Raw genomic sequence first — 144179 nt, forward strand, 5'->3', positions numbered from 1 at the left:
ACCGTTAGAGGCGGGGCACTTGCGCCGCTCAGGCGAACTTGTACGTGGGATCGGACGGCCGGCTGTTTGAGGGGGATCGGACGAGGAGGAGACGAACCACGCAGACGCACTGCCTCAACTCTTCTTCCGCTGCATGGCACTGCGCTTCTAGTGGTTACGAACTGTGATCCATCTCCCGTAGCATGTTCCTGGTTGTTCTGCGCGTAGGAAAATTTTAATTTGCAGTCCATGCACCCTACCGTAGAACTCAACAGTGGTATCAGAGCCTCTGCTATAGGATTGGGATTCAGATCGTATGCATATTAGATATGTGGAGGCGGCAGATGAGATCTGTTGTCGTTTAAGAGATCGACCGTGTGCACGGTTGATGAGATCAACTGCACATGGGGATCGATGAGGCCATGTTTTCTTATGATCGGGATCGATGAGGTCGTGACACGATCTACCCCTACCAGTCGGTTATCCGCCATCGGGGTTAACAGTGAAACATAAATCCGAATCGGATTCGCTATGATCGATAGGATCGGTCAGATCGGAAAATTCGGCATGATCGGAGTTCACATGTGATCTGTGATTTCCAAAAACGTCGAGCGCTGCCCCTTCGAACCCCGCCGGCTAACCGGCTAGCGGGACCGCCGTGTGCGTAGCGCCTTGTATTTCGTACCCGACACTCAAACCGGTAGAATGCGATTCTATGCATAACTTTATTTTGCAGGGTTTGATGTGAATAGTATGGCTCATATCACTAGAAAAAATACACTTATGTGATGATACGTGTTTGTCACAGTAGGTCACTTGTCATGCATGTACATCCATGACGATTTTATGACAGAATCAAGATAGTCATACCTGTGCTATTGTAGAAGTCTTCCATGACATTACCAAAATTATCATCACGGAAGTGTCCACTTCCATGACGATAAATCGCGCGTCACAGAAGTGCTTTCGTCAAGGGTGACCGACACGTGGCATCCACCGTAATGGAACGCCGTTAAGCTATCGGGTCCGGTTTTGGATCCGATAACTCGTTAACAGCCCCGACCAATGGGGATTTTCCACATGTAAAATCATCATTGGCTGGAGGAAACACGTGTCGGCTCACCGTTGGGATAGATGTCATCCACTCATTGGACCCAAGGCGCCTATGATACGTTGACATGTGGCACGGCCCAAGAGAGGCCCATTCCTGTGAAAAGGCCGACCCGTTTGACTTGGTCAAAAGGTGGCGGGCCGGCCCACGGAAAGCCTGTTAACGGTCTGTTTGCATATAGCCCATTTACAGCCCGCTAACCCAGGTCCCGTTACGACCTCTCCGAATTAGGCCCAGTACCGTCATCTAGCCCGTCCAATATGATTCCAGCCCATTTTAACTTCCGGCCCATGTATGGCCCATGACGTCTTTCGGCCCATATGAGGCCCTTTGTAACTCTTGGCCCATTAACGGCCCGTGGTGAAACTGGCCCGTAATGAACAGTGTATCAGTTCATACCCATTAACGGCCCATTTTTCCATTGGGCCATTTCCAGGCCATGTTATCTTTCGGCCTTCTCAGGGCCCATTTATTCTTGGGCTCATTTGCAGCATTCGGTTACTTACGGCCCGTTACTATCATTTTCTACTTGTACTAGTATATGAAACTCATTTCGGTGAACACGTTCATTAGTAAGGTGGACAGGATTAAACTACCAAGTCTTCTATTGCCAAGTACTAGTACATAATAAAAGCATCAAACAAACATATATCTATGTCCTATGGTCACTGCATTGTCTTGCCAAATCAAAATAGAGACACGGTTCAAATCATATCAGTTCAAGACAAAGCAGTAGTGAAAGAATACAAAGCGTGGGAAACTACACGGCACAACAAGATTTCAGATGGGTACCACGTGTCTACATGTACAACAACACTATTGGCTCTGTTGTGATGCTAGTAATGTGCATGATATGAGAAGTCAACTATACACAATTGAAATTGAAATCAACAGAGCTATTGATAAGAGAAAATCTGTTAAAGAAACACGCGTGAACATACCTGCTGTGCCATTGGAGTTTCGATTAGACCCTTCAATTTAAAAATAAGTTTGTATGAGTAAATACAGTGATACAAGAGCAAAGCAGTATGCACGATAGCAATCATAGTTAAAAAAGGCGCGCCTAAGCGAGCGCTTAAGCGCGCCTAGGCTCTAGGTGTTGGCAAAACGCATTGCGCATAACTACGCTTAATCTGTGCATAACTGTGCATAAGCATGCGCTTTGGTCAGTAAAGCGCAAGGTGGTGGCAAAACGCGCACAATTAACTCCTAGCGCTTTTTTGAACTATGATAGCAATGGAATCTTAAATTAGAACAGTTGTTCTTCAGGTTTAGGCACTTGTTCTACATGAACAGAGTACAGTAAGACGCAAGAATATAATACTTAAAAATAGAAAATGAGCTCATAGACCTTACCACATTCTTGGTTCGGGACCAGTACAGAACAAGGCATTCCCAGTCATCGTCCAATAAATGTGTCTCAGGAGAATGTAAGGGAATTTGATGAGTTTCTTTGCCGGTGAAGTACGTTTTCTTCAGGTAATTCCGATACTGCCACCAAGCATTCTTGAAGATAGCAAAGGTATTAGCACAGGTTACCTCATCCTGAGTTTCCAAATCGGTCCTTCTCTATAGAGAAAAATGGCAAAATTTGCTGTATTATAACCATCATGGAGGTAGGATGTATGGGACAAAGCAAAGTAATTGCCATGAATAACATTACTTACACATAACTCCTGGACAAACACCTGCAACTGGCATTTTCCTTCATCTTCAGTATAATATTTCCAAGATGGGAAGATACGCACATACGATTTAACAACATCAAATGCGATAGATGCTAAACTATGACTAGCTGGTTGTGCTTCCTCCACAGGAATAGGCATACTAGCTGGTGGAGTTGGGGTTCGCCATGGTAGTACTGGCCCTTTGGGCAATGGAGCTGGCTTACTAACTGCTCTTGTTTGGGAGCTCTATGGTGGAGATGGTGCTGTGTCAATAGGAACTGGGTTACTATCTGCTGAGGTTGGGGTTAGATTGGGTGAAGCTGGTTCTCTGTCCATTGCAGTAGGGGTACAATCTACGAGAGTTTGGGTTATGTGTGGTAGGGCTGGTTCTCGTGCATGTACAACCGGGGAGCTATCTCCACCAAGAGGTATCACTGTTTTATTTGAAGACCGTGTTTTTATTCCGCTAGATACTGGCATCACCCGCTCCAATTCAAATGGCTGATAAACAGGAAACATACTTGAATGTACAGACATTGTATGAGAGACAAATGCAATAGATAGTGTGGAAAAAAGAGGGCATGAAATAGTTGACATGTATATTGTTTAACTAAAACGGATAGCATGACATAATGTCGGAGTGATGGGCCACGGGTAGGCTAACCCGAGACCCAGAACCTTTCAAGACATCAGGGCAGGCTGCACCCCTCAAGGCGCTAAGACGAAATGCCGCCTTCTGGTGGCCGGTTGGAGGAATAGCCGGCTGCCTGAAGACGGCGGTGGCTTCCAGAGAAGCCGGCCCCTAGCAGTCGGCCCGTGGCGCCAACAAAGCCTGCGCCCTCATCAATAGAGACAAGACAGGGAGTGGCTACAGCGTAGCCCATCCCCCCGACCCAGGGACGGGCGTGGCCACAGTGCACCGTACCGACGGAAATCTCCGCCCGGCGTGGCACTGTTGCCACTCCGCCCCTGACGTCACCACAAGCAGGCAGAGCCCTGCTCCCACGATGGCTTGTCGGTACGGCCCAAGGACGATGGGCCCCACCAATCAGCGAGAGCCCGGAAGACGGCTAGAGTCCCACCAGTCGGACCCGAGGGAGGTCGGCCCCCAGCAGTCGGCCCGCCCCTTCCTCGGGGCCCACTCGCCATTAACCAGACGAGACGCAGTGTGGCTACAGTAATCGCCCGCCAGGTAGTGGGGCTGTAGCCACGCTCCCCTGACCGAGCCAGCGTCATTAGCCTCAGGGCTACAGTGATCAGCAGCCGACAAGACCTGCGAGCGGTGGAGGCGGCCTGTCGGCTTAGCACCAGACCAGTCGGCGGGGCCCACCAAGCGGCGGGCCCTAGCAGCCGGCGGAGAAGCCGGCCACCAGATAGACTGACAGCCGGGTCCTACACCCGGCCGGATTACCATTGTACCCCTGGGGGGTAGGCCTATATAAACCCCCCAGGCCACCCATGCAAAGGGTTCCAAACCTGTTAAAAACTAGACCAACACATAGAGAAAGGAGGAAGCTAGCCTTGCCTTCTCCTACCTCTAGCATACAGCTCGAGGAGCACCATTGTATTCACTTGTGCCTTAGTGATCATGCGGAGACCCCGCAGAGCAGGACTAGGGGTGTTATCTCCTAGGAGAGCCCGAACCTGGGTAAAGTGCGCCGACGTTCGTGTCTACGCCTCATCCCGCTTCCAGGCACCGGCGACGTTCTACTCGCTCCCACCAGGATAAGCCATCCATTGGCATATGTCGCACCCAACCCCCGACATTTGGCGCCCACCGTGGGGCGAGGTGCACCGTCGTCCGGAGACCTGTTCTGGACGTGAACCCTTTTCCTCCCTGGCGAGCGCAGCCAGCCCGGCACGCCAGACGGAGTCTGCGCTGACGCGCTGCATGGCACGGAGATCGCCTGCGTGGCGAGCTGCCTCGCCGACCTTGTTGGCGAGGTTCGCCTCTCCGATGAGCCGGCGTCCGATGCGGGCAATGATGGCCCTGAGAGCCGCCTCGTTAGCCTCCTCGATCAGCTCCACGTCACCAGTGAGCCTGCTGCGGACTTGTAATTTGTTGGCTCCACCGACCCGATGCTTGTCGACTCTGACACTGCGTCGCTTGACGCGTTCCCCACCAACGTGGTGGTCTACGACGAGCCTCCTCCTTGCGCGGAGAGCGGCAAAAGCGCCGTCATGGAGGTGCTTGTCATTGGCCACAGCGAGCACTCCGGCGGAGGTGCTCATGACCCGCTCGACGCGGCACTGCAAGACCTGACGGCGCCCATCCCAGAAGACGCCGACGCCGAGATGCTGGAAGCACGCCGCATCTAGCTCATCGAGGGCGCCCAGAAGCTGGCCAGCATGAGGTGCCTATCGGAGGCCTACCAGCGCGAGATGGACCGCGCTGTGGGCGGCACGCCGGCTCCCGCTGGGCCCAGCTGCCTTGGCGCGGTCCAGCAGCGCGGCGTGGCCATCGCCAACCTGTTCGGGGCAAATCGCCCCGTCTACGCCACGCCCGCGGAAAATATCCGGGCTGCCCAGGCGGCAGCAAAAGAGTTGGACAAGTTCGAGGGCGAAGAACGTCGCCAGATGGCGGAGCGCGTCCAGCGGCTCCTCGACGCGGCTGCCGAGCAGCACGAGGCCGGCTGCCGCACTGAGGCGCCACACCGGAAAAACGACGATCTGCCTCCCCGCCGAGATCAAGGCGCGACATCCCGGACGCCGACTGGTGGCGTCCGCGGAAGAAGAGACAAGGAGCCGGCTGCCAGCCGCAGCCGGACTCGCATCACCATTGAGCGTGACCAAGACGGCCGCCCGAGAGCAGTGGAACGACGGGATGACTGTCCGCCTCCTCCCCCTCGCAGGGAAAGGCGCGTCTCCCCGCCGCCTGTTGAACACCCGACACTCGGCGACCGACTTGGCCGCCGAGAAGGAGTCGGAGAGAACGATGCCCGCCACCGGATCGACCGTCTCCACCGATCCCTGGTGCTAGAAGAGGAAGATGAGTTGGGTCCGCCTTGTTTCGGCCCCCGCATTCGAGACGAGCCCTTCCCCAAAGGGTTCACGCTCCCAAGAGACACGCCCAAATACACCGGCTCCGTGAAGTCGGAGGACTGGCTGGTTGACTACTCCACGGCCGTCAACATAGCAAACGGCAACAAGCGCGTTGCTGTGAAGTACGTTCCGCTCATGCTCCAGGGCACGACCCGGACATGGCTGAACAGTTTGAAGCCCCGCAGCATCAACAACTGGGTTGACTTCACCGAAGCCTTCATTCGCAACTTCACCAGCACATATAAGCGGCCGCCCAAGCCCCGCCAGCTCTCCTTGTGCGTACAAGGCCCCAATGAGTCGACCCGCGACTACCTCACGCACTGGGCCGAGCTCCGCAACTCTTGCGAGGGCGTGCACGAGGTGCAGGCCATCGAATACTTCACCGCTGGGTGCCGAGAGGGCAACCTCCTCAAGCACCGACTCCTCTGCGACGAGCCGGCGACCCTCGACGAGCTGCTGATCATAGCAGACAAATACGCCACGGCCGGCTCCTCCATGAAGGCAGAAATCCAAGTTGATGCGTCTGGCAAAGTGGCCCCTCAAGCTCCTCGAACCCCGGCTGGCGACACCAGTCAGCGCCAGCAACCAAGCGACAACAAGCGCAAGGCCATGCAGCCAGCTTCCACAAGCCGGCAGGTGGCGACAGTCGAAGACCAGCAGCCGGAAGGGCAGCCTCCATCCAAGCGCCAGAAGGGCGGCAAGCCCAATTGGTTGCCGGCTTTCTCGTATGAGCAGACTCTTGACGCACCCTGCAAGTCCCACAGTGGTGCGAAGCCGTCCAACCATACCACTCGGAAATGCCATTGGCTCACCAGGATCGCCAAGGGAGACGGCCTTCTGCCTCCTCCGCCTGCTGGGCAGCCGCCTCCTCCTCCCCCCAGCAGCCGGCGGTTCGACCAGTCGGAGCCATACAAGACGAGTACCCTGAAGAGCACGGAGCTTATATCGTGTTCACCAGCATGGCAGACGATAAGCACAGCAGACGGCAGCGACAACAAGAAGTAAATGCAGTAGCATCAGAAACCCCCAAGTTCATGCATTGGTCCGTGAAGTCCATCAGCTGGAGCAGAGCCGACCACCCGGAAGTGATGCCCAATCCCGGCTCCTACGCCCTGGTTCTGGATGCCACCTTTGCCACTGATAGTCGAGCTGCTCGATTTTCCCGAGTTCTGATAGATGGCGGCAGCAGCATCAACATCCTGTACAAAGATACCATGGAGAAGTTAGGAATCAAACAAAGGCAGCTTCAGTCCAGCCGGACTGTATTCCATGGCATAGTTCCTGGCCTTTCCTGCTCACCAATCGGCAAGATCCAGATAGACGTCCTCTTTGGAGACAAGGATCACTTCCGCCGAGAGCCAGTCTGGTTTGAGGTGGTGGACCTCGAGAGCCCATACCATGCACTACTTGGCCGGCCTGCTCTGGCCAAGTTCATGGCGGTCCCCCACTATGCTTACCTCAAGATGAAGATGCCGAGTTCCAAGGGAATTCTAACCATAGTAGGAGATTACAAGAAGTCGTCCGCCTGCGCAGCAGATAGCAGTCGGCTGGCTGAGTCCCTTGTGATCGTGGCCGAGAAACGGGTCCTTGACCGAGTTGTGGCGATGGCAGGCAAGCAGCCGGAGATGTCACCCAACCCCAAGGAGTCAGAAGCCGAGGGCTCGTTCAAGCCGGCCAAAGAGACAAAGAAGATACCCTTGGACCCGGAGCACCCGGAGAAGTACGCTGTCATAGGTGCGAACCTCGACAGCAAATAGGAAGGCGAGCTCGTCGATTTCCTCCGTGAGAATCGGGACATCTTTGCATGGTCACCTAAAGGCATGCCGGGTGTTCCGACGGATTTCGCCGAGCACAAGTTACATGTCCGGTCTGATGCCAAGCCAGTCAGGCAGCCCTTGCGCCGCCTGTCAGAAGAGAAGAGAAGAGTCATTGGAGAAGAGATAGCCCGGCTGCTGGCAGCCGGCTTCATCATGGAGGTGTTCTTTCCAGTATGGCTGGCCAACCCAGTCCTTGTGCTGAAGAAAAACAAGCAGTGGCGCATGTGTATTGATTACACTAGCCTCAACAAAGCCTGCCCCAAAGACCTGTTTGCTTTGCCGAGAATTGACCAAGTGATAGACTCCACAGCCGGATGCGAGCTGTTGAGTTTCTTGGATGTATAGTCAGGGTATCACGAGATCAAGCTGAACCCGGCCGACAGACTGAAGACCGCCTTCATCACACCATTTGGAGCCTTCTGCTACTTGACTATGACGTTCGGCTTGAGGAATGCCGGCGCCACGTTTCAACATTGCATGCAGAAGTGCCTCCTCAAACAACTCAGCAGAAAAGCCCACGTTTATGTGGACGATGTTGTGGTGAAGACGGAGAAGCGTGGAACGCTGCTAGAAGACCTCAAGGAGACCTTTGAGAACTTGCGCCGATTTCAAATCAAGCTCAACCCGGAGAAATGCGTCTTCGGAGTACCAGTCGGCCAGCTTCTTGGATTCCTGGTCTCAGAGCGTGGCATAGAATGCAACCCTGTGAAGATCAAGGCCATCGAGAGGATGGAAGTGCCCATCCGACTGCTCGACGTACAAAAGTTCACCGGCTATTTGGCATCCATCAGCCGATTCATCAGTCGGCTGGGCGAAAAGGCTCTTCCCCTATACCAGCTCATGAAGAGGACCACTTTTTTCGAGTGGAACGACAAGGCGGATGAAGCTTTTCTCCAGCTCAAAAAGATGTTGACTACTCCACCTGTCCTGGCGGCTTCGACTCCTAAGGAACCCATGCTCCTCTACATCACCACCACCAGCCGAGTGGTCAGCACAGTCATAGTGGTAGAGCGCAAGGAGGAAGGCAAGGCACTACCAGTCCAGAGACCGGTGTATTACCTGAGTGAAGTGCGGTCAGCTTCCAAGCAAAACTACCCCCACTACCAGAAGATGTGCTACGGCGTGCACCTTGCCGCCAAGAAATTGAAGCCGTATTTTCAAGAGCACCCAATCACTGTGGTCTGCACAGCTCCACTGGCCGAGATCATTGGAAGTCGGGATGCTTCAGGCCGAGTGCCCAAATGGGCCATCGATTTGGCCCCCACACCATCTACTACCAGCGTCGCACCGCCATCAAGTCACAAGCGCTGGCCGACTTCCTCGTCGACTGGGCCGAGACCCAGTACCTGCCGCCAGCGCCTGACTCCACCCATTGGCGCATGCATTTTGATGGTTCCAAGATGCGCACCGGTTTGGGAGCCGGCATCGTCCTCACCTCTCCCAAAGGCGACAAGCTCAGATATGTGCTGCAAATCCATTTTGCCGCCTCCAACAACGTCGCTAAATACGAGGCACTCACTCACGGGCTTCGGCTTGCCAAAGAGCTCAGCATTCGCCGGATCCTGTGCTATGGTGACTCTGACTTGGTGGTCCAGCAGTCGTCAGGCGACTAGGACGCCAAAGATGCAAACATGGCGAGCTACCGCTTCCTCGTACAACAACTGAGTGGATATTTTGAAGGGTGCGAGTTTCTCCATGTGCCAAGAAATGACAATGAGCAAGCAGATGCCTTGGCACGAATCGGCTCCACCCGTCAAGCAATACCGACCGGCGTCGCCCTACAACGCCTCCTCAAGCCATCTGTCAAGCCATCGCCAGAGTCGGATTCTATCTTCGTGCCGGCTCCTCTTGAAGCAGTCGGATCCGATTTGAGAGCTCCAGCAGCCGGCACGGGAATTCAGGCGGGCGGCCCGGGGGCCACGGCAGTCGCACCCAGCCCGGGGACTTCATAGCCCGGCCCGGGGACTGCAGCGGCCAGCCCCGGGACTTCAGAGCCCGGCCCGGGGACTGCACCAATCGGCCCGGGGACTTTATCAACTCAGCAAGCGGCAGCGGCAGCTGACTCCAATCCGCCTCCTCCCGGCCAACCGCCCTTGTGTAAGTAGCAGTCCTAGCAGTCGAAGAAATCGCAGCACCTTCATGGGCCCAGCCCATCCTCAACTTCCTGGTGCACAAAGAGCTGCCGACTGACGAGATCTCGGCCCGGCAAGTGCAACGCTGGGCAGCAGCATACACCATAGTCAACAGAGAACTTGTGAGGCGCAGTGTCACTGGTGTCTACCAGCGCTGCGAGGAGCCGGAGCAAGGCCAAGCAATCCTCAAAGACATCCATCAAGGCGAATGTGGCCACCATGCGGCTTCAAGAGCATTTGCCGCCAAAGCTTTCCGCCATGGTTTTTCTGGCCGACTGCTCTAGAAGACGCCAAAGACTTGGTCCAGAAATGCAAAGGATGCCAAAAGTTCCGTTCCAAGCCACATCAGCCGGCTTCTGCACTCAAGACTATCCCCATTGCCTGACCCTTTGCTGTCTGGGGCCTGGACATGGTGGGACCATTCAATACAGCACGAGGCGGCATGACTCACATGCTTGTCGCGGTGGACAAGTTCACCAAGTGGATAGAAGCAAAAGCAATCAAGAAGCTGAATGGTCTGACTGCTGTGACTTTCATCTCCGACATCACCATCCGGTATGGCATACCACACAGCATCATCACCGACAACGGCACGAACTTTGCCAAAGGTGCCTTGGCCCGTTTCTGCGCGACACAGGGCATCCGACTGGACCTAGCGTCCGTTTCCCATCCGCAGTCAAACGGCCAAGTAGAGCGAGCAAACGGTCTCATCTTGTCCAGCATCAAGCCCCGACTGGTCGAGCCTCTGGAGCGTTCGGCCGGCTGCTAGCTCGATGAGCTGCCAACCGTCCTCTGGAGCCTGCGCACAACTCTGAACAAGTCAATCGGCTTCACGCCTTTCCTCCTCGTCTACGGTGCCGAATCCGTCATCCCAACGGACATAGAATTCGACTCCCCTCGAGTTACCATGTACACCAAAGAAGAGGCAGAAGAAGCACGTCAAGACGGCGTCGATCTGCTGGAGGAGGGCCGGCTGTTGGCACTCAGCCGGTCCAGCATCTACCAGCAAAGCCTGCGCCGATACTACAATCGGAAGGTCAAGCCGAGATCTTTCCAAGAGGGAGACCTTGTGCTCCGGCTGATCCAGCGAACAGCCGGCCAGCACAAGCTCTCAGCGCCTTGGGAAGGCCCCTTCATCATCAGCAAAGTGTTGGGCAACAACTCCTACTACCTGATCGACGCTCAGAAGCCTCGAGCGCGCAAGAGGGACGACTCCGGCAAGGAGACGGAACGGCCATGGAATGTAAATCTCCTTCGAAGATTTTACAGTTGATGCAGTATGTACCACGCTACCTTTTGTATTAAAGTATGAAGACTCCGGGTCCCCCGAGAAGAGCTCGGGGACTGCCCTCTTTTATCTATATGAGAAGAATTATGCCTATGAGTATGTCATTTTCTTTATACCGCTTGGCACCGGGTCGGACTAGTCGGCCCGGGGACTCGCCGCCTTGTACTATGAAATGCTTCCTGCAACCGGACAAGTAGTGTGCCGGCACTCAAACCATCCCATGCCAGAAGCTGCACCTTGCAGAGCGACTGTTTGGTGGGCAGAAGTAAGGCGGAAAGGGTGCCCACATGAAAAATGGCTAAGGACCCAAAGCATGTGCATAGTTCAGGCCGGCTTCCCGCCTCTTCGACCGACTGTTGAGCAGCCGGCCGGCCGGCTTCTACTTAACTTGCTAAAAAACTCTAAAAATGGCTAAGTACTTGCCTTCCTGGAAGTAGCTAAGTACTTGACCCAGCCACAGTCTGCAGAGCGGCTGTTCGGCTGGCAAGACGACAACCAAGGGAAGGCGGGAAAGGAAAGAAGCCAAAGAGCAGCAAGCAAGAAAAGATAGAACTCGGAAAAATATTTTACATAGCATAGGCCCTCGGTCGATATTCAACAGAAGTTTGAGATACACCCCGTGGGTGGAATTGTGCAAAATTAACAAGTTCGTCGAGACTGATAGACAGGTAAAGCAAAAGATAAACTGGTGGCCTAGGAAGCGGCAGACAGGTTCGGTGGATCGGAGGAGTCGGCGGCGCCGGTTGGCGGAGCGGCCGGATGGTCAGTCTCCGCTTGGTCGCCTCCAGTGCTAGCCGGCTCGGTTGGGCATGGTTCATTGCTGGAGGCGCGGTCGAGCTGAGGCTGGCCGTCCGCTCCGACCTCTAGCGCCTCCTCTTCGCCTTCCTCCTCCGCCTCGCCTTCTTCTTCGCCGCTGGAGTCGATCACCTCCGCCGAGTCCTCGCCGTCTTCCGGGTTCAGCCTGAACCACTCTGGCGGCGCCTTGGCGCCGTTCTCAACCCGCTCCGGGACGAAGATGCTGGTGTCGGTGTACTCGGCGATTGACGCCGCACGCTTGACGAGGTCAGCTTCCACGACCGCCAACTCCTCCTGAGCTTCCAGCCGAAACGTGGCTAGCTGGGCTAGACTCAGCCCAGGGTACCACCCCTTGACGAATTCCAAGGCTCGGCGTGCTCCAGCCCGGGCCGAGGAGCCCTTCCAGGCCTCAAGACGGCCGGCCGCCACCTCCAGCCAGTCGGCAGTCCGACTGGGAGTGCGCGGTGCTGGCATGTCCGGCCATAGGGCGGCGATCGCCTGGGCGCCGACACGCTGAAGCCGGCGTAGCATCCGGTGAGCCGGCCGAAGACGGGCCTCGATGTTCAAGATCTGCTCGCTAAGGGTTCGGGGGGCATCGGCGGCGATCTATGCGCCGTCCGCCATCCGTCCTTCGCGATCAGCTTCAATGGCCTGGTTGGTGGCGTCCGAGTGACCAGGGAAGAAGTCTGCCAAGACAGAAAGCAAAGAGCCAAAGTTAGAGACGAGAAGCCGGCTCGACCAACAGCCGACAACTCAAAGAAGGAAAAAGAGGGAAGCTCACCATCGACTATGTCCTTGATCTCGTGAAAGCCAGAAGTCAGCATCACCTCCTTGTCGGTCCAGGCAGAGCGTTCGATCGCAAATTCAGCAAGGAGGCTGGTCTCCTTGTCCTTCGTCTCCTTCTGGGCCTTCTTGAGGAGCTCCTTCTGTTCCGCCAGTTGCGCGACAAGCCGGTCACGCTCTTCAGCCAGCTTGCTGCGCTCCTCCTCCTTAGCGCGCAATGCAGTGTTGGCTTCGCCCAGCTGCTGTTGCAAGGTGGCGTTGGCCTCTGCGGAAGAAAAGAAGAAAGGAGGGCGTCAATTGCCAACAAAGAAGAACAGTCGCCAGGGAGATCCGGCCCGACTGCTCAGCAGTCGGCCCGAATCTCGGGGACTACAGCCCGCGGGTGCGCCAGCGCGCCCCCGCGGAGAAAGGAGTCGTCAACAGAAAGAAGAATAGTCATCGGGGAGATCCGGCCCGACTGCTCAGCAGTCGGCCCGAATCTCGGGGACTACAGCCCGCGGGTGCGCCAGCGCGCCCCCGCGGAAAGGGAAGAAGACTTACTCCGGCTCTCTGACAAGTCGACAGCACGTTGATCCAACTCCAGGACCTTGGAGTTGAAGGCGGCAGCACGAAGGTTATGATAATCTTGCAGCAAGGATATCAACACTTAGAGCCTGCTAATTAAAGTTCCAATCCGCCTGCTCAGCAGCCGGCCCGGAACTCGGGGACTACACCCAGTGGGTGCGCTGACGTGCTCCCACGAAGCAATACAAGAGTTAAAAATGAAAAAGCAAGAGGCATACCCGGATGGCCTCTCGCGATGCCAGATACGCCTTGTTGCAGTTCTTGATGGCGTCCGCTTCAGCGCGGAGTTTGGTTTGAACATCCAGCATCGCCCTGTTCAGAGGGCCCGTCCCGCCAACCCGCACCCACCCAGTGGGCGCGGTGCTGGTCGCCTCGGTGTCCGGGATCAAGGAGCTCGCGACGCCAGTCTCCAGCGGGCGTGGCGCCGAAGCCGCCTTTGCAAGTCGGTGACACGTCGGTGTGCCGACCTCAAGAATCAGGCCCGTCGCCACCTTGTTTGCAGTGGGCGGCACCGGCGGGTCTGCCGGCTGCTCGCCTTGCGCGCTCCCGGACGGCGGCGGTGGAAGCACAATCACGTCCGGCATAGCGACGTCGCCGCCGTCCCTCTCCATGACTGGGTGCTCGTCGCCGGCCTCCCCAGTCTGCGGCACGAACTTCGGAGGCGGCGGCACGAAGTTCAGGGAGTGATGAAAACCGCCGACTGGCGGTGCGCGGCTTCTTTAGCCTGCTTCTTCATCACGTCGGCGGCCTAGGCCTCCGCTAGTTTCTTCAGGGCGGCGGCCTCCGCCTTCCCTGCCTCCGCCTTCTCGAGGCGGGCGGCTTCCGCCTCCTCGCGCGCTTCCCGCGTGTTCCACTCCCTCGCCTCCCGGAGGTCGGTGGCCGGATCAATCCACCGAGTGGTGGTGGAGGTCTCCGCCGACCCCACGATGGAGGCGGCGGCCGATTTCTCGAGAGAGAGCGGAGCCCTAGATCAAGGGAAACAAAGTAAAGACACTCAGACAAAACCAACAAGGAAAAAATGGAGGCGCAAGAGGAAGGTAGTACTTACGCGGAAACCAGCTGCGGCTTCTTCACCCCCTTGCGGAAGCGGATGGCCTTCGCGGCCGCTTCGTCCCGCTTGGTCGCCGCGGTCGAGCCCTTGGGCTTCTTCGGCCGACTGCCGAACAAGCTCGGCGTGGCCCGGCGTTTCTTCGTGCCGGCTTGGGCATCCGGCGCGGCAGACGAGCTCGCGCCCGGCTGGCCGACTCCTGGCTGGTGGCGCGGGGCGACTTCCCCCGCGTCGTCGTCAGGCCAGTCCTCGAGGCTGGCTCCAAGCCTCGAGCCGCCTGTTTTGCCGCCTCCTCCCTCGGCGTCGTCCTCCAAGGCTGCCGCCCCCAAGTCGGGGTCGTCGACGTCGCTCTCCGCTCGGTCGGGGAGAAATTGGTGCTCCGGCCCCGCGGCGCCGGCTGCTGGCTGGAGGAGGGGGCTCTGCTCAAGGGCCGATTGGTCAGGTTAGGCAGGCCGGACTCGGCAACAAAGGGACAGAGAAAAAAGAAAGACAACTTACCATAGGCGGGGGGTTGGCGCGTGAATACGGCTCCTTGCCAAACCGCCACTCCTCCGAGAGCTCGCAGTTCGCAAGATAATTCAGCATGAGAGCTACCTCTGCGTGAGGCATCACCTTGGTGCACAGCCGACTCGGGTCCCGATGTCCGCTCATCTGGCAGATCATGTGAGGGCGGCTCTGGAGCGGGAGCACTCGGCGCGCCACGAAGGTGGACAGCAAGTCAGGCCCGGTCAGGCCCTCCGTCTGTGTCAACACTCAGAGCCGCGTGATGGCGGCGGCTCCAGAAGGCGATAGCGTCCTGGCCCGGTACGACCAGTTGGGCCGCCTCCCAGCTGGCGGGCCGGCTTCGTAAGCCGGCAAGTTGACCTAGTCGCCCTCCGCGAAGACGCTCTTCACGTAGAAGTACGACCGCTGCCACATCTTCACCAACTTGATCAGCGTGATGGGAGGAAACGGATTGTCGGCCGCCGACCTCCGCACCACGATGAACGCGCCGCATTGGGCCGGCACGCCCACTACGAGGGTGCCGAGCTTGATGTAGAAGAAGTCCCCCCAAAGCTCGATGGTGGGGAGGACGCCGAGGAAGCCTTCGCACAAGGTGACGGAGGGGGACAGCAGCACCACCGTGTTCGGGGTGAGGTGGTGCGGCTGGAGACCGTAGAACTCGAGGAAGGACCGGAAGAAGCTGCTCGCCGGCAAGCCAAGGCCGCGAAGGCAGTGCGAGCGGAAGACGACCCGCTCGCCCTCCTCCGGCATCGGCGAGATCTCCCCCGTCGGCGCGAGGCGGACCTTCACGTAATCCTTGCCGGGCAGCCGCCGCGTCTGGCGGAGGAAATCAACGTGGTCGTCGTGAACTTCGGAGCCGTCCCATGCTCCGGAGCGCGCCGTGGGGGCGTGGGGTTGGAAGATGAACTCTTCGGAAGCGAACCACCGCAGCGCTCAGCGTGACTTGGAGGCGCAACGGCGAGAGGAAGAAGAAGGGGAAAGAATCGGGAGGAGGGACGCGCATGCTCCGCCGCACCCCTCCCCCCTACTTATAGGCATACGACTGCAAAGCCGAGGGGGCAGTCGTGGGATTTACTGCGCCCACGATCCCACGCCCCCACGTTCATCGCACGAGTTACTGCGCGTAGTAACTCCGCGGGAACCGCAACCGCCCACCTAGGCCGCAGCGGATCCGCTCGCGCGCCGAGGCGTGGTAGTGGCGGGCCCCGCCAGCAGGCATGTCCCATCGCGAGCGTGGGCTGGCAGACTGGCCCGGCCGCTCGACGCCACGTGACATGCCCACAACGGGCGGCAATCTAGAGGCTTAGCAAGCACGCCACTCGGTTCCTGCCGCCGTGTTCGAAGTTTGGATAAATCAGATTGGGCAAGGCCGACTCCTGCTAGTCGGCCTGGGAGAAGTCGGACGAAGCTTCCCCTCAAGCACTCGGAGAGAGAAACTGCTGAGGCTCCTCGGCTTCTTAGCCGCAGCACCTCACCAGCTTTGGGCACTACTGTCGGAGTGATGGGCCACGGGTAGGCTAACCCGAGACCTAGAACCTTTCAAGACATCGGGGCAGGCTGCACCCCTCAAGGCGCTAAGATGAAATGCCGCCTTCTGGTGGCCGGTTGGAGGAATAGCCGGCTGCCTGAAGACGGCCGAGTCCCAGAAGCCGGCATCTAGGCGAGCCGACTCCTAGTGGGCGGCTTCTAGAGAAGCCGTCCCCTAGCAGTCGGCCCGTGGCGCCAACGAAGCCTGCGCCCTCATCAAGAGAGACAAGACAGGGAGTGGCTACAGCGTAGCCCATCCCCCCCCCCCCGACCCAGGGACGGGCGTGGCCACAGTGCACCGTACCGACGGAAATCTCCGCCCGGCGCGGCACTGTTGCCACTCTGCCCTTGATGTCACCACAAGCAGGCAGAGCCCTGCTCCCACGTTGGCTTGTCGGTATGGCCCAAGGACGACGGGCCCCACCGATCAGCGAGAGCCCGGAAGACGGCTAGAGTCCCACCAGTCGGACCCGAGGGAGGTCGGCCCCCAGCAGTCGGCCCGCCCCTTCCCTGGGGCCCACTCGCCATTAACCAGACGAGACGCGGTGTGGCTACAATAATCGCCCGCCAGGCGGCGGGGCTGTAGCCACGCTCCCCTGACCGAGCCAGTGTCATTAGCCTCACGGCTACAGTGATCAGCAGCCGACAAGACCCGCGAGCAGCGGAGGCGGCCTGTCGGCTTAGCACCAGACCAGTCGGCGGGGCCCACCAGGTGGCGGGCCCCAGCAGCCGGCGGAGAAGCCGGCCACCAGAGAGACTAACAGCCGGGTCCTACACCCGGCCGGATTACCATTGTACTCCTGGGGGGTAGGCCTATATAAACCCCCCAGGCCACCCATGCAAAGGGTTCCAAACCTGTTAAAAACTAGACCAACACATAGGGAAAGGAGGAAGCTAGCCTTGCCTTCTCCTACCTCTAGCATACAGCTCGAGGAGCACCATTGTATTCACTTGTACCTTAGTGATCATGTGGAGACCCCGCAGAGCAGGACTAGGGGTGTTATCTCCTAGGAGAGCCCCGAATCTGGGTAAAGTGCGCCGGCGTTCGTGTCTACGCCTCATCCCGCTTCCAGGCACCGGCGACGTTCTACTCGCTCCCACCATGATAAGCCATCCATTGGCATATGTCGCACCCAACCGCCGACACATAATTTCACATATATGATGACTATCTAAACTGGATAGCATAGCATAACATAATTCAAAGATATGATGAATAACTAAACGGGATCGCATGACATAATTCACCTACATGTTATCTAAGTAATCAGGATCGCATCATTTAATTGACATATGTGATTTATATGCTAAACAGAGGGCATTCAATATGATGTCTGAACTAAGAACATGGTGTTGAATATTGTGTATATGATGTCTAAACTATGTAATGCAAGACACCATATGCATGATATGAGTAGTATAACCGTGCCAAGTTAGAGCATACACCTCGGTGGGGGAATAGGACTGGTCATCTGTCTCTGAATCCATCTCTGAGGAGCTATCGGGACCCAACAAGAGATCTGCTTCGACAGGTAGCACTATCTGCTTTGAAGGCCTTGTTTTCACTCCAGATTTTTCAATCTCCCACCCAAATGGCTGATTCACAGGAAGAGTAGTTTAATGTACAAACATTGTCGACAAATAGAAATGTAATGAAGAAAAGGATGGGCAAGATATCATTCAAATATATGATGCCTGGTTAAACATGATGGCATTGCACATTTCACATATATTATGCTGGCTAAAAGACATGAGACTGCATAATTCCCATATATGATATAGAAACTAAACAGGTGGCATTACAGAACATGTCTAAACTAAGCAGATGACATATATGATGTCAAAAGTAGGCACTGCAAGGCAACATATGCATGATATGACTAACATCATCATGCCAAGGTAGAGCAAACACCTTGGGGGGTAAATAGGAGTGGTCAGCGGCGTCTGAATCCGCCTCAGAACAGATATCTTCCTCTAGATTACAATCTGGAGAGGGGTGGGGAGGGTTTGCCATTGAACCCACCATGGAGCGATGTCTGCATGACATTGTATTGCCACGCAAAACTCTTCTCTTTTTCTCTACATGTTCAGCATGACTGTGTACAATATGTGACATGCATACAAAAAAATATGGTGAGATTATGTAAGGAGGGCATGCAGAAATTTAGAGTGATGGTAACAACCAGTGGATGGATCCAAAAATAATGATAGCAGGCTGATGATTGCTTTAATTTAATAATAAGAAAGATGATGATTGCTTTACTATTTGTTTCCCACCCAAGATGAACAACATAGGCATACCCCGGGTGAACCAGATATTAGACAGAGATACTATTCATTGCTTCCTCGATATGTGCCCCACAACTAATTTAGAACTCAAGTTTGAACATTAATTTGGACCTGACTTGGAGTCCAACAGGTGAACAGGATGATAAAGTAGCAGGTAATTTTAAGCAATGCATAACATAAGCTGAAACAAAAGAGTGCGACCTCTCTTGTGGACCCGTGTGCTCCCCAGGTTCATCTGCTGAGTCGATGATGGTGATGCCGTTGCGGTGGGTGCCGGCGGCAGGGAAGGAGATCTTAGGCGGCGAAAGATGGTCAGGAGTCGTGATGTCTGGTTTGGTGGATGTTTCTGTCGATGGAGCAGCTCAGGTGAGGTGGACGATGTCAGGGCAGGAGCAGGACAAACCACACAAATTCCCTTCGACACCTACATGTAACTGAAGTAATTCTGTAAGGGCTCATTTGGCTTGCATGATTCTAAAAACGCAGGGATAGGAAAAACACCGGAATAGCATAGGAATGCACATGGTAAACAGAGCATTAGTAAACACATGATTTTTGTGAACTTGCGTGTTGGGTTTACAGGAATTGGAAGAGCAGAGGAATGCAAAGAAACATGGCCAAAATAAAGTGAAACCATATGAAAGCATGTACAGTTAGAATGTTATTCTGCCACTAATGCACTTGGTCTTGTTTTCATGCATAGGATTTTGAAAAGTAGGTCCAGGTGGATGTTTTGCTTCATTCCTTTCAAAAAAATGCATGAATAATTGAATAGTAGAGTGCCATTGGAAAATTCCCTATTGCAATGTTTTTCCGTTGAACCAAAATAGCCCTAATGGATCGACATGAATGTATAGTAATAAGTGATGCAACAAGTGTACAACCTCTTTGCCGTAGCCGTGTCGACCTCAGCATCATTGGGTTGGTCGCTGAAGCAGTTGAGGCAGAGGTGGCTATCGGAGGTGTGGAGGAAGATCTGAGGAATCTGTAGACGGCGTCCAGGGCACTGCTCTGTTGTGATGGATCGTTCTGTCGTTGGAGCAGCTCCGGTGAGCCGTAAGATGTCAAGGCTGAAGCAGCACAAGACAGACATCGTCAATCTCAAGTGGGATTCTAATAGCATCTCCAATAGATGATGTAAAATAGATGTAAAATTTACATCACCAAAAGCCACCTGACTACAACAGATGAGGTAAAAACTGTTGACTCTGAACTTAACTGTCGAAACTGAAATTACTGTGAAATCTGAATGTTACTGTCGAAACTAAACACAATGGTAGCAGAGAGGCACTTGACATGTAGTTTAGGGAGGGCCTGCAGTTCATCTTCAACCTGCACCCCCTGAGCCGCCAGCCACCACCGGCCGGACCGCCGGCCCCAGCGCCGCCTCGCCGTCCCGAAACAACTCCTCACCGCCGGTCCGCCGCCGCCCCGGCCAACCCTCTAGGCCCCCCGCCCCCACCCTGAACCCTAAGATAGATAGTGGGGTACCTCTCCGGCGATCCCCTGTCCCCGCTGCGGGTGGTTCTTACTTAACTCCGGCGGGCCCCCCACCCCCTGAAAATCGACTGACCCAAAAGTCGATTCAGTCGACTGAAGTGTAGCTAAATCGGAGCAGAGCAGCAGCGGGGGCGAGGGGGAGAGCAGCAGCAGCAGTGGAAGCGAGCGAGAGCCGGAGCAGCAGCAACTGGGCGAGCGAGCGATCGAGCGAGAGCCGGAGCAGCAGCAGCAGATCCGGCTGGTATGGCCGCCGCCGCCGAAGGGGCCTCGCACTGGGGGAGAGCCGCCGTGGAGATGTCGCCCGCGGCGCCGGCTTCAAGGTAGCCGCTCCAAGGGGGTGCGGGATGGAGCACCGTCGGCGCCGGGAGGTCGAGTTAAGGAGAAGTTGCGATGCGATGAGTGTACAACCTCTTTGGTGGCGCCGAGTAGGCCTCGGCTTCGTCCGAGGAGTCGGCGAGGATGCTGCGGTTCCGGTGGAGCAGGTTAATGCGGCGCTGTGGGGATGGAGCAGCTGCGATAGACGAGGCAATCGTCAGAGCAGCTCTTTGGAGGTGGAGGACGGGGTGGCTGAACCGGCGGGACGACGAGATGGACGACGGATCCTCATCCAGGAAGGTGGACGAGGGACGTCGAGCTGTTGCGGTGGACGACGTCGTCGGGGAAGAGGCTCCGGCTGGGCAGCGGTGAGGTGGCGGACGGAGGAGGGTGGGGTTTTGCGGCTGGAGGAGAGATGTTATGGCGGCCTGGGATTTCGAATGGCAAAAAGGAGGCGATGTGAGGGTGTGAACCATGACTTCGGGACGCGCTTGTCCAAAATGTAGGGTGTGTTACAAAATTACCCCCCACCGATTTGAACTAGCGGCCCTTTCGGCTTAGGGTTAGAAGGGGGATTTCACGTGTCGGGATTTGGCAGCTGGAGGGAGTTTTCACGCGCGTTGTAATTTCGGGATAGCAAGGTGCGGGTTGTGAAGGCGCCAGTTTTGGGAGCACGATATCCGAATTTTCGGGATATAACAAGCGCGGGTTGAATTTTAGGGACAAGCCTAACGTGTAATATTGTACTTGTATGTACCAAATTAATTCGCACTTCCCTCAACCAAAAAGAAAACAAAAAAAATAAAACTATTCACACCACACAAAGAGAGAGTCTTGCCCCGTTTTACTATAAAAAAGCTATTCAAAGCTACTCCCTCCTTCCATCTATATAGGGCCTAATGCATTTTTCGATGCTAACTTTGACCAAATATTAGAGCAATAATATATGACATGAAACTTACACAAAGCACACCGTTAAATTCGTCTGTGAAAGGTTCTTTCAATGATATAATTTTCACGTTGTGTATGTCATGTAGTATTAATCTTGTCAATAGTCAAAGGCGGTCTTAAAAACGCATTACGCCCTATATAGATGGAAGGAGGGAGTATGAATCCATGTTATGCCCGATTAAAGTTTTCCCCTTGCTGTATAATGCATGTAACCTACTCATACCAACATTTTAGTGCATTCCAAATGTCTATACTACCGCTGCAATTCGAACTGAATTTGAATTCGTTCCTCTATTTCAATAAGAATCTACTATCACGATTGTTGCCAACTTCAACCGTCATTCGTGTATTACCTTAATAACACACCACATGATTACTATAGAGATAGATATGAACTATGTGTACTACATGAACTCGAATTCTATTTTTTGAATACACTTGATGTTGATTCCATATAATAGTACATTTGATGTACTAACTATATATTCATAATCTAAACCATGTTCCATACGTACACCGTGTTTATCACACATAGTATAGTGCCCCGGCCCCTACATTATGACAAGTATTTAGACCTGAGCGGCAAAAGCCAGACATTAGCCCAAATTATGATCAATGTTCTATATATTATACGTAGTACTAGCAAGATGCCCATGCATTCCACAGAACATCAACATGATCAAGGGGAGGCCTAATTTGCAAATATGAAGAGGGGTGTGGGTATCTTTTTTCAAAATTGCCATAGTTTCCTTCCTATCCGTCAGATATAAATCGGACGACCTATATTGCAGGATGGCAGGCACACCATCACCAACAACTTCGTTTTTATAAGAGTAGAGATAAAATATATTATATGTAGTATAACATGTTCATAACCACACCATGTGTATCACCGTTATATATATTCACACATGCGTCGGTTTAAATCACTATGATAAATTCTACAAATATCCGAATTCACTTTTTATAATGAAGTATGATCTCTATTCGTCTTTTACACCCACACAATCCTCTTATCTTTGTAGCTAGCGCTAACTTTCTCTCGTGCATGCACACGGCCGCATCCCTCTCACCCTCCCTCAGCATTCTGTAGCTCCATCGATGAAAATTCGTCTTTTCACTTTAGGTCATTCACCCACGGTGTGTGTAGGCCCCCCAGCTCCTTTATGGCACACATCGATCGATATGCCTCTCTAGCCAGGTGTACCTAGCACAAACACAAGCTTGCCCTCTTCTCTTATCACTGTCCATGCCTCACTCCCACCACTTTTTTCATCGATCTCGTACTCGCACACTCCTTCCCCCTCGAGATAGTATGACTCTCGCACCACCTCCTAGATGCAACCCTCTCTCTCTATCCTTCTCCCCGTGCCTCATTTGCTTCTAACACACACATGCATGCATACCGATCGATCTCCCAACATATACCTAGGTCGACTTTAACTATTCCCCCCATCGATCGACGTACCTCACAAGTTATGTCTCTCCTTTCTCTGACAAAGGACGATTGATCTTCCTATGTAGTTACGTCTGCTTACCACAGCCATATCGTCCCCCCTCATCATTCGTGCATGCCTCCTGACCCGTCTCTCACACGCACGTGCATAGACAGGCAGCCATCCCCTCTCTTATTGATATTGCAGGCGTGCCCTTCGGTTGTCTAGCAAGCCTATCCCACCATTTGTTAGAAGCAACTCCACTACCACCCCTCCAACACTTTAGCTCTGTCTCTCTCCCAACCTTATTCCTCTCCTACACATATGCATGGATGCCGATCGATCTCCCTTAATACATGAGGTAGATCGATCTCCCTTAATACATGAGGTAGATCGATCTCCCTTAATACATGAGGTAGATCGATCTCCCTTAATACATGAGGTAGGCCTCTCTCCTCCTCCACACATATACCATCCATTGTACCTCTATAGTTAATTAGGCCTCCCTCCCGCCCCACCACACCGATAGTCGAGCGTTGTAGGTAGGTATCCATGCCACAGAGACAAACTACACATGTCCCCTCTCACCTTCCAGTAGGCCAGCCACTCTATATCTTTGACGTGGGCACACACAAATTCGATGGCACTCTTTATCGATCGCGCGCGCACACACACACACACACATCATCATCCCTCTCTTCGATTCTATGGACACCTCAAGCCGATGATACCTCCACTCTCTTCTCGTGGATCGCCCCCTCTATATATATGATATATCCAGGACTCTATTTCACACACATTGCATATGTTACATTTTTTGATTGACACCCCCCCAAAAAACTCTCACGAACCCACACACTATATCTCTCTACGTTTGTATCTCTCTCACACAACCCCACGTAGGTGGTGTACATATACAAGAAGCAAATAGGTGCACCGTGCACGTACTCACGCTTCGTGCCCAGCCACACCCGCGCGGGTACACGGTGGAGCTCATTTCTATATGAAATGGCAGCCCACGTGCTAATTTGAACGTGTGTAGCGGTTGTTTACCTACGAAGGTCGTGTACCACGCGTGCACAAAACAAAGTTCGACTTGATGCGTTGGCGCGTTATTTTTAAATAAAGTTATATCGCTCAATGGCACGTACACAGAATATAAAACGATTTTTATGGAGAAAAAGGTAGTCCGCTCCACTATATACAATGGAGCCTGCCTGCCTGGTTTGTCTCTCTTCAGAGTATCTCACACAAGGCTGCGGTGGCCTCTCTCTCTCTCTCACCGTTGGTCACTGATCCGGCCGCATCCCGTCCGCCGGCGAAAAGGGAGGACGTGCATCGTTTCTCCGTTTGACATGCATGCAGTGCTTCCACCCCGGGTACACACATGCATGCACTTACTCCACTCTGTAGTACATCGAGAGAAAATTGTGGACTTGATTGCGGTTACCACGCCCTAATTAATTGAGCATTAAACCAAACGCGTCTAAAGTCTCTCTGGTGGTGGAAATGCATTGAGAGAAATGCATCATAATGAAGCGCGCCCTGTAAACTGTGACGGAGGGAGGAGTAGTATGAAGGTGCAAAAGCAAGTACGCGTATGGCCAGTCGGTCAACGCACCTCCTCTTGGCATATCACTGACATGTGGGACCGGAGTATGAGCAAACTGATCTCAATTGACGGCAAAATGGCCAACCCGCCGTTCCTTGAGAGAGACGAGGAGCGAGAACACACAGACGGGCTTGCACGGAGGCCAAGATATATTCGAGCATGGTTGATCGATATCATCATTACATGTTGGGCTGCCGTTTTCCGCCCTTCTCCGGAATAAATGTGTACTTTATCAGAGATTAAAAAAAATAAGAGTACATACGCTCCACCATGCGGTTCTAGTAGTAGTACTACTCGTACTACTAAACCTTGCGCTTGGCTCTTCGCCTCTTCGTGAAGTCGAACAATGATGGTACTCCGCATGTTCGGTACTACAGTGTATGCCTCTGGCAATCTGGCACCGAATGAACTGATGCATGTCCACCGCTTGGGCGAGGGTAGGTTGCATTAGTCAAAAGGCGTAAGCGAGCTTCACCTTGTCCTGCAAGCTTCTCCTTGTTCTGCGAGTTGACGTGACACACCAAAAAGTAGTGCTAGTCCATACTCCCTCCTTTCCGATTAATATGGCTTAATCTTTTTTGGAGGTAAATGAAAGAGCTTTATTCATATATAAGCATTCTTAGGAAGATCAGCCAAGACACTGGTCACTAGGAAGCGAGGTACGCCGCAAAAAAAGAAGTAGGAAGCGAGGTGTTTCATCAAGCCAGCTCTCGGCCACATTCAAAGTGCAGCAAGCACGGTTCACACAAAGATGCGCCACAAGGTTTGCTGACCTGTTTACATGTTGAATAACAAAAAAATAGGAAATATTACCGAGCGCTCCTATTTGTAACAGGATATGAGCCAGAATTAAGCGAGAATTGTGGCGAGTGTTCCATGCAATCAACTTCCATTATCACATGCGAGAACCCTCGAAGAGAACCAAATGTGTTGAAGATTGCTTTATCACATTTTAAAAATATACTAAGAGTGAAGACGCTCCTCCATCCGTTTCCTAGTAAGTACTAGTATAGTACATACCTCTATAGACTATAGTAGTAGTACTAGTACTAGTAAACTTTGTGCTTGGCTGTTCGCCTCTTCGGGAAGTCGAACAATAATAGTACTAGTATAGTGTATGCTTTTGGCAATCTGACACCGAATTAACTTTTGCACGTCCACCGCCTGAGCAAGGGAGAGCTTGCATTAGTCAAAAGTTTCTCCTTGTCATACGAGCCACCGCGTGCAAGCTTCTCCTGTCCTGCAAGCTTCTCCTCGTTCGGCAAGTTGACGGGACACGGCAACGTAATGCTAGTCCATACTGCCTCCTCTCCGGTTAATATGGCTTAATTTCAAACAAGATAAATACACTGTCTGTCACTGTATATTTGTAAAAATACGGTCAGTGGACTTCATAATATGCTCATTGCGCTCAATATATACATTTTCCGGTGTTTATACGGTCACTAGCTCACCCTGGCTGAGTATGTGTGTGCATGCACGTGTAGGTTGAGCACTTGAGCGTGACCGTGTGTGTTCCGTCGTGTGCTCGGACATGCATGGATTAGGGCGACGCGTGCGTTTTTGCGTCCATGTGTATGTGTGACTGTTGCATACACGTAGGGGGAGTACGTGTAGGGGCCACTAAAGGAGCAGTCAAATCACACAGTAAGTTAGTCGGAAGAAGCAACCATCATTTCACTCTTCAATGACACGTACGCAATATAAAATGGTTGATATGGAGAGAAAAAGAAAACCACTATATATACACTAGCAGGAGCCTAAGCTACAAGCCTGCTTGCTTGGGTTGCTCTCTTCACAAGCATAGAACAACAGTGGCCACACCGCTGGTCACATATCCAGCCTGATCCAGCAGCTGGGGGAAGGGAACAATGTTCTGCGTAGATGCGGTCAACATCGGCGAGGGAGAAAATGCACAGTCGGTGCATCCCAATCGGGGGTCACCGCGGTATGGGCCGATGCCGCGTCCCAACCGCCCTTCTAGCTACAGCCCGACGTCCCAGGTAGCCCATCTTCCTTTTGGAGCCAGCTTGCTCCACTGCCGCAGCTCCCCACGTAGCTCCATCTCCATGTCAATCTTTCTCTACTTCTACCGGCTTCTACTTGTGATGTGTTTATGTCTCATGAACTAGTGCCAGTACTATTATTCTAATCACACTTCTTCATTATCATTGCCATCAGGGATGCTCAGCTCAATTTTAGTGGAACTGCACAAAAGCATCGTATGATCCGAGGGTGCCAGCCGTCTTTCCTTCGACGGGTTCTACCAGTTAAATCCTGTTTAGGGTTTAGGGTTTAAGTCGTAGTGACCCCATCAGTAGTTTTTCTTTCATACACGCTCTCACAACTTTTATCTTTAGTTGTGAAGTAAATATTGGCTATGATCTGTGAATCATTGAGATGCATCAACATGCGTGTTAGTTTTCCTTTGTATTTGATGGAATGTTGTAACGGGGCAACCTTGGAGTAGGAATGAAAATGGAGTGGAAAGTTTCCGTTTTTCCGGAGAAAAATGGAAACGGAGAGCAACCAACGTTTCATTTCGTTGGATCGCGCCCTCAAGCAAAACCAACGTTTAAATCACGTTTGTCACGTTCGTGTCTCACCCTCCTCCACGGCTCGACCCCACACGGTCGCTCGGCATGCCACTCACCGCAAACCGAGTATACGATAGCTTTCTCGCCTGCTTGTCGATGGATCGCGCCATGGAGTACTAGTACTACTGGAAGAGATTGACGAGTTGGGGGAGGACAGCTAGCTGTAGCACGGACTCCCAAAACTTTTTACATGCATGTTGTGGCCGGCTATTGCGACCTTTGAACGCGGAGCAGTCGCGTGCACCAGGAAGCGGCGCGGGCGACGCTCTCTCGGCCGGTGCGCCGCTTCAATGCCGGCGCCAGTGAGAGGTCACGTCCACTCTGGCCGGGCATGAATGCGCACTAACCGTTTCGGGCGGGAAACACACGCGGGTGATGAAGAGGGTTCGGTTGGTCGGGAGCGGCCGTGGCAGCGGTCTGGACGCCCGCAAACAAGAGATGATGTACATTAATATTGCTGCGTATATAATTAACAACATAAATAATGTGCCAGTTGGACAAATATGATTGGAGATGGAGATGGAAATGGAATTTTACGTAAACAAGGATATGCATGTCTATGTCTATGTGTGTGTGCGCGATGACTCTCGCGACCTAGAAGCGGGGGCGTGTTTTTGATCGAGTTTTCTTTCTTGGTGCATTAAAAAATTGTCCGCCAGTTTTCGTTTCTTTTTCCGGGAACGCGCGTATTCTATTTAAAACCACTGCTATGGAGAGATTTTTTTACCCCATTATAGCCTCTTGTTTGATAGAGTTTCTCGCATCTCGCTCTCTCACCCTCTCCATATCAAAACAAGATGTCAGTGTCCACACTATCTCTCTCCTCACCGGTGGTCACAGATCTGGCCGAATCCCGTCCGCTGCGGGAGGTGAGGAGGTGCAGCGTTGACGTTGTCGCCGTCGGCGATGGACGAAGCCGATGCGCACCGTCCTATCGGAGTCGGCGCTGGCGCGGACGAAGGTCCTCCGCGCCCTTGTTCGCTGCCGTCGTGTGGGCAGATCCCGCCCGCCCGCCTAAGCGACATCTCGCCCACCTCAGGTATAACTTCTTGTACTGGTCCAGCTCCCCAGGTCGCTGCATGCGGGTTTTCTTCTATGTGACTACTCCCCAGCTCCCCATGTATAGTAGCTAGGGTTCGTCGGCTGGTCCAACATCACCTACTATTATAGAGGAAATGCCACTCAAAAAGTTGTCCTGATTTATGCCTCGTTGGAGGTATAGATGTTGTTTCGACAAAAAGTACATGGTGGTTGTGCGGTCATTGTCCATATGCTCCTATTGCTGCTGCTAATTTGATACTATCACTGGTTAAATGAAGAAATGCTTTTTTTTCTCGGGTATCCTGGTTTAGTTCCCATCAAGATAATCATGATGCTTCTGTTTGTTGGTGTACTTTTCATAATTCTTATTGACAATTGAGATTTCGTTGTTAATCTTGTAAAACAAAGTAACAACACTATATCCCTTTTTTTATATTTTTGGAAACAGCGATGCGTATCTCCATACCCGGGCATGTCTTCCTCAATTTTAGTGGAATTGCACAAAATTGGATAGCCATTGTTGTTCCGCCTCACTATCCTCTGCCACGTGGTTCTTCCTTCCTCGAGCTTGATTACTGACAAGAAACAGACCACAGTGAGGATTTGTCGAACTTCATAGGTGCCTCACCCAAACTTGATGCCAAATGGATGATGCATCACCACGATGACCTATCGATGGTCATGGTTGCGCCTCATGGTTGCGTTGCTGGTGAAGCTGATCCATTTTCAATGAAAAACAAGCTGTCTTCCATCAGTGCTCTTTGCTTGTTACCCACAAAGATGATATCCTTCGTCAGTTCACCTTGGTTGCGCTGGAGACGCAGTCGTCTTTCACGTTGGTGCAATTTTATCACACAATTGGCTATGAACCAAATGTTTCCTCGAAGAAGGATCGACGTTGGTACTAAGAGCATAAGTTTTGTATTGATTTCTAAGCCTTCTCACAACTTTGTCTCCGGCGCCCATGTAATTTTATTTGTCCAGCTATTAACTTTGATTAAAAAATGGTGTGGACTAAAAACCCAGATGGACATAGTAGCCCTCCATTTTTATTTACTCCGCATATTAGATTTGACTGAAGTCAAAGTTTGTAAAGTTTGACCAAGTTTAGGCCGAACACAACAAACCATAATTATTAGAGAGGGCAAACTGTACATACTCTCAACCTTTCCGATAATTGAAATTAAAATTCTTTATTTGTACACACTCTCACACGTTTCCGACAATTTAGCGCATGTGTGGTTGTTCACTTAAGGGAGGGTAGTGTACCGCACGTGAAGGACAGGAAGTGCGACCAGGACGTGTGGATCGTTAGTTCATCGGAAGTATAGTAGTTCTCTTCACTGGTACGTTAAATAAAGAGTTTCGTTTCGTACTTACACAATTTAAAACGATTGTTATGGAGAGAATAAGAAAACCACTCCACTATATATTAGTCCTATACACAAGTACTATATGGACGCAGCTTCATTGACTTTAGTGCACCTGCCTTTGGGTTTATGACAGGTGGGCCCAAAATGTGGCTGGCCCACCTGTCATACAGCCAAAAGCAGGTGAAGTTAAGGCACCGGAGCTCAGTCCGTACTACAGTATATATATAAGTTGGAGCCTCAGCGCTTGTTTGCTAGGGTTTGCACTCTCCACACTCTCGCCGCACTACATATATATACACACTGGAGGCTCAGCGTTCCTTTGCTAGGGTTTTCTATATTCACAGTCTCTCACCCTCTTCACTAGATCTAAACAAGACTGCATTGTGGCCTCTGTCTCTCTCACCCCCCCTCACAGCTGGTGAAGGAGGCGTCCTGATCCCGTCGCACCAGGAAGGGGAGGAGGTGCAGCGTTCACTCTATCGCCTTCGGCGAGGGAGGCAATCCACTGCCGGCTCCGCTTTTCTCTTTCCCCCGGTGCCTGTGCGGGAGGGCCACCGACCCCTTCTTCCTCGCTGCCATACATAGTGTGGGCAGATCCGACCTCCCACCGCACGCCTTGCCACATCCCGACGACCCTAAGGTATAAGTTTCTTTGAAACCGTCATTGGTCTAGCTGCATGCGGATCTTTTTCGATTCTGTAGTCGAATCTAGGTCTTGGTTCAAAGAGGAAAGAAGGGTGTGGTGGGGTGGAGCATGAATCTAGGACGTGGTTCAATGAGGAAATGAGGGAGGGAAAGTAGTATAGACTAGCTATCCAGCCGCTTTGTTGGTCGAAAAGGGAAAAAGGGGGTAACCCAGTACACACATCTGTAAGGAACCGAACTCTTTGTTGAAAAGGGAAAGAAACTGGGGGTCGAGTAGTTTGTGCAGGACTAGATTTGCTGCCCTCACATAGGAAAAAGTTTCAAAGAGAACAAATATGGGACCAATGCAGATATGCTGCTTGGCTACATACTCCGCATCACCCATTTATACGTGTGGACGCACATGGTGCTGGCATGTCCCATGTCCCATCCACATGATCGTGCAGTGTGTTTTGGGATGTTGTGCTACTTGTATTGGTACTGTTTTAAATAAATGTTGAATTGAAGCTATTGTATTGCTCTCTTTTCCCATTAAGTAGTGAACAAAAATGGTACCAACCCAGACATGATGCTTGTTGCTTTGTTACAACAAACTCTGCATCACCCCCTTTATAAGTAGATGGAAGCACATGGTGTTGTTGCGCCCACTCGCCCCTGGAACTGTTTATGCTTTTTCTTAAGCTAATGCTGATGGTAAAATTAAGCAATGCCACTCTCAGAATTAACTACTGAACTATTTTAAGAGAATTTCTCTGTTAATATGAATCAATGCAACCGTTTTAGAAATGCTACTATCCTATACTTTGTTTTCCATCAAGATAAGGTAGATGCTTCTTTTTGTGGCCGCATGTTTCATCCTCTTTTATTGGCAGTAATTGTTTCCTTTTTTGCCTGTGTTAAATCAGGGATATCTATTCAACTTGTTGCTATGGCAAACTTAAATGTCACACCGGCGAATTTACTTGATTTCAGTGCAACTGCACAAAACGAGATTGGATTTCCTATTCGTGTTGGCAGATTCGTACGTGATCTTGTGCGCGTCATGACAGGTTGGTACTTGCCTTCATCCACATGATTGTGCAATGTGTTTTGAGATGCTGTGCTACTTGTATTGGTACTGTTTTAAATAAATGTTGAATTGAAGCTATTGTATTGCTGTCTTTTCCCATTAAGTAGTGAACAAAAATGGGACCAACCCAGACATTATGCTTGTTGCTTTGTTACAACAAACTCTGCATCATCCCCTTTATAAGTAGATGGAAGCACATGTTGTTGTGCCCACTCTCCCCTGGAACTATTTATGCTCTTTGTTAATCTAATGCCGCTGGTAAAATTAAGCAATGCCACTCTCAGAATTAACTACTGAATCTTATTTCAAAACTACAACACTTGTTAGGGATTGGCAGGATTACCATTTTTGTGCCCGCATGTTTCATCCTCCTTTATTGGCAAGTAATTGATTCCTTTTTTGCCTCTGTTAAAACAGGGATATCTATTCAACTTGCTTCGCTTAATTTTGGTAGAACTGCACAAAATGAGACCGGATTTCCATATATGTGTTTAGATCTCTTTTAAATCTTCCTCAGGAGTTTCAAATCTTGGTCTTGAAAGGTCAGTACCTACTTTCCTCAGAATTAACTACTGAATCTTAGTTCAAAACTGCAACACTTGTTAGGGATCGGCGGGAGTACCATTTCTGTTAGGGATCGGCTGGAGTACATGTTTAACAAATGTATTGTTCAGATAATGTCTCTGTTATTATATATCCGTTACAGTGTTTTACAAATGGTACTATCCTGCTTTGTAGTTCTTTCTACATGTTTAACCAAGGTATTGTTAAGATAATGTCTTTGTTAAAATGAATCAGTCGCATTGTTTTAGGAATGATACTTTTCTGCTTTGTTGTTCTTTATACATGTTGAAACAAGGCATTGTTAAGATAGTCTCTGTTAATATGAATGAATCACACTGATTGAGAATTGCTACTCTCCTGCTTTGTTTCCCATTAAGATAAGGTAGATCAGTAGATGTTTTTCTTCTGGGAGTACAAGTCATTAACCGTTATTTCTCAGTAATTGTTTTCCTTATACCTATTGTTGCTTACAGGGATATCAAAATTAAAGCTCGGTTTTATTCCGACTTTGATTTTAGTTGAACTGCACAAAAGGAGCCAATGTGTCTAAGGCAAACTGCTGCATTAGTGGGTCCAGTTGGTCTTACCACTTTGCAGAAAGAAGCAGTCACTGTTTGCGCTACATTACAAAAGGAATGATCGAGAAGCTTTATAGAGTATTAATAGACGATGGTGACATGACTAGTCTGCAGAGAGCATAGGGAACTCTACAACACGTGGAGTGCACTGGGCAAAAAGTGCCCAAACAAGTACAGGAAGCCAGGACAGGACTCCAAATCTGTCAATGTCATTCTAAGCAACAATGATGGGTCATCTGGGTATGGTAATCTGCTTACCGTACTTTCAGTTTGTTAGTCCACCGATTGGTGGGTTGACACTTGGGCCAATATTCATGTGTGTGCTGCTGTGTCTTTGTTTTCTTGCAGCATATAAATACGAAATCCACAGGGATGCTCAGCTTGATTTTAGTGGAATTGCACAAAATGTCCAGATGGTTTGTGTCCTCCATAATACTTCATCATGCACAATACATCAAATGGTTCTCTAATCATTCGTCGTCACCTTGAGCCACCGGACTATATGTTTCAATGGTGCTGCCAGCGTCGACCATTAAGAAGGGTAAGAAGAAAGACAAAAAGAGAGATGGCTGCTTTACTTGTGGTTCGGAGGAACACTTGGCAAACAAGTGCCCAAACAAGTACGAAGAAGCCAGGACAGGACTCCAAGTCTGTCAGTGTCACTCTAAGCAACAATGATGGGGCATCTGGGTATGGTAATCTGTTTACCGTACTTTCAGTTTGTTAGTCCATCGATTGGTGGGTTGACACTGGGGCCAATATTCATGTGTGTGTTGATGTGTCTTTGTTTTCTGGCAGCATATAAATACGAAATCCACAGGGATGCTCAGCTTGATTTTAGTGGAACTGCACAAAATGTTCAGATGGTTCGTGTCCTCCATAATACTTCATCATGCACAATACATCGAATAGTTCTCTAATCATTCGTCGTCACCTTGAGCCACCGGACTATCAGATGACAAACTGATGACAATCCCTTCCCGTTCCACAATCATAGGCATTACATATTTTGAATGGGAAAAGCTTGTCAAAGTTGACATTAGTTTAATATATTGGAATTGGAAAACCTTGTCAATTTTTGCTCATTGATGTTAGCCAGAAGACATGCGTTTGATATTTTTGAGTGGGACGCCCTTTGCTGTGAGCAACGTCGATCGTTTTTTTTCCTATTCCTGTCTTCAGTTCAGAAGTAAATATTTACTGTGCTAAGATGCATAGTCACATGAATGTTGACTTATGTAAGATATTTTAAGAGTTTGTTCTGAATATTGTCTATGTAATGCCAGGCCTTGTGTTTGATTGCAAAGTTGAGCTTGGAATGTTATGGCATGCGGCATCACGAGCTGTTCACCGTGCCTCCTGAGAATAATGCTTCGTATTGTTTTGCATGTCAATCTAATGCCAGTGATTTGGTTGTTAAGAAGATCATCCTCTTCTGTTGTTTCCGTGCTTAAGAAGTTCATCGTCTTATGTTTCATGCATAGCCTATACGACAAGTTGGGTAGGTTAGACGTGAAACCATATGATCTTCCGAGCAACTCATCATCTTAGGCCGTGATTGGATCGTCGTTTTCCAACCAAAACTGCTTGTAAAACTGACGCTTGTAAATAAAAGCAGATGGTCTCGGGCGAAGCGCTTGGTTGGTTGATTTCGACTAGTAAAGTATACACTGGTCTCTCAAATTACACGCATAACCCGCCGGTTTTATTTATAGATCTCGGTCCCTCGGTTTCATTACGCCTGTATTTTACGCGTTGTTTCCGATGACGAGTAAATTACACTTGTATCTTAATACAGGTGTGAAATAAACCAGAGCTCCCAAGCGCGGCCTTACCATTTCATGCCGTCTCAGTCTCTCGAAGGTGCTCATAGGTGTCCGATGATCCTGGCTTCCTGAATGAGCCGCGGGCATTGTATCAGACCATCCGTAGGGCCCGCGAGGCCCTCTCCGTCATCCTTCGAGTTGTTGCACTCGCCGTGGCGCTGAGCATTGTTAACATGGTCAATGAACATGAGGATTCAGGAGATGACTTTATTTTTACTGGATGACAGTAGGGACCCACTAGGGCCATAGCCGTACGTACGCAAGTGCCTCCTTCTTATGTACAACTATATTTTTTTGCTTCCTCCTGGTTTCCTGACATCACGGTCCCACACCATTGTCAACCTATGTAGTCAATATAAACGAGAGAATTGCACAAGGTGCGGCCGACAGCTGGGACCAAGCAGCTCGAGCAGTATTTGTGTTTTTGAGGCGTGAGCACTGCAGAGTTTTTCTTGGCGATGTTTTCGTTGTTGTTCAGTGGAGAGCAGGGTATTAACTGGGCGGGCTGTGGCCCGTCTAGCCCAGGACAGATATCCAGCCCAGATATTAATTTTTTTCAAGATGAAAATGGCTAGCCCAGCTATACGTTTTTTTGAGGAATACCAGGCAAGGTCAACTTGTTATTCTCCACCCTGCTGGGCTGCAAATCTTTCCTAGGAGGGATGCATTAGGCTTAACAGGAAAATGGGCTTTAAAAATAATAAATGGGATGTAATTATAAAAACTGGCAGTTACTATAAAAAAATGCACCAAACACGAAATTAGTTTATAAAATATTATTTATGGATTTTGAAAATCATAATTTTTAATTGTTGTGCGCGCAATGTTTCGTTGGATTTTTACGTAATAAAAATTTATATTTAATCTGACTAGAAATTTTGGGATAAAAATATTTCGGATCCCATCAAAATGTGGGAAATTTTATTGAATTCTGTCTTGAATGGTTTGTTGAAATTATTAATCGTTGTCCTAGCTAGAAAATGGGTTGTACTTTTAACAAACTGTAAATGGGTTGTAGTAAATTCCATTAGAATTCAAAAATGGGTTGTACATTCTTACAAATCGCAAATGGGCTATAAGTTCTCTGCTACACACTTGTGGGCCCATTAAGTTGACGCGTCCCCTAAAAAAAAGATGTTGACGTGTATGCAAGGCTTTGTTAACATATTATAGTCAACACACGGTTCTAGGAGCAGTGGTCGTTGGATGTCTATCCAACGGATGTCGTGCTTCTTCTTCAATGTCGGATATTCCAGCTTCGGCCGCCCAAAAAATGATTCCTCCCCCTGACATCTGGGGTGCACCATTTCGGAGGCTGACCCGTGGGCCTACTAAGTTGACGCGTACCAAGGGCTTTGTCAACTTAGTCAATATAAACGATTCTAGCTGCAGTGACCATACGATGTCCATCAACGGTCGTAGTGCTTCTTCAACCTCTGCTCTTCTTGCTCCAGCCGCCCAAAGCAGCGCCAGTCGTGCCGCCTGCTCCTGCCTCCCGTGGCCGGCTGTGCTGCCGCGGAGGCCTCACCGCCCCCTACTACTCCCACCGCTGGCCAGGCCATCCCTCCACTCACCCACACCCCCTGTTATTCTACGGCGACAGGAGCCTCACACCGCAGCCGAACCAGTGAACCCTCGTACTCCTCTCCGCGCGGGCTTCCACTGTCGCGTCTTCCCCGGCTCCGCGTCGTCCCCTTCCTAGGCCTCGCCGTCATCCACCGCCCTGGCGCTCTCGGTGCGGCGTGGTCAACGTGGTCAAGGAACGACTTCCATCGGAAGAGTACTGTACGTGGAGAGGCTGACAGCTGGGTCCATGGCGGCCGCATGGAAGTGCCTCCTTATTACGCGCAAAATAATTATTCCTCCACCTGACAGCAGGGACCCACCGGACGGGCCACCGTATTTCGCGAAAAAATGTTTCCCCTGACTACTGGGACCCACCGGACGGGCCACTGTATTTCACGAAAAAACGTTTCCCCCACTGTCAGCTCGGACCCACCGGAAGTGCCTCCTTATTACGCACAAAAAAAATGAATACTCCCCCTGCTAGTTGGGACCCACCTTGGTGGGAGGCTGACTTGTGGGCCTACTAAGTTGACGGGGACGGAGTGCTTTGTCAACTTAGTCAATATGAACGATTCTAGCTCCAGTGACCGTACGATGTCCATCCAACGGCCGTAGTGCTTCTTCAACCTTTGGTCTTCTTGCTCCAGCCGCCCAAAGCAGCGCCGGTCGTGCCGCATGCTCCTGCCTCTCGTGGCCGGCTGTGCTACCGCGGAGGCCTCACGGCCCCCTACTATTCCCACTGCTGGCCAGGACCTGCGGCGACGGCATCCTCACACCGCAGCCGAACCAGTGAACCCTCGTACTCCTCTCCGCGCGGGCTTCCACTGTCGCGTCTTCCCTGGCTCCGCGTCGTCCCCTTCCTAGGCCTCGCCGTCGTCCCCTTCCTAGGCCTCGCCGTCGTCCACCGCCCTGGTGCTCTCGGCGCGGCGTGGTCAGCGTGGTCAAGGAACGACTTCCATCGGAAGAGTACTGTACGTGGAGAGGCTGATAGCTGGGTCCACGGCGGCGGCAAGGAAGTGCCTCCTTATTACGCGCAAAATAATTATTCCTCCACCTGACAGCAGGGACCCACCGGACGGGCCACCGTATTTCGCGAAAAAAACGTTTCCCCCCTGACTGCTGGGACCCACCAGCTACATCTTCGCACGCAAGGAAGTGCATCCGGGGAAAAAATGATTCGCCCCCCTGACTGCTGGGACCCACTAGCTACATCTTTGCACGGAAGGAAGTGCCTGACAGTCGAGACCCACCTGGTCGAAGCGTACGTAGCGTTGTCATTCTGGTCACGAACGTGTATGTACATACTGGTCGATGTAGAGGCGTACACGTGTCGTAGTAGAGGCGCGCACGTAGCATGTACACGTACGTACAGCGGCCAGTGTGCAAGAAAGAAAATACGGCCATGTATGTACATACGGGCGGGGTCTCGAACGCCTAGTTGCGCATACGTACGGCTAGGGCTCGTGTACAAGGCTGGGTCGGAACGGAGAAACTGCGTCATCGTCGTGTTCATGGGGAGGCAACGGAATGCGTCGTGTTCATCGGGAGGCAACGGAACGCGTGGGAGCCAACCGGCTTGGACGGAACAGCCGCTGGAAACGAGGCCTGGCGTACCGCACAACGGAGGAAATGGCCTTGTGTTCGATCGGCCACGTTCGAAACGGGATCCTCAGGAGGGGTCTGGCGTACCGCAAAACGGAGGAAACAGACCTCCTACGGTCGAAACGGGGTCCTTTTGATCGGGAGGGGTGTGGCGTGATACGTCTCCAACGTATCTATAATTTTTGATTGTTCCATGATATATTATATTCTGTTTGGACATTATTGAGCTTTATTATCCACTTTTATATTGTTTTTGGGACTAACCTATTAACCGGAGGCCCAGCCCAGAATTGCTGTTTTTTTGCCTATTTCAGAGTTTCGCAGAAAAAGAATATCAAACGGAGTCCAAACGGAATGAAACCTTCGGGAACATGATTTTCGGAACGAACTTGATCCAGAGGACTTGGACCCTACGTCAAGACTTCAACCAGGAGGCCACGAGGTAGGGGACGCGCCTACGCCCCAGGCGGGCCCTCCACCCTCGTGGGCCCCTTGTTGCTCCACCGACATACTCCTTCCTCCTATATATACCTACGTACCCCCAAACTACCAAATACGGAGCCAAAAACCTAATTCCACCGCCGCAACCTTCTGTACCCATGAGATCCCATCTTGGGGCCTGTTCCGGAGCTCCGCCGGAGGGGGCATCGATCACGGAGGGCTTCTACATCAACTCCATAGCCTCTCCGATGATGTGTGAGTAGTTTATCTCAGACTTTCGGGTCCATAGTTATTAGTTAGATGGCTTCTTCTCTCTTTTTGGATCTCAATACAATGTTCTCCCCCTCTCCCGTGGAGATCTATTCGATGTAATCTTTTTTTGCGGTGTTTTTGTTGAGACCGATGAATTGTGGGTTTATGATCAAGTTTATCTATGAACAATATTTGAATCTTCTGAATTCTTTTATGTATGATTGGTTATCTTTGCAAGTCTCTTCAAATTATCAGTTTGGTTTGGCCTACTAGATTGGTCTTTCTTGCAATGGGAGAAGTGACAGTAGGGGCAGCAAGGCACGTATTGTATTGTTGCCATCGAGGATAACAAGATGGGGTTTATATCATATTGCATGAGTTTATCCCTCTACATCATGTCATCTTGCTTAAAGCGTTACTCTGTTCTTATGAACTTAATACTCTAGATGCATGCTGGATAGCGGTCGATGTGTGGAGTAATGGTAGTAGATGTAGGCAGGAGTCAGTCTACTTGTCTCGGACGTGATGCCTATATACATGATCATACCTAGATATTCTCATAACTATGCTCAATCCTGTCAATTGCTCAACAGTAATTTGTTCACCCACCGTAAATACTTATGCTCTTGAGAGAAGCCACTAGTGAAACCTATGGCCCCCGGCTCTATTTTCCATCATATTAATCCTCCAACACTTAGCTATTTCCGTTGCTTTTTATTTTGCTTTTATTTTACTTTGCATCTTTATCATAAAAATACCAAAAATATTATCCTATCATATCTATCAGATCTCACTCTCGTAAGTGACCGTGTAGGGATTGACAACCCCTTATCGCGTTGGTTGCGAGGATTTATTTGTTTGTGTAGGTGCGAGGGACTCGTGCGTGGCCTCCTACTGGATTGATACCTTGGTTCTCAAAAACTGAGGGAAATACTTACGCTACTTTGCTTCATCACCCTTTCCTCTTCAAGGGAAAACCAACGCAGTGCTCAAGAGGTAGCAAGAAGGATTTCTGGCGCCGTTGCCGGGGAGGCTTACGCAAGGTCAAGTCAAGATTTGGACTCCCGACAACGAGCCATTTCTGGCGCCGTTGCCAGGGAGTCTACGCAAAAGTCAACATACCAAGTACCCATCACAAACCCTTACCTCCCGCATTACATTATTTGCCATTTGCCTCTTGTTTTCCTCTCCCCCACTTCACCCTTGCCACTTTATTCGCCCTCTCTTTTCAGTTTGCCTTTTTCGCTCGCTTCTTGTTTGCTCATGTGTTGGATCGCTTCACCAATACCAACAACAATGATTTCCTTAGCACTCCAATTGCTCCTCTTACCGATACTGAATCTTGTGAAATCAATACTGCTTTGTTGAATCTTGTCATGAAAGATCAATTCGTCGGCCTTCCTAGTGAAGATGCCGCTACCCATCTAAATAGCTTCGTTGATTTGTGTGATATGCAAAAGAAGAAAGATGTTGACAATGATATTGTTAAATTGAAGCTATTTCCTTTTTCGCTTAGAGATCGTGCTAAAGCTTGGTTTTCGTCTTTGCCTAAAAATAGTATTGATTCTTGGAATAAGTGCAAAGATGCTTTTATCTCTAAATATTTCCTCCCGCTAAGATCATCTCTCTTAGAAACGATATTATGAATTTTAAGCAACTTGATCATGAACATGTTGCACAAGCTTGGGAGAGGATAAAATTAATGATACGTAATTGCCCTACGCATGGTTTGAATTTATGGATGATTATACAAAATTTCTATGCCGGACTGAATTTTGCTTCTAGAAATCTTTTAGATTCGGCCGCGGGAGGCACTTTTATGGAAATCACTTTAGGAGAAGCTACTAAACTCCTAGATAATATTATGGTTAATTATTCTCAATGGCACACTGAAAGATCTACTAATAAAAAAGTGCATGCGATAGAAGAAATTAATGTTTTGAGTGGAAAGATGGATGAACTTATGAAATTATTTGCTAATAAAAGTGTTTCTTCTGATCCTAATGATATGCCTTTGACTACTTTGATTGAGAATAATAATGAATCTTTGGATGTGAATTTTGTTGGTAGGAATAATTTTGGTAACAACGCGTATAGAGGAAACTTTAATCCCAGGCCTTATCCTAGTACTTTCTCTAATAATTATGGTAATTCCTACAACAATTCTTATGGAAATTTTAATAAGATGCCTTCTGAATTTGAGACTAGTGTTAAGGAATTTATGAATTCGCAAAAGAATTTCAATGCTTTGCTTGAAGAAAAATTGCTTAAAGTTGATGAATTGGCTAGGAACGTTGATAGAATTTCTCTTGATGTTGATTCTTTGAAACTTAGATCTATTCCACCTAAGCATGATATCAATGAGTCTCTCAAAGCCATGAGAATTTCCATTGATGAGCGCAAAGAAAGAACCGCTAGGATGCGTGCTAAGAAAGATTGCTTTATAAAAGCGTGTTCTTCTAATTTTTATGAAAACAAAGATGAAGATCTAAAAGTTATTGATGTGTCCCCTATTAAATCTTTGTTTTGCAATATGAATCTTGATAATGATGGGACTGAATATGATCCACCTTTACCTAGAAGGCGTTCTAGAAATTTGGAGTTTTCAGATCTTGATGCTAAAATTGATAGAAGTGGTAATAAAGAGGTCAAAACTTTAGATCTCAATACACCCACTATTTTGGATTTCAAGGAATTTAATTATTATAATTGCTCTTTGATTGATTGTATTTCCTTGTTGCAATCCATGCTAAATTCTCCTCATGCTTATAGTCAAAATAAAGCCTTTACCAAACATATCGTTGATGCTTTAATGCAATCTTATGAAGAAAAACTTGAGTTGGAAGTTTCTATCCCTAGAAAACTTTATGATGAGTGGTAACCTACTATTAAAATTAAAATTAAAGATCATGAATGCTATGCTTTGAGTGATTTGGGTGCTAGTGTTTCCACTATTCCAAAAACTTTGTGTGATTTGCTAGGTTTCCGTGATTTTGATGATTGCTCTTTAAACTTGCACCTTGCGGATTCCACTATTAAGAAACCTATGGGAAGAATTAATGGTGGTCTATTGTTGCAAATAGGAACTATGTGCCCGTAGATTTTATTGTTCTTGACATAGATTGCAATCCTTCATGTCCTATTATTCTTGGTAGACCTTTCCTTAGAACGATTGGTGCAATTATTGATATGAAGGAAGGGAATATTAGGTTCCAGTTTCCATTAAATAAAGGCATGGAACACTTCCCTAGAAAGAAAATAAAATTACCTATGAATCTATTATGAGAGCCACTTATGGATTGCCTACCAAAGATGGCAATACCTAGATCTATCCTTGCTTTTATGCCTAGCTAGGGGCGTTAAACGATAGCGCTTGTTGGGAGGCAACCCAATTTTATTTTTAGTTTTTTGCTTTTTGCTTCTGTTTAGGAATAAATATTTGATGTAGCCTCTGGTTAGATGTGTTTTTATGTTTTAATTAGTGTTTGTGCCAAGTTTAACCTATAGGATCTTCTTGGATGATAGTTATTTGATCTTGCTGAAAATTCGAGAAACTTTCTGTTCACGAAAATAATTGTTAAAAATCACTAGAACGTGATAAAATATTGATTCCAATTGCTCCTGATAAATAAACAAATTTTCGAGGTCTTCCTATTTTGGCTGAATTTTTGAAGTTCCAGAAGTTTGCGTTAGTTACAGATTACTACAGACTGTTCTGTTTTTTGACAGATTCTGTTTTTCGTGTGTTGTTTGCTTATTTTGATGAATCTATGGCTAGTAAAATAGTTTATAAACCATATAGAAGTTGGAATACAGTAGGTTTAACACCAATATAAATAAAGAATGAGTTCATTACAGTACCTTGAAGTGGTCTGTTGTTTTCTTTCGCTAACGGAGCTCACGAGATTTTCTGCTGAGTTTTGTGTTGTGAAGTTTTCAAGTTTTGGGTAAAAGATTTGATGGATTATGGAACAAGGAGTGGCAAGAGACTAAGCTTGGGGATGCCCATGGCACCCCAATATAATCTAAGGACACCTAAAAGCCAAAGCTTGGGGATGCCCCGGAAGGCATCCCCTCTTTCGTCTACTTCCATCGGTAACTTTACTTGGAGCTATATTTTTATTCATCACATGATATGTGTTTTTCTTGGAGCGTCTTGTATTATTTGAGTCTTTATTTGTTAGTTTACCACAATCATCCTTGCTGTACACACCTTTTGAGAGAGTCACACTTGATTCAGAATTTATTAGAATACTCTATGTGCTTCACTTATATTTTTTGAGCTATATAGTTTTTGCTCTAGTGCTTCACTTATATCTTTTAGAGCACGGTGGTAGATTTTTTTATAGAAACTATTGATCTCTCATGCTTCACTTATATTATTTTCAGAGTTTTAAAATAGCATGGCAATTTGCTTTAATTAATATCATGAGAAATTTGATGCTTGATAATTGTTTTGAGATATAAAGGTAGTAATATCATAGTTGTGCTAGTTGAGTAATTGTGGAATTGAAAAATACATGTGTTGGAGTTTGTGATTCCCGTAGCATGCACGTATGGTGAACCGTTATGTAATGAAGTCGGAGCATGAAGTATTTGTTGACTGTCTTCCTTTGTGTGGCGGTCGGGATCGCGCGATGGTTAACTCCTATCCACCCTTCCCCTAGGAGCATGCGTAGTAGTACTTTGCTTCGAGGGCTAATAAATTTTTGCAATAAGTATATGAGTTCTTTATGACTAATGTGAGTCCATGGATTATACGCACACTTACCTTTCCGCAATTTTCTAGCCTCTTCGGTACCGCGCATTGCCCTTTCTCACCTTGAGAGTTGGTGCAAACTTCGCCGGTGCATCCAAACCCCGTGATATGATATGCTCTATCACACATAAACCTCCTTATATCTTCCTCAAAATAGCCACCATACCTACCTATCATGGCATTTCCATAGCCATTCCGAGATACATTGCCATGCAACTTTCCACCGTTTCATTTATCATGACATACTCCATTATTGTCATATTGCTTTGCATGATCATGTAGTTGACATTGTATTTGTGGCAAAGCCACCATTCATAATTCTTTCATACATGTCGCTCTTGATTCATTGCATATCCCGGTACACCGTCGGAGGCATTCATATAGAGTAATATTTTGTTCTAAGTATTGAGTTGTAATTCATGAGTTGTAAGTAAATAAAAGTGTGATGATCATCATTATTAGAGCATTGTCCCAAGTGAGGAAAGGATTATGATTCCCCCACAAGTCGGGATGAGACTCCGGACTAAATAAGAAAAGGCCATAAAAAAGAGAAAATGCCCAAATAAAAAAAATGATGAGAGAAAAAGAGAGAAGGGACAATGTTACTATCCTTTTACCACACTTGTGCTTCAAAGTAGCACCGTGATCTTCATAATAGAGAGTCTCTCATTTTGTCACTTTCTTATACTAGTGGGAAATTTCATTATAGAACTTGGCTTGTATATTCCAATGATGGGCTTCCTCAAATGCCCGAGGTCTTCGTGAGCAAGCAAGTTGGATGCACACCCGCTTAGTTTCTTTTTGAGCTTTCATACACTTATAGCTCTAGTGCATCCATTGCATGGCAATCCCTACTCCTCGCATTAACATCAACTAATGGGCATCTCCATAGCCCGTTAATTAGCCTCGTTGATGTGAGACTTTCTCTTTTTTTGTCTTCCCACATAAACCCTACCATTATACCTTATTCTACAATAGTGCTATATCCATGGCTTGCGCTCATGTATTGCGTAAGAGTTGAAAAGGCTGAAGTGCGTTAAAAGTATGAACCAATTGCTTGGCCAAAACCGGGGTCATACATGATATGAATATTTTGTGTGGGGAAGATGGAGCATAGCCAGACTATATGATTTTGTAGGGATAACTTGCTTTGGCTATGTTATTTTGACAAGACATAATTGCTTAGTTAGTATGCTTGAAGTATTATTGTTTTTATGTCAACATTAAACTTTTATCTTGAATCATATCAAATCTGAACATTCATGCCATAATAAGAAGGGTTATATTGAAATTATGCCAAGTAGCATTCCACATCAAAAATTCTGTTTTTATCATTTACCTACTCGAGGGACGAGCAGGAATTAAGCTTGGGGATGCCTGATACGTCTCCAACGTATCTACAATTTTTGATTGTTCCATGCTATATTATATTCTGTTTTGGACATTATTGGGCTTTATTATACACTTTTATATTGTTTTTGGGACTAACCTATTAACCGGAGGCCCAGCCCAGAATTGCTGTTTTTTTGCCTATTTAAGAGTTTCGCAGAAAAAGAATATCAAACGGAGTCCAAGCGGAATGAAACCTTCGGGAACGTGATTTTCGGAACGAACGTGATCCAGAGGACTTGGACCCTACGTCAAGACTTCAACCAGGAGGCCACGAGGTAGGGGGCGTGCCTACCCCCTAGGCGCGCCCTCCACCCTCGTGGGCCCCCTGTTGCTCCACCGACGTACTCCTTCCTCCTATATATACCTACGTACCCCCAAACTACCAGATACGGAGCCAAAAACCTAATTCCACCACCGCAACCTTCTGTACCCGTGAGATCCCATCTTGGGGCCTGTTCTGGAGCTCCGCCGGAGGGGGCATCGATCACGGAGGGCTTCTACATCAACACCATAGCCTCTTCGATGATGTGTGAGTAGTATACCTCAGACCTTCGGGTCCATAGTTATTAGCTGGATGGCTTCTTCTCTCTTTTTGGATCTCAATACAATGTTCTCCCCCTCTCTCGTGGAGATCTATTCGATGTAATCTTCTTTTGCGGTGTGTTTATTGAGACCGATGAATTGTGGGTTTATGATCAAGTTTATCTATGAACAATATTTGAATCTTCTGAATTCTTTTATGTATGATTGGTTATCTTTGCAAGTCTCTTCGAATTATCAGTTTGGTTTGGCCTACCAGATTGATCTTTCTTGCAACGGGAGAAGTGCTTAGCTTTGGGTTCAATCTTGCGGTGTCCTTTCCCAATGACAGTAGGGGCAGCAAGGCACGTATTGTATTGTTTCCATCGAGGATAACAAGATGGGGTTTATATCATATTGCATGAGTTTATCCCTCTACATCATGTCATCTTGCTTAAAGCGTTACTCTGTTCTTATGAACTTAATACTCTAGATGCATGCTGGATAGCAGTCGATGTGTGGAGTAATAGTAGTAGATGCAGGCAGGAGTCAGTCTACTTGTCTCGGACGTGATGCCTATATACATGATCATACCTAGATATTCTCATAACTATGCTCAATTCTGTCAATTGCTCAACAGTAATTTGTTCACCCACCGGAAATACTTATGCTCTTGAGAGAAGCCACTAGTGAAACCTATGGCCCCCGGGTCTATTTTCCATCATATTAATCCTCCAACACTTAGCTATTTCCGTTGCTTTTTATTTTGCTTTTATTTTACTTTGCATCTTTATCATAAAAATGCCAAAAATATTATCCTATCATATCTATCAGATCTCACTCTCGTAAGTGACCGTGTAGGGATTGACAACCCCTTATCGCGTTGGTTGCGAGGATTTATTTGTTTGTGTAGGTGCGAGGGACTCGTGTGTGGCCTCATACTGGATTGATACCTTGGTTCTCAAAAACTGAGGGAAATACTTACGCTACTTTGCTGCATCACCCTTTCCTCTTCAAGGGAAAACCAACGCAGTGCTCAAGAGGTAGCATGGCGTACCGCAAAACGGAGGAAACGGACTTGTGTTGGAGCGCTATGGTCGAAACGGGGTTCCTGTTCATCGGGAGGGGTGTGGCGTACCGCAAAACGAGACTCCACGGGATACTGTTCATCTCCACCGTCGACCCCCTCCAGCCTCCACAGGCTACTATTCATCCACCGTCGACCTCCTCCAGCCTCCACCTGCGACTGTTCATCCACGGGCTCCTGTTCATCCAGCCTCCACCGCACGCTACTCCACCGACTACTGTTCAACCAGCCCTCTCCACGGGCTCCTGTTCAACCACCCCTCCGCGGGCTACTGTTCATCCAGCCCTCCACCGTCTACTATTCATCCAGCCCTCCACGGGGTGGTCCTGTTCATCCAGCCCTCCACGGGGTCCTGTTCATCCAGCCCTAACCGGCTCGGTCGATCGGGGTCCTGTTCATCCAGAGGCAACACCACGAGGTCCTATTCATCCACCCCCACTTGGAACTATTCATCCAAACCCCCCCAACAACACTCACTGTTCATCCAGAGGCAGCATCGATCGGCTTCAGTTAGCAGCAGTAGCAAAGGAATTGCTCGATCGGGTTCAGTTAACAGCCATCGATCGATCGCTCAGGTTCAGTAACGCGTAGCCTGCAGTGCAATTGCTCAGGTTCAGTAGGTGAACGCCTCGCTCGGGTTCAGTTAGAGCCCAACGACTCGCACCCACGCGCGTGCGTGTACGAGAGAAACGCGCAAACCTCCGTGCATCGCTCGGCCTCGACCACCCACCGTAACCGGGAACACCCCGATATTTTCCTCGCCCTCGCTTCTACCACGGTTTTTTCCGTCATGGACGTCCCAAAGAATGTCATGCAGCTGCGTCTCTGGCCCGCCCAGGACGAATAGCCCATTTTCTGTCATGATTTTTTTTCATAGAAGTAGGAGCCCACCACATGTATGATGATACCGGGTTTTGTCACAATTATCGTCATAGAAGTGTCATAAGTATGACAAAAAAAATTCGTCCGGCCCAAAATGTCACGGATGTGTCTTTTTTTGTAGTGTATGTATGTGATGCATGTGTGTAAATTATAAATGGCCTGTGTGTCATGTTTGTCAGCCGGCAGGAGCCAAAGTGTTGTCATTATATTGTATAACGACCTGCGTGTCGACTTGTGACTCTATGTAAAATTCATTACTAGTTGTAGTAGTTGGATAATAGAGATCAGGTTGGTGGCTTGGTGTCCCGACGTGACAAACAAGATGGAGTCCCTAGATGGTCATCGGAGTCGGAGCCGACCTGGAAGAACATTCATGAAGGAGCCATACTATTTCACAATATATGTTTATTTGTGATTGTTATGCTTCTTGTTTTCTATGCATGTTAGAATGGTAGAAAGATCCCTCATTAATATCAAGAAACTTGCCATTCCCGATGTTGCACCTTCGCACGTCAGTACATCTAGTAGTGGTCTCATAAAATTGGGGTGCTGCTGGGTGTCCTTGAACTGAAGGGTTCGTGTTGGACACGGACATGCACTGCATCAGGTTAACTTGACAAGGCTATCAAAACAGTTTTGGGCCTTGTGGCAAAGAAGGTAGGGAGCCGGGGTATAAGATACCTACCCGGCCGACAGGAGTCGTATAGAGATACGATTAGCAAGGAGTTGCTTACCGGATAGGCATGTTGTCTAGCAGTGATGCTAAAGCTCACTAGTCGCATGTGCTAGTCGGATCCTGAATCACTGAGAGTTTGTGGAGGGATGCCAACTTCAGTGGGAGTATTTCTGTTTAAGGCTAGAATTACTCTACATAAACACATTGCTTAGTGATTGCATATGTTTCTGTTGTAGATCAATGGCACCACCTGCTCAACCCAACTTCGCATTGAAATCAATTCTGGGAAAGGATAAACTGAATGGAACAAACTTTACCACCTGGTATAGAAATCTGAGAATTGTTCTCAAGCATGATAAAAAGGAACATGTTCTAGAGGATCCACTTCTAGAGGAACCTGCCGATAATGCTAGTGCCACAACTAAGAATGCCTACCAGAAGCTCGTTGATGAATCAACAGAGATCAGCTGTCTGATGCTGGCTTGTATGGAGCCTGATTTGCAACAGCATTTCGAAAATGTTGAGGCTTACGATATGATTGAGAGTCTCAAGAGCATGTTTTAGACACAGGCTAGGACCGAAAGGTTCAACGTCTGGCGATCCTTGATGGATTGCAAGTTGAAGGAAGGTGATCCACTATGCCCACATGTGATCAAGATGATCGGATATGTGCAAGCTTTGGATCGGTTGGGCTTCTCGCTCTTGGATGAGCTGGCTACTGATGCAGTTCTGGGTTCTCTTTCGCCCAGCTATGGGACGTTCATCTCGAACTATCATATGCACGGCATGGATAAGAAGCTCACTGAATTGCATGGGATGCTCAAAGTGGCAGAGAAGGATATTAAGAAAGGCATGCATCAAGTGTTGATGGTGCAAAAATCGGCTAAGTTCAAGAAGAGTTGGTCCAAGAAGAAGGCTAAGGCAAAGGGCATGGAGATGGTAACCTCCGCTGCTGCGCCAAATTCTGGACCGGACTCGAAGACCATTTGCTATCATTGCAAGGAGACCGGTCACTGGAAGAGGAACTGTAGCAAGTGGCTTGCAGAGCATGGCAAGAAGGCCGGAAATGCTTCTTCAGGCAAAGGTACACTTGTTGCATGTGTTATAGACATTTACATTGCTGACATACCTAGTAGCTCTGGGGTATATGATACCGGATCAGTTGTTCATATTTGCAACTCGATGCAGGGGCTGGTAAGAACTAGGCGTGTGGCACAAGGGGGGATTGACATCAGAGTCGGCAACAAAGCAAGAGTTGTTGCGTTGGAGGTCAGCACGATGAAGCTCTAGCTTCCTTCTGGATTTATTTTGGAATTGAATAATTGTTATTACATTCCTGCACTTAGTCGGAACATTATTTCTGCCTCATGTTTGATGAGTTAGGGTTATGAATTCAATTTAAAGGACAATGGTTGTTTGTTTTATTTGAATGGTATGTTCCATGGCTATGCACCCATTTTTGATGGGCTATTTGTATTGAATCTGGAACAGGAACCCGTCTATAACGTGAATGTCAAGAGGCATAGGCCTAATGAGATAAATCCGACATACTTCTGGCATTGCCGGCTTGGCCACATTAGTCTGAACCGCATGAAGAAGCTCCACGATGATGGGCTCCTAACTTCGTCCGACTTTGGGTTGTTCGAGACATGCGAATCATGCTTGCTTGGAAAGATGACTAAGTCTCCTTTCACAAAGAGTTGCGAGAGGGCGTTCGAGCTGTTGGAACTGATACACAGTGATGTGTGTGGACCAATGAGCACAACTGCCAGAGGTGGCTATCAGTACTTCGTGACTTTTACCGACGACTTGAGTAGATATGGATATATCTATTTGATGAGGCACAAGTCGGAAGCTTTTGAAAAGTTCAAAGAGTTTCAGAATGAGGTTGAGAATCAACTCGGCAAGACTATAAAGCTTCTACAATCTGATCGTGGAGCTGAGTACATGAGCCAGGAGTTTGATGATCATCTGAAAAGTCGAGGCATAGTACCTCAGCTCACACCTCCGGGTACGCCACAGAGAAACGGCGTGTCGGAATGGAGGAATAGGACCTTGTTGGACATGGTCCGGTCAATGATGAGCAAATCGGATTTACCCTTGTCATTCTGGGGATACGCTCTAGAAACTGCAGCTTTCACACTTAACAGGGTACCATCAAAATCCGTAGATAAGACACCACATGAGATGTGGACCGGGAAGACCCCCAGTTTGTCTTTTCTAAAGATTTGGGGCTGTGAAGCATTTGTCATGCGACTTATGTCAGACAAGCTTACACCCAAGTCAGATAAATGGATATTCTTGGGATATCCGAGGCAAACCTTGGTATACTACTTCTACAACCGGGAAGAGAACAAAGTGTTTGTTGCTCGGAACGGGGTTTTCCTCGAGAAAGAGTTTCTCAGTTGGGAGGCTGGTGGGAGGACGGTCCGACTCGAAGAAATTCGAGGACCACTCAGGGACGGCTCGGCTGGTGATGAGATCATACCGGAGTCAGTCAGGGAACCGGTAGTGGAAGCGGCACCGGAACCACGAAGGTCGGAAAGATTACGCAAAGTGTGTGATGTATTGTTGCTAGAAAGCAACGAGCCAGCCACGTATGCGGAAGCGATGGTGAGCCCAGATTCCGAGGCATGGCTGGAGGCCATGAGATCCGAGTTAAAGTCCATGGATGAGAATCAAGTCTGGGACTTGGTTGATCCGCCGCATGGCGTAACAGCCATTGGTTGCAAATGGGTCTTTAAGAAGAAAACCGATGTGGATGGAAATGTTCAGATCCACAAAGCTCGGCTTGTTGCTAAGGGTTATGGACAAGTTCAAGGAATTGACTACGACGAGACTTACTCGCCGGTAGCAATGCTAAAGTCGGTGATGATCGTACTAGCTACAGCTGCATATTTTGATTACGAGATATGGGAGATGGATGTCAAAATGGCTTTCCTTCACGAAAATTTAACCGAGTACGTGTATATGATACAGCCCGAGGGTTTTGTCGATCCGACTAGCGCTAGTAAGGTATGCAAGCTCAAGAGATCCATTTATGGGTTGAGACAAGCATCTCGGAGCTGGAATATTCATTTTGATGAGGTCGTCACTAGTCTCGGTTTCATCAAAAGCGAAGAGGACGCTTGTTTATACAAAAGTTAAGTGGGAGCTCGATAGTGTTTTTGATCTTGTATGTGGATGACATATTGTTGATCGGAAACGATGTTTTGATGCTGAACTCGGTCAAGGAGTCATTGAATGGCAAGTTTTTGATGAAGGACCTTGGTGAGGCAGTGTATATTTTAGGCATTAAGATCTATAGAGATAGATCGAGGAGGCTGCTAGGCTTAAGCCAGAGCACGTACATAGATAAAGTGTTGAAGCACTTCAACATTAGTGAGACGAAGAAAGGGTTCTTGCCACTCTCACATGGTATAAGGCTAAGCAAGACTCAGAGTCCTTCGACATCTGATGAGCGAAGTAGGATGAGTAGGATTCCGTATGCCTCGGCAATCGGATCCATCATGTATGCCATGATATGTACACGACCTGATGTTGCTTTTGCAATAAGCCTAACAAGAAGATACCAGGCCAACCCAGGTGAGAGTCACTGGGCAGCGGTAAAGACTATTTTAAAGTACCTGAAAAGGACTAAAGAGATGTTCCTATTTTATGGAGGTGAGGAAGAGCTCGTTGTAAGGGTTTACGCCGATGCTAGTTTCCAAACCGACATAGATGATTGTCGATCACAGTCCGGATTCGTGTACGTCATGAATGGAGGAGTAGTGAGCTGGATGAGTTCCAAGCAAGATACGGTGGCCGATTCTACCACAGAAGCCGAATACATTGCGGCTTGTGAAGTTGCAAAGGAAGGTGTTTGGATCCGGAACTTTCTGGATGACCTTGGTATTTTCCCAGCCTCGGTAAAACCGTTGGACCTTTATTTTGATAATTCTGGTGCCATCGCACAAGCCAAGGAGCCGAGGAATCACCACAAGGTCAGACACATAGATCGGAAATATCACCTGAGACGAAAGATCATAAAGAACGGTGATGTAGAGTTATGCAAAATTCACACGGATGCAAATGCTGCAGATCCGTTGACTAAGCCGCTTCCACAACCCAAGCATGAGGGGCATGTTAGAGCTATGGGCATTCGGTGTCTATTTGATTGACTCTCGTGCAAGTGGGGGGACTGTTGGAGATATGCCCTAGAGGCAATCATGTATGATGATATTTCTTATGTGTTTATGAATAAAGATAGTCCTTGGACATTATCAATGATGTGTATCAGCAAGTACGTGACTTGTTTGTGGGACTATGCATTGTATGATGACTGTCCTAAAAGGTCCCTAGTCGAAGGGCTGTGTGGACGCGCAGCCGACTAGACTAGCATATGACACGGTCGATGGCTTGGTCTCACTAGCCATGGAGCATTGGATGCTAACCGGATAATATGGACTTGGAAAGGTCTGGTCGGATTCGACATAGTCGGATCCGAGTCGCGATATGTCATCTGTGAGTCTCTAGTACAACATACGTTCTATGTGAAGGAAATATGCCCTAGAGGTAATAATAAAGTTATTATTTATTTTCTTATATCATGATAAATGTTTATTATTCATGCTAGAATTGTATTAACCGGAAACATAATACATGTGTGAATACATAGACAAACAGAGTGTCACTAGTATGCCTCTACTTGACTAGCTCGTTAATCAAAGATGGTTATGTTTCCTAGCCATAGACATGAGTTGTCATTTGATTAACGGGATCACTTCATTAGGAGAATGACGTGATTGACTTGACCCATTCCGTTAGCTTAGCACTCGATCGTTTAGTATGTTCCTATTGCTTTCTTCATGACTTATACATGTTCCTATGACTATGAGATTATGCAACTCCTGTTTACCGGAGGAACACTTTGTGTGCTACCAAACGTCACAACGTAACTGGCTGATTATAAAGGTGCTCTACAGGTGTCTCCAAAGGTACTTCTTGGGTTGGCGTATTTCGAGATTAGGATTTGTCACTCCAATTGTCGAAGAGGTATCTCTGGGCCCACTCGGTAATGCACATCACTATAAGCCTTGCAAGCATTGTAACTAATGAGTTAGTTGCGGGATGATGTATTACGGAACGAGTAAAGAGACTTGCCGGTAACGAGATTGAACTAGGTATCGAGATACCGACGATCGAATCTCGGGCAAGTAACATACCGATGACAAAGGGAACAACGTATGTTTGCGGTCTGACCGATAAAGATCTTCGTAGAATATGTAGGAACCAATATGAGCATCCAGGTTCCGCTATTGGTTATTGACCGGAGAGGTGTCTCGGTCATGTCTACATAGTTCTCGAACCCGTAGGGTCCGCACGCTTAACCTTACGATGACGGTTATATTATGAGTTTATGTGTTTTGATGTACCGAAGGAGTTCGGAGTCCCGGATGAGATCGGGGACATGAAGAGGAGTCTCGAAATGGCCGAGACGTAAAGATCGATATATTGGACGACTATATTCGGACTTCGAAAAGGTTCCGAGTGATTCGGGTATTTTTCGGAGTACCGGAGAGTTACGGGAATTCGTATTGGGCCTTAATGGGCCATACGGGAAAAGAGAGAAAGGCCCCAAAGGGTGGCCGCACCCCTCCCCATGGGCTAGTCCGAATTGGACTTGGGAGGGGGGGCGCCCCCTTCCTTCTTTCTCCTTCTCCCTTCCCTTCTCCTATTCCAACAAGGAAAGGAGGAGTCCTACTCCCGGTGGGAGTAGGACTCCCCCCTTGGCGCGCCCTCCTCCTTGGCCGGCGGCCTTCCCCTTGCTCCTTTATATACGGGGGCAGGGGGCACCCCATAGACACGACAATTGATCAATGATCTTTTAGCCATGTGCGGTGCCCCCCTCCACCATATTACACCTCGATAATATCGTAGCGGAGCTTAGGCGAAGCCCTGCGCCGGTAGAACATCATCATCATCACCACGCCGTCGTGCTGACGAAACTCTCCCTCAACACTCAGCTGGATCGGAGTTCGAGGGACGTCATCGAGCTGAACGTGTGCTGAACTCGGAGGTGCCGTGCGTTCGGTACTTGATCGGTCGGATCGTGAAGACGTACGACTACATCAACCGCGTTGTGTTAACGCTTCCGCTTTCGGTCTACGAGGGTACGTGGACAACACTCTCCCCTCTCGTTACTATGCATCACCATGATCTTGCGTGTGCGTAGGAAATTTTTTGAAATTACTACGTTCCCCAACAGTGGTATCAGAGCCAGGTTTTATGCGTTGATGTTATATGCACGAGTAGAATACAAGTGAGTTGTGGGCGATATAAGTCATACGGCTTACCAGCATGTCATACTTTGGTTCGGCGATATTGTGAGATGAAGCGGCCCGGACCGACATTACGCGTACGCTTACGCGAGACTGGTTTCACCGTTGCGAGCACTCGATGCTTAAAGGTGACTGGCGGGTGTCTGTCTCTCTCACTTTAGTTGAACCGAGTGTGGCTACGCCTGGTCCTTGCGAAGGTTAAAACAGCACCAACTTGACAAACTATCGTTGTGGTTTTGATGCGTAGGTAAGAACGGTTCTTACTAAGCCCGTAGCAGCCACGTAAAACTTGCAACAACAAAGTAGAGGACGTCTAACTTGTTTTTGCAGGGCATGTTGTTATGTGATATGGTCAAGACATGATGCTATATTTTATTGTATGAGATGATCATGTTTTGTAACCGAGTTATCGGCAACTGGCAGGAGCCATATGGTTGTCGCTTTATTGTATGAAATGCAATCGCCATGTAATTGTTTTACTTTATCACTAAGCGGTAGCGATAGTCGTAAAAGCATAAGTTGGTGAGACGACAATGATACTACGATGGAGATCAAGGTGTCGCGCCGGTGACGATGGTGATCATGACGGTGCTTCGGAGATGGAGATCACAAGCACAAGATGATGATGGCCATATCATATCACTTATACTGATTGCATGTGATGTTAATCTTTTATGCATCTTATCTTGCTTTGATTGACGGTAGCATTATAAGATGATCTCTCACTAAAATTTCAAGATAAAAGTGTTCTCCCTGAGTATGCACCGTTGCGAAAGTTCTTCGTGCTGAGACACCACGTGATGATCGGGTGTGATAGGATCTACGTTCAAATACAACGGGTGCAAAACAGTTGCACACGCGGAATACTCAGGTTAAACTTGACGAGCCTAGCATATGCAGATATGGCCTCGGAACACAGAGACCGAAAGGTCGAGCGTGAATCATATAGTAGATATGATCAACATAGTGATGTTCACCGTTGAAACTACTCCATCTCACGTGATGATCGGACATGGTTTACTTGATATGGATCACGTGATCACTTAGAGGATTAGAGGGATGTCTATCTAAGTGGGAGTTCTTAAGTAATATGATTAATTGAACTTAAATTTATCCTGAACTTAGTCATGATAGTATTTTGCAAATTATGTTGTAGATCAATAGCTCGCGTAGTTGCTTCCTTGTGTTTATTTTTGATATGTTCCTAGAGAAAAATTATGTTGAAAGATGTTAGTAGCAAAGATGCGGATTGGATCCGTGATCTGAGGATTATCCTCATTGCTGCACAGAAGAATTATGTCCATGATGCACCGCTAGGTGACAGACCTATTGCAGGAGCAGATGCAGACGTTATGAACGTTTGGCTAGCTCAATATGATGACTACGAGATAGTTTAGTGCACCATGCTTAACGGCTTAGAATCGGGACTTCAAAGACGTTTTGAACGTCATGGACCATATGAGATGTTCCAGGAGTTGAAGTTAATATTTCAAGCAAATACCCGAGTTGAGAGATATGAAGTCTCCAACAAGTTCTATAGCTAAAAGGTGGAGGAGAATAGCTCAAGCAGTGAGCATGTGCTCAAATTGTCTGGGTACTACAATCGCTTGAATCAAGTGGGAGTTAATCTTCGAGATAAAATAGTGATTGACAGAATTCTCTAGTCACCATCACCAAGTTAGTAGAACTTCGTGATGAACTATAGTATGCAAGGGATGACGAAAGTAATTCCCGAGCTCTTCGTGATGCTGAAATCGACGAAGGTAGAAATCAAGAAAAACATCAAGTGTTGATGGTTGACGAGACCACTAGTTTCAAGAAAAGGGCAAAGGGAAGAAGGTGAACTTCAAGAAGAACGGCAAGCAAGTTGCTGCTCAAGTGAAGAAGCCTAAGTCTGGTCCTATACCTGAGACTAAGTGCTTCTACTGCAAAGGGACTGGTCACTGGAAGCGGAACTACCCAACTATTTGGTGGATAAGAAGGATGGCAAAGTGAACAAAGGTATATTGGATATACATGTTATTGATGTGTACTTTACTAGTGTTTATAGCAACCCCTCGGTATTTGATACTGGTTCAGTTGCTAAGAGTAGTAACTCGAAACGGGAGTTGTAGAATAAACAGAGACTAGTAAAAGGCGAGGTGACGATGTGTGTTGCAAGTAGTTCCAAGATTGATATGATCATCATCGCACACTCCCTATACTTTCGGGATTAGTGTTGAAACTAAATAAGTGTTATTTGGTGTTTGCGTTGAGCATGAATATGATTTGATCATGTTTGTTGCAATACGGTTATTCATTTAAATTAGAGAATAATTGTTGTTCTGTTTACATGAATAAAACCTTCTATGGTCATACACCCAATAAAATGGTTTGTTGGATCTCGATCGTAGTAATACACATATTCGTAATAATGAAGCCAAAAGATGCAAAGTTAATAATGATAGTGCAACTTATTTGTGGCACTGCCGTTTAGGTCATATTGGTGTAAAGCGCATGAAGAAACTCCATACTGATGGGATTTTGGAATCACTTGATTATGAATCACTTGATGCTTGCGAACCGTGCCTCATGGGCAAGATGACTAAAACGCCGTTCTCCGGAACTATGGAGAGAGCAACAGATTTGTTGGAAATCATACATACAGATGTATGTGGTCCGATCAATATTGAGGCTCGTAGCAGGTATCATTATTTTCTGACCTTCACAGATGATTTGAGCAGATATGGGTATATCTACTTAATGAAACAGAAGTCTGAAACATTTGAAAAGTTCATATAATTTCAGAGTGAAATGGAAAATCATCGTAACAAGAAAATAAAGTTTCTACGATCTGATCGTGGAGAAGAGTATTTGAGTTATGAGTTTGGCCTTCAGTTAAAACAATGTGAAATAGTTTCACTACTCACGCCACCTGGAACACCACAGTGTAATGGTGTGTCCGAACATCGTAACCGTACTTTATTAGATATGGTGCGATATATGATGTCTCTTACCGATCTACCACTATCATTTTGGGGTTATGCATTAGAGACAGCTGCATTCACATTAAATAGGGTACCATCTAAATCCGTTGAGACGACATCTTATGAACTGTGGTTTGGCAAGAAACCAAAGTTGTCATTTCTTAAAAGTTTGGTTTTGCGATGCTTATGTGAAAAAGTTTCATCCTGATAAGCTCAAACCCAAATCGAAGAAATGTGTCTTCATAGGATACCCAAAGGAGACAGTTGGGTACACCTTCTATCACAGATCCGAAGGCAAGACATTCGTTGCTAAGAATGGATCCTTTCTAGAGAAGGAGTTTCTCTCGAAAGAAGTGAGTGGGAGGAAAGTAGAACTTGATGAGGTAATTGTACCTCCTCCCTTATTGGAAAGTAGTTCATCGCAGAAACCAGTTTCTATGACGCCTATACCAATTAGTGAGGAAGTTAATGATGATGATCATGAAACTTCAGATCAAGTTATTACTGAACCTCGTAGGTCAACCAGAGTAAGATCCGCACCAGAGTGGTACGGTAATCCTATTCTAGAGGTTATGTTACTAGACCATGACGAACCTACGAACTATGAAGAAGCAATGGTGAGCCCAAATTCCGCAAAATGGCTTGAGGCCATGAAATCTGAGATGAGATCCATGTATGAGAACAAAGTATGGACTTTGATTGACTTGCCCAATGATTGGCGAGCCATTGAGATTAAATGGATCTTCAAGAGGAAGACGGACGCTGATAGTAGCGTTACTATCTACAAAGCTAGAATTGTCGCAAAAGGTTTTCGACAAAGTTCAAAGGTGTTGACTACGATGAGAGTTTCTCACTCGTATCTATGCTTAAGTCTGTCCGAATCATGTTAGCAATTGCTGCATTTTATGAAATCTGGCAAATGGATAAACAAAACTGCATTCCTTAAATGGATTTATTAAAGAAGAGTTGTATATGATGCAACCAGAAGGTTTTGTCAATCCTAAAGGTGCTAACAAAATATGCAAGCTCTAGCGATCCATCTATGGACTGGTGCAAGCATCTCGGAGTTGGAAATATACGCTTTGATAAGCTGATCAAAGGATATAGTTTTATGCAGACTTGCGGTGAAGCCTGTATTTACAACAAAGTGAGTGGGAGCACTACAGTATTTCTGATAAGTATATGTGAATGACATATTGTTGATCGGAAATAATGTAGAATTATTCTGCAAAGCATAAAGGAGTGTTTGAAAGGAGTTTTTCAAAGAAAGACCTCGGTGAAGCTGCTTACATATTGAGCATCAAGATCTATAGAGATAGATCAAGACGCTTGATAAGTTTTTTCAATGAGTACATACCTTAACAAGATTTTGAAGTAGTTCAAAATAGAACAGTCAAAGAAAGAGTTCTTGCCTGTGTTACAAGGTGTGAAATTGAGTAAGACTCAAAGCCCGACCACGGCAGAAGATAGAAAGAGAATGAAAGTCATTCCCTATGCCTTGGCCATAGGTTCTATAAAGTATGCCATGCTGTGTACCAGATCTATTGTATACCCTACACTGATTTTGGCAAGGGAGTACAATAGTGATCTAGGAGTAGATCACTGGACAGCGGTCAAAATTATCCTTAGTGGAATAAGGATATGTTTCTCGATTATGGAAGTGACAAAAGGTTCGTCGTAAAGGGTTACGTCGATGCAAGTTTTGACACTAATCTAGATGACTCTAAGTCTCGGTCTAGATACATATTGAAAAGTGGGAGCAATTAGCTAGAGTAGCTCCGTGCAGAGCATTGTAGACATAGAAATTTGCAATATACTTACGGATCTGAATGTGACAGACCCGTTGACTAAAATTATCTCACAATCAAAACATGATCGCACCTTAGTACTCTTTGGGTGTTAATCACATAGCGATGTGAACTAGATTATTGACTCTAGTAAACCCTTTGGGTGTTGGTCACATGACAATGTGAACTATGGGTGTCAATCACATGGTGATGTGAATTATTGATGTTAAATCACATGGCGATATGAACTAGATTATTGACTCTAGTGCAAGTGGGAGACTGAAGGAAATATGCCCTAGAGGCAATAATAAAGTTATTATTTATTTCCTTATATCATGATAAATGTTTATTATTCATGCTAGAATTGTATTAACCGGAAACATAATACATGTGTGAATACATAGACAAACATAGTGTCACTAGTATCCCTCTACTTGACTAGCTCGTTAATCAATGATGGTTATGTTTCCTAGCCATAGACATGAGTTGTCATTTGATTAACGGGATCACTTCATTAGGAGAATGACGTGATTGACTTGACCCATTCCGTTAGCTTAGCACTCGATCGTTTAGTATGTTGCTATTGCTTTCTTCATGACTTATACATGTTCCTATGACTATGAGATTATGCAACTCCTGTTTACCGGAGGAACACTTTGTGTGCTACCAAACGTCACAACGTAACTGGGTGATTATAAAGGTGCTCTACATGTATCTCCAAAGGTACTTGTTGGGTTGGCGTATTTCGAGATTAGGATTTGTCACTCCGATTGTCGGAGAGGTATCTCTGGGCCCACTTGGTAATGCACATCACTATAAGCCTTGCAAGTATTGTAACTAATGAGTTAGTTGCGGGATGATGTATTACGGAACGAGTAAAGAGACTTGCCGGTAACGAGATTGAACTAGGTATCGAGATACCGACGATCGAATCTCGGGCAAGTAACATACCGATGACAAAGGGAACAACGTATGTTGTTATGCGGTCTGACCGATAAAGATCTTCGTAGAATATGTAGGAACCAATATGAGCATCCAGGTTCCGCTATTGGTTATTGACCGGAGAGGTGTCTCGGTCATGTCTACATAGTTCTCGAACCCGTAGGGTCCGCACGCTTAACGTTACGATGACGGTTATATTATGAGTTTATGTGTTTTGATGTACTGAAGGAGTTCGGAGTCCCGGATGAGATCGGGGACATGACGAGGAGTCTCGAAATGGCCGAGACGTAAAGATCGATATATTGGACGACTATATTCGGACTTCGGAAAGGTTCCGAGTGATTCGGGTATTTTTCGGAGTACCGGAGAGTTACGGGAATTCGTATTGGGCCTTAATGGGCCATACGGGAAAGGAGAGAAAGGCCCCAAAGGGTGGCCGCACCCCTCCCCATGGGCTAGTCCGAATTGGACTTGGGAGGGGGGCGCCCCCTTCCTTCTTTCTCCTTCTCCCTTCCCTTCTCCTATTCCAACAAGGAAAGGAGGAGTCCTACTCCCGGTGGGAGTAGGACTCCCCACTTGGCGCGCCCTCCTCCTTGGCCGGCGGCCTTCCCCTTGCTCCTTTATATACGGGGGCGGGGGGCACCCCATAGACACAACAATTGATCAATGATCTTTTAGCCGTGTGCGGTGCCCCCCTCCACCATATTACACCTTGATAATATCGTAGCGGAGCTTAGGCGAAGCCCTGCGTCGGTAGAACATCATCATCGTCACCACGCTGTCGTGCTGACGAAACTCTCCCTCAACACTCGGCTGGATCGGAGTTCGAGGGACGTCATCGAGCTGAACGTGTGCTGAACTCGGAGGTGCCGTGCGTTCGGTACTTGATCGGTCGGATCGTGAAGACGTATGACTACATCAACCGCGATGTGTTAACGCTTCCGCTTTCGGTCTACGAGGGTACGTGGACAACACTCTCCCCTCTCGTTGCTATGCATCACCATGATCTTGCGTGTGCGTAGGAATTTTTTTGAAATTACTACGTTCCCCAACACTATGTCCTAAGACATGAGCTGTCGCATGTACTCGGGATGGTGACAGACTTGCTTTGGCCGACCAAACGCTACTCCGTAACTGGGTAGTTACAAAGGTAGGTTTCGGGTTTGTCTAGACCCATGCTGCGAGACGTGGTCGAGCAAGATGGGATCTGAAGGAAATATGCCCTAGAGGCAATAATAAAGTATTATTTATTTCCTTATATCATGATAAATGTTTATTATTCATCCTAGAATTGTATTAACCGAAAACATAATACATGTGTGAATACATAGACAAACAGTGTGTCACTAGTATGCCTCTACTTGACTAGCTCGTTGATCAAAGATGGTTATGTTTCCTAGCCATAGACATGAGTTGTCATTTGATTAACGAGATCACCTCATTAGGAGAATGACGTGATTGACCTGACCCATTCCGTTAGCTTAGCACCCGATCGTTTAGTATGTTGCTATTGCTTTCTTCATGACTTATACATGTTCCTATGACTATGAGATTATGCAACTCCCTTTTACCAGAGGAACACTTTGTGTGCTACCAAACGTCACAACATAAATGGGTGATTATAAAGGTGCTCTACAGGTGTCTCCAAAGGTACTTCTTGGGTTGGCGTATTTCGAGATTAGGATTTGTCACTCCGATAGTCGGAGAGGTATCTCTGGGCCCACTCGGTAATGCACATCACTATAAGCCTTGCAAGCATTGTGACTAATGAGTTAGTTGCGGGATGATGTATTACGGAACGAGTAAAGAGACTTGCCGGTAACGAGATTGAACTAGGTATCGAGATACCGACGATCGAATCTCGGGCAAGTAACGTACCGATGACAAAGGGAACAACATATGTTGTTATGTGGTTTGACCGATAAAGATCTTCGTAGAATATGTGGGAACCAATATGAGCATCCAGGTTCCGCTATTGGTTATTGACCGGAGAGGTGTCTCGGTCATGTATACATAGTTCTCGAACCCGTAGGGTCCGCACGCTTAACGTTACAATGACAGTTATATTATGAGTTTGTATGTTTTGATGTACCGAAGGTTGTTTGGAGTCCCGGATGTGATCACGGACATGACGAGGAGTCTCGAAATAGTCGAGACATAAAGATTGATATATTGGACGACTATATTCGGACACCGGAAGTGTTCCGAAGAAGTTTCGGATTAAACCGGAGTGCCGGAGGGTTACCGGAACCCCCCGGGGAAGTATTGGGCCTTAGTGGGCCTTGAGGGGGGAGAGAGGGCAGCAGCCAGGAGGTGGCGCGCCCCTCCCATGAGGAATCCTACTTGGACTAGGAGAGGGGGGCGCAGTCCCTCTTTCCCTCTCCCTCTCCCTCTCTTTCCTTCCCCCCCTCTTTTCCTAGTTGGACTAGGAAAGGGGAGTCCTACTCCTACTAGGAGGAGGACTCCCCCCCTCTCCTTGGCGTGCCTAGGGCAGACGGCCTCCCCCTTGCTCCTTTATATACTGGGGCAGGGGGGCGCCTCTATACACACTTGATATACGATATTTTTGCCGTGTGCGGTGCCCCCCTCCACCATATTACACCTTGATAATACCGTTGCGGAGCTTAGGCGAAGCCCTGCGTCGGTGGAACATCATCATCGTCACCACGCCGTCGTGCTGACGAAACTCTCCCTCAACACTCGGCTGGATCGGAGTTTGAGGGACGTAATCAAGCTGAACGTGTGCTGAACTCGGAGGTGCCGTGCGTTCGGTACTTGATCGGTCGGATCGTGAAGACGTACGACTACATCAACCCCGTTGTAATAACGCTTCCGCTGTCGGTCTACGAGGGTATGTGGACAACACTCTCCCCTCTCGTTGCTATGCATCACCATGTTCTTGCGTGTGCGTAGGAATTTTTTTGAAATTACTACGTTCCCCAACAGGATCTGCCCCTCCGATCAGGAGAGAGAGAGATATACTCTAGGCCCCTTGTGTGATCCGACCAATATAAGCATGGCCATGCATCACTGGAACGAGAAAGTGGTCAGGCTAGCACAAGGATGACAGACTCGCCTTGAGCCCGACAACATATATCGTGTGGCAAAAGGAATGGAAGTGTGATGTACAGGTTCGCCTAACCAGCTTCATAGTCTGATTGGTGTTCGGCATGCCTTGCTAGAGGCTGCTACCAACCGTGCAGTTCGGAGGTGATCCGAACTGCGACCAAGGCGGCTTGAACCCAAGGGGTCGCGCGCTTAAGGGAAGGAACCTACGAGGTCGGATCCGAGGACACTGGTCGGATGTGATCCGAGCTGTATTCGGATTGTGGTCGAGTAGACTTGTGGGCTTTAGGATCTGTGCGAGGCCCAAGAGTTGAGCCCGTGACAGATGCCTATATATAGTGGAGGTGCGGCACACTCATGCGGTTGATCGCTTCGGCGCTGTCACTAGGGTTTGCATGTGTTCCGAATAGACACCTCCACTTGCCGCCGACTGTGTGATCGGACCTAGCAGTCCGCCGCACGGTGTTCCTACTGCACGCACGGATACCGTTAGAGGCGGTGCACTTGCACCGCTCCGGTGAACTTGTAAGTGGGATCGGACGGCCAGCTGTTCGAGGGAGATCGGACGAGGAGGAGACAAACCATGCGGACACGCTACCTCAACTCTTCTTCCGCTGCACGGCACTACGCGTCTAGTGGTAACGAACTGTAATCCATCTCCCATAGCATGTTCCTGGTTGTTCTGCGCATAGGAAAAATATTAATTTGCAGTCGACGCACCTTACCGTAGAACCCAACAGTAGTCTCAAGTCATTAAAAGCATGCACACTCCACATCTCTTATTGGTTGATATGTCAGGAAACAAGAAACGATGTAGTCCCTCCTTTCCGGTTTATAGGGCTTATCTCAACTTTTTTGTTTTTTTACAATTTATAGGGCTCATCTCCATCTCATTTTTAGTTTCCGAGAGGCATTAAATCTTTGAATATAAGAATTAAAAAGGAACATACCAATGCATGTAATTTTTCTACTTATCTAGTGTCCAAGCATGCATGCACTTCAATTAATCCAATTTAATGCATGAGTTTAAATGGGGTAGTATTGTAAAGTACTCCCTCCGTTTCTTTTTAGTTTGCATATAAGATTTGGTCAAAGTCAAACCTTGTAAAATTTGACTAGCTTTCTAGGAAAAGATATCAACATCCACACAATGAAATCAATAATATTAGATGCATGATGAAATTAATTTTCATAACATATAACTTGAGTATTGTAGATGTTAATATTTTTTTCAATTAAGTTAGTCAAACTTTACAAAGTTTGACTTTGACCAAATCTTATATGCGGACTAAAAAGAAACAGATGGAGTATGAGATACATTCCTCCACTCACAAAATGCCTTGATTGATGAGATTTCATGACCCTTATAAACTGGAAAAGAGGGAGTAGAAGTTAATGCACCGCGCCTAAGTGTTTTGGGATTATTTGGTTTTCGTAAGATGACTTGCACACCTAGACGGAGGGAGTAATTAACTTGCCACATCAGACTTTATGCCTATGTGGCAGGCTTAGCACCTGTCAGAGCAAGTACAATAGTGGGCTAAAAGCCCGCTTACATGGCATTTTTGCATATGTGGAGGAAAGAGGCAAGGAAAAAGTGTAGGAGTGGGCTCTCATGCAAGAGCCAGCCTCTACATGGCGGAGCATTGGGAGAGGCACCTGTATACCATGGAGGTGGTCAGGAATCGGGAGACTCACGCCGGTCGTAGCGCCGCAATTAAAATGATAAAATGGCAAGTCAAATCATGGGGCCCCACCTGTCCAGCAGTAACTCGCTACCAAATCACACAACCCTACGTTCGCAGCAGCCTACTCCCTCATCTTCTCGCGTCTCTGTCGAACCGACTAGGCGGAACTGCCCCGCCTACCACGCGGGAAAAGCCCCGCCCTCGACTTTTAAATAGTACAGTATACTGATATTGTATCCATGGATTGCGCCATGGAGCAAAGCCTCAAGAAAATGGCGGTACACATGTACGGAGTATACAGCACGTCCGTCGCGTTCGCGTGGCACCCCAAACGGTCGGTCGGTCTGGCACGCCGCTCTCCGAATGGAACGCGCGTCATATTGCGTTTGCACACACATGTGGGACCGCAATCGAGAACCGACCATAGGCACACTCCCTGGCCCCGCAAGTCGGGTGAGTTAATAGAAGAGAGAGAGGAGCAATAGTACTAGAGAAGTGTTGTACAAACATTGGTGCCTGGACGATCCCTGCATGACACGGAAGATCAGTTCATCCATGCATGTGACCAGACTCTAGCAGACACGCCTGGATTGGCTATCGTCTACATATCATGCAGGCTATGTTGTACAGGGCTGTAGTTCTGAAGAGAAATCTAAAAAAAAAGTTCCGTCTCATCTCGCAATATTAGGTGTGATGTGCTTCGGATCACTGCGAGGGTTAAACAGTGATAACTGAGTTCCTCCAAGGCGCTGGTCATTGGGGGCACATGCACGAAGACTACTCGGCTGCCATCTAGGTCAAGCCGACTATGTTAATTGGGACATCTATCGACGGACCCCTTTTCTACGAGTTTATCTTTAATTTGAGCTTTGATCCTCGTCTAGTTTGTTCGTCGGGATTCATGTTGTCTCCTTTGGGCAGTGAGGTTATGGTTTCTTGTCATGTGGCATTTTTTCGTGTTATATGTTATAATCTGGTGCTTCAGATCAAAATGACGACAACTGCGCCTCCGGGGCACGTGCATGAAGACTTCTCGACAGTCATTGACGAGGTCAAGCCGGCTCCGGTAGACAAAAGAAAACTAGTACTCCACTATATAGGCAGGAGCCTCCGCGCTTGCTTGCTAGTGTTGCTCTCTTCACACTGTCTCGTTCTCTCCAGATCTAAACACGATGGCGGTGGCCACACACTCTCTCTCTGCTCTCCGCTGGTCACAGATCTAGCCGGATCCTCTCTGCCGGGGAAGGTGAGAAGGTGCAACGTTCATGCGGTCGTCCTCGGCGACGGCTCTTACCCACTGCCGGCGCGTCCCGATCAGCGTGCCTTGCCATTCTCTCCCAAGCACCGCTGGCTAGGGAGGGCCTCCGACCCCTTCTTCCTCGCTGCCGTAGTGTGGGCAGATTCGGTCTCCTGCCGCCCACCTAGAGACATCCGGGCGACCCTCGGGTATAACTTCCTTCAAAACCGGCCTTGCTCTACTTCTCGAGCTCCTGACGTCGCTGCATTTGTATCTTTTACTATTTCCCAGGCCCCCTCATAGATAGGATCGATCGGCTGTTCGAAAGCGACCTAAATTTTGATTGTTAAGAGGTAAAAGTAGTTCATGCACTCGAATCTAGTACTACTTGGTTCAAACAAGGAAGAAAGGGGGTGGGGTGGGGGAAGATCTGTTACCTAGATCTAGGACTTGGTCGAAAGAGGAAATAATGGGGGTGAAAAGTAGCAGAGACTGGCTATCCAACTGGTCTCTTGGTCTAATAGGGAAATAAAGGGAAACGTAGTACAAACTCAATATAAACCCGATCTATTGGTTGAAAAAGGAAAGAAAGTGGGGACTGGGGGACAAGTCAACAGAGTAAGTCCAGCACTAGATTTGCTAGCCTCCCACAGTATAAGGTGGCTATACCGAACAAAAATGGGACCAACCCAGTTATCCTGTTCTGATGTTTGTTGCCCCGAGTCACTCTTATGTAATGCCACTGGTAAAATGTAGTAGTCGCACTGTTAAAAGTAAGGACACGTTAAACCAATGTTGTTTTAAATGTAATGCCTCCAGCAATATGAATCAATGGCACTTTTTTTCATGTCTTGGTAAATTTCCCATTAAGATAAGTTGCTTCTTTTCGTTAGAAGTGCAACTGTCCTGGTCCGCCTACTCTCCCGTGCCCAAATACCGACTCTGTAGCAGCTGTTAATGTAATGTTGCTGGTAAAATGAAGCAATGGCACCATTAAAGTAATTTCATATTTAACGATTTGTCATAGTTAATCCTAATGCCCACACTAATATCTAGCAATGCTGCTGCTTTAGAAATTGCTATTGTCCTTGTAGGATTGCCATTCAGATAAGGAACATGCTTCTTTTCATTTGATGTATGTTTCATCACTTGTTTCTCACCCTCCTTTCCACCTTTTTTGTGCAAACAGAGACATACATTTCACGTTTGATCTTAGTTGAACTGCACAAATGATATCCAAATTATAGTTGAACATTCCAGGAGCTTCACAACCAACCTTGATGTTTCTCAATTTTATTGCAACTAATGAGGAAGAAGCTCTGTGGGTTTCGTTTTCTGATGGAAATGGAACCGGGCTGGAGCCCTTTTCTTAAAAAATGAAGAAGAAGCTGCTAGCTCATGGGACATTACTTCATTTTAGGTGAACTGCACCAAAAGGTCCAATGAATTGAATCATCCATGTTGGTGACTGGTGTCATCCCTTCTACGACGGCGTTGACTACAGATATGGTTCCCATCACGAGGTATGTTCCTTTTTGGTCTGACTATTTGCCAAAGATCCTGCATGTTGAGTCTGCTCTTATGCTACTGTTTTGGCACTGCCATGATAAAGCAGTAATGTTATTATTTTGCACCTTAATCTAGTGGCACTATTAATTTGAGGCAATGTTTTGGCATCGCTAGTGCCACAGATTTATATATATATATATATATGAATAGTATTACTATATATATATATATATATATATATATATATATATATATATCGAAAGAGAGGGTTTCCGCCGATTTTATTAAAGAAACCCTACCATAGAGAACCATTATCCGACAACGTCTCAGTGTAAACGGGCAGTTATGCAACTACTACTAGACCGGACTGAGTACTAGCAGGAGACAAGTTCGCCACATAAGCTAGGCAGGTAGGGGGACGCAGCACCAGCTCGACCAAGTTTGGGTTACAACCCAGATGCTACCACAGAAACATCAGGGGGGAAGATAGAGCCAGCTTCAGCATCCCAGTCTAAGCACCCCCGGCCTCCATCCTTGCGACGCACGGTACACCTCGTTTGCCACCTGCTCGACCCTAGTGCCACTGATAAAATGAAGTAATAATACAGTTAAAATAGAGCGAGTGTCCTCTCTATCATATCATTTCCAATGTAGATAAAGAAAGTGCTTCTCTTTGTTAGTATATGTTTCATCAATTAGTCCCATTGTTAATGTTTAAGCGTTTTTGCAAACTGGGGTGCTTAATTTTAGTTAATCTGCACAAAAATAGAGATTGGAATGTCTCAAGGCCCCTCCTTGTACTACCGATGTACACTGATGTTCATCACTGGCACAAGGTGTATCGGGGAGACTTGGGTCGATTTCTAGTATGAGGCGTACCGTATGAGGCGTCGCAGGGCCCATCTCGCCCTCGCAGCATGGCATACTATGATACTATCACAATATTTTCTTCTATTTGTTAGTGTATGTTTCATCAACTAGTGCCACTATAATGTAATCATGCTTTTTCATTATCTGTGCAAACAGGGTTATTCAGCTGCATTTTGGTGGAACTGCACAAATGTATGGATGGAACCGGCATATATGCAGAGTGCGAGGTGCCAAGTAAAAATTACCGACACCAACCCTGCTCCATCTAAGCATTGGCATCCACCACCACCAGTGGGATGTGTGGCGCTCACTGTGGACGGATCTTTCTCGGCAGCAAATCCTCTAACCAAATACTAGTAGCTTAGACTTCAAAAAAAAATACTAGTAGCTTATATTGGCAGTTTTCTAGGGAGTACTCTTTTCTGAAAGAAGCACCAATCTATTTTTCTTTATTTGTACACAGTGTCACAACTTTGACCCAAAGGTCCAGAGCTATTTTAGGGTGATTGGCGTAGTACTCGGAGACTGATTGTAAGCATGATTTCTATTAGCTGTCACACTGATTGTAAGCATGAGCAGACGGAAGATTAGGTTAGTGTGAAGCTTACCTTAAACCCTACTGACGCCGCTGAAACGAGGCGAGCGTTGAGGGAACCATGGAGAACGGTGGGGAAGCGACGTCGCCCCATCCGGCCTCCTCTTGTGGTGGTAGAACAAATACTCATGTGGCTCCGGCTGGCTCTGCACCTTCACGAACGGCACACCGTACTCGATTGATTCGTTACCCTCTGGGTGCTCGACCTTCGACCTGTACGCCCGCCACCTCCGCTTGACTTTCGCCTCGGGCGAATCTGTCTGCTCCATCGCCCAGAGGAGATACTCGATGAACTCGAAGGACTGCGGTGTGACTGCCGCCGAGGAGTACATCGCCGCCCTCATCGCCGCCATCCCGCTCTTTCGCATACATTGCCACATGGCCCTCACCGTCCTCAAATTATCCCACTCATTGTCAAACCAAGTAAGGATCTCCTTCAACCTGACTAACTTTGCCTGGTCGCCGCCGGCGATCTGCCTGATTCGCTGTTGCATCCTCTCCGTAGATGTCCTTCTGAGTGGTCCGGTGCTAGCTTTGGAAGATGGGAGGAGAGATGGTGGTCTTGCAATAGAGAAGAGGGAGAGGCGAGACGGGGGTTTTGGAATGGAGATGATGGAGAGGAGAGGGGGTGGTTTTGCAATGGAGAAGATGGAGAGGAGAGATGGTGGTTTTGGAATGGAGATGATGGAGAGGAGAGGTTTCCCTGCCTTTCGGTCGCTGACAGGTGGCCCCCGTGCTTGGTGGGACCCATGTGTCAGTGTCTCAATGGCAGGATGGGCTACATCAGGGGATCCTCGTCCGAGGAGAGAGGAGGTGGTTTTGCAATGGAGAAGAGGGAGAGGCGAGGCAGTGGTTTTGGAATGGAGATGATGGAGAGGAGAGGAGGTGGTTTTGCAATGGAGAAGAGGGAGAGGAGCGTGCGGCAGCGATTTAGGATTGGACGAGAGGGGCGACGCGCTGTGACTGGATCAAAATCAAAATCATTTACCCTTCAATTAAGAAAGCGACCCCACATTAACTAGTCTCCCTTTTATTCTGGGTCATAATTGACCATGATTTTCACAAATAAAATATATGTTATACATTGCAAAAATAATATAATTTGAAAGTACATTCAGATACGAACCAAACGATACAATTTTTGGTGACATGCATTCACATTTTGCTTGTCAAATATAGTACGTGGTCAAACTTTGACCCAAAATGCGCAAAATAAAAAAATACTTCCAAGACCAGCGCCGCTCCTCTCCTTTTAAACCACCACCGCTCCTATCCTGTTCCAATCTAAATCCAGCGCCGCTACTCTCCTCTTCCATTTCAAAACCACCGCCCCTCCTCTCCTTTTCCAATCCAAAACTAGCATCGCTCCTCTCCCATTCTAATCCAAAACCAGCGCTGCTCCTCTCCTCTTCCATTCAAACACCATCGCCGGCGAGTGAAGGTGCGGTGGAGAAGTAGATCGATGGAGGAGTACAACCGATACGTGAGGATCGCAGATGGCGACCTTGTGAAGCTAGCTAGGATGTTGGAGATGCAGTCTTGGTTTGACAACAAGGACTAACTAGCGGCGACAGCGACATCCATGGCCAAATATCTGCAACAGAGCAAAAAGGCAGCGATACTCCCGAAGGGAGTCACGCGGGAGTACATAGAGTTGCTCCTCTGGGCCATGGAGCAAACAGATTCACCGAATCCGATCGTGACGGAGCGGTGGTGGGAGTATCGATCCCAAATGGAGAATCCACAAGAGATTGAAGGATCGATCATCTATAGGGTGTCGTTTGTGACGGTGTCGTGCTAGAGCGAGTCGGTGGAGTCTTCGTCGACCGAACCCAACTACAAGAGGAGAAAAGCAGTTGGCCCGATGATGCTTCCCCGCCATCCTCTCCCTCGCTGTTCACATCGTCTCACGGGGCGTCTGTCTGCCACCGAGGAATAGGATGGGACTGCCCCCCAGCCCAATAGTCGGGCAGGTTGTGAATTGTCAGGAGGAGCTTAGGGTTGTCAGTATTTGCAGGTTGTGAATTGTGTTTTGTGTTGTGTATTTTGAGAGTACTTTCAGATATGAATGTCTTTTGAATTTCAGATTTGCAGTATTGAGCATATGAAGTATTTTATGAATTCTAGAGATCTATTTTTAGCACTTAAAAAATGTAGTTTCATAGGAGTATAAAAGTGCAGACAATGTGATTCTCAGAGAAGAAACTGCAAGTTTCAGTTTCAGAGAAGAAACTGCAAGTTCAGTTTCAGATAAGAAACTGCAACTTTCAGAGGCAGAGCATTTATATTAACACGGCCTTTTCAAACAGGGTTAACATCATGTACGAAGTTTTATTCATGGTCGAAAATGGAACTACCAGCCAGTTAACATCATGGTGATCAACATTCATGCATAGCACATCTTCATATGATGCACAGTCAAAAAGGTATGATATTTTCAAAATGCCCACACAATGTCGAGTCTGCAAAAAACAGAGAAACTGAGGGACAAAGTTTTGGCAAGTGTTGGACGTGGTGTGCGTAGATGATAATGGGGACCCACATGTCAACAATGGCTGAGGCAAAAAAACTAGAGATATTTTCCCTGCATCAGGTGGAATCGAACCCGGGCGAAACAGTTGTCGGGTAGTGTCACTTGGCCACTGGGCTAGTTCAGTACTTTCGTTACAAATAAGGCACTGCCTCAGGTGGTCTGATCTCCTCCTGCACCTTTGTGCGCTTGTCGCGGCGCCGCTGTCTGCCGTTGTGAACATGCTGAATAAACGAGAGAAATCTGGAGAGGACTGTATGTGGAGAGGCGGACAGTCGGGACCCACTAGGTCTATGGCCGTACGCAAGCAAGTGCCTCATCGAAAAAAATACTTCCTCCTAATGCTATGCTGACGTTGGGGCCCACGGGTTTGTCAACATAATTACTATAGGAGATAAATTCACAACGAAGCCGGGGAGCTGGCAGGTATCATTTATTATCACTGGGTCAGCAAGTATTAGCTGGGTTTTGGGCTGCCCCGTCTAGGATTTCTTTTTTAACATGCGCAGCCCACGACATGCCAGTTTGTATCCTTTTGAGGGCCGTCATGTATCGACCGGCCTATGGACCTCCCATCCAAGGTTTTATTTTTCCTGAAATATCGGCAGCCTAATTTATGTATTTTTTAAAGAAAGCGCAGAGGTCTGTTCTACTTTTCTATATAAGAATAGGAACGCCTGGTCCAACTTATGTTTCCCTTCTAACTATGTTATATATATTTAAATTATTTTATATGTTATTACATATTATTGTTATTGTCATCATATATTTAACAGATACTTACATATGTAAGAAAACAATATCCCACATCTTATTAACTTATAAAAATAATTTCTTAACAATAAAATCCTTGATTTTTTTGGCAACGAAAATCCTAGTGATTGTGTAAAAAAGCTTGGTAAGATTTAAGGACCAATGTCATAATAAATCACTTATTATTTAAATATATTTGTAACAAAATGCTCAGCCCCTATTTATTTTTTGATAAAAAAATGGCCTGTAATTTTTTAGGAAAAATAAATGGGCCGCATGGACGCTACATTATTTGTTCACCAAGCCCAGCAAATGGACTATAATTTAAAAAAAGAGATAAAATTGACTGTAAATTCTGAAAAAATGGGTTGAATACGTGCCACATTTTTGGAGGCTGAAATATGGGCCAATAGGTCGAAGCCAACGCAAGTCGTTGTCAACTTAGTCAACAAATGATTCTGACATCGTTAGCCGTTGGATTTACATCCAACGACCGGCATCCATCTTCAATCTCTTGTCTTCTTCCTCCAGCGCCGCCGGGACCACCTGCTCCCGCCTCCTGCTGCTAGCAGCTCTGCTTAGCACGCTTCGCTATGAAGCGCTACCCCACCGTTGGCCAGGCCATCCCTCCATCCCTCCACACCTCCTGTTCTTCTCCACCGACAGCCGAACCACACCGCACCAGAACCAGTTAACGCTCGTACACCTCTCCGTCTGCGACTCTACTCCCGCGTCTTCCCATCTCCGGCTCGTTGTCGTGCGGGGCCTCGCGGTCGTCCACCACCTTGGATGCGCTCGGCGCGGAGTGGTCAACATGGTCAACGAACGACATCCATCGGAAGTAGACTGTGCGTGGAGAGGCTGACAGTTGGGTCCACGGACGCGCGCAAGGAAATGCCTCCTTATTACGCGCAAAATAGTGATTCCTCCACGTGACAGCTGGGACCCACTGGAAGGGCGTCTGTGTTTCACGAAAAAACTTCCCCCCACTGACAGGTCGGACCCACCAGCTATATCTTCGCACGCAAGGAAGTGCCTCCTTATTATGCACAAAAAATGAATACCCCCTGCTAGCTGGGACCCACCATAGTGGGAGGCTGACTTGTGGTCCTACTAAGTTGACGGGGACGGAGGGCTGCAGGAATGAACCGTGGCCGTGTAAGGAAGGGCACGTGTCGTAGTAGAGGCGCGCACGTGTCGTAGGAGAGGCGCACACGTAGCATGTACACGTACGTACAGCGGCCAGGGTGCAAGAAAGTAAATACGGCCACGTACGTACATACGGGCGGGGTCTAGAACGCCTACTCGCGCATACGTATGGCCACGGCTCGTGTACATGGCTGGGTCGAAACGGAGAAACTGCGTCGTCGTCGTATTCATGGGGAGGCAACGGAATGCGTCGTGTTCATCGGGAGGCAACGGAACGCGTGCTGTTCATCGGGAGCCAACCGGCTTGGATGGAACAGCCGATGGAAGTGAGGCGTGGCGTACCGCAGAACGGAGGAAACGGCCTTGTGTTCGACCGGCCACGGTCGAAATGGGATCCTATTCATCAAGAGGGGTCTGGCGTACCGCAAAACGGAGGAAACGGACCTCCTACGCTCGAAACGGGGTCCTGTTGATCGGGAGGGGTGTGGCGTACCGCAAAATGGAGGAAACGGACTTGTGTTGGAGCGCTATAGTCGAAACGGGGGTCCTGTTCATCGGGAGGGGCGTGGCGTACCGCAAAACGGGACTCCACGGGATACTGTTCATCTCCACCGCCGACTGCCTCCACGGGCTACTGTTCATCCACCGTCGACTACCTCCACGGGCTACTGTTCATCCACCGTTGACCTCCTCCAGCCTCCACCTGCGACTGTTCATCCACGGGCTCCTGTTCATCCAGCCTCCACCGTGCGCTCCTCCACCGGCTACTGTTCAACCAGCCCTCTCCACCGGCTGCTGTTCAACCACCCCTCCACGGGCTACTGTTCATCCAGCCCTCCACCGGCTACTGTTCAACCAGCCCTCCACGGGGTCCTGTTCATCCAGCCCTCCATGGGGTCCTGTTCATCCGTCCCCCAACCGGCTCGATCGATCGGGGTCCTGTTCATCCAGCGGCAACGACCTCTACTACCACGGGGTCCTGTTCATCCAAACCCCCCACCGAGAACTGTTCATCCAACCCCCCCAACAACGCTCACAGTTCATCCAGAGGCAACATCGATCGGCTTCAGTTAGCAGCAGTAACGAAGGAATCACTCGGGTTTAGTTAACAGCAAGGGATCGATCAATCGCTCGGGTTCAGTAACGCGTAGCCTGCAGCGCAATCACTCAGGTTCAGTTAGAGCCCAATGTCGGTGTCAAAACCGGTGGATCTCGGGTTGGGGGTCCCGAACTGTGCGTCTAAGGCGGATGGTAACAGGAGGCGGGGGACACGATGTTTACCCAGGTTCGGGCCCTCTCGATGGAGGTAATACCCTACTTCCTGCTTGATTGATCTTGATGATATGAGTATTACAAGAGTTGATCTACCACGAGATCGTAGAGGCTAAACCCTAGAAGCTAGCCTATGGTATGAGTGTTGTTGTCCTACGGACTAAACCCTCCGGTTTATATAGACACCGGAGGGGGCTAGGGTTACACAGAGTCGGTTACAAGGGAGGAGATCTACATATCCGTATTGCCAAGCTTGCCTTCCACGCCAAGGAGAGTCCCATCTGGACACGGGACGGAGTCTTCAATCTTGTGTCTTCATAGTCCAACAGTCCGGCTAAAGTATATAGTCCGACTGTCCGAGGACCCCCTAATCCAGGACTCCCTCAGTAGCCCCTGAACCAGGCTTCAATGACGATGAGTCCGGCGCGCAGATCGTCTTCGGCATTGCAAGGCGGGTTCCTCCTCCGAATATTCCATAGAAGATTTTGAACACAAGGATAGTGTCCGGCTCTGCAAAACAAATTCCACATACCACCGTAGAGAGAATAATATTTCCACAAATCTAATCCGCTGACAGCTTTTCTTAACGTGACGTTCTGCCGTGATCTGGTCATGACGAACCGTTTTTTCCGAGCCTGCCACTGCACGTGTTGCGAGGCGGATTTGTTGGCACGTCTTGTCGAAGCAGAGATCGTGTCCCTCTTTTCACGGGATTCTCATCAATACGAGTGTGGGTAACCCAATCGCGCCCGCTGGTAAGACTCCTCGATTTTAGGCAAGTTCCAGATGGTCGTGCGGAGGGCGCTTGATATTCACCCTCTTTACAAAGGGGTCAAGGCCTGCCCTTTTCTTCTTGCGCTCGATCTTTCCCACCTCGAATTCTAGCACCCAAGGCAGAGGCCAAGCGCTTCGGACCTTCAATCATGTCCGGATCCAACCTTCAAGGCCGGTGGGTGGCCTCCTCCGTCACAGAGGAGGACATCAAGAAGCTAAGAGAAGCCAGGTATCTGACCGCCGAAATCTCGCACAGGCTGCCTGCTCAAGGGCAGGTCATCCCCACTCCCGAACCTAACGAGAGCGTCGTATTTGTTTCCCGCTTCCTCTGAGGGCTAGGGTTTAGTCTTGATCCCTTTGTTAGAGGGCTTATGTTCTATTACGGGATCGATTTCCATGATCTGGCTCCGGATTCCATCCTTCACATCTCGTCATTTATCGTCGTGTGTGAGGCCTTCCTCCGCATCGCCCCACACTTCAGCTTATGGCTCAAGACCTTTAACGTGAAGCCGAAGATGATCGATGGGTGACACGCTGAGTGCGGAGGCACCATAATAAGCAAAGGCGTCGATGCTCCATGGCCAAAGGGATCCTTCCCCGAGATGTCCAACTTATGGCAGCAGGAGTGGTTTTACATCACGGCTCCCCGAAGTACTAACTGGGTAGCTGCCCCTGCCTTCCGTTCGCCCCCCCCCCCCCCCCCCCCGCCACAACTGGCGTCATGGGTCAACAAGGGGCTGGACTGGGGGCCGGCTAATGACTTACCGACATTGCAGAGTCGGATCCGGGATCTCCTCAAGAGAGATGTCTGCCTTGTCAAGGTAATGCAACTCATGCTAGTTCGTCGGGTCCTGCCATGCCAACGTCGATCTCTCCGTATGTGGGAGTTCAACCCGGAAGGACTGCAAACCATTCAGCAATTCTTCGGCGTGACGCTCGAAGAGATGTACAAATTGTTCTTCGGATCACGAATAAAGTGTCCGGACACCACCGAGGATGCGGGCCTAAACTGCAATCGTCCAGACACCCAAGTAAGTAATTCTTCGGCCGAACATACTGTCTCTTTATTTATCACAACATCATTCTGAAGTCAGTCTTTGACCAGGACTGGATAAAAAGGCAAAGATGATCAGGTGTTCGGCCCCCCTTCTCGAAGGCTCACCGGATCCTGTACTAGCCAGGATGCTTGAGCTTGCGCCTTATCAAGCACCATCAGGGGAAGATAAAGGGAGGAAGAAAGAAGCCGAAAGCGAGCCTCACTCATTATTCATCCAAACCGGGGGAATTAGTGCCTCCGAGAAGGAGGATAACCGGGGAGAAGAATCTAAAATTCCCTCTCCCCAAGGAAGGAAGAGGGCCGCCTCTGAAGACTTGGAAACAATGGTTTCCAAACGAGGGAAGAAGCCTTTGTCAGGGGGCCCTACCCCGGAGGGCAACCTTACCGCACAGTGCCCGCAAGGGGACCAGCCCTCCACCGAGTTGTAAGTAAACAAAAGCACTTTATAGTAAATATATCTTACTTTATTTCCGAGGACAATAACCGAGACGTATGTCTTGTAGTTCGGATCGTAGCCCTTCTCGACAGAGTTCGTCTTCGGGGGATCTTCTTCCGGAGATGCTGGAGAGCGAAACGCCTCCCCATGCCTCCCCGCCTCATGAGGCGGATGACCCAGAGGTGTCATCACGAAGGATTTCTCCTGATCCACCAAGGCCAGAAGGTAACCCTTCGGCCTCCCGAAGTCCGGAGTATTCGGCTCCTAAGGGGAGCAACAGAAAGAGTCCGGGACTGTTCGGTGCGCGACCAGACGCACTGATGAATCTTCTGGAGCAAGCGGCTATCTCAGAAGCGCATCGTACGCTAATGGGTACGGTGGTTGAGAGGATTTCATCCGCCGAAAGCGGGTTGCATGAAGCTTTTATGAGCCTACTGAGAGGCTTTGAGGTACACAAAGTAATATGTATATTTTTGACGGTACCGCACACGCTAGGTGTGCCCTATGCAGTTAGTAGCCCCTGAGACTCTGGTTGCTGTCGAAAAAGGCGGCAAACAGAGGATCATAGTCCCAGGTAATAACCATGCTTCTTTCATGTGCAGGCGGCTGAGGGTCCGGCGGCTAGCCAGACTGGTGAGTTTGCCGAATTGAAGCGGCAATTTGATGCGGTGGATGCCGACATCGTGCTTGTAAACAGGCGGCTTGACGAGGCACAGGGTATGTATTCTCCGGTGGTCAACATATATTAAGAGGAGCATGATGCTAGTATCTATAATATGTTGTTACTGTAGATGGAGCTGCCGCCATGGAGACCCTTCGGGCGGAACTTGCCCGAGCCAAGGAACAAGCCAGGAGGAGTGATGCGGCCGCTCTAAAGGCGGTTGAAGAGTTAAGAGCCGAACAGGCTGCGCATTGCCAGAGCAAAGAGAAAATGGCCAAGATGGCTGTTGAGTTCAAAGATGCCGCCGACCGTTATGAGCTTCTTGAAAGGGAAAGTCAAACGAAAACGGCGGACCTGGAGAAAGCCATGGTAGCAGTCAAGGAAACCCGCTCTAAAATCAGAGCGGCGAAGGAGGAGCTACGTCAAGCTTGAGATATAACGGCTGGGAAGCCCTTTTTGTTGCGGACGAAGTTCGGAGATCCTAAGTATGCCCTTCTGGATCAACTATGGAGTTCTGCGGACGCGTACTTGGATTTGGCAGTGAGTGGTGCTGATGCGACCAAGTTTTTCGAAGATCAAAAGGAACACGAAGTGGAAAAGTTGTTCTGGTCGCAGTTCAATGCTCCAGCGCGTCCGTTGCTGTTAAATGAGCAAATGGCCGAGTGGGCCGAGCTCCATAGGTTGTCCAGACTTGCCATGAGGTCTGTCGTGGATCGTCTTTGGCCGGAAGGACCAAGGTCGAATAGTTATTTTGGTCTAGTGCAACGATTCCTTGGTGCTGTGCTGCATATCGACGCTGTAAAGAGGTCGGCGTGCATAGAGGGTGTGCGGATGGCTCTTGCTCGTGTCAAGACATACTGGGCAAAGATGGAGGCCACCGCTATTGCAACCCAGAATCCGGCCGTAGGCCAGGTTTTGGCTGAGCATTATTTTGAAGAAGTCCTAGAAGGTGCTCGTTTAATGGAGGCTCAGTGCTCGAAGAGTGTCATGTTCGAGTGACATGTATCCCGATTGTAAGAACAATGCTATTTGAATTATAAAGGCTGTGTTTATACTTTTGCCTGAAAGTATTATTATGCCTCCTGTGCGGTCGTTTATGTATATGTATATATATATATATAACCTGAAAGTTTGCAGTCATTGGCTTCAGTGAAGGAAATATGCCCTAGAGGCAATAATAAAGTTATTATTTATTTCCTTATATCATCATAAATGTTTATTATTCATGCTAGAATTGTATTAACCGGAAACATAATACTTATGTGAATACATAGACAAACAGAGTGTCACTAGTATGCCTCTACTTGACTAGCTCGTTGATCAAAGATGGTTATGTTTCCTAGCCATAGACATGAGTTGTCATTTGATTAACGGGATCACATCATTAGGAGAATGATGTGATTGACTTGACCCATTCCGTTAGCTTAACACTCGATCGTTTAGTATGTTGCTATTGCTTTCTTCATGACTTATACATGTTCCTATGACTACGAGATTATGCAACTCCCGTTTACCGGAGGAACACTTTGTGTGCTACCAAACGTCACAACATAACTGGGTGATTATAAAGGTGCTCTACAGGTGTCTCCAAAGGTACTAGTTGGGTTGGCGTATTTCAAGATTAGGATTTGTCACTCCGATTGTCGGAGAGGTATCTCTGGGCCCTCTCGGTAATGCACATCACTTAAGCCTTGCAAGCATTGCAACTAATGAGTTAGTTGTGGGACGATGTATTACGGAACGAGTAAAGAGACTTGCCGGTAACGAGATTGAACTAGGTATTGAGATACCGACGATCGAATCTCGGTCAAGTAACATACCGATGACAAAGGGAACAACGTATGTTGTTATGCGGTCTGACCGATAAAGATCTTCGTAGAATATGTGGGAGCCAATATGAGCATCCAGGTTCCGCTATTGGTTATTGACCAGAGATGTGTCTCGGTCATGTCTACATAGTTCTCGAACCCGTAGGGTCCGCACGCTTAACGTTTCGATGACAGTTATATTATGAGTTTATATGTTTTGATGTAACGAAGGTTGTTCGGAGTCCCGGATGTGATCACGGACATGACGAGGAGTCTCGAAATGGTCGAGACATGAATATCGATATATTGTAAACCTATATTTGGATATCGGAAGTGTTCCGGGTGAAATCGGGATTTTACCAGAGTACCGGAGGGGTTACCGGAACCCCCCGGGGGTTAATGGGCCATAGTGGGCCTTAGTGGAGATGAGGAGAGGCGGCCAGGGCAAGGGCCGCGCGCCCCTCCCCCTAGTCCGAATAGGATAAGGAGAGGGGGGCGGCGCCCGCCCTTTCCTTCCTCTCCTCCACCTCTTTCCCCCTTCTCCTATTCCAACAAGGAAGGGAGGGAGTCCTACTCCCGATGGGAGTAGGACTCCTCCTGGCGCGCCTCCTCCCTAGCCGGCCGCACCTCCCCCCTTGCTCCTTTATATACAGGGGCAGAGGGCACCCCAAGGACACAACAATTGATCGTTTGATCTTTTAGCCGTGTGCGGTGCCCCCCTCCACCATAGTCCACCTCGATAATACTGTAGCGGTGCTTAGGAGAAGCCCTGCGTCGGTAGAACATCATCATCATCACCACGCCGTCGTGCTGACGAAACTCTCCCTCAACACTCGGCTGGATCGGAGTTCGAGGGACGTCATCGGGCTGAACGTGTGCTGAACTCGGAGGCATTACGCGTACGCTTACGTGTACGCTTACGCGAGACTGGTTCTACCGACGTGCTTTGCACACAGGTGGCTGGCGGGTGTCAGTTTCTCCAACTTTAGTTGAACCGAGTGTGGCTACGCCCGGTCCTTGTGAAGGTTAAAACAACACCAACTTGACAAACTATCGTTGTGGTTTTGATGCGTAGGTAAGAACGGTTCTTGCTAAGCCCGTAGCAGCCACATAAAATTTGCAACAACAAGGTAGAGGACGTCTAACTTGTTTTTGCAGGGCATGTTATGATGTGATATGGTCAAGACATGATGCTAAATACTATTGTATGAGATGATCATGTTTGTAACCGAGTTATCGGCAACTGGCAGGAGCCATATGGTTGTCGCTTTATTGCATGCAATGCAATCGCCCTGTAATGCTTTACTTTATCACTAAGCGGTAGCGATAGTCGTAGAAGCATAAGATTGGAGAGACGACAACGATGCTACGATAAAGATCAAGGTGTCGCGCCGGTGACGATGGTGATCATGACGGTGCTTCGGAGATGGAGATCACAAGCACAAGATGATGATGGCCATATCATATCACTTATATTGATTGCATGTGATGTTTATCTTTTATGCATCTTATCTTGCTTTGATTGACGGTAGCATTATAAGATGATCCCTCACTAAATTATCAAAGTATAAGTGTTCTCCCTGAGTATGCACCGTTGCGAAAGTTCTTCGTGCTGAGACACCACGTGATGATCGGGTGTGATAGGCTCTACGTTCAAATACAACGGGTGCAAAATAGTTGCACACGTGGAATACTCAGGTTAAGCTTGACGAGCCTAGCATATAAATGATATGGCCTCGGAACACGGAGACCGAAAGGTCAAGCCTGAATCATATAGTAGATATGATCAACATAGTGATGTTCACCATTGAAACTACTCCATCTCACGTGATTATCGGACATGGTTTAGTTGATATGGATCACGTGATCACTTAGAGCATTAGAGGGATGTCTATCTAAGTGGGAGTTCTTAAGTAATATGATTAATTGAACTTAAATTTATCATGAACTTAGTACCTGATAGTATCTTGCTTGTCTATGTTGATTGTAGATAGATGGCCCGTGCTGTTGTTCCATTGCATTTTAATGCGTTCCTTGAGAAAGCAAAGTTGAAAGATGATGGTAGCAATTACACGGACTGGGTCCGTAACTTGAGGATTATCCTCATTGCTGCACAGAAGAATTACGTCCTGGAAGCACCGCTAGGTGTACCACCTGCGCCAGCAACTGCAGACATTGCGAATGCCTGGCGGTCACGTGTTGATGACTACTCGATAGTTCAGTGTGCCATGCTTTCCGGCTTAGAACCAGGACTTCAACCACGTTTTGAACGTCATGGAGCATATGAGATGTTCTAGGAGTTGAAGTTAATGTTTCAAGCAAATGCCCGGATTGAGAGATATGAAGTCTCCAATAAGTTCTACAGCTGCAAGATGGAGGAGAATAGTTCTGTCAGTGAGCATATACTCAAGATGTCTGGGTACTGCAATCACTTAATTCAACTGGGAGTTAATCTTCCGGATGATAGCGTCATTGACAGAATTCTCCAATCACTGCCATCAAGCTACAAGAGCTTCGTGATGAACTATAACATGCAAGGGATGGATAAGACGATTCCCGAGCTCTTCGCAATGCTAAAGGCTGCGGAGGTAGAAATCAAAAAGGAGCATCAAGTGTTGATGGTCAATAAGACCACCAGTTTCAAGAAAAAGGGCAAAGGGAAGAAGAAGGGGAACTTCAAGAAGAACAGCAAGCAAGTTGCTGTTCAGGAGAAGAAACCCAAGTCTGGACCTAAGCCTGAGACTGAGTGATTCTACTGCAAGCAGACTCGTCACTGTAAGCGGAACTGCCCCAAGTATTTGGCGGATAAGAAGGATGGCAAGGTGAACAAAGGTATATATGATATACATGTTATTGATGTGTACCTTACTAATGCTCGCAGTAGCACCTGGGTATTTGATACTGGTTCTGTTGCTAATATTTGCAACTCGAAACAGGGGCTACGGATTAAGCGAAGATTGGCTAAGGACGAGGTGACGATGCGCGTGGGAAATGGTTCCAAAGTCGATGTGATCGCGGTCGGCACGCTACCTCTACATCTACCTCCGGGATTAGTTTTAGACCTAAATAATTGTTATTTGGTGCCAGCGTTAAGCATGAACATTATATCTGGATCTTTTTTGATGCGAGACGGTTATTCATTTAAATCAGAGAATAATGGTTGTTCTATTTATATGAGTAATATCTTTTGTGGTCATGCACCCTTGAAGAGTGGTCTATTTTTGTTGAATCTCGATAGTAGTGATACACATATTCATAATATTGAAGCCAAAAGATGCAAGTTAATAATGATAGTGCAACTTATTTGTGGCACTGCGGTTTAGGTCATATCGGTGTAAAGCGCATGAAGAAACTCCATACTAATGGACTTTTGGAACCACTTGATTATGAATCACTTGGTACTTGCGAACCGTGCCTCATGGGCAAGATGACTAAAACGCCGTTCTCCGGAACTATGGAGAGAGCAACAGATTTGTTGGAAATCATACATATAGATGTATGTGGTCCGATGAATGTTGAGGCTCGTGGCGGATTTTGTTATTTTGTCACCTTCACAGATGATTTAAGCAGATATGGTTATATCTACTTAATGAAACATAAGTCTGAAACATTTGAAAAGTTCAAAGAATTTCAGAGTGAAGTTGAAAATCATCGTAACAAGAAAATAAAGTTTCTACGATCTGATCGTGGAGGAGAATATTTGAGTTATGAGTTTGGTCTTCATTTGAAACAATGCGGAATAGTTTCGCAACTCACGCCACCCGGAACACCACAGCGTAATGGTGTGTCCGAACGTCGTAATCGTACTCTACTAGATATGGTGCGATCTATGATGTCTCTTACTGATTTACCGCTATCGTTTTGGGGTTATGCTTTAGAGACGGCCGCAATCACGTTAAATAGGGCACCATCAAAATCCGTTGAGACGACACCTTATGAACTATGGTTTGGCAAGAAACCAAAGTTATCGTTTCTTAAAGTTTGGGGCTGCGATGCTTATGTGAAAAAGCTTCAACCTGATGAGCTCGAACCCAAATCGGAGAAATGTGTCTTCATAGGATACCCAAAGGAGACTGTTGGGTACACCTTCTATCACAGATCCTAAGGCAAGACTTTTGTTGCTAAATTCGGAATCTTTCTGGAGAAGGAGTTTCTCTCGAAAGAAGTGAGTGGGAGGAAAGTAGAACTTGATGAGGTAACTGTACCTGCTCCCTTATTGGAAAGTAGTTCATCGCAGAAACAGGTTTCTACGACGCCTATACCAATTAGTGAGGAAGTTAATGATGATGATCATGGAACTTCAGATCAAGTTGTTGTTTCTGCGACGCCTATACCAATTAGTGAGGAAGTTAATGATGATGATCATGGAACTTCAGATCAAGTTGTTACTGAACCTCGTAGGTCAACCAGAGTAAGATCCGCACCAGAGTGGTACGGCAATCCTGTTCTGGAGGTTATGTTACTAGACCATGACGAACCTACGAACTATGAAGAAGCGATGGTGAGCCCAGATTCCGCGAAATGGCTTGAGGCCATGAAATCTGAGATGGGATCCATGTATGAGAACAAAGTGTGGACTTGGGTTGACTTGCCCGATGATCGGCAAGCAATTGAGAATAAATGGATCTTCAAGAAGAAGACTGACGCTGACGGTAATGTTACTGTCTATAAAGCTCGACTTGTTGCAAAAGGTTTTCGACAAGTTCAAGGGATTGACTACGATGAGACCTTCTCACCCGTAGCGATGCTTAAGTCTGTCCGAATCATGTTAGCAATTGCCGCATTTTATGATTATGAAATTTGGCAAATGGATGTCAAAACAGCATTCTTGAATGGATTTCTGGAAGAAGAGTTGTATATGATGCAACCGGAAGGTTTTGTCGATCCAAAGGGAGCTAACAAAGTGTGCAAGCTCCAGCGATCCATTTATGGACTGGTGCAAGCATCTCGGAGTTGGAATAAACGCTTTGATAGTGTGATCAAAGCATTTGGTTTTGTACAGACTTTTGGAGAAGCCTGTATTTACAAGAAAGTGAGTGGGAGCTCTGTAGCATTTCTAATATTATATGTGGATGACATATTGCTGATTGGAAATGATATAGAATTTCTGAATAGCATAAAGGGATACTTGAATAAGAGTTTTTCAATGAAAGACCTCGGTGAAGCTGCGTATATATTGGGCATCAAGATCTATAGAGATAGATCAAGACGCTTAATTGGACTTTCACAAAGCACATCTTGACAAAGTTTTGAAGAAGTTCAAAATGGATCAAGCAAAGAAAGGGTTCTTGCCTGTGTTACAAGGTGTGAAGTTGAGTAAGACTCAATGCCCGGCTACTGCAGAAGATAGAGAGAAAATGAAAGATGTTCCCTATGCTTCAGCCATAGGCTCTATCATGTATGCAATGTTGTGTACCAGACCTGATGTGTGCCTTGCTATATGTCTAGCAGGGAGGTACCAAAGTAATCCAGGAGTGGATCACTGGACAACGGTCAAGAACATCCTGAAATACCTGAAAAGGACTAAGGATATGTTTCTCAAACCGGATACGTGTTTACATTGAACGGTGGAGCTGTCAGTTGGTGCAGTTCTAAACAAAGCGTCGTGGCGGGATCTACGTGTGAAGCGGAATACATAGCTGCTTCAGAAGCAGCAAATGAAGGAGTCTGGATGAAGGAGTTCATATCCGATCTAGGTGTCATACCTACTGCATCGGGTCCAATGAAAATCTTTTGTGACAATACTGGTGTAATTGCCTTGGCGAAGGAATCCAGATTTCACAAGAGAACCAAGCACATCAAGAGACGCTTCAATTCTATCCGGGATTTAGTCCAGGTGGGAGACATAGAAATTTGCAAGATACATACGGATCTGAATGTTGCAGACCCGTTGACTAAGCCTCTTCCACGAGCAAAACATGATCAGCACCAAGGCTCCATGGGTGTTAGAATCATTACTGTGTAATCTAGATTATTGACTCTAGTGCAAGTGGGAGACTGAAGGAAATATGCCCTACAGGCAATAATAAAGTTATTATTTATTTCCTTATATCATGATAAATGTTTATTATTCATGCAAGAATTGTATTAACCGGAAACATAATACTTGTGTGAATACATAGACAAACAGAGTGTCACTAGTATGCCTCTACTTGACTAGCTCGCTGATCAAAGATGGTTATGTTTCCTAGCCATAGACATGAGTTGTCATTTGATTAACGGGATCACATCATTAGGAGAATGATGTGATTGACTTGACCCATTCCTTTAGCTTAGCACTCGATCGTTTAGTATGTTGCTATTGCTTTCTTCATGACTTATACATGTTATGAGATTATGCAACTCCTGTTTACTGGAGGAACATTTTGTGTGCTACCAAACGTCACAACGTAACTGGGTGATTATAAAGGTGCTCTACAGGTGTATCTAAAGGTACTTGTTGGGTTGGCGTATTTCGAGATTAGGATTTGTCACTTCGATTGTCGGAGAGGTATCTCTAGGCCCTCTCGGTAATGCACATCACTTAAGCCTTGCAAGCATTGCAACTAATGAGTTAGTTGTGGGATGATGTATTACGGAACGAGTAAAGATACTTGCCGGTAACGAGATTGAACTAGGTATTGAGATACCGACGATCGAATCTCGGGCAAGTAACATACCGATGACAAAGGGAACAACATATGTTGTTAAGCGGTCTGACCGATAAAGATCTTAGTAGAATATGTGGGAGCCAATATGAGCATCCAAGTTCCGCTATTGGTTATTGACCGGAGATGTGTCTCGGTCATGTCTACATAGTTCTCGAACCCGTAGGGTCCGCATGCTTAACGTTTCGATGACAATTATATTATGAGTTTATATGTTTTGATGTATTGAAGGTTGTTCGGAGTCCCGGATGTGATCACGGACATGATGAGGAATCTCGAAATGGTCAAGACATGAAGATTGATATATTCGAAGCCTATATTTGGATATCAGAAGTGTTCCGGGTGAAATCAGGATTTTACCGGAGTACCGGAGGGGTTACCGAAACCCCCCGGGGGTTAATGGGCCATAGTGGGCCTTAGTGGAGATGAGGAGAGGCGGCCAGGGCAAGGGCCGCGCGCCCCTCCCCCTAGTCCGAATAGGACAAGGAGAGGGGGGCGGCGCCCCCCCTTTCCTTCCTCTCCTCCACCTCTTTCCCCCTTCTCCTATTCCAACAAGGAAGGGAGGGAGTCCTACTCCCGATGGGAGTAGGACTCCTCCTGGCGCGCCTTCTCCCTGGCCGGCCGCACCTCCCCCCTTGCTCCTTTATATACAGGGGCAGGGGGCACCCCAAGGACACAACAATTGATCGTTTGATCTTTTAGCCGTGTGCGGTGCCCCCCTCCACCATAGTCCACCTCGATAATACTGTAGCGGTGCTTAGGCGAAGCCCTGCGTCGGTGAACATCATTATCGTCACCACGTCATCGTGCTGACGAAACTCTCCCTTAACACTCGGCTGGATCGGAGTTCGAGGGACGTCATCGGGCTGAACGTGTGCTGAACTCGGAGGTGCCGTGCGTTTGGTACTTGATCGGTCGGATCGTGAAGACGTACGACTACATCAACCGCATTGTGCTAACGCTTCCGCTTTTGGTCTACGAGGGTACGTGGACAACACTCTCCCCTCTCGTTGCTATGCATCACCATGATCTTGCGTGTGCGTAGGAATTTTTTTGAAATTACTACGTTCCCCAACATTCAGCCCCCACGCATATAATGCGGGGGTGTTCGCAAAAGCGCGTGTTCACACTTGATCCAACGTCTTGGTCCATTAAGGAGGTGGTAGCGCGGCGAGCGAGGCAATCAGACTATATTGCTTTAACACTTTCACTTAACCATAGGAGTTTGACAGTGGGGCTACTATATAGCCCCTGGTACTTCTGTAATGCCCACGATGCCAGTGCAGATGATGGGGTCGATCTCAAGTGGGAGTTCGACGAGGAACGTGGTCGTTACTATGTGTCTTTTCCTGATGATCAGTAGTGGAGCCCAGTTGGGACGATCGGGGATCTAGCATTTGGGGTTTTCTTATTTTCATCTGGATCTTGACCGTAGTCGGTCTATATGTTTGTATTCTGGATGATGTATGATTATATTTATGTATTGTGTGAAGTGGCGATTGTAAGCCAACTCTTTATCCCAGTCTTGTTCATTACATGGGATTGTGTGAAGATGACCCTTCTTGCGACAAAACCACTATGCGGTTATGCCTCTAAGTCGTGCCTCGACACGTGGGAGATATAGCCGCATCGTGGGCGTTACAAGTTGGTAATCAGAGCCATCCCCGACTTAGGAGCCCCCTGCTTGATCGAATCGCTGGCGTTGTTGAGTCTAGAACCAAAATGTTTTGAGTCTTAGGATTATATATATCGGAGAGTAGGATTCTTTTTACTCCTCAGTCCCTTCGTCGCTCTGGTGAGGTCTCCTGACGTAGAAGTTTTGACTATTCTCTCCTCAAATTTCACTAAAAAAAAATTTAGGATCATGCGGGTATCTTGGAATCGTTCCGATGGTTTTGTGATGAGAACATTGTTCTTGGTGCCTCCTGACATTTAGGGGTTGTGGCAGTGTCCCGGGGAGTTGAGTTCCGAGGTGTTGTCGTCACAATTTTATCGTTGCAGTTCTGGAATACCTGAGTTTCGCCGACATCGAAATCTCTTTTATGCAGTTGTTGGTGAGATCACCTCGACGCCACCCAGTACTGGGGTGGGAGTTCGGGAGTATTGCAATAACTTGTATAACGGATGTTTTTCGAAGGTTGAGGTAAACGATTTCCGAAGATTTCTTGGTTATGTGTTGACGGATGGATACAGCTGGATCTAGGGATTGCTAGTTTGGGTGATATATTTTGTGTCCCCTATATCCCCAACACCAGATTGCATAACCAGAAAGTTTCGGGAGTTTATAAGTGGGAATTCAAGTAGCCTTAGGATATCTTTCCGACAGACGCATGATATGAGATTGGGGTTCGACGTCTAGTGGTCCGCCTTTCCACGGTTGATTTTACAGTGGTCTCATAGTGTCTTAAAGAGTCCATAGCTATGCCGACTCGGGGACGCTTCGTATGTCATGTGCACAACCTTGTACATGATGGTGATGTACGATTAAGCCCGTGTGGGCCCCACCACGAAAACTTCGGACGAAATATCTATCATATGTTTGTTCCGGCTTATTCTGCAAGCCAATACTTTGTTTTATTTTGTATTGTGGTATTCGAGTTGCTTCGAAGTCATATGTTGATTTCATATATTTTTCAAGTGGCTTCTCAACTATGGAAGTGTGATGATTTACTATGGAATTCATTCGTTCATCTTCGTTCGAATGTTTATTGTGAAGACTATATGTTGCAATTTCTATCCGTTGATTCTACTTATCTATTTGTCTATCAAGATGCTAACGGATGTCACCCTCTTCAGGATGGCTCCGCCAACGCGTCAGAATCCGGATCGCAATGAAGGGAGTCAAGCGAACCCTCCGCCACCACCTCCACCTCCGGAGGCATGGCAAGCTATCATGGCAGCCACCAACGCCAATGCTCAAATGATTCTGCAACTCTTGCAAGAACGTACTCAAGGGCAAGGCAATCAAGGCAATCAAGGTCAAGGCAACAATCAGTTTCACTTTGCCACTCTCAACCAGTTTCTCGCAAATCAGCCCAAGTCTTTCAGCTACTGTGCCGAGGCCACGGATGCCGATGATTGGCTCGTGGACATCAACAAGCATTTTGAATGTAGCAATGTCAGGCCTGAGGACTATGTCAAGTTCGCTTCTTTCCAGCTCAAGGACCAAGCTGCTGATTGGTATCAACAATACAAAGATTCCAGAGGAGGTCGTGTGATCACTTGGACTGACTTCTGTCGGGACTTCAAAGCGCACCACATTCCACAAAGTGTTGTTGAGAGCAAGCGTGAGGAGTTCCGCAATCTCAAGCAAGGCAACATGTCTGTGTATCAATACAACATCCAGTTTCAGAAACTTGCTAGCTTCGCTAAACAAGACGTTCCTGATGAGAAGAGCATGATCTATCACTTCAGAGGTGGCCTTAAAGAGGATCTGCAGTTAGCTCTCGTTCTTGTTGAGCCTACTCAGTTTGATCAATTCTATAATATGGCACTGAAGCAAGAGGCTGCTCAGCTCAAGTGTGAGGCTTCTAAGAAAAGAGGCAGGGACGCAGTTCAGTCTTCTTCTTCCTCACTTGTGACAGCTAAGCAACAGAAGTTCTGGTTGCCTCCTCCTCCTCCGTTTCGTCAGCCTTATCAGCAGAAGAACAAAGGTGGCCATGGTTCTTCCAACTCTGGCTATCAAAACAAGTCTCAGAATCAAGCTCCAAAGTCCAATGCTCCTTATCACCGTCCACTCTCAGAGGTGACTTGCAACAAGTGTCAGCAAAAAGGTCACTATGCTAACAAGTGCTTCAACCAAAGGCGCTTGCCTCCTCCTCCTCCTGTCAGATCTTCCAGTAATGCAGTGGTCAAGCATAATCCAAAGTCTGCAAAGGTGAACATGATGAATGCAGCTCAAGCGGAGGAATCTACTGATGTGATAATGGGTAATCTCTCAGTTAATGATATTCCTGCAAAAGTTCTTTTTGATACTGGTGCATCGCATTCTTTCTTGTCATACCCTTTTGCATCGAAGCACAATGTTGACACAGAGATTTTATCCAAAGTTATGCAAGTTGTTTCTCCGGGAAAGCTTTTGTCTTCTAGTTTGGTTGCTCCTGATGTTTCCATCAAGATGGGCGACTATGAATTTCTGTCTAAACCAATTGTTCTTGGTGACTCGGATATTGATCTTATTCTCGGGATGGACTGGCTTTCTAAGCACAAGGCTCAACTTGATTGTGCTGCCAGGGAAATTCAATTGACACACTCTTCTGAGGATGTGATTATTTTTGCCGCTCGTGATGAAACCATTCGGTTTTTCTCTCTCAATGAGAAGGGCGAATTGAATGCCATCTCGAAAATTCCAGTCGTTTGTGAGTATCAAGATGTCTTTCCAGAAGAGCTTCCGGGTATGCCTCCTCATCGGCCAGTTGAGTTCGTTATCGAACTAGAGCCTGGCACTGAACCCGTTTGCAAGCGTCCTTACAAGCTTGGACCCAACGAGCTGAAGGAATTGAAGAAACAGCTCGATGAACAAGAGCATCTGGGTTTGATCAGACCGAGTTCTTCTCCATGGGGTTGTGGTGTTCTTTTTGTCAAGAAGAAGTATGGCACGGACCGACTTTGTGTCGACTACCGCCCATTGAACAAGAAGACAATCAAGAACAAGTACCCACTTCCCAACATCAATGAGCTATTTGAGCAACTCAAAGGTGCTAAAGTATTCTCAAAGCTCGACCTTCGTATGGGTTATCATCAGATTCGCATTCGTGAAGAAGATATTCCCAAGACAGCATTCAGAACAAGCTTTGGTTCTTATGAATATACTGTCGTGTCTTTCGGCCTTGTCAATGCTCCTCCAGTGTTCTCTCGGATGATGAATTACATCTTCAACCCCTATACCAATGAATTCGTCCTGGTGTATCTCGATGATATCTTGGTCTTCTCCAAGAATAAGCAGGATCATGCCAAACATTTGCGATTGGTGCTCGACAAACTCAGAGAGTATCAATTCTATGCGAAGTTCTCCAAATGTGAGTTTTGGCTCGATGAAGTTCTTTTCCTTGGTCACATCATCTCTGCCAAGGGCATCGCTGTTAACCCCGAGAAGGTGTCCGCAGTTGTGAATTGGGAACCTCCTCAAAATGTCAAGCAGCTCCGCAGTTTTCTTGGTCTTGCAAGCTATTGCCGAAGATTCGTTGAGAATTTCTCTAAGATTGCAAAGCCTCTTTCCAACCTCCTTCAGAAGCATGTGAAGTATGTCTGGTCTCCTGAGTGTGACGTTGCTTTCAACACTCTCAAAGAGAAACTAGTCACAGCTCCTGTCTTGACTCCTCCTGATGAATCCAAGCCATATGAAGTTTTCTGTGATGCTTCTCTCCAAGGTCTCGGTGCTGTGTTAATGCAAGAGAAGAAAGTTGTGGCCTATACCTCTCGTCAGTTGAAGCCCAACGAGAAGAACTACCCCACTCATGATCTTGAGTTGGCGGCAGTTGTCCATGCATTAATAACGTGGAGACATCTCTTGTTGGGAAGACAAGTGGACATTTTCACCGATCACAAGAGTCTCAAGTATATCTTCACTCAGCCCAACCTCAACCTCAGGCAGACTCGATGGGTCGAAATGATTCAAGAGTACAATCCGAGTATTGAATATACTCCAGGCAAGGCCAATGTCATTGCAGATGCTTTAAGCAGGAAGGCTTATTGCAACAGCTTAATTCTCAAGCCTTTCCAACCGGATCTTTGTGAAGCTTTCCGCAAGCTGAATCTCCAAGTTGTTCCTCAAGGCTTTCTTGCCAACCTCATAGTCTCTCCTACTTTGGAAGATCAAATTCGTGAGGCACAACTCCTTGATGCCATGGTGAAGAAGGTGAAACGTGGTATCGACAAGGGTCTTTCCAAATACAAGTGCTATCGCATTGATGACAGAGACACTTTATTCTTCGAGGACCGGATTGTGGTTCCTAAAGGTGATCTAAGGAAAGTCATAATGAACGAGGCGCACAATTCTCTCCAGTCCATTCATCCTGGAAGTACGAAGATGTATCATGACCTCAAGCAGTCATATTGGTGGACTCGAATGAAGCGAGAAATTGCTCAATTCGTGAATGAATGTGATGTCTGCCGAAGAGTGAAAGCAGAACACCAACGACCAGCTGGTCTCCTCCAACCTCTTGCTATCCCAGAGTGGAAGTTCGATCATATCGAAATGGACTTCGTGACTGGATTTCCCAAGTCCAAGCGCGGAAATGATGCTATCTTCGTTGTCATTGACAAGCTTTCTAAAGTGGCTCATTTCCTTCCAATCAAAGAATCCATCACAGCAGCTCAGCTAGCAGAGCTCTACACCTCCAGAATTGTCTCCTTGCACGGCATTCCACAATTGATTTCTTCTGATCGTGGAAGCATCTTCACCTCTAAGTTCTGGGACTCCTTCCAGAAGGCCATGGGCACAAACATTCGCTTCAGCACAGCGTTCCATCCTCAAACTAGTGGCCAAGTCGAGCGAGTCAATCAAATTCTCGAAGATATGCTCAGGGCTTGTGTCATTTCTTTTGGCATGAAATGGGAAGATTGTCTTCCATATGCTGAATTCTCCTACAACAACAGCTTCCAAGCGAGTTCGGGCAAGGCCCCATTCGAGATTCTCTATGGCAGAAAGTGCCGTACTCCTCTCAATTGGTCAAAGACTGGTGAACGCCAACTTCTTGGCAATGACTTAATCACTGAAGCTGAAGAAATGTGTAAAGTCATCCATGATAATCTCAAAGCCGCGCAATCGCGCCAGAAGAGTTACTATGATAGTAAGCACCGTGATTTGGCTTTCGAGATCGGAGACCATGTCTACCTCCACGTCTCTCCAATGAAAGGCACTCGTCGCTTCGGTATCAAAGGGAAGCTTGCCCCTAGATACGTGGGTCCTTTCAAGATCGTTGGCAAAAGAGGCGACCTCGCCTATCAACTTGAGCTTCCTTCCAACTTCGCGAACGTGCGCGACGTGTTCCACGTGTCACAGCTCCGCAAGTGCTTCAAGGCGCCTGAGCGCACTATCAGCTTTGAAGAGATTGACCTTCAAGAAGATTTGTCTTATCATGAGCACCCCGTTGCTATTCTTGAAGAAACTGAGCGCAAGACTCGCAACAAGTCAATCAAATTCCTGAAAGTGAAGTGGTCGCACCATTCCGACCGGGAAGCCACCTGGAAACGCGAGGACCATCTCCGTTCCGAATATCCGGAGTTCTTTCAGTCCTAGATCTCGGGACGAGATCCTCTCGTAGTGGTGGAGTGTTGTAACACCCCGGATGTAACTTGCCATATTTGTAACTCCGACTCTTGCCATTTCCGGCTATGTGTTATGATTTTCCCTCCGTTGTCGGGTTTTGTCTTTCGTTTTGCTTTTTGTCATGTCATGCATTTCATATCATGTCATCATGTGCATTGCATTTGCATACGTGTTCGTCTCTTGCATCCGAGCATTTTCCCCGTTGTCCGTTTTGCAATCTGGCGCTCCTATCTCCTCCGGTGCACCCCTCTTGTTTTCTTTCGTGTACGGGTGTCAAACTTTCTCGGAATGGACCGAGGCTTGTCAAGTGGCCTTATTACACCACCCGGAGACCACCGGTCAACGTTCGTTCCATTTGGAGGTCGTTTGGTACTCCAACGGTTAACCGGGCATCCGCAAAGTCCATTTGAGTGTCCACCGAAAAACCCCCTCAAAACCAGCCCAAAACCCACCAAACTCTCTTCCATGTCCTAGGTCGTTCGATCACGATCGTGTGGGCGAAAACCGCACCTCATTTGGACTCTCCTAGCTCCCTCTACCTATAAATATGTGGGCATCCCGAAATACATTCGCAGTCTCCGGAAACCCTAAAATCTCTCCGCGCCGCGTCGGACACGTCCGCTCCGGCCGGACGAAATCGCCGCCGCCCCCGCGGCCAATCCCGTGCCGCCACGTCACTCCGCCGCCGCCCGTACCGCCGCCGCCCGGGGAGCCCGCAGCCAGCCCCGGCGGGCCCGCGCCTCCGCCCGCCTCCGCGCCCAGCGCGCCGCCTGCCCGCGCCGCTGCCCGCCGGCCGGCCCGCCGCGGCTCGCCGCCGCCGGCCCCGCCCCGCCCGCCGGCGCCCCTCGCCGCCGGGGCCCTCTCCGCCCGGCGCCTCCTCTACCCCACCGCGCCGGCGCCGCTCCCACCTCCCCTCCGGCGAGAGCTCCGGCCACCGGAGTCCGAGCCCGAGCCCGAGCTCGAGCGTGTCCGGCCAGATCCGATCGGTAGCCCCGTTGACTTTCTCCTCGAACCCCCCCAAATATTTTCTAAGTCATGGATTTTTACAGCAATATGTCTCTGTTCGTGATGCTATAACTCCTTGCATGTAGCTCCGATTCGCGCGTGTAATATGTCAAATTGTTCGTCTCGTGATGCTCTTCATTTTGTTCAATTGCACCATATTCATTAGAGGTAAGATTGATGCCCAAATCTCTGTTGGAAGAGGGCTAGTTGCTGTTATTCTCTGGTTCTTAACAGAACTTGGAGATTTGTCATTCTTGTATCATTTCTTCTGTGCATCTTATGGGCATGAGCTCTACATGTGTTTTGTTGTGTGCCATGCCATCTTTCCAAGGGTGTATGCCATGTATTTTTGTGATCTCTGTGGTCACTAGCACAAGCATGTAAAGTAGGCTCCGTAATGTTTCTGATTTCAGGGACTTAGTGATTTCTCTGTCTTTGTCTGCTGTTATTTTGTTGCCATGTAAACTTGATGCTACAGAGAGATCCATGCATATTTTGGAGATGTTCAGTAAGGTTGTTTTGTAGCTATAGTTGTAATGGATCCATTCCTGCAATTTTTTGTAATTATGGAGCGCCGTAACATGACTCAATCTTGCTCTACTTTTGCTATAAAATATTTCTGGCAGATTCTTAACATGATATGCAATTTTGCCAAGCTTATTGTAGTTGATCCATACATGCTATGCAATTTTTCTTGACATGTATAGCTTCATAAACATGCCATCTTGCTGTAGGTGTGCTTGGTTTGTAGTGCATTTCTCTGTAGTGAGTGCGTCAAGCTCACAAAGAGGCCTACATATTATTATTTCTGCCATGCTCTGTTTTCTGCTAAGTCTGAAACCTGATAACGAAACTTGCTACGTTTACATGCTTGCCATCATATCTTCTGGCCCCTTTTGGCTTATGGTTAGTAAGGGACTTTTGTCATATGAGTTTAGTAGAACACTGCCATGCCTTGTTTTGCTATGTTAAGTTCCCGTAGCATGTTGATTTCGTGCTCTGAACATTGCTACCTGATGCTGTTTTCTGCCATGTCCAGTTTTTCACCAAGTCTGTGAACCTGTTATCTTTTGCACTTTTGCCATGCTTGTTTGAGCTTGATATGTTGTGAACTAGCAGTAGCTCAGTGTTCATCTTTTGTCAAGCATCTCCTGTAGATTACTGCCATGTGCTTTGTTGCTATGTTGGGGGTGCTGTAGCATTGTTACTTGTTACATTTTAAGTGCTATCATGCTGTTAATCGCAGATTCGTGTCATTCTTGTTTTGCTTGCCATTTGCAAACCGTGCATCCGTTTCCGGTGATCTTTATATCGATTTCGACCGAAATCACCTCATCTTTCCAGTGGCATACTTGGTTTGCCAAGTTACTGCTATGTTCATCATTTTCCTTCCGGAGCACGCATATGCATCGCACATCATATCTTGCATATCATACGTGCTTTGCATCATGTTGCTTGTGCATTTCTCGTTGTTGATTGTGGTTCCGTTTGTTTGTGTTCTTGTCTTGGGTAGAGCCGGGAGCCGAGTTCGTGAACGAGGAACCTGTCGAGTACGCTTACGAGGATCAAGCTTTCGACAACTCTGAGAACCTTGCAGGCAAGATGACCACCCCTCGAAATCACTTCTATCTTTGCTTTGCTAGTTGTTCGCTCTATTGCCATGCTCCGCTACCTATCACATGCTATATCATTCCTCCCATATTGCCATGTCAGCCTCTAACCATCCTTCCCTAGCAAACCATTGTTTGGCTAAGTTACCGCTTTTGCTCAGCCCCTTCTTATAGCGTTGCTAGTTGCAGGTGAAGTTGAAGTTTGTTCCATGTCGGAAGATGGATATGTTGGGATATCATAAAATCTCTTACTTAATTAATGCATCTATATATTTTGGTAAAGGGTGGAAGGCTCGGCCTTATGCCTGGTGTTTTGTTCCACTCTTGCCGCCCTAGTTACTGATATACCGGGATTATGTTCCTTGAGTTTGCGTTCCTTACGCGGTCGGGTGATTTATGGGACCCCCTTGACAGTTCGCCTTGAATAAAACTCCTCTAGCAAGGCCCAACCTTGGTTTTACCATTTGCCAACTAAGCCTTTTCCCCCGGGTTTTCGCGAGCCCGAGGGTCATCTTATTTTAACCCCCCCCCGGGCCAGTGCTCCTTCGAGTGTTGGTCCGAACTGAGTAGACTGCGGGGCCCCCTCTTGGAAACTCGAGGTCTGGTTTTACTCGTGGGATGTCTCTTCCGGTGTGCCCTGAGAACGAGATATGTGCAGCTCCTATCGGGATTTGTCGGCACATTCGGGTGGCTTTGCTGGTCTTGTTTTACCATTGTCGAGATGTCTTGTAAACCGGGATTCCGAGACTGATCGGGTCTTTCCGGGAGAAGGTTTATCCTTCGTTGACCGTGAGAGCTTATGATGGGCTAAGTTGGGACACCCCTGCAGGGTATTATCTTTCGAAAGCCGTGCCCGCGGTTATGAGGCAGATGGGAATTTGTTAATGTCCGGTTGTAGAAAACTTGTCACTTGACCCAATTAAAATACATCAACTGCGTGTGTAGCCGTGATGGTCTCTTCTCGGCGGATTCCGGGAAGTGAACACGGTCTGAGTTATGTATGACGTAAGTAGGAGTTCAGGACCACTTCTTGGTCATTGCTAGATGACGACCGTTCCGTTGCTTCTCTTCTCGCTCTCATTTGCGCAAGTTAGCCACCATATATGCTTTTGCCACTGCAGCTCCACCTCATTACTCCTTCCTTTCCTATAAGCTTAAATAGTCTTGATCTCGCGGGTGTGAGATTGCTGAGTCCCCGTGACTCACAGATTCTACCAAAACAGTTGCAGGTGCCGACGATGCCAGTGCAGATGATGGGGTCGATCTCAAGTGGGAGTTCGACGAGGAACGTGGTCGTTACTATGTGTCTTTTCCTGATGATCAGTAGTGGAGCCCAGTTGGGACGATCGGGGATCTAGCATTTGGGGTTGTCTTATTTTCATCTGAATCTTGACCGTAGTCGGTCTATATGTTTGTATTCTGGATGATGTATGATTATATTTATGTATTGTGTGAAGTGGCGATTGTAAGCCAACTCTTTATCCCAGTCTTGTTCATTACATGGGATTGTGTGAAGATGACCCTTCTTGCGACAAAACCACTATGCGGTTATGCCTCTAAGTCGTGCCTCGACACGTGGGAGATATAGCCGCATCGTGGGCATTACAACTTCCGCGCTCATCCGAGTACGGGGCGCGTACGTACATGACCGGGAAAACCAGCCCTTCGTTAATGCGGAGGAATCCCGAAGATTCCGCTAAGTCATCGAGTGGTTGACCAGTCTCGCGCTTTATCATGATAGTCAGTTTTCGGCTTTCTCTACTGAGGTGCTCGTCCGGATGAACCAGGGCACAATCACAGTAGTTCTCCCGGTGCCACCTTAGCCGATAGAGCGGAACGTAAGGTAGCAAAACGCGGGAGCCGGGCAAACCCAACATTTGACCAAAGACAAGATTCGGAGCTGGTGCATATATGGCCAAACTCGCGACGCCGAACACTCCCGAAGGTGTTCGGTCTTTACAACATGTATCGGGCTGAGTAACGCCCTTGATAATGGACCCTAAATTTCCAGGTACGTGCATTAGTCTGTCGTGGCGAAATGCCAACAACGCCCGCATCCCTCACGGTTGTGTTAGGTATCCGGGGGGTGTCAAGCAACAAGAGACAGTAAGAAAGGTTTACACAGGGTCTTAATCTAAAAAGAAACCTTTGAGCGGGGCCCTGCTGCACGTCTGCGCCTGTGTCTCCATTGTGCCATATCCTGGAAGGGTGTAGCACGATTGTCATCTGTAAAAGAGAAAAACTTAGATGAAAGTCTTCGTGCGAAAAACTAATTATTCTCATTAAAATTCAATCTAAATGAGGTAAAGCCGAACTGTAGTCCTTTTTACATGCGGAAGCCCCTGGTACCGCCTATGGGGGTATATCCATCAAACCAATCTCAGGTTTATCTAAGCTGTTACAGCTAGTGGTGCGCCGGACTCGTCTAAGCCGTGTCCGCGGTCTTGACGACCGACCATTTATTCTGGTTGGAAAGGGCATTTAGTGTTCGGCTGCTAAAGCCGTCACACGTTCTTCTGTGCGTAAGGAACGCTCAGTTTTTCCACTAACTATGATGATGCCATGTGGACCGGGCATCTTAAGCTTAAGAGAAGCGTAATGCGGTACTGCATTAAAACGAGCGAAGGCCGTTCTTCCGAGTAGTGCTTGATAGCCGCTGCGGAATGGAGCAATGTCGAAGGTTAACTTTTCACTTCGGAAGTTGTCGGGAGAACCGAATACAACCTCTAGTACTAGAGAGCCCGTACAGCGGGCCTCTGGGCCTGGTATTACTCCTTTAAAGATAGTATTGCTTTGGCTGATTCTTGTCGGGTCTATCCCCATTTTGCGAACTGTGTCCTGATATATCAGATTAAGACTACTGCCGCCGTCCATGAGGACTTGGGTGAGATGGTATCCGTCGATTATTGGGTCTAGCACCAAGGCAGCCAATCCTCCGTGCCGGATACTAGTCGGGTGATCCCTACGATCAAAAGTGATCGGGCAGGCCGACCATGGGTTGAACTTAGGGGTGACGGGCTCTACGGCGCATATGTCTCGGAGTGCGTCTTTGCTCCTTTTTGTTACGTGAATCATGTTCACTGTTTTGACCTATGGTGGGAATTTTTTCTGTCCCCCAGTGTTTTGCTGGCGAGGCTCATCCTCGTCTTCACTTGGGGTCTCCCTCCCCTTGTGTTCGGCGTTTAGCTTGCCGGCCTGCTTGAAGACCCAGCATTCTCTGTGGGTGTGATTTGCAGGTTTATCGGAGGTGCCATGAATCTGACATGATTTGTCTAGAATCTTGCTTAGGCTGGACGGTCCATCTCTGCTGCCTTTGAAAGGCTTTTTCCATTGACCGGGTCGAGAGCCCCTAAATCCGGCGTTTATCGCCGTGTTGTCTGGGCTGTCTTTGTTATTTCGACGCTTGCTTTTACCATGTCGTGGTTCTCCATTGCCATCCCTGACTTCAGATGTGCCTGGGTCGCTGGTGCTACTACGGGCTAGCTAGCTATCTTCGCCCGCACGAAAGCGGGTCATAAGGCTTGTTAGGGCTGCCATTGTCCTCGGTTTTTCTTGGCCGAGGTGTTTGGCGAGCCATTTGTCTCGGACGCTGTGTTTGAAAGATGCTAAGGCTTCGGCGTCCGGGCAGTCGACGATTTGGTTCTTCTTAGTGAGAAATATGTTCCAAAGCTTTCGGACTGACTCTCCGGATTGTTGAATTATATGACTTAAATCATCTGCATCTGGAGGTCGGACATAGGTCCCTTGAAAGTTAGCCCTAAAAGCATCCTCAAGCTCCTCCCAACTTCCAATTGAATTTTCGGGGAGGCTCTTCAGCCAGTGCCGAGCTGGTCCTTTCAGCTTGAGGGGCAAGTACTTGATGGCGTGGAGATCGTCTCCGCAAGCCATATGGATATGGAGATTAAGTCCTCAATCCAGACCCCAGGGTCTGTCGTTCCGTCGTACGCCTCTATGTCCACGGGTTTGAATCCCTCTGGAAATTCGTGATCCAGCACCTCATCGGTGAAACATAGGGGGTGCGCGGCACCCCTGTATTTGGATGTGTCATGGCGTTCTGACGGTTGTATTGTTCGGTTTTGATTCTGCGCTGGAGTCCTCGCGTGAATCGTGTGCTGACTTATGTGCGGCCTCGTTAGCCGCCCTATCACGGCCACGAGGTGGTCGATCCGACCGGTCGGCCGTTTTATTTTTCGGCTGTGTAGGCTCTAAGGCCTCATCATCGAATTCAGGCAACAGCTTGCGCTTTGGATAGCTCTTTGTGTGGTGACTGCCACCGTACTTTTCTTCAGTGTCAAGCACTTTGTTCCATCTACTGTTGAGCGTATTCTGCGCGGCCTTAAGCCTTTGCTTCTGCTTCTTCAGACTCCTCGCGGTGGCAATAAGCCTTCTATGGAGGTTCTCTTGTTCCAAGTTCCTTTCCGGGATGATGTGTGCATCGTCGTCCGGGCTGTTTTCCTCTCCGGAGAGAGGTTGATGAGCTTTATCCTCGGCGTCGCCGTGATCGGACAGCGGCTCCGTACTATGTTCGCCGTCCGCTGGTTCATCCTGCTCTGTCGCTGGGTCCGTGTGGTCGTTGTTTCCTCTAGGGTCGACCGGGGTATTATTTTTTCTTGCGCTGTTATCGCTGTTTTTGCCGAGGCGGGATTTGGAGCGGCGCCCACGCCGTCGCTTTGGTTGCTTCTCGAGGGAACTATCCCTCGCTGCATCCTTCCATTCCTCGTCATTGTTTTCTTTGGGTGTATCCACCATATATATATCATGTGATGAAGTGGCTGTCCAGCGCCCTGTGGGCGGTGGTTCCTGTTCTTCTCCTGCATCGTCGTCCATACCGTCGATGTCTTCGGAGTCGAAATCGAGCATGTCGGTTAAGTCATCGACAGTGGCTATTAAGTGGGTGGTGGGTGGGGAACGAATTTCTTCGTCGTCCGCCTCCCATTCGAGCCGGACATAGTTCGGCCAAGGGCCTCCAGGCAAGGAGAGAGACCTTAATGAATTTAGCACATCGCCAAAAGGCGAGTGCTGAGAGATATCCGCGGAGGTAAACTCCATGATCGGCGCCCAATCAGATTCGATAGGCATGGACGCAGGCGGTTCGGGGCCTGTGGCCGGGGACGAAACCGAGGATCCGGTGACACAGGTCTCATAGGAGGTGAAGTCAGTATTCGGCTCTATCGCCACTGAGTGTGTTGCCTCCGAGGCGGGGTCCATCCACCCGTCCTCGGACGGCGCAATCGACTCCGGATCTAGGGCCGGAGTAGCCATGGGTGTGATCTCCCGAGCACCGTCCGGCGGCAGAGCTAAGTCGTGCTCGTCGTGACTGTGCGGCGCACCTGACATGGGCTCGAATCCGTCAAAGATCAAGTCTCCGCGGATGTCGGCAGTGTAGTTTAAATTTCCAAACCTGACCTGACGGCCAGGGGCGTAGCTCTCGATCTGCTCCAGATGGCCAAGCGAGTTGGCCCGTAGTACGAAGCCGCCGAATACGAAGATCTGTCCGGGGAGGAAAACCTCACCCTGGATCACATTGGATCTCGGGTAGGGGGTCCCGAACTGTGCGTCTAAGGCGGATGGTAACAGGAGCCGGGGGACATGATGTTTACCCAGGTTCGGGCCCTCTCGATGGAGGTAATACCCTACTTCCTGCTTGATTGATCTTGATGATATGAGTATTACAAGAGTTGATCTACCACGAGATCGTAGAGGCTAAACCCTAGAAGCTAGCCTATGGTATGATTGTTGTTGTCCTACGGACTAAACCCTCCGGTTTATATAGACACCGGAGGGGGCTAAGGTTACACAGAGTCGGTTACAAGGGAGGAGATCTACATATCCGTATTGCCAAGCTTGCCTTCCACGCCAAGGAGAGTCCCATGCAGACACGGGACGGAGTCTTCAATCTTGTGTCTTCATAGTCCAACAGTCCGGCTAAAGTATATAGTCCGGCTATCCGAGGACCCCCTAATCCAGGACTCCCTCACCCAACGCCTCGGTCGGGTTCAGTTAGAGCCCAACGCCTCGCGCACACGCACGTACGTACGAGAGAAACGCGCATCGCTCGGCCCCCGACCACCCACCATAACCGGGAACTCCCCCATATTTTCCTCGCGCTCGGTTTTTTCCGTCATGGACGGCCCAAAGAATGTCATGCAGCTGCATCTCTGGCCCGCCCAGGACAAAAAGCCCATTTTCTGTCACGATTTTTTGTCGTAGAAGTAGGACCCGACCACATCTATGACGAAACCGGGTTTTGTCACAATTATCGTCATAGAAGTGTCATAAGTATGACAGAAAAAAAATTCGTTCGGCCCAAAATGTCACGGATGTGTCTTTTTTTGCAGTGTGGAGAGGCATACGCTTCTGAAATAGAAGTGGGAGTATCATCCACGAGGTACACGAAGAAATCATCACCAAAGGTCTTTCCAATCCTTTGTCTCTTGCCCCTACCAAGGGTTTCCTCGTCATCCTCCTCAAGATTTTCATCATGTGTTTGTTCATAATATTCCATAGGAATGGCAGGTTCAGGAGTCTACTCAGATTCCTGTCTAGAAGTGATTTGCGTATATCTCATAGGAAAAATATCATCGAAGAATGTAGCATCCTTAGACTCCATAATTGTACCGACCTTCTGGTCAGGTACCTCAGATTTCACTACTACAAATCTATAGCCAACGCTGTTCTTAGCGTAGCCCAAATTAACGCAGTCCACAGTCTTGGTTCCAAGCTTACGCTTTTTGGGGATCGGCACATTGACTTTCGCCAAACAGCCCCAGGTACGCAAGTACGAGAGTGTTGTCCTTCTCTTCGCCCATTTCTCATAGGGAGTGATCTCATTATCCTTTGTCGGAACTTTATTCAGGAAATGGCATGCCGCCAATATAGCCTCCCCCCACCATGCCTTGGATAAACCTGATGTATCTAACACGGCGTTAACCAAATCAGTTAGAGTACGATTTTTCCGCTCGGCAACCCCGTTTGACTGGGGTGAATAGGGAGGCGTCCTCTCATGAATAATGTCGTGTTTCGCACAAAAAGAATCAAACTCACTCAAGAAGTACTCTCCACCACGATCTGATCGGACTCGTTTAATTTTCTTTTCAAGTTGATTCTCAACTTCTGCCTTATAGATTTTAAAGTAGTGTAGAGCCTCATCTTTAGTATTTAACAGATACACATAGCAATATCTAGTGGAATCATCTATCAACGTCATGAAGTATTTCTTTCCACCTTTAGCCAACACACCATTCATCTCACAAAGATCAGAATGTATGAGTTCTAATGGTGCCAAGTGTCTCTCCTCCGCGGCCTTGTGAGGCTTGCGAGGTTGCTTAGCTTGCACACATGAAAGGCACTTAGAACCTTTGGCTAAAGTGAAACTCGGGATTAAATCCAACTTAGCTAGGCGCGTCATAACACCGAAACTAATGTGACAAAGACGTGAATGCCAAACTTCAGATTCATTAACATTCGAATGAATATGGTTCACGACTTTATTACAAAAATCTGCGAGGGAAAGGCGGAACATCCCTCCGCTCTCATAACCTTTTCCAACAAAGAGTCCATATTTCGTAACAACTAATTTATTAGACTCGAAAACCAACTTAAACCCTTCTCTACTTAGAAGGGAGCCACTAACGAGGTTCTTCTTGATGGTGGGGACATGCTGCACGTTCTTCAGCTGCACGATCCTTCCCGAAGTAAACTTCAGATCGACCATGCCAACACCATGAACAGAAGCACTCGCGCCATTCCCCATCAATACGGACCCATGGCATGTGACCTGGTAAGAAGAAAACAATGAAATGTCAGCACACACATGAACACCTACACCTGCCAATCAGTGGACTGAAACACTAAAAAACATTAAATAAATTACCGTACCCAGATGCACCATTCTCATTGTTGCCCACAATCATGTTGACAGACTTGGAGTCCTGTCTTGGCTTCTTGTACTTGTTTGGGCACTTGTTGGCCCAATGTTCAACCGAACCACAAGTAAAGCAGCCCTCATCCTTCTTGTTCTTCTTGAAGGTATTCTTACCCTTCTTCTTAAAGTCGGTATTGTGTTGGACACCGTTCTTTCCCTTGGGCTTGTGGGAGTTATGGTTCCTCTGGTTCACCATGTTGGCGACAGAAGTTCCTTCGACCCCTTTTCCGTGCGAGTCCTTTGCCCTCGAATTCTGCTCAACACTCAGATGGCCAATGACATCCTCCACAGAGAATTCACGCCTCTGATGTTTCAGAGTGGTGGCAAAGTTCCTCCAGGAATTAGGGAGCTTAGCGATTATGCAGCCCGCGACAAACTTGCCCGGTAACTCGCACTTAAGAAGTTCAAGCTCCTTGACGATGCATATTATCTCATGAGCCTGCTCCAGTACAGGACGGTTTTCAACCATCTTGTAATCGTGGAACCGCCCTATAACATACATTTCGCTCCCAGCGTCGGTGGCCCCGAACTTAGATTCGAGCGCCTCCCACAAGTCCTTGGCGACGTGCACATGTAAATATGCGTCGACCAACTTATCTCCGATCACGCTAAGAACTGCTCCTAGGAACACGACGGTAGCTTCCTTGAACGCCTTCTCCTGTTCAGGAGCAATCCTTCCTGAAGGGACACCGGTGACCTAGAACACGTTCATAGCCGTGACCCATAAGGTGGTCTTAGTCTGCCAACGCTTAAAATATGTACCGGTAAACTTATCCGGTTTCAGTGTTGCGGCAAAGCCACTCGCCGAAAAATTCCTACACATAATAGGTTTTTGGATTGCTGAATAAATAGGCAATTTTTCGACTAATTTAATCCATAGATAAATCACTAGCATGGCATTGACTAAATTAACAACATACCAATACTCATATAGGCAAGCACGTACTAGACAAACAGTAGACACATCTATGCATACTGCTAGTACTGCTAATACGAAAGTAAACAGGAGCGCGATAAACGTGTTATACCCTCCAGTAGGCCATGCAGAAGCATCCACGGTGGTGGCGGCAGCAGAGGCGTCCTAGGCGGCCTTCTTGTCGGCCTCGAGCTTCTCGGCGGCGGCACGTTCGACGTCGGTGGACATGGTGATGATGAAGGCGACGCGGACGTAGAGGAAGTAGACGAACAGCAAGTAGTCGCGTAGTCGCTTCCAAAAACCTATTCGCCCCTCTCCCGTACAGGAACCGGAGGGATGGGGTTTCGGAGACCTGCTCTCCCTTCGACCGTGTACGCGGCGGACGGGATGGAGTCACCGGCGGCAGCAGCAGCAAAGGAACGATGGTGGGTAGTGCGCGTGAGCAGATGCGATCTGATCATGGCGGCTAGGGTTTGGAGACACCGCATACTTATATAGGTGTGAGCTTGGCTCGGCTCAATCCCACAACCCGCGGCGCGTGGTGACGAGGCGTGGCGTGGCGTGGCGAGGCGGGCGGCGGAGGAGCGCGCGAGGGCCTCTTCTATTCTCAAGCTCCAATAGCATGTGGAAGACAATCCCTTATAAAGAGGTCCAACTCCTTCTCCACTAGCGGGGTGGGACTAAACTTCCCACTACACCTAGTGCCAATAAACCCACATGGGCCCTTAGAGATTTTTCAGAAATTGCTATATGGGCCTAAAGCCCATCTCAAATTTGCCCATCTCAAATTTCTGCAATTTTCATGTTCAGTTGCTAAACTTGTTTGGAACCTGCTTAGAAGCGCCTTTTGTTTTAGTTCAATACCTAATTACGTGGTTTTTAATGTCTACCCGAGAAGATTCACAAAGAATGCTCCTGCAAAAAAAAACAAAGATTCACAAAGAATGGCAAGCTCGTGATGACTATTGGTAGAGTAAATAGCATAAAATTACTACAATTCGGGTTAGGTTCCAAAAAACAACCGATTTTTTTCTGCTGATAACTACCAAGTCCGGGTCGGCTGTTTCAAAAAACACTAATCGTCGAGTGCTTTACAATTGATCGTGATTATGACAGTTGGGGCCCGCATGTAAGAAAGCTGATTGTCCGACCGTTAACTCTCTTTGTCATAATCTAATAAAAACAATTCAATAAAGAACTTGGGTCCTTGTAATTTTCTAAAAGCAATTGGGTCCCTGTAAAATTTGAAAAAAGTGTCCCTACATACTCTAAAAAAAGCAATCGGGTCCCTCCGGTGCTCAATATCGAGAGGAGCTGCGCTAGCAGCCGGCCCGCAGCGAGGAGCGCGCCGACGAGCAGCCATGGCACCGCTGCGGAGCTCCCTTCCCTCGCCTGGGTCATCGTCCAGTGCGCGCAGGCGCGGAGCTCCCTTCCAGTGTGCTACGTCTTGAGCTTGCTTTGATTTTTCCCTTGAAGAGTAAAGGGTGATGCAGCAAAGTAGAGATAAGTATTTCCCTCAGTTAAGAACCAAGGTATCAATCCAGTAGGAGGCACAAGCAAGTCTCCAATCTATGCACCTGCACAAACTAACAAACATTTGCACTCAACGCGAAAAAGGGGTTGTCAATCCCTTCACGGTCTCGAACAAGAGTGAGATCTAATAAAGATAGGTATAAAAGATAAATAAAAAGGCAAATTAAATAAATCTAAATAAATTGTAGCAAGGTATTTTTCATTTTTTTGGTTTATAGATCTGAAAATATATGATAGAAAATAGACCCAGGGGCCATAGGTTTCACTAGAGGCTTCTCTCTTGAAGATAGCATACGGTGGGTAAATACATTACTGTTGAGAAATTGATAGAAAAGCGCAAAGCTATGATGATATCTAAGGCAATGATCATGAATATAGGCATCACGCCCGTGAAACGTAGACTGACTCCTGCATCTACTACTATTACTCCACACATCGACCGCTATCCAGCATGCATCTAGAGTATTAAGTTCATAAGAACGGAGTAACGCCTTAAGTAAGATGACATGATGTAGAGGGATAAACTCAAGGAATATGATATAAACACCATATTTTTGTCCTTGATGGCAACAATACAATACGTGCCTTGCTACCCCTTCTGTCACTGGGTGAGGACACCGCAATATTGAACCCAAAACTAAGCACCTCTCCCATTGCAAGAAAAACCAATCTAGTTGGCCAAACCAAACCGATAGTTCGAAGAGAAATAAAAAGATATATTAATCATTCATCAAAGAGTTCAGAGAAGACTCAAATAATATTCATAGATAATCTGATCATAAATCCACAATTCATCGGATCTCAACAAACACACCGCAAAAAAGTATTACATCAAATAGATCTCCAAGAACTCCGTGGAGAACATTGTATTGAAGATCAAAGAGAGAGAAGAATCCATCTAGCTACTAGCTATGGACCAGTAGGTCTGTGGTAAACTACTCACGCATCATCGGAAGGGCAACAAGGTTGATGTAGAAACCCTTCGTGATCGAATCCCCCTTCAGCATATCACCGGAAAAGGCCCCAAGATGTTATCTCACGGGAACAGAGGCTTGCGGCGGCGGAAAAGTATTTTGGTGGACGCCTCTAATGGTTTGGGAATATTTGAGAATTTATAGTGCAAAGATTAGGGTTGGGTGACTCCTAAGGGGGCCACAAGCCAGGGGCACGCCCCCTACGCGCCCTGAGGGCTTGTGGGCTCCTCGGGACTCCTCTGTCCCTCTCTCCAAGTTACGTAAGTGTCTTTTGGTCCAAGAAAAACCATCGCAAAAGTTTCATTCCATTTGGACTCCATTTGATATTATGATATTACTTTTCTGTAAAACTAAAAAATAAGGAAGAAACGGAAACTAGCACTGGGCTCTGGGTTAATAAGTTAGTCCCAAAAATAATATGAAATAGCTTATTAATGCATATAAAACATCCCTCTCAAAAGGTTTGTACATCAAGGATGATTGTGGCAAACTAAAAGCAAATAAAGCAAAGACTCATATCATACAAGATGCTCCAAGCAAAACACATATCATGCGGTGAATAAAAATATAGCCTCAAGTAAATTTACGAATGGATTAAAGACAAAAGAGGGGATGCCATCCGGGGCATCCCCAAGCTTAGATGCTTGGTTGTCCTTGAATATTACCTTGGGGTGCCTTGAGCATCCCCAAGCTTAGGCTCTTGCCACTCCTTATTCTGTTGTCCATCAAATCTTTACCCAAAACCTGAAAACTTCACAACAAAAAACTTAACAAAAAATCCATGAGCTTCGTTAGTATAATAAAAACAAATCACCACTTTAGGTACTGTCATGAACTCATTCTCAATTCATATTAGCATTATACCTACTGTAGTCCAATTTCACCATGGTTCATACCCCCCCTATATTACCCATAGATTCATCAAAATAAGAGAACAATGCATAGAAAATAGAATCTGTCAAAAATAGAACAGTCTGCAAAGACCTGAATATTACTCATACTTATGTAACTCCAAACATTCTGAAAAATTAGGAAAACAGAGACAATTTGTATATTAATCTTTTGTAAAAAAAATCAGAATTTTTCGTCGCTTCTGTGAATTTACAAAATTCTGCTACTGGACGAAAACGTTTCTGTTTTTCAGCAAAATCAAACCAACTATTACCATAGATCATCCGAAAGGTCTTACTTGGCTCAAACACTAAAACACAATTACTACAGAGGTAATAATGTGTATTTATTGAAGAAAAGTAGCAAAACCAAAAAACACAGAAATAAAATTAGGTTGCCTCCCAACAAGCGCTATTGTTTAACAACCCTAGCTAGGCATAAAATATAGATCTAGGTATTGTCATCTTTGGTATGCAATTCTTTCCTTGTCAAATCTTCCAAAAGTTTTCTTAACAAATCTATTTTTATTTCCTTTCCTTCCTAATAGGTGAACTTAATTCATGGAAAGGACTTTGATTAGTGATTTTAACATTCATGATTCCATACTCGAGATCTTCACCATAAATATGTATCTCAGGTTTAATGGGTTACCTAGACATTACCTCCATCCACTCATCATCAAATCGTACATAAATTCCGTTAGTTACCCAATCAAAATTTTCATAAGTATCAAAATAAAGGGCTTGTGCATTTCTGTGTAGGGAACTCTTCTCCTAAGATTGTTACTGTAAGAATGATAATCTCTAGATTCTAGACTACGCAAGGTTTCTTTATCATGAAGAATTTCTTCAACTGGAGGATGCTCGATATTTTTATTATATAAAACAAAACTTTCCCTAGCTTCTTTTATTATGAAATCAAATTCTCACATAAGAATCATAGTTGTGATCTTTTTAACCTTAGGATGGAGTATATTGGGAAGGTCATAATATATCTTTTGTAAAGCGGGATGAATATGCACAAATTTTCTCTCTAGTTTAACGACAAGCATAGCAATAGCATCCGCATAGCAATTTGTATCAAGAAGAATAGATCCCTTATTAAGTGGCATGACTCCCGTACAATCAAAGAATTCTTGAATAACACTCTTCCCAATAATATTACCGTCTCCCGCATGAAAAGTTTTTGCTTTAAGATTAGAGGGGGTTTCGGTTTCACGATCTAAAGAACAAGATCCAAATTTTTCCTCAAGAAATAAGCAAGATACTCAGAATTTTCAACGATAACCTCCCCATATTCAGACATGATAGCAAGCAAACGATCTAACACACAAGCGAACCAAAAGCAACCGAAAAGATGAACGAAAGAAGGGCGAATAAAAAGGCAATTTTTTTATTTTTCTGAAATCGTTTTAGAAGTGGGGGAGAGGAAAACGAGAGGAAAATGGCAAATAATGTAATGCAAGAGATGAGAGTTTATGATGGGTACTTAGTAGGCTTGATGTAGAACTTCCCCGGCAACGGCGCCAGAAATTCCTCCTGCGACTTCTTAAGCTTGCGTTGATTTTTCCCTTGAACAGGAAAGGGTGATGCAGCAAAGTAGAGATAAGTATTTCCCTTAGTTAAGAACCAAGGTATCAATCCAGTAGGAGGCACAAGCAAGTCTTCAATATATGCACCTGCACAAACTAACAAACACTTGCACTCAACGCGCAAAAGGGGTTGTCAATCCCTTCACGGTCTCGAACAAGAGTGAGATCTAATAGAGATAGGTATAAAAGATAAATAAAAGGGCAAACTAAAATAAATCTAAATAAACCGCAGCAAGGTATTTTGGGTTTTTTTGGTTTACAGATCTGAAAATATATGATGGAAAATAAACCCGGGGGCTATATGTTTGACTAGTGGCTTCTCTCTTGAAGATAGCATACGGTGGGTAAACAAATTACTGTTGAGCAATTGATAGAAAAGCACAAAGCTATGACGATATCTAAGGCAATGATCTTGAATATAGGCATCACATCCGTGACAAGTAGACCGACTCCTGCCTGCATCTACTACTATTACTCCAGACATCGACCGCTATCCATCATGCATCTAGAGTATTGAGTTCATAAGAACGGAGTAACGCCTTAAGATGACATGATGTAGAGGGATAAACTCAAGCAATATGATATAAACCCCATCTTTTTATCCTTGATGGCAACAATACAATACGTGCCTCGCTACCCCTTCTGTCACTGGGTGAGGACACCGCAAGATTGAACCCAAAACTAAGCACCTCTCCCATTGCAAGAAAAACCAATCTAGTTGGCCAAACCAAACCGATAGTTCGAAGAGAAATACAAAGATATCTTAATCATGCATAAAAGAGTTTGAAGAAAACTCAAATAATATTCGTAGATAATCTGATCATAAATTCACAATTCACCGGATCTCAACAAACACACCGCAAAAAAGTATTACATCGAATAGATCTCCAAGAACACCGAGGAGAACATTGTATTGAAGATCAAAGAGAGAGAAGAATCCATCTAGCTACTAGCTATGGACCCGTAGGTCTGTGGCAAACTACTCACGCATCATTGGAAGGGCAGCAATATTGATGTAGAATCCCTCCGTGATCGAATCCCCCTCCGGCAGATCATTGGAAAAGGCCCCAAGATGGGATCTCACGGGAACAGAGGCTTGCGGCGGTGGAAAAGTATTTTGGTGGATACCTCTAACGGTTTGGGAATATTTGGGAATTTATAGTGCGAAGATTAGGGTTGGGGGACTCCCAAGGGGGCCACAAGCCAGGGGGGCACGCCCCCCTAGGGCGCGCCCTGAGGGCTTGTGTGCTCCTCGGGACTCCTCTGGCCCTCTCTCCAAGTTACGTAGGTGTCTTCTGGTCCAAGAAAAATCATCATGAAAGTTTCATTCCGTTTGGACTCCGTTTGATATTCCTTTTCTGTAAATCTCAAAAATAAGGAAAAACAAAAACTTGCACCGGGCTCTGGGTTAATAAGTTAGTCCCAAAAATAATATAAAACAGCATATTAATGTATATAAGACATCCAAAACAGATAATATAATAGCATGGAACAGTAAAAACTTATAGATACGTTTAAGATGTATCATAGTGCCACCGCAGAGCTCCCTCACGCGCCCGTCGGCATCCAGTGCACGCCGCCCCGAAGCTCCCTTCGAGCGTGCGAGCCGATGGCCGCCTCCTCTTGCCGGCGAGCTGCGCCTGCGGCCTCCTTGTGCTCCCGGCCACGCGGCCTCTCCCTTTCTTCCCTCTTCCTGGGCGCGGCGGCCCGAGCCCCTGGCCATGGCGCTCGACTGGCGGCAGCCCAAGCAAGGATGGCGATAGCTAGTGCTCCTGGGCGTGGCGGCCCGAGTCCCTGGCCATGTCGCGCGGGTGGCGGCGGCTCGTGCTTGTGGGTGGCGGCTGCTCCTCCACATGGCGCTCCTTCCGCGGTCGGCCATGGCTTGGCGTGCAGTGGGTAGTGGAGGTGCGGTGGTGGAGCTCAAGACGAGAAAGAAGAGAAAAAAGATAGGAGGAAGAAGAGAGAACTTACATGTGGGTCCCACATGTAAGTTAATAGTCAAACAAACAGAAAGTTTAGGAGTGGGTCCGACCTGTTAGAAAACGACCTGAATCGCTAGCAACGAGCGTTCTGGTTTTTTGAAACAGTCGACCCCGGACTTGGTACTTATCAATGAAAAAAATTGATAGTTTTTTATACCCTAGCCCGAATTGTAGTAGTTTTATGCTATTTAGTCCTATTGGCATCTCATTTGGGGTTTGGACAATTTGGAGATGCGGAAATTATGTTTGTTTTAACCAAAAAATAACTGATGATCTCTTTGTGGTTATCCATTTGATCTACCACCGGTTAAACACTTGGTCCATTTTGTTGGAAAAAATAAAAAATGAGAGGGACTGATGTTGGGGGCAAAGTTTCTAGAGCGGATTGTTAACCCTGAGAAAGAGTGTGTGTGGTACATACGTAGATTAAAATAAGAGATAAATTGCATGGACAAACAAATGTTAGCACAAATGTCCTATCCAACGTCTTGTTATTCCAAAGGTAAGGCATTCCGATCAATGTCTAATCTCAATCATAAGTCATTTCAAAAAGACAGATAGCATATAACCGACAAAGTTAAGGCGGAGAAGAAGTACCAAAAGTAGCACACCATGATTTAGGAATTTGGCTCCATTATTATAAAATATGAAATAATCTTACCATCCTTTTTTATTTTCTATTCTATCTAGATTGAATACTCTATTTAGAAAAAAAAACGCTTAAGGTAGGGGTGCCGAGGAAGAGTAGAAGCTCGTTAAGGAGGTTGGCAATGTTGTGGACCTTCAAGATGATGTCCACCTCTGGTTATTCCCTCGCTGCCTTGGGGATCTGTGTGTTGTGTTATGGGACTGTTGTCACATTATTTAATGGAAACATGTAAGAACTAAAGAGGGTTTTGTTTAGGGAGAGAACATGGGAGGCTTCAATATCGGGCTGCTTTGATTTTCTGGTTGGGCTAGAGGCGATGTTATGCTTAGATTTTACAAACGTGACTATAGTACAAATGCAGATATACCCTTCAAGAACAGAAAAGAGCTATCGCCATTTGCTATAGATAACATAATCCACATGTCCTGGTAATAATTTTGCCCCGGTACAGAGTGAAATATTTTTTATACTGAACTTTCATACTTGTTTAAACTAATTATATCATACTACAATCTTAATAGGTATAATTTTCTATTATGTTGCTACCATAGTTAACCACTTAACAATGTTATTAAATAAGAATAGTTACAGTGTTCTTTGCCATACAATTGTAATGTAAGTTCCCAAAATTTTGTTTATCCTAATTTTAAATTCTATGATATATCAAAAGTTCTCTTCGACTTAATTTTCGAATAAAAAATTAAAATTATATAGTTTATGTGTACATGTTTTGCAAGTATGTGAGTGAGTTCATATAAATTTCAATGTCATTAAATATTATGGTAGAAATTTGTAACGCGTACACTCAAATATCTTGATAAGTGTATCTAGTGTATTACTTATTAGATAATCATATTTATAAACACTTCTAGAATGACAATTGTATCTTGTAAGTTGGGTTCAAAAACAAATTGACAAATGTGCTTGTTTTCTACTTGTATTTCAAATATCATCATCATGAGAATCATCAAAGAACATAACAATGATGTTGATTCTATTTCCACATACATACAAGTTAATTATTTGCTATGGTCGTCTAGATGCACTTGGTTTGATTTGGTGAACATAAGAGCCACTACAAGTTTCTTAGATAAAATAATTGTGCATTAAATTAAATATAGAAATCTTAACATGTATTTCATTACAACACATAGATGTCCACCGTAGAGAGCAACAACTTAACTAATCTCAGCTTCACCAATCAAACTGGTGTGAACTTGGGCTCTAACGAACCGAGCCTTTATTTTACGTGTTCAATAACTTTACGGACATAATGTATAGTACTATAGTGGTTACTCGTATAATTAGTCTTTGGGAATTTCTCCTCTCTTTGTCCGACATATGAGTTGTAGCCATCCTCGCCTTGATCTATCAGACAATAGGAGGGAAGGAAGCGGGAGACCGCAAGTGAATGTTTGGAGTGATGCTCAACTTGATTTTTTTATCGGTTTTGTGTGTTGTTGGAATAAGAAACACAGTGTTCTACCATTCTCATGTTGTGGTTATGGTGACCAACATGCCTAACACATATGAGAATGTATGCAAATTGACAGCTCTCGATGGCGAAAGAGTGATTCGCCATTATGTCTTTGTCTTAAGGTTTCTCCTTAGGTAAATTGTGCTTCGGCGGCGAGCTCACCCGGCGCGCCCCGGGAGGGCGCCCCTGAGCTCGTGGGTTCCATGCAGCTTCATTTAACCTAATTCCAACTCCATAAATTCTCAAATATCCCCAAACCAACAAAGACCCACCCGAAACACTTTTTCCTCCGCCGCAAGCTTCTATTCTTCCGCGATCCCATTGGAGGCCTTTTCCGTTAGTCTGCCGGAGGGGGAATCAATCACAGAGGGCTACTAAATCATCCTTGTTGCACCTTCAATGATGTGTGAGTAGTTTACCACAGACCTACGGGTCCATAGCTAGTAGCTAGATGACTTCTTCTTTCCCTCCGATCTTCAATACAAAGTTCTCCATGATCTCCATGGAGTTCTATCGGATGTAATCTTCTTTTGCGGTGTGTTTGCTGGGATCCGATGAATTATGGGTTTATGATCAAATTATTCATTGAAAGTAATTGAGTCTTTACTGAACTTTATTATGCATGATTTTTACAGCTTTGTATTTTTCTCCGATCTATCCGTTTGGTTTGGCAACAAGATTGATTTATCTTCAGTGGGAGAGGTGCTTTGTAACGGGTTCAATCTTGCAGTGTCCTCACCTCGTGAAAGAAGGGGTAGCGAGGCACGTATGTGTATTGTTGCCACTAAGGGTAAAACGATGGGTTCAATCTTGCAGTGTCCTCACCTCGTGAAAGAAGGGGTAGCGAGGCATGTATGTGTATTGTTGCTACTAAGGGTAAAACGACGGGTTCAATCATATTGCTTGGTTTTATTCTGTCTACATTATGTCATCTTGCTTTAAGCGTTGCTCCGTTTGTCATGAACTTAATACCATAAATGCATTGCTGGATAGCGGTCGATTGGTGGAGTAATAGTAGTAGATGCAGAATCGTTTCGGTCTACTTGTCACGGACGTAATGCCTACATACATGATCATTGCCATGAATAACATCATAACTATGCGCTTTTCTATCAATTGCCGAACAATAATTTGTCTATCCACCGTATGCTATTTATTCGAGAGAGAAGTCTCTAGTAAAAATTATGGCCCTCGGATCTACCTTTATCATATTACAAAAACCAAAAATACCTTGCTGCAATTAATTATGTTTTATTTTATTTTGCAATTTATATATCTACTACCAGATATAATACTTGCAAGTAACGAGTTCAAGGGGATTGACTACCATCTTGCCCGTGTTGGATGCAAGTATTTGCTCTTGTGTGTGCAGGTACTGTTCACTAGGCTTTATGTGATTCTCCTATTGGTTCGATAACCTTGGTTCTCACTAAGGGAAATAATTATCAGCTACTATATTGCTTCACCCTTCCTCTTCGAAAAAAATCACAACGCAGCTCACAAGTAGCAGCGCCCCCCCCCCATTTCCTATAGGGGAGGCCGAATTGGAGTGGCAGAGGATTCCTCCTCCCCGTCTTGACCGGGGTGTTGAGGATATAGACCTTAGAGTCACCCGCCAGGAGGGGCCGGGTTACTCATAATGGTCATTGCCAGAAGCCCGGCGCCAAGCTTGAAGACGGTGGGCCAAAGATGGGCTTAAGACCCGGATATGGCTTAAGGCCTGTAGTTACAATCTTGTTATGGTAGAACTTGTAGTGTAAGGCAAGAATAGTTGAGAGTCCGAGCCGGACACTCTTATGAGCCGGCCGAGACTCTGAGAGTTGCTGGGTGTCAGCCTCCCTATATAAAGGGACGACCCGGCAGCGGTTTAGGGACAAGAAAGATCTCATCGAAAGCCAGGCATAGCTGTTTAGCTCCCTGGTTGTCGAAACCCTAATCAATACCACCTTAAACTGGACGTAGGCTTTTACCTTCACCGCAAGGGGCCGAACCAGTATAAACCCTCGTGTTCCTTGTCCCGCTTAACCCCTTCAAGCTTCCTAGCTGCGATGGCTCCACGACTAAGTCCTAGCTCGAGGACATCTGCCGTGACAATTCCACGACAGTTGGCGCTCACCGTGGGGCTGGCGCACGGTGGATTTGAGTTCTTGAAGGGCAGCTTCGAAGGGCTCAAGGGATACGTTGTGGGCCGGATGACCAAGAGTCGTCGTGGCAAGCTCTACATCGACGATGCAAACTGGGGCCCCGACGCCGGCTCAATTAAGTACGGGTACCGGGTCCCCTTCGGCGGAATTCATGTTTTCATTGGCAAGATTGGTGAGCCGGGCCCTGAGCCGGATCTCTGCGCCGATCTCATCGAGATGGCTCAGCATGCACGACCCGCCCGGGCCCGGCCTGCCTTAAGGCATGCTTTTGTGGGATGTATCCATGGAGGGCTCTCGGATCAATCTGGATCTGGTGATGAGACGGCCGCCGGCTGTGACGGCGAGTCATCCACCGATGAGTCAAACTCGTTGTATCAACTTCAAGAGGGCAGGCTCATGGGTTGTTCCGATGGTGACAGTATTCCGGACCCGTTTGAGCCGTTAAGCCGGGTTGGAATCTTCATGGCCGGTGCGCAGCCTGTTCAGAACCCTGCTGCTGGAGCGGGAAACCCGGTGCCCTCGCCGGCTCAGGTGCTGATGGATCTCACGGACAAGATGACGGCCCTGTTGACCGCCGCGGTCGACCCGGCGGATCAAGCTCAGCATGATGCGGAGGTGGCGCAGTTAAAGTTGGATCTAGTGAAGGCTAAGGAGGATCTGGCAGCGAAAGGGATCAGGATGGCTGCAGAGAGGGCGGCTCTCGACGCCCAGACTCAGTTGATCCAAGCGCAGTCCTTCCGGCTCACGATGGATCAGAACGCGTCCAATGAGGTCATGAGAAGGAGGCATCAAAAGGCCCAATCTCGACTCCCTCTGGTTTACGATCCACGAAACCTCTTCAACACGCCAAGTGCAGGGACTAGTAACCTGCCAGGGGTCATAGTGCCCGGATCTGGGACCCCTGTTCAGCCACAAGTAATGGGGCCTCCCCAGGTGCCCCCTGCCCCGCCTCAGTACGTACCAATACCACCGGGTCATTATGCTAACCCGCTGGAGAACATGGTCGCCGCGGCAGCACGGCTGGCGGCTCTCCCAATCGACGGCGACTCTCCGACGGCTGTTGAAACCCGCCGGGTCAGGGAACTCCTTCAGACAGCACTGGCGCAGCAAGAGGCGTACTCCTACAGCCGGGACAGGATCCACTCGACCCCTCGTCCATGCCGGAGCCCGAGTTACAGCAGACACATGTTCTCAGCGACCGGCTCAAGTAACGTCCGGCTCCATGACCCGCCCCCTGGCCGTGGCCCGGCTCATAACGGAGCCTTTCACGCAGCAGACCAAGACAGAGCGCGGCAAGGGACGGAGCAGGTGCCTCAGTTGACGGCTTACCAGACTCCCCCGGCTTATCCGACGACTTCCGTCGACGTGGGTATCCCTACCAGGACCGGGGGTGTTCCTTGTTTAGTGCCAGCCATCCACAATGAACGTCTACCCAAGGACATCAAAGTCCCTAGGAAGGTGCCTAATTACACGGCGGACTTACAGCCCGCGGCCTGGATCGAGAGTTATGAGATGACCATGGAACTGCTGGAGGTCAGTGAAGCGGCCATGGCTAAGTACTTCACCATGATGTTAGATGGGACTGTCCGCACTTGGTTGAAAGGGTTACCACCGAATTCCATTGGGTCTTGGGCTGAGTTGAAGGCCCGGTTCATCCAAAACTTCAAGGATACCTGTAGGCAGTATATGTCAATTGTGGATTTGACTAACTGCAAGCAGCAGGAGGGTGAGTCTACGACACATTGGGTTCGCCGGGTTAAGGAGATAATACATTCCTCGGATAAGATGGACGCCGGCTCTGCATTCTTAATGTTGGAGCAGAATTGTCATTTTGTGCCCCTGAAGATGAAACTCGGGCGGCTTAAGCGCGACTGCAATGACATGGGTACACTGATGGCGGCTCTTGTCAAGTACGTCGATTCTGATGGTACCAAGGACCCCGCTTCAGATGATGAAAGGACAGGGAAGGGAAAGAAGAACGGCAATGGCAAGGGTCCTCAACATAACCCGGGGAACCAAGGAGGAGGCAAGCGCAAGGCCGATGGCAGCCTAGAGTTTGTAGCCAACGCCAGCTCACAAGGTAATAACCAGCGACGCAAGGGGAGGCCCCCTCCCCGAGGCGGCGGGTCAGGCCCGACGCTGGAGCAGCTGTTGAATGAGCCTTGTCCAAGGCATGGCTCTAGAGAGAAGCCAGCGACTCATCTATGGAAGGATTGTGCAATCATGAAGGCCTTTAAGAATTACAATGGCCCGAGCGGCGGCTCAGGCGCCGGCGGCTTTCATGGCCCGGGTGGCGACTCAAATTCTAATCCTCAGAACGGTCAAGGGGGCTTTAATCAGCAGTCTGGCCAGGGTCATCAACAGCAGCAGGGGGGATATCAGACCAATCCAAAGCAGCTTAGCGGTGGACAGTATCATGTGTTTACCACCAGTCTGTGTAAGCGAGATCAGAAGCTTCATAAGAGGGCTGTGAATGCTGTTGAGCCGGTAGTTCCACGCTACTTGCGGTGGTCTGAGCAACCTATAGTGTGGAGTAGAGAGGATCACCCTCCCCGGGTGGATAATCCGGGTCACTTGGCCTTGGTGGTGGCTCCTCAGGTGGGAGGTTATAAGTTCACCAAGGTGCTCATGGATGGAGGCAGCAGCATCAACATCCTCTACTATGAGACTTTCCGTCGTATGGGGTTGGTTGATAAGAACCTCAGCCAGTCAAACACTATTTTCCATGGTGTGGTACCTGGTAAGTCGGCTTATCCAGTCGGCAAGATCGAGTTGGAAGTGGCCTTTGGAGATGAGCACAACTACAGGGTGGAAAAATTAACCTTTGAGGTGGTCAAGATAAGAAGTCCGTACCATGCTATATTTGGGCGGCCGGCTTACGCCAAGTTCATGGCACGGCCGTGTTACGTGTATCTGCAGCTCAAGATGCAGGGTCATAATGGGACCATTACGGTTCATGGAAGCCGGAAGGTGGCTCTGGAGTGTGAGGAAGGCGATGCAGCTTATGCAGAATCTGTTTGCGCAACAGAGGAGTTAAAGTTTTACAAAGACAATGTTGACCCAACGGACATGACCTCTCTGAAAAAGCCGACTACGGAGCATGAGCCGGCGATGAAATTTAAGTCGGCGGATGAGACTAAACTTGTTGATTTCGTTCCGGGAGATTCATCTCAGCAGTTTAGCATCAGTGCCAATCTGGATCCAAAATAGGAAAGCGCGCTCATCGAGTTCATCCGTGCGAATAGGGACATTTTCGCATGGAAGCCGTCTGACATGCCAGGTGTACCTAGAGAACTTGCTGAGCACACTCTCAATGTCGATCCGAAATTTAAGCCGGTCAGGCAGTTCCTTCGGCGGTTTAATGAAGAGAGGCGGAAAGCTATTGGTGAAGAGGTGGCCCGGCTCTTGGCGGCCGGGTTTATCGTTGAAGTCTTTCACCCAGAGTGGTTAGCTAACCCGGTGCTCGTACTCAAGAAGAACGACACTTGGCGGACGTGTGTGGACTACACGGACTTAAACAAGGCGTGTCCGGCTGATCCTTTTGCCCTTCCAAGTATTGATCAAATTATTGATGCTACGGCAGGTTGTGCGCGCTTAAGTTTCTTGGATGCTTATTCTAGATATCATCAGATTAAAATGGCAGTTAAGGACCAGGAGAAGACGGCGTTCATCACTCCCTTTGGAGCCTTCTGCTATGTGTCTATGCCCTTTGGACTCAAGAGTGCACAGGCGACTTATCAGCGTTGCGTGCAGAACTGTCTTCATAAGCAGATTGGGCGCAATGTTCATGCTTATGTGGACGGTATTGTGGTTAAATCCAGGAAGGAGGAAACCTTGATAGATGACCTGAGGGAAACCTTTGATAATCTCCGGGTTTACAAGATGATGCTTAACCCGGCCAAGTGTGTTTTTGGTGTTCCTGTAGGCAAACTCTTGGGTTTCTTGGTTTCTGACAGAGGCATTGAAGCTAACCCGGAGAAGATCAAGGCCATCACCTCCCTGGCTAAGCCGGCGTGTATAAATGATGTTCAGCGCTTGGCGGGTCGCATCGCTGCTTTAAGCCGGTTTATAAGCCGTTTGGGTGAGAGGGCCATGCCATTGTATCAGTTGATGAAGAAAACTGATAACTTTGTCTGGAATGATGCAGCTAATACAGCCTTTGAGGATTTGAAGAAGCAGCTGGCGGAGCCCCCAGTCCTTGCTGCTCCGGTTGATAAGGAGCCCTTATTACTGTATGTGGCGGCGAACACACGAGCCGTCAGTGTGGCTGTGGTGGTGGAGCGCAAGGAAGAGGGTAAGGAGCATCTGGTTCAGCGGCTGGTTTATTATGTCAGCGAAGTGCTCATCGAGTCCAAACAGCGGTATCCACATTGGCAGAAGCTTGTTTATGGTGTGTTCATGGCGAGCCGGAAGCTTAAGCATTATTTCCAGGGTCATCCTATCACTGTGGTCAGTTCTGCCCCTCTTGGTGATATCATTCAAAACAGAGAGGCCACAGGAAGAGTAGCTAAGTGGGCCATAGAGCTCAGACCTCATGGTCTCAAATACGTGCCACGCACTGCTGTTAAATCTCAGGCCTTGGTGGATTTCATCAATGATTGGACAGAGTCACAAGTGCCCGAGCAAAAGCCGGATAACACATATTGGACTATTCACTTTGATGGGTCCAGGCAGTTGGAGGGCTCGGGGGCTGGAGTCGTATTGGCTTCCCCTAAAGGGGACAAGTTCCATTATGTGCTACAGTTGATGTTTCCTTGTACTAACAATGCGGCTGAGTACGAGGCCTTGCTCCACGGTCTTCGGATGGCTAAGGAGATGAGCTTGAGCCGGGTAAGGTGTTTCGGTGACTCAGACTTGGTGGCTCAACAAGTATCAGGCAAGTGGGACTCTAAGGACCCTCTCATGGCGGCTTATCGCCGCGAAGTTGATGCCGTTGCCGGGCACTTTCAGGGCTACCAAGTAGAGCACATTGATTGCAGGAAGAACGAGGCGGCTGATGCCCTAAGCTGGCTGGGCTCTCAGCGAAAGCCGGTGCCGCCTAATACTTTCCTGGATGTCCTGTATAACCCTTCTGTTAAGTTGCCTACAGAGGAAGACTTGGCTGTCCCTGGCCCGGAGGCATGACTGGTGGCGGCTCTCCACATCATACCGGACTGGACAATGCCCTATCTGGCTTACATGACCCGGGGAGAGTTGCCTGAGGATGAAACTTTGGCCAGACAAATAACCCGGCGGGCTAAGTCAATGATTGTTATCAATGGCGAGTTGCATCACCGCAGTGTTACGGGAGCATTCCAGCGTTGTGTCTCCCCTGAGGAAGGTCAAGAGATCTTGCGTGAGATTCATGAAGGGGATTGTGGCCATCACGCCGGCTCAAAGTCTCTTGTGGCCAAGGCTTTTCGCCATGGTTTTTATTGGCTGACGGCTCATGCTGATGCGGAGGACTTGGTCAGTAAATGTGATGGTTGCCAAAGGTTCTCACGACAGGCTCATGTGCTGGCTCAGGAGCTGAGGATGATCCCAATTACTTGGCCCTTTGCGGTCTGGGGGCTTGATATGGTTGGGCCTTTTAAAAGGTCCAAGGATAAGAAGACCCACCTCTTGGTGGCAGTTGACAAATTTACCAAGTGGGTTGAAGCGGAGCCAGTTAGCAAGTGTGATGCAGCCACGGCGGTTCAATTTATGAAAAAGGTGATCTTTCGCTTTGGTTTTCCACATAGCATTATAACTGACAATGGCACCAATTTATCCAAAGGCACCATGGAGGAGTTTTGTCAACAAGAGCATATCCGACTTGATGTTTCCTCGGTGGCTCATCCTCAATCCAATGGTCAAGCTGAGAGAGCTAATCAGGAGATTCTGAAGGGCATCAAGCCCCGGCTTTTGGTCCCTTTGCAACGGACGCCAGGTTGTTGGGTGGAGGAGTTGCCCTCCGTGTTATGGAGCATCAACACTACTCCTAACAGGTCTACAGGTTTTACGCCTTTCTTCATGGTTTATGGGGCAGAAGCAGTCCTCCCAGGTGACATCCGTCATGACTCGCCTCGAGTGGCGGCTTATGTTGAGGTGGACAATGAGCAGGCACGCCAAGATGCTCTTGACTTGTTGGACGAATAGCGTGATGTGGCAGCAGCCCGCTCAGCGATTTACCAACAAGACCTGCGCCGTTATCATAGTCGCTGGGTTAAATCCCGGGTCTTCCAGGAAGGCAATCTCGTGCTCCGGCTCATCCAAGATCAAACAGATGCACACAAGCTATCCCCGCCTTGGGAAGGGCCCTTTGTGGTCAGCAAGAATTTGCACAACGGGTCATATTACCTCATTGACATTCAGGAGCACAAAGATTCACGTAAGTCGGAGGAAGAGACCCGTCGGCCGTGGAACATAGCTCAGCTTCGGCCTTACTATACTTGAGCCACCAGCTCTCATAATGTACATATTTCTCTAAGCTATGTATATATTATGATAAGCAATAAAGCAGGACCTCTGTCCTTTTTTCTCCTCCAAATGTGCACGTGTTGTTTTCATTGCAAAATTACATGATAACTTGAAGGAGGATCCGGCTTATGATCGTATTCGAATCTAGCCGTAGGCAATAAGGTCACTTGGGGGCTTCCTGTTCAAACATAGGTCGTATTCGAACCAAAGAGAACATAGCTGTCGATACCCATTTGATTGGCAAAGTGCCGAGCTCATTGGGGAGTTTTCTTTGATCATATTTGAATCTTAGTTTAACCCCTTTGGGAACCGACGTGGATCGTATTCGAATCAGCGTCATTAAACAATTCTTAAAATCACTTGGGGGCTTCCTGTTCAAACATGGGTCGTATTCAAACCAAAGAGAACATAGCTGTCGATACCCTCTTGATTGGCATCGCCACACCCACTGGGGGCTATATGATCGTATTCGAATCCTAGCATAACCCCTTTGGGCCGGGTCTCTGGTCGTATTCGAACCAGAAGCCCCTAAGTTCTTCTGCTTATATAGCAAGTTTCTTCTGATTATTTCAAAGTGTGTACGGCCGGGTCTCACTTTGCCGGCTTAAACTTTGATTTACAGTGTTAGTTGAATACAATCAGCGTTCTTAAGACCGGTAAACCGGAGTTGAGGTACCAACCTTATCACCCGGGTTATCTAAGCCGGAAGTATGCTTGCAGGCCGTTAAGTGTGTTATTATGGCTATATTAAGGACATAATTGAGGACCAGTCTTTTTTGATTCATATTCCGGGTTATAAGTCTAAAACCTATGATTCTCAGTACGGTAAGCCGCCTGGAGACTTGTGATTTGTCCTTCTATGCAGGATAGTCGAAGGCAACTGTTTTTGGGCTTAGGGAGAGTAAATGATTGATTACGACCCGGAGGAATATAAGGAAGACAACTTCAGTAGACTTCAGCATTCAATGCGTGCACGATGGCACGGCACAGTTAAAGTGTTGACCCTATTCTATTACAAGACTCGTTGAGTCCAAAAGGGTGAGGCATTGTTTGATAAGCCGCCAGCAGAGTTACGACGCTTGCTGGGTTGAAGTCTCCGGCTCGTCCCTCTCTTCTCCTCCGGCTGTTCCCAAGGCCTGAAAGGTCGACGACTTCCAGTCGATGCCGCTCAGAGCTTCGAATTGAGCCTCCTCGTCAATTAACCCCGCCGGGTCAATCTCCGGGGCGAAGGTGTGCTGACGAGCCGGCGGGATTAAGCTGAGGGCTTCATAGCGCGGGGTCGGGATCCTCTGATTTTCAGCATTGTAGCCCGGCTGGTACTTGGTCAGATCTGTGTTGTTTCCAATAAGGGTGGCCACCGGGTGAACGACCTTCACGCAGGCGGCAAAGTCCCTTTGGTCGAAGGCTGTGCCGTCTTCCTTCAAACTTGGATAGCTGAGGGCGATGTCTGCCGGGTCTAACTCTGGAAGGAACGCCTTGGCACGGCTCAGCGCGGCGATTGCTCCGGCTCTTGCAGAGGCCCGTCGCAGCTCTTGGATACGTTGAGGCAGAACGGCGAGCCGGCGAAGAACTTCCGCCAGGTGAGTCGGCACCTCGTTGGATAGGGCCACCACAGCCAAGGCACGCTGTGACCCGGTGTAGAGTTGCTCCACCAGGGTTTACACGGCCTTCAGCTTGGTTACCACACTCTGGTTGAGGTTGGCGCTTCTGGGACCTGTGTAATAGAATAAGATAAGCCGCCGACAAGGATGAGTTATGAGATGTATAGATTCTAAACTTGATGAAAGCCGGTGAGATGACTTACCGAAGATTGCGGCAACCATCTGGGACACTTGGCACTTTAAGCCGGAGAGTTCGGCGGTCTTCTCTGCCAAAGCCTTCTCCTCCTGTTCAGCCCGGTTCACCAGCGTGGCCTTTTCTTCGGCCCAAGCCTTCTGTTCAGCATCAAACTCTGTCTTCAGTTTTTCTTGCGCAGCGATACTGGACACAAATTTGGCATTTGCTTTCCGGGTCTCAGTCTCTTGCGTCTTCAGCCGGGTCTTGAGATCAGCGATGTCAGCTTCAAACTTCTTGCCAGCGGCCTGCATAATTTCCGGGTCATAAGATGAGCAGTTATTATACAATTTTTAAAAAGTCCCAAGTGCTTTCCAAGCAAAGACACTTGGCACTTGGGGGCTAATGCATATTGAACGTTTCTATCTACAAATTGCCGGTTCAATTGAGTAAGCCGGAACTTAAGTCTACCACATATTTAATCATAAGTCGTCGACTTGGGGGCTAGCATGGTAAAGGTAACTATGCGGTAAGTAAAAAGACAGAAGAGTAATACCTCAGATTTCTGCAGAATCTGGTTCACCATGCTGATCTCTGCATCCCGGCTCTTGTGCACTTGACTGACAAAGCCGGAGACGATCTCTCCAATATTCAGGTTGGTGTAGTCAGTAAGGTCCAGATTAACCCGGCGAGGCTGTAGCAACTCCCCCTTGGCGGAGCAATTGGCCAGCGCAGTGGGCCTCCCCGGTTCAACAAATTCCGTCCGGGTGATTACCATGTCCGGATCATCTGCTGGTTGAGCCGAGCTGGAGGCCTCCGGGTTAGCAGAGGCTTCTGTAGTTGCCTTATCGGTTGGAGTGGGGGCTTGGGGAGCGGAGGCAGCTGGCGGTTCTTGACCTGCTACCTCCGGCTCAGGCAAATCCGGTTCTTCGACCGACTTGGTCTTCTTCGCCCTCTTGGTGAGCTTGGCCTGGGCACTGAAAAGACAGAAAGGTTAAGCACAAAAATGTAAGTAAAGACAAGTGCAACATGATATGATTATCATTACCCGGGCACGGTCTTGAAAGCCGGCAGGCTTGACTGCATAGAGTCGCCAGAAGAGGGGGAAGTTTCCTGATAATTTGAGTCAGAAGAGTTGAGCGGTTGACGTATAACACCCGCCAAAGGATGAAAAGGGTACAAATTTGAGATCACCTCGGTCCGGCGCTTCCTCGACGCGTCCGGTAAGCCGGAAGAGAGGTCGGCGTCCTTGTTGGTCCGAGTGTGCCGCCGGCTCTCATGAGTCTGTCGCTTCAAAATAAATTGAGGATCTTGATAAGCTAAAGGATGTGAAAAGCTTACTTTCCTGGTTACCCTTCGGATTTTCAGCCTTGGCAAAGGCTCCGAGTCGGAGGAAAGTGTCATTACCTCTTCAACCACCGGGTTACTTGCGCCGGTGTCATCCTGTTGATGAACAGGTGTTGGTAAGGCAGACAGAAATAAACAATGAACATAACAAAGAGTTTACAGGATCAGGGGTTACCTCTGACTCGGAGCTGTCGCTTAGTTGCATCAGCTCCGAAGCGGTAGACCTACTTCCCTTCTTACGGGGAGCGGCTTTCTTGGCGGCTTTCTTCGCCTTTCTGGCCTTCTTGGCCGCTTCATGGTCATATTTGACCCGCCAGAACTTGTCATCAGCCTGAAAAATACAATGGTGATTTCTTAAAAGATTCAGATGAAAGTTATATACAGAAGAAGATAAGATGTTCAGATCAGCGGCTTACCGCTGGGGCTGGATTGGTCTTGCAGAAGGGGGCTAACCCGGTCCTCCCGCAGTCTGCTAGGCTCTCGTTCAAGAGAGCCTTGGTCATATCCTCTGCAACATCTTCAGGAAGATCGTTGCGGCTGTGTCTCTGGGGGTCATCCTTTCGGCCCGTGTACTCGCACATTAAGCCGGGGCGGCGGCTCAATGGGATCACCCGCCAGGAGATCCAGACCCGGACCAGATCGATTCCGTTGAGACCATTGCCCAGGAGAGCCTTGATCTTGTTGATGGTGGGGAGCAGAGGTTGGCGTTCTGCCTGAGTTAACTTGTCAGACAGCGGGTGAGACGGCTCCAGACGTGAAGGGCGAAAGCCGGGCAGCGGGCTCTCGTCAGCCGGTGACGTGTCTTGGCAGTAGAACCACGTCAGATTCCAGTCCTTTGGGTGACTCGGCGGCTCGGCATAAGGGAAAAGACAGTCTCTCCGTCTCTGAATGGAGATGCCGCCTAGCTCCAAACTTGGCCCGTTGGCGCACTCGTTCTGGCGGTTTAAGTAGAAGAGCTCTCTGAAGAGCAACAGACTGGGCTCCTCTCCAAGGTAGACCTCGCAGAACACTTGGAAGTTGCAGATATTGGACACTGAGTTGGGTCCTATGTCTTGAGGCCGTAGGTCGAAGAAGTTCAGCACGTCTCTAAAAAACTTTGAGCCGGGCGGTGCGAAGCCCCGGCTCATGTGATCCGCAAAAATGACCACCTCCCCGTCCTTTGGCTGTGGTCTCTCCTCTGATGGGTCGGGGGCACGGTAGGACATGACGTCCTTCTTGGGCAGGTAGCCTGACTTAACAAAATCTGCTAACGTCTCGTTGGTGACATTGGACCTCATCCAATTGCAAGTGATGGAGGCTTTAGGAGCTTTGGGAGGCATGGTGAAAGTCGGCAGCCTATGATAAAACGGTTTAAGTATAAGCCGGAGGAAAGTTATGGTTCAATGTTAAAGTGGCGGCTTATGAAGGGGACTAATATCTAAGTGCACCGGGTTATTTAAGCCGCCTGAGGTATTAAGAGTAATTCGATTATCTACAGCCTTATCACAGATGAGCTGGAAAATTCTATGGCGCATGGTTTCCTTTGAGTCGGAAGGTTCTACGGGGCGTGGTTTCTTTAAGCCGGAAATGTAAACCGCCATGACTCAATGAGTGCAGTTTTTTACTAAGTGTGGTGAAAACAGGTCTCACATATTGCGGTAAATATTTTGGATCAAAGTGGTCGGGTAAAAAGAAAGTTTCTAGACCTAAAAACAAATGCAGGAGAAGTTCTTGGGCTCGAACAAGGCTCTTATGCAGTAAAAAGAGGGCTACTTGCATGTGAAATGGGTGCTAAACAGTTACCGCATTGGTTCTATACAGGGCTAAGATCAAAAACGGACAGTAAAAATGAAAACTACCAAGGGGTCGTGGGCGACAGCGAAGAACATGGACGAACTGCTCGAACCCTACTGCAGATCTGTTCTATAGGGCAGCCAGGACTTACAGGGGCTGGGGAGTCGCGGAGGTCGTCGCGTTTCTCTGGTCAAATCAGGGTGATGCAGCGGCCTGAGCTGGTGACGACGAGAAGACCCGCGGCGGCGACGGCGGCGGAGCTCGAGCAGCACGGGAACAGTGAGAGGAAGGAGACGACAGAAGAAGGAGAGTGGGAAAGGCCCGTCGGACCGGCCTATTTATAAGGGCGAGCTCATAAGTGGGCGCGAGAAACGAGGAGACCGCGGCGTGGTTATCTCCCCACGAAACGCCTCGATTTTCGGGATGGCAGTAAAGGTAAGATCCGTTGCGGATCTGGTGGAGTAAAAAACGGGCTTAATGGAAGATGACGTCACGGCGTATTACCCGGAGTCCAGAGGATGACGTCACGCCAGGTTATGGCCTTCACACAAATGGTAAGCCGGAGATTTTTCTGTCAAAAGAATTGAAGATTGACATGAGCCGGCTCAAATCAATCTGGGGCCTAATGTTGAGGATATAGACCTTAGAGTCACCCGCCAGGAGGGGCCGGGTTACTCATAATGGTCATTGCCAGAAGCCCGGCGCCAAGCTTGAAGACGGTGGGCCAAAGATGGGCTTAAGACCCGGATATGGCTTAAGGCCTGTAGTTACAATCTTGTTATGGTAGAACTTGTAGTGTAAGGCAAGAATAGTTGAGAGTCCGAGCCGGACACTCTTATGAGCCGGCCGGGACTCTGAGAGTTGCTGGGCGTCAGCCTCCCTATATAAAGGGACGACCCGGCAGCGGTTTAGGGACAAGAAAGATCTCATCGAAAGCCAGGCATAGCTGTTTAGGTCCCTGGTTGTCGAAACCCTAATCAATACCACCTTAAACTGGACGTAGGCTTTATACTAGAGTTTTTTGTACTATTCGATACACAAATTTTGGAGCCTCCTCTAGTTTCTCTAGTTCTAGTTCTAGTTGATCCTAGTTGATTTAATTAGAGCTAGACCTAGATCATATAATCCTCAGAATTAGAAGCCGAGTATGGTTCTAATCTCCTCCCTCTAATTCTACGACGACGATTAGCTCTGGACGGCGAAATGCTGCCGGATCGTGAAGATCGTACCCTTGCAACCAAGTAGAGAGGCCGTGCTTTCAGTCTTCCGTCAAGGGACTGTTTGTGGGTGGTTCGCGGAATCGTTCATCTACGTTCGAGGGACTTCAAGTACGATCTACGCTGACTCATCTACTTGTGCTGCTACTCGGAGTCGGTAACGATCGTGATCCAAACCGTTTATGCATCTTCATATTCTTCCTGCGTGATGATATGACTATTTTTTTCTACTATGTTTCCCAACTTGTGCGTCTAGTGGTAAACCCGTGATCTATACCCTAACTATGTTCCTTGTTGTTGTACTCGATAGGATATAAAATATTTGCAAGTGTTCCATGTGTAGTCCAACAGTTGGGGCGGAGCTCAGACAAGGCATATCGTCGATCGCCCTTGAGGCAAACCACCTAGACCTAGCCATACGCCTAATACTAGACCCTACATGACACTATGGCGACCAGGCAACCTTTCCCATGCTCACTCACGACGGCTTCGTCGCCGGAGGAGAAGGACAAAGGCCTCGGGTTGAAAAAGGCAATTCTGATTGGGATGAATAGAAAGGGAAGGTGAGAAACGAGTGGTCCCTCGTTGATGTCTTAAGTGGTGGCCTTTTGGCCTAATATCTTTTTTTTTTTGCAGGAAAACTTTCAATCTATTCATCTTCAATCATGGTAGTACATCAAACATTAGAAATAATAAAAATTACATCCAGATCCGTAGACCACCAAGCGACGACTACAAGCACTGAAGCGAGCCGTCTTAAGTGGTGACCTTATAGGTTTTCATCTTCTTTATATTTTGTTTCTCTAGCCGTCTTGCAGCATCGACAAGATGGTGGCAACAATGACACACTGAAATAAGGTCTCTTTGGCCTCTCACTATCTTGACGTCATTTGATCCAACTCCAACGAAGGGTCTGCGAGGGTAGATGTTGCCAGATTTGCTGGCTTTCTTTAGATTTAAACAGTTGGTGTGTCAAATCAAGGAAATTAGCTGACTGGCTCTGGGTGGGAGGATTTCAGCGTCATATTGTTATGCGGCATGGTTTAGTTTCTCCCACCCTCTATAATGGTAGTGAAAAACAAAAATCATGTACTAAACAGGGTGATGCCCTAATTCAACAATTTTTAGATCTCGTTTCTAACGATGAATGATCATTGTGGTCTTTAAAGCCTACTACGTTGAGGGCGTTTGCAGGTTTTTCGTTACTATTGGCTCACTTCAATTTTCAAGTTTCGATGGATGACGTGCAAGTGAAAGAAGAAGATGGTCAATATTATTTTTGATGTAATTTTTTTCCTAGAATACTCGTTTTGCATCATATTGTGTTTCTTGGTTGTTGTTTTCCTTTATAATTATTATCTTACGTAAAATGCCCTTTAGCTGTCCTTTTGGAAAAAAGAATATTTTAATTTTTTTTGAGACAAAAAGAATATTTAAATCGAAATTACTTTTTTACATTTGGGCCTTGTCCGCGACCTGCGACGAACCAAAAGCCCAAGGCCACATGCGAACGGCACATGAACGCACACCTAAAGAAAAAACAAAAGTTGTCTAAAAAAACCTAAAAAAACAAAAACATGAACGCACGCAAAACACAAACACATAGCACACGGCGGGAGAGCGCATACATCAAGATCACCGGCCGGACTAGCTACTGCGACGCCAGCGAGCTCGCAGCAGGCTTCGCCGGAGGGTACCCGATCGAGTGGCGCTTGGAGGGGAACACGACGAAGACGCCGCTCGCGAGGGCGCCGACCACGACGGGCAGCGCCATGACCACCTGCTTCTGCTGCTCCCTGAGCGCCGGGTAGAAGCACGCCACCGTGTTGGCGTCCGCCAGCAGCGCCACCGCCGCGAACACGACCACCGAGAAGAAGGCGTGCGCGAAGTCCGCCGGACGCAGCCTGTACTTGGAGAAGTCCCTCGCCCCGGTGTCGTCGTCGTCGCCGCCGCCGAATGGCAGGAGGCCCCTGGGCGTCACGAGGCCGTACCTGACCTTGCCGTCGGCGCCGACGAAGCTGTCGGTGAAGGCCGAGAAGGCGCAGGAGAAGGCGCAGAGCACGAGGAGCACCGCGGTGACCACCCTGTTGGCTACGCTGCACGCGCCGGCGTTGGTCACGATCGGGTTGAGCACCTCGTACACGATCACCGTCGACGTCGGCAGCAGCTTGAGCACGTCGCCGATGCTCCCGAACGTCGCGTCGGCCATGGCGCCCACTTTTGTCGCTGTGCTCTCGGCTGCTGCTGCCTTCTTGCTCGACTCGGCTTCTTTGATGCCTTCTTCCATCAGCTGATTTAAGCTAGCCCCTGGCCTCCTTTCTTCTCTAATTTGCCTATTTTATAGGCCATCTGGGCCTAAAGAAATCCATGGGAGCTTGGAAGCTAATCCGGTTGCTTACTCTAGGAGAAATAGTAGTAGCTTGTCTTGGTTGTAAATTGCAATGTGATGGTGATCAAATTGAATTACATGCTGCCCACATTTGCAAGATGATATTAAATTCCTCCAGCCGCGAAGTCCATAAGTACGAAATTTTTCTAAGATCCTGATAGCGATGCGTCGCGAAGGGATAGTTTCACGAAGAGTTTTCATGATTGATTAGGTCGGATTGCTTGTTCATGACACCAATCTATAAACCTGCACACATTTTTATATCGCGTGTTGTGAGCTCACTTGTTGCAGATTAATTGTCTCGGGAGTTTCTTGCAGGCAGGGACGAAAGAAATGGTCGTCTTAGCCTATCGTCTCGTACTGGTGAAAGACTACAAGGTGATCGTGACGCTGCCCCTAGATTGGACGTCCACGTAGGTTAGGAAACTGATGCAAGTGTATTCTACTAAGTGGATACGTACTAGCCTAATGATGATTGAAATTTGTCATTCTCAGTTCTGAAAGCTGCACTTTCCTTGTAAAATCTGCAGACGTTGACCTCCATGTTTGAGACCAAGAGATTGCTACATGTATGTTGCTTGAGTTTTTGCTGACAGGGGTGGCGAGTGAAGATCCTGGAAAGGATATGTGACCAGGAAGCAAGGTTTGGCAATGTTCAAAGGAACTTCAGAGACTTATGACCCATGTATCAGATAAGTAGAGTGACTATGAGATTTCAGATGCCGTGACACGGCTATAGCTGACTGATCATCCTCGGAAATGAGGACTAAAGCATCGTGCCCCCCGGCGACAATGATCTCTTCAGTGTCCGGCTTTCGATGAATGAAGGGAGACCTGCCGCTCTGGGGACTCAGGTTGCTGGTAAACTGCGGCAGTAGGTCACTGGCTAGTGAGTGGCAGAAGGATGGGATTAGGCAACGAGCTTTGAAGCTGTACATCGAGCAAACCTCATTCATCTAGCCAGTGACGTCCAATCAAATTCGCGAGCATTTTGATGAAATGGTGAACATTCTTCAAATTTGTGAATGTTTTTTTATATATTCGTGAAATGTTTTAAAATTCTGTACATTTTTTCTGAAAATCGTGAACATTTATTGAAGCGGCGAACATTTTTTGAATAAACAAATAAATATTGAAATTGGGGAACAAATTTTGAAATTCCTGAACATATTTTAATTTTGACGAAAATTTTGAAATGCATGAAATATTCGAATTCATGAAGTTTTTTTGAATCAATGGGCTTTTTTTTGTAACTCACAAACATTTTTTAATTTTGTGAATATTTTTCAATAATTCATTAACATTTTTTGAGTGCGCGAAAAAATGAAAATCACGAACATTTTGTCAATACATGAACATTTTTTTTCCAAATCAAGAACATTTTTTTGACTTACAGAACATTTCTTTTAAGACTTTGAACATTTTTTAAATACATGAACATTTCTTATAAATCAAGAAAAAAATCCACGAACATTTTATGATTTATTGATTTTTTTTAATTAGAACTTTTTTGAAATCCCAATTTATTTAAAGAATAAGAGAAAACACAAAAGGAAAAGAAAAAAGTTGGAAAACGTAATGAAAAATAAAATGCGCCCTGCACGTGGGCCAGCCTAAAAAGGGCGCGACGGGGGAAGGGACTGAGCGCTGGCTTGTACGGCCCAAACCTTAGTCATCAAACACAAAAAAATTGAAAAAATATTAATCATCTATTTCAAAAGTTACAAGTTGATGGAGATTTTTCGAGAGATGGAGGAAGAGGCGCTGCTGCAGTGGTGTGTCGAGGTCATTCAGGGCATTATTAGGCTCCTCGACAGTGGTGTTCGATCATATTACAGATCAAGCGACACTAGAATCACTTGCATGTCATGAAGCTCTGGCTCTAGTGCTTGATTTATGTTTGAATCAAGTTGTGATCGCTTGTGACTGCAAACCAGTGGTAGCAGATATTAAAGGCAAGGCAGAGGGAAGAAACGTCGCAATAATCAAGGAGATAAACGAAAGATGAAAGGTGTTCACGACCTGTGATTTTATCTTCGATGGTCGAATTTTGAATTTTCATGCTCATAACATAGCTAATATAGCGGGGTTTACTACTAAAAAAACTATTTCAAAAATGTTAAACATGTACAAAAAACATGTTATATACGAAAAATGTAGAATGCATTTTAAACGTTTTAAAAAATTGAACATAAAAATATAAATTTTAGGAAATGTTGATCATGTATAAAAAATGTTAACCATATATTTCATAAATGTTAAGCTCGTATTAAAACATATTCCTGATATATACAGAAAATGTACAGTGTGTATGAAAAAACTAAATTTGAAACATATTTTTTTCTACATTAATCATAAATTTGAAATATGTATTAAAAATATTCCCAATGTATACACCAAATGTACAAAATTGTCGACATGTGCTGAAGAAAAAAAGATTTGTTTTGTGAAAACCAAAGAAACGGAAGAAACAAAGAAAAGAGACACATCAGAAACAAAAAAAACGAGGAAAATGGGCCGGTCCAATACCTACGCAAGAAAAGAACACCATTCGCTCGAGAAAAGCTACGCGTTCGCCAACGCCTAGCGCATCAAATAAGAGGTCCTCAAACAGATGCTACCGTTTTTTCTATGTTCTGGTTTTTGTTTGTTCTTTTGTTTTTGGTTACCTGTTTTTGCCGTTTTCCTTTTGTATTTTTAGGTTTTTTTTGCTTTTCATCCTTTAAACATTTAAAAAATACGCAATCATATTCTTTTAATACACATCGAGCATTTTCTAATAAATAGTGAAAAAATTTAGCATATGAAAAGCATTTTTTAATACCTGGTGAACATTTCTTAAAACACACACCAGAGTTTTTAAAGCATAAACAAAACATTTTTTTTACAATGTACTCCCTCTGTCCCGAATTATTTGTTGCAAAAATGGATAGGAATTGATGTGATAAATAATTCGGGAGGGAGAGGGGTATGTCTTTGTATTTTAAAAACGAAAAAAAGGCAACAACAGGTTTTTGGTGAAAAGCTAGCTAGAAACAAAAATAAATAAAGGGGGGAAACCGTCCATACCATGCTTCGCCATAATGGGCCCGGCAATACATGACCGTGTGCGAAGCTTCAGGCGACAAATAGGAAAGAAAGTCTTGTCTGGTTGGGTGATAATGGGGAGCAAATATCTAGCGGGTACCCCTTCAGGGGCTCCCACAGATGCCTCTTTTGGGGCCCTGGGAGGGCCCCAAGTGGTGCGCAAGCCACCGCGAAGTGTTGTACACTAGACACACCCTTGGGATTTCGGTTTTATTGTTGGAACGCATTTTTATTTTTATTTTGGCTTTTCGGCTTTTCATGGTTTCCCTAGGTTTTGACAAAAATATGTTTTTTTGGAAGCTATGTTTTCCATGAAAAGCACGTTTGTCCTTCTCGGAAAAGGGAAAAGTAGAGTTGTACTTCCCCGTGAAAGGAAAAGCATAGCATGTTCTTCCACAAGAAGCACAGTCTGTGTTGTTATGAAAAGAAAAAAAACACAAAATATGCTCAAAAAAAGCACGACATGTGCTTCCATGGGTGTGCTTCCTAAAAAACACGGCTTGTGCTCCAGCGAGAAGCAAAAGTGTGCTTCCTGAGAAGAAAAAAACACAACTATGCTTTCCCAAAAAGTGAAAAAAGCACAGCTGTGCTTCTAGGGTACTTTTTCTGTTTCCTTCAGATTTCACTTTTTTAATTGCGTTTCTCCGGTTTATTCATGAAAAAAGTCGATGAAAGCTATTAACATGGGATCTACTTTCAAAGATCTCAACACGAGGAATCCAACGCTAAAAATGGATCGTGATTTAGATGCACGATTCAAGATATTAAATGTTTTTAAAAAGTGAATCTACGGAAAAAAGAGAAACTCCCATTCGACAAGTGACGCACATGCAGTGTGGCACTTGTCATCACCAGAGAAGGTGGTGAGTGAAATTTGCAATGTGCCCCCCTTAATTAGTGATCTTTTGCGAGTGTAAATAGTGATTTTGATCATAATGTGTAGCAAAAGACAGCCAGCATGGTTTACTAAGAAAACTCGCACAAAATCTGCGAGCCCGGGCTACTTCCTACACACTTTGCCAGCCCACACCAAAGGCTATGCGGTAGGGGAAGGGCTTTGTCAAGGATAGAACCCCTCCATGATGATGTGTGAGTAGCTCCATTAGGACCTTAGGGTTCATAGTAGTAGCTAGATGGACTTTTTTGGATCTTCAATACCATGTTCCTGTGAGCCTTCTCACATGATCAGGATTGATTTGATGTAATCAATGTTGTGATTGTTGGGACATAATGAATTGTCACTTTATGATCAGATTGTTCATTGCAATCAATTGAATCTTTTGGGGTTTTCTTGCTGTATAATTAAATTGCTTTGCATGCTCTTCGATCTATCTATCTTGTTTGGCCAAGTTCGATGAGTTTTTCTTCAGAGCGGATGATGCTTTGTGGTGGGTTCAGTCTTGCGGTGATCTAACCTAGTGGCAATAAGGGCCAAGACATGTACTGTTTGTTGCCACTGAGGATAAAACAACGGGTTTTTGCCATATTGATTGGCTTCTTCATGTCTACATTATGTCATCTTGCTTATTGTGATACTGTGTCTTGCAAACTTAATACCTTGAGATGCATGCTGGATAGAGGTTTTGCGGTGGAGTATTACTAGTAGGTGCAGTTGGATTAACGCCCTACTTATCACAGATGTAATTCTTGTATGAGAATATGCCATAAACGATCATAGTCATGAATATTGCAATTTGGTTAATTGCCCAACTGTAATTTGTTTACCACGTCATCTGCCTATTTTTGAGAGAGATTCCACTAGTGAAAATATGCCCCATTGGGTCTATTCTCCATTACTTGAATGCTTCTACGCAATTGCTACTATTTTGTCGTGCTACTTTTGCTACTATTGATATCTTCTTTTTATTGATCCGGTGTTGGAAAAGAAAAGAGTATCCCGCACCTATTTCCCCAGAGGTGACCCTGGGTTATCGAACCCACGAGAGAAAGATTCCCTTGAAGCGATGATCTCTAGCGAACTTTCGTTAAAGTGTCAAATCCAGTTGTTGACCGGATCAGCAAGCAAATAGTGATTCAACCCCTTATAATAAAAAGAGGTACGGGTATGAGGTCTTATGCTTGCAACCTTGTATTTGAGATGGGATCAAACATGATATTAGTTTCTACGCTGGAAGTCACCCATCGAGATGTGCATGCTAAGGATCAAAGTGGGGTGTGTGTCCAAATAACATCTTGACCTGCACAAGTCCTACATCAAGAATCAGTTGTCCTACCGCAGGCCCTATCTGTCACGTGGGGTTACCCCGATAATTAAGATAATTAAATCAGACAAGAGCTTGGGTGTTTAATGACTACACCTCATTTCTCCCCAAGGATGTGATCCATGCTACCCTACTAAACCTTACTGTCACCAGTGTTCGGTATAACACTTCATGGCCTCCTTGCTCCTACCCTCACCGGTGCTCGATCTTCATGATCCTTGGTACCTGCGGGGATGAAGATCATGGACAAGACAAGAGACGACATCTTCACGGAACAATTTTATTTCACACATACGGAACATTGTATCAAAGTTTTCCATTGATCCCCTCAACAAATACCTCGGGTTGCAAGGCTTATGCCTCAACCCATACCTTATCGAGCTATTCACACATGGAGATCAGATAGCGGGAAGAAAACATTGAAGAACACATCTTGAGATTTATTGATTGCAGTATGTTTTACAATGGATGCCTTGTGCGATGCACGATTATAAGTATGAATGGGATGGATGGGCCCTATGGGGGTGGGGGAGATGGCGGTGGCTAGGGTTTGCGGATGAGGATGATGATGAAGAGGTTCTGACTTCCGTGTTCCGTGCTCATTTCTCTGTTCACATTTTGACGTGTCCCTTTAACGAAAGTTGTTGGGTTGGACGATCTGCCTCGGAATCCATGCCATACAGGCGCGAGCGCCCGCATGGAATGCTATCTTTTGTGTTGTTTCTACGCATCCATCTCCTGGTGATTCCTTCCTCCTCCATCCTTCTTCCGTTCCATTTTCACATGTGATTTCTTCCCTTTTTAGCCATTTCCTATGGGAACACATCAAAGAGAGGATTTGTAGAATCCTTTGCATTCATTACTCATTAGTATCAATATTGGAGCGAATATCTCTTTTTAGTTGAAATATCTCGGTTTAAATAAATGTGAAATGAGTCTTAAAATATCACTCATCAACTATCTATCTCTATCATTTGTGTTCAATCTTGAAACTAGCAAGACAAGGGGATTGGCAACCCTTTTGCCCTCTCGGGGTCAAGTGTGTGTGTGTGTGTGTGTGTGTGTGTGTTTTGAGTGTGAGTGTTGCACGTTGCTAGCTTGGGAGAGTCCTATTGGTTTGATAACCTTGGTTCTCTAACTAAGAAAAATACATGCACTCTTACGCTTGGCGGAATCCCAAAAACTCTCGCGGGAGCAAGTAAAGCACAATTCCGAAAAGACAAATGTTTTTATTCCTTAAACATTTTTGGTTAGTTTACTATTCATTCCACAGCAGATACATCTATGGAAAGAAAGGATTTCATAGAAAATCTTCATTTTTCTATTTTTTTTATCCTATCACCCGGCAAGTGTGGTACTTAGCCAATCGAAAATGTCATGTGCATTATATCGGTGCATGTACATTTTAAACAAAAGATATCCCTGTTGATTCATTGCTCCCTACATTCGATTTTAAGGGGCCGTGGGCCAATTCTACATGACCTAGGCACGGTGGGAGAAAAGACATTGATCACCCATGCAACCACACATTAATTCCGTCAATCCTTTGACTCACCGCTGCTCACGTGCACTCCGTCTCCAGCCACTCCTGCATGGCGAATAAAGAGGCAACACTCAAGCATGTATTCAAAAACATATTAATTGATCGCACAAGATATCCAACAGAACAATGGGGTGAAAGAGAAGGCGGCTACAATGCCAAAAAGTGGGCGGTTACTACTAGTGCAATCTGTCCTCACGGCCATCCCGCTCCATGTGATGCTTGCATTGGATATCCCACATAAAACAATTGCGCAAATTAACAAGATATGCCTTGGATTCCTCTGCTGTGCCAAGGAGCAACCTCTGGGAGGCCACTGCGCCGTGGCATGGGATGTGGTATGTGCACCTAAATGGGCAGGAGGCCTAGGTGTGCCAAACTTAGGGTGGCTCAACAAAGCGATGCAGGCCCATTGGCCCTGGCTACAGAGGTCAGATTTGTCTCGACCGTGGGCTGAATTCAAAATCACCATACCGGAGGAGGCCATGCAACTATTCAGAGCGGCGACATGCGCGAGGCTGGGAGATGGGACGCACACAAGGTTTTGGGAGGACCGATGGCTCGGAGGCTGGCGAGTCCAGGAGCTTGCACCGAGTATATTGAAGGAAAGTGCCCTGGAGGCAATAATAAAGTTATTATTTTATATTTCCTTATTCATGATAAAGGTTTATTATTCATACTAGAATTATATTGATCGAAAACCTAAATACATGTGTGAATATATAAACAAACATCATGTCCCTAGTGAGCCTCTACTTGACTAGCTCGTTGATCAAAGATGGTTAAGGTTTCCTAACCATAGACATAAGTTGTCATTTGATAACGGGATCACATCATTAGGAGAATGATGTGGTGGACAAGACCCATCTGTTAGCTTAGCATTATGATCCTTAAGTTTTATTGCTATTGCTTTCTTCATGCCAAATACATATTCCTTAGACTATGAGATTATGCAACTCCCGGATATCGGAAGAATGCCTTTTGTGCTATCAAACATCACAACGTAACTGGGTGATTATAAAGATGCTCTACAGGTATCTCCGAAGGTGTTTGTTGAGTTAGCATAGATCGAGAATAGGATTTGTCACTCCAAGTATCGAAGAGGTATCTCTGGGCCCTCTCGGTAATACACATCATAAGCTTGCAAGCAAACGACTAAGGAGTTGGTCACGAGCTGATGTATTGCGGAACGAGTAAAGAGAGTTGCCGGTAACGAGATTGAACTAGGTATGAAGATACCGACGATCGAATCTCGGGCAAGTAATTAGGGAATAACGTATGTTGTCATAACGGTTGATAAAGATCTTCGTAGAATATATAGGAGCCAATATGGGCATCTAGGTTCCGCTATTGGTTATTGATCGGAGAGGTATCTCAGTCATGTCTACATAGTTCTCGAACCCGTAGGGTCCTCACGCTTAACGTTCGATGACGACATTATATTATATGAGTTATGTGATTTAGTGACCGAATGTTGTTCGGAGTCCCAGATGACATCACGGACATGACGAGGAGTCTCGAAATGGTCGAGAGGTAAAGATTGATATATAGTACAATAGTATTCGGACACCGGAAGTGTTCTGGGGGTACCAGGTACATATCGGGTCACCAGAAGGGGTTCCTGGCACCCCCGGCAAAACATATGGGCCAAGAGGGGAAACGCACTAGCCACAAGGGCCGGGTGTGCCCCCCGTATGGGCCGAACCAGAGGAGAAGGAAAGAGGGGAAGGGAGAAGGAAAGGGGGGATTCGGCCTCCCCGTTCCTTCCCTCCTCCCTCCTCTTTCCTTCCCCCTCCGGCAAATAAGGCAGGGGCGCCGGCCATGGGGAGACCCCAAGTAGGATTCGGCCTACTTGGACGCCTCCTAGCTGCCTCCCCTCTCCCTCCCACCTATATATATGGGGGGCGCCCCTAGAACACACCAGACAATTGCCTAGCCATGTGCGGCGCCCCCTCCACCGTTTACACCCTCGGTCATATTTTCGTAGTGCTTAGGCGAAGCCCTGCGAGGATCACTTTGAAGGAAATATGCCCTAGAGGCAATAATAAAGTTGTTATTTATATTTCCTTATATCATGATAAATGTTTATTATTCATGCTAGAATTGTATTAACCAGAAACTTAGTACATGTGGGAATACATAGACAAACAGAGTGTCCCTAGTATGCCTCTACTAGACTAGCTCGTTAATCAAAGATGGTTAAGTTTCCTCGCCATAGACATGTGTTGTCATTTGTTGAATGGGATCACATTATTAGAGAATGATGTGATGGACAAGACCCATCCGTTAGCTTAGCACTATGATCGTTTAGTTTATTGCTATTGCTTTCTTCATGACTTATACATGTTCCTATGACTATGAGATTATGCAACTCCCGAATACCGGAGGAACACTTAGTGTGCTATCAAACGTCACAACGTATAAAGATGCTCTACAGGTGTCTCCGATGGTGTTTGTTGAGTTTGCATAGATCGAGATTAGGATTTGTCACTCTGATTGTCAGAGAGGTATCTCTGGGCCCTCTCGGTAATGCACATCACTATAAGCCTTACAAGCAATGTGACTAATGAGTTAGTTGAGGGGTGATGCATTACCGAACGAGTAAAGAGACTTGCCGGTAATAAGATTGAACTAGGTATGGTGATACCGACGATTGAATCTTGGGCAAGTAACATACCGACGACGAAGGGAACAACGTATGTTGTTATGCGGTTTGACCGATAAAGATCTTCCTAGAATATGTAGGCGCCATTATAAGCATCCAGGTTCCGCTATTGGTTATTGACCAGAGATGTGTCTCGGTCATGTCTACATAGTTCTCGAACCCGTAGGGTCCGCACGCTTAACGTTCGATGATGATTTGTATTATGAGTTTATGTGATTTGATGTACCGAAGGTTGTTCGGAGTTCTGGATGAGATCATGGACATGACGAGGAGTCTCGAAATGGTCGAGACATAAAGATTGATATATTGGACCACGTTATTCGGACACCGGAAGTGTTCTGGATGGTTTTGGGTAAAACCGGAGTGCCGGAGGGGTTACCGGAACCCCCCGGGGGAACTAATGGGCCACCATGGGCCTTAGTGGAGGGAGAGGAGGGAGGCCAGGGCAGGCCGCGGCCGCCCCCTTGGAGTCCGAATAGGACAAGGGAAGGGGGGCGGCGCCCCCCTTTCCTACTCCCTCTCCTTCCTTCCCCCTCTCTCCCTCTTGGTGGAATCCTACTAGGACATGGAGTCCTAGTAGGACTCCCCTCTTTGGCCGCGCCCCCTAGGGACGGCCGGCCTCCTCCTCCCCTCCTTTATATACGGGGGGAGGTGGGCACCCCATAGACACACAAGTTGATCTTTAGCCGTGTGCGGTGCCTCCTCCATAGTTTTACACCTCGGTCATATTGTCGTAGTGTTTAGGTGAATCCCTGAGCCGGTAACTTCATCATCACCGTCACCACGCCGTCGTGCTGACGGAACTCTCCCTCAGCCTCAACTGGATCAAGAGTTCGAGGGACGTCACCGAGTTGAACGTGTGCAGATCGCGGAGGTGCCGTGCGTTCAGTACTTGGATCGGTTGGATCGCGAAGACGTTCGACTACATCAACCGTGTTACTAAACGCTTACGCTTTTGGTCTACGATGGTATGTGGACACACTCTCCCTGCTCGTTGCTATGCTTCTCCTAGATAGATCTTGCGTGATCGTAGGCAATTTTTTTGAAATACTACGTTCCCCAACAATGGCATCCGAGCCAGGTCTATGCGTAGATGTTATATGCACGAGTAGAACACAAAGAGTTGTGGGCGATAATAGTCATACTGCTTACCAGCATGTCATAATTTGATTCGGCGGTATTGTTGGATGAAGTGGCCCAGACCAACATTACATGACCGTGTTCATCAGACTGGTTCTACCGCCGTGCTTTGCACACAGGTGGCTAGCGGGTGTCTGTTTCTCCAACTTTAGTTGAATCAAGTGTGACTACGCCCGGTCCTTGTTGAAGGTTAAAACAACACACTTGACAAAAAACGTTGTGGTTTTGATGCATAGGAAAGAACGGTTCTTGCTAAGCCCGTAGCAGCCACGTAAAACTTGCAACAACAAAGTAGAGGACGTCTAACTTGTTTTTGCAGGGCTTGCTGTGATGTGATATGGTCAAGACGTGATGATATATAAATTGTTGTATGAGATGATCATGTTTTGTAAAAGTTATCGACAATTGGTAGGAGCCTTATGGTTGTCGCTTTATTGTATGAAATGCAATCGCCATGTAATTACTTTACTTTATCACTAAGCGGTAGCGATAGTCGTAGAAGCAATAGTTGGCGAGACGACAACGATGCTTCGATGGAGATCAAGGTGTCAAGCCGGTGACGATGGTGATCATGACAGTGCTTTGGAGATGGAGATCAAAGGCACAAGATGATGATGGCCATATCATATCACTTATATTGATTGCATGTGATGTTTATCCTTTATGCATCTTATTTTGCTTAGTTCGGCGGTAGCATTATAAGATGATCTCTCACTAAATTTCAAGGTACAAGTGTTCTTCCTGAGTATGCACCATTGCTACAGTTCGTCGTGCCGAGACACCACGTGATGGTCGGGTGTGATAAGCTCTACGTTCACATACAACGGGTGCAAGCCAGTTTTGCACACGCAGAATACTCGGGGTTAAACTTGACGAGCCTAGCATATGCAGATATGGCCTCGAAACACTGAGACCGATAGGTCGAGCGTGAATCATATAGTAGATATGATCAACATAGTGATGTTCACCATTGACAACTACTCCATCTCACGTGATGATCGAACATGGTTTAGTTGATATGGATCACGTGATCTCTTAGATTATTAGAGGGATGTCTATCTAAGTGGGATTCTTAAGTAATATGATTAATTGAACTTTAATTTATCATGAACTTAGTACCTGATAGTATTTTGCATGTCTATGTTGTTGTAGCTAAATGGCCCGTGCTACTGTTCTGTTGAATTTTAATGTGTTCCTAGAGAAAGCTAAGTTGAAAGATGATGGTAGCAACTACACGGACTGGGTCCGTAACTTGAGGATTATCCTCATTGCTGCATAGAAGAATTACGTCCTGGAAGCACCGCTAGGTGCAAGACCTGTTGCAGGAGCAACACCAGACGTTGTGAACGCCTAGCAGAGCAAAGCTGATGACTACTCGATAGTTCATTGTGCCATGCTTTACGGCTTAGAACCGGGACTTCAACGACATTTTGAACGTCATGGAGCATATGAGATGTTCCAGGAGTTGAAGTTAATATTTCAAGCAAATGCCCGGATTGAGAGATATGAAGTCTCCAATAAGTTCTACAGCTGCAAAATGGAGGAGAATAGTTCTGTCAGTGAACATATACTCAAAACGTCTGGGTACCACAATCACTTGACTCAACTGGGAGTTAATCTTCCGGTTGATAGTGTCATTGACAGAGTTCTTCAATCACTGCCACAAGCTACAAAAGCTTCGTGACGAACTATAATATGCAAGGGATGGATAAGACGATTCCCGAGCTCTTCGCGATGCTAAAGGCTGCGGAGGTAGAAATCAAGAAGGAGCATCAAGTGTTGATGGTCAACAAGACCACTAGTTTCAATAAAAAGGGCAAAGGGAAGAAGGGGAACTTCAAGAAGAATGGCAAGCAAGTTGCTACTGAAGTGAAGAAGCCCAAGTCTGGACCTAAGCCTGAGACCGAGTGCTTCTAATGCAAAGGGACTGGTCACTGGAAGCGGAACTGTGACGCCCGGATAATTATGCTACAGTAAACCTACGCTAATGATGCCACGTCACCTCTGTTAGTGTTGATAACCTCGCGTTAGTTCAAAGACCAATTCAAATTCAAAATTGAATAAAAGGCAAACAACAAAAGTTTTCAAACTTTAAAACTAAAATGATCGGGTTGTGCCAAATAATGCGTAGGTAATTATGGTGGAGAACCACACTTTTATAAGATGTTCAAATATTCAAATGGTAATAAAACAGTAGCAAAACTATTATTTAAATACTTTAAATACTCAACAGTTACAAAATATTTTATTTAGGTGCCAAGTTAATTGTGGCAATGGACTAATTAGTAATATTAATTTAGGTGCTCATTTGGCATTTTACAAAACTAAAATAAAATGTAACTAAAATAAAACAGAAAAGAAACACAAAAAAATGAATGAAAAGAAAACCCCCCGGCCAATTGGGCTTTGGCCCACCAGGTCGCAACCCACCTGGCCGCCAGGCCGGCCCACCCTGCCGCGCACTCCCCCCCACTCCCCTTATCCACTCACCCGAAGCCCTAACCTACCCCACGCACCCACTTCCCCTCCCACCACATCGGCCACTCCTCCTCGATCTGGATCGGGATCGCCCCGATCCCGCGCCCCCCGTGACCTCGACGACGGCGCCCGTCGCCGGCGCCACCTCGCCCCGACGCCGCCCCTTCGTCGTCCCCCTTCCCGAGCACCCCACGCCCGAACCCTTGCCGCGCCGGAGCCCCACCTCGCCCGCGCGACCGCGCCCGAGGAACCGTCGCCTGCCGCCGACCCCCAGCGCCCGAGGACGACCCCGCCGTCGCTTCTCGCTGCCACCCGGAGCTCCTCCGCCTCGACTCCATCGACGCACGCGTCCCCGTCCTCCTCCCCGAACGGCTACTACGAGCCACGTCGCCCCCTCTACCCTCCATCGCCGGTGAGGCCCCGCCTCCCGCCTCCTCCCTTTCCTCCCGTCGCCGCGCCGTGTCCCACGCCCCGTCCGGCGTGCCCCTGTTCGCGCACCTCCGCGCCTTGCCGTGCGCCTCGCCCGCATCGCATGCGTTCGCTGCCGCCCGCGGTCCGCGCTTCCCCTGCTCGCCCCGCCGCGCCGCCCTGTCCCCTCGCCCCGCCACGCCGCTGCTCCGGCCCCGGCCACGGGCCACGCACCGACCTCTTCCTCCCCCTCCCCTGCTGGCCGCGTCGGGCGCCGGCGCCCACGCGCCCGCTCGGGCCCCGTTCCGGCCTCGCCGTGCCCTGGCTTTGCCTAGTGGCCGCGTGCGCGAGGCACAACCGTGGCTGGCCGGCCACAGCCGCCGCCCCACCCTGGGTCACTGACCACAGGGCCCCCGCCCTGGCCAGATGGGCCAATGACA

At 47.5% G+C, this 144179-nt stretch overlaps 1 protein-coding gene across 1 annotated transcript; it reads right to left on the reverse strand.

The window, feature by feature from the left end:
• Positions 1-129191: 129191 nt before the first annotated feature.
• On the reverse strand, positions 129192-130296 carry LOC109731846 (protein DMP2). The gene has a single exon (XM_020291023.4). It carries the CDS (start codon positions 130095-130097, stop codon positions 129462-129464), a length of 636 nt encoding a protein of 211 aa, XP_020146612.1. The 5' UTR covers positions 130098-130296; the 3' UTR covers positions 129192-129461.
• Positions 130297-144179: the final 13883 nt, after the last annotated feature.

Source organism: Aegilops tauschii, chromosome 2 (assembly GCF_002575655.3).
Source record: "Aegilops tauschii subsp. strangulata cultivar AL8/78 chromosome 2, Aet v6.0, whole genome shotgun sequence".
In the NCBI taxonomy this organism is placed as follows: Eukaryota; Viridiplantae; Streptophyta; class Magnoliopsida; order Poales; family Poaceae; genus Aegilops; species Aegilops tauschii.

Bases quoted from the DNA above. Each gene is read 5' to 3' on its own strand.
- LOC109731846 (XM_020291023.4), bottom strand. From the start codon at position 130,097: ATGGAAGAAGGCATCAAAGAAGCCGAGTCGAGCAAGAAGGCAGCAGCA.